This window comes from Labrus bergylta, chromosome 18, assembly GCF_963930695.1.
Source record: "Labrus bergylta chromosome 18, fLabBer1.1, whole genome shotgun sequence".
NCBI classification, from domain to species: domain Eukaryota; kingdom Metazoa; phylum Chordata; class Actinopteri; order Labriformes; family Labridae; genus Labrus; species Labrus bergylta.
In genome coordinates, this window is record NC_089212.1 from 20,084,670 (window position 1) to 20,228,848 (window position 144,179).

General features: G+C 40.8%; 5 protein-coding genes and 1 long non-coding RNA gene across 8 annotated transcripts; 3 read left to right on the forward strand and 3 right to left on the reverse strand.

The window, feature by feature from the left end:
- Positions 1-526: 526 nt before the first annotated feature.
- On the reverse strand, positions 527-22,073 carry kcnk10b (potassium channel, subfamily K, member 10b). 2 transcript variants are annotated; one of them, XM_065966647.1, is made up of 7 exons: positions 21,560-22,073; positions 16,902-17,317; positions 7,624-7,741; positions 5,952-6,112; positions 5,579-5,771; positions 5,335-5,477; positions 527-4,732 (listed from the first exon to the last, which is right to left on the reverse strand). In XM_065966647.1, coding segments are annotated over exons 1-7 (1,680 nt in total). In that variant the 5' UTR covers positions 21,561-22,073; the 3' UTR covers positions 527-4,084. The 2 variants fall into 2 exon arrangements, with proteins under 2 accessions (XP_065822719.1, XP_020494323.1); XM_020638667.2 differs by lacking the exon at positions 21,560-22,073 and adding an exon at positions 20,923-21,538.
- LOC136183301 (uncharacterized) lies at positions 15,730-18,014 on the forward strand. Its single transcript, XR_010669130.1, has 2 exons — positions 15,730-15,865; positions 16,953-18,014. It is a non-coding gene; the product is annotated as an uncharacterized lncRNA (long non-coding RNA).
- A 1,796-nt stretch (positions 22,074-23,869) lies between the features above and the next one.
- Positions 23,870-30,470, forward strand: spata7 (spermatogenesis associated 7). Its single transcript, XM_020638721.3, has 12 exons — positions 23,870-24,120; positions 26,127-26,189; positions 26,278-26,367; positions 26,520-26,567; positions 27,189-27,292; positions 27,420-27,886; positions 27,991-28,036; positions 28,531-28,652; positions 28,730-28,780; positions 28,896-28,973; positions 29,136-29,193; positions 29,305-30,470. Exons 1-12 carry the CDS (start codon positions 24,078-24,080, stop codon positions 29,947-29,949), a joined length of 1,815 nt encoding a protein of 604 aa, XP_020494377.1. The 5' UTR covers positions 23,870-24,077; the 3' UTR covers positions 29,950-30,470.
- Positions 30,471-30,951: 481 nt separating this feature from the next.
- ptpn21 (protein tyrosine phosphatase non-receptor type 21) lies at positions 30,952-49,512 on the forward strand. Of its 2 annotated transcripts, XM_065966179.1 has the most exons (20): positions 30,952-31,672; positions 33,744-34,042; positions 35,241-35,410; positions 35,866-35,963; positions 37,602-37,669; positions 37,776-37,846; positions 38,280-38,367; positions 38,563-38,651; positions 39,147-39,234; positions 39,479-39,558; positions 39,677-39,784; positions 40,455-40,515; positions 40,664-40,745; positions 41,015-42,540; positions 44,287-44,427; positions 45,387-45,605; positions 46,257-46,385; positions 46,487-46,721; positions 47,145-47,305; positions 47,407-49,512. In XM_065966179.1, exons 2-20 carry the CDS (start codon positions 33,863-33,865, stop codon positions 47,533-47,535), a joined length of 3,723 nt encoding a protein of 1,240 aa, XP_065822251.1. In that variant the 5' UTR covers positions 30,952-31,672; positions 33,744-33,862; the 3' UTR covers positions 47,536-49,512. The 2 variants fall into 2 exon arrangements, with proteins under 2 accessions (XP_065822251.1, XP_020494363.1); XM_020638707.3 differs by lacking the exon at positions 39,677-39,784 and having other exon boundaries at positions 30,957-31,672.
- A 175-nt stretch (positions 49,513-49,687) lies between these two features.
- On the reverse strand, positions 49,688-53,549 carry fam98b (family with sequence similarity 98 member B). Its single transcript, XM_065966180.1, has 8 exons — positions 53,377-53,549; positions 53,013-53,161; positions 52,790-52,918; positions 52,513-52,688; positions 51,905-51,985; positions 51,680-51,796; positions 51,370-51,537; positions 49,688-51,274 (listed from the first exon to the last, which is right to left on the reverse strand). Exons 1-8 carry the CDS (start codon positions 53,412-53,414, stop codon positions 51,014-51,016), a joined length of 1,119 nt encoding a protein of 372 aa, XP_065822252.1. The 5' UTR covers positions 53,415-53,549; the 3' UTR covers positions 49,688-51,013.
- A 1,625-nt stretch (positions 53,550-55,174) lies between these two features.
- Positions 55,175-88,727, reverse strand: spred1 (sprouty related EVH1 domain containing 1). Its single transcript, XM_020638691.3, has 6 exons — positions 87,772-88,727; positions 75,118-75,388; positions 70,651-70,819; positions 66,492-66,538; positions 60,556-60,711; positions 55,175-60,388 (listed from the first exon to the last, which is right to left on the reverse strand). Exons 1-6 carry the CDS (start codon positions 87,801-87,803, stop codon positions 59,690-59,692), a joined length of 1,374 nt encoding a protein of 457 aa, XP_020494347.1. The 5' UTR covers positions 87,804-88,727; the 3' UTR covers positions 55,175-59,689.
- Between the last annotated feature and the right edge of the window lie 55,452 nt (positions 88,728-144,179).

Genomic DNA, 144,179 nt, shown 5'->3' on the forward strand with positions numbered 1-144,179 from the left:
GCTATCAATAGAAGAACAAAAGCCCCAAAACAAATATGAAAAATGAATAAATTTTTAATTGGATGTCTAAACAAAAAAAAAATCATTTTCCAATTCCAAAGACCGTGGGGTTAATTTGTAGAATTAATTGCTATAGATTTGGTCTGAATTTGGTTACTAATAAGAAAGGTTATCTTTATTTAGCGCAACCGAAACCTATGTCTTGCTATACGGGTCCTTATGAATGCTCTTAAGAAATAAACTAAATGTCCTTTTTTTCAAAGTAGGAAATCTTGACCTGCCACATTGTGAAAGCACAATCCTTTCTTTCAAATGACGACAGAATCCCATTAAGCGTCTTCAGATTTAGGTTCACGCTTTCATGGCTCGTCATCTTTAATGTTATTATTGCTGTGACACACGTAATTTTCTCACGTCATTTATAGCAATGACTTTGAAATGTATTGTCCTTCTAATGTACACCACAGATATGGAGAAAAAATTAACTTAGTATGCTAATGCAGTCATTCAAATGACAATTACAACCTTTTACATTTCTCATGTCATGTTTATTATCTGATAAAAAGGCACTCACTACATTTAATGTGATCGGTTCATAAAATAAACTGTACACAACACATCGTCACAGGTCATGGTCAAGGTCATGGTAATGGTTCATACTCTTTATGTCAGGTACAACAAATGTTTGTGTGTGGATCTGCTTTAGAAATGCATGCAAAGCACGCTTGGGATACAGTAAATTATTCTGTAAAAGTAGTTGTTACAGTAGGTAGTATAACGCCATTGATGCTTTCACACTTGCACAAAACTCCTGAACACGTCCTGAAGATTTCAGGGTGAGCTTCATGTTTGAACACAAACGGACACATTTTTTGATCTGACTTTACCCAGAATTTTCCTACGTCCTGTGCATGCCCATAAACTGTATGCATACAACTAGTGTAATCTCCATACATGTAATAAAACTGATTTATTACGTTTTCTGGTTGCCAAATGGTTCTTCTCTGCTAATTTTTTGACATTGTAAATGTGTCAAACTGCACATAGCATTGATATAAAGGGGAAAATTGTCATTGTAGCGTCAGGCTGTTACTTTTTGCCACTTCAACGTAATTCTTTTAACTTGTATTTTGCATCCTCAGACCCTCCCCCCCTCCTGTTCAACATTGATAGTCTCCCGTTGAGAGGTGCATGTGTGAACAACTAACTCAGGAAGATTTCAGGGGCAGTCCACTTGAAATTTTCTAGTAAATTTCAGGAGTACAGTACAGATGTGAAAACGGTAAATGACCGTAAATTGTCACTGTATTGAAAACAGAAATGTCGGTGAGTACAACTGTAGGAACAAAAGCCTATTTCAGTGTGAAAGATGATTCATGATAGAAAATGTTTAAAAAAAGAAGTTATACAAAAGTAAACATGACATAATATCACTTAATATTCATATTTTACAGTTCAGTTGGAAGTTCAACTCAAGTGCTTGGCTTTTATAAAAAAAAAAGGAGTAAACATAGATGCAAACATGCTCGGTGAGTACAAAATCAACAGCATCACATTCATTAATTCAAAAAAATATTTAAGATGTGTCATTACATTTGTGATAAAGTTTTGTATAAAAAGTGTTTTAATTTCGCTGACAATCGAATGGCCAAAGGTGATTAAACGTGTGTCTGTCAGGTGTATTCCATGTCACTGTTCTTCAAAAAGAAAAATAAGAAAACGGTGGCGATCATTTCAGAAATATATATATATATATTTTTTATAAACAAAACAACAAAAAAAAAGCTTCAAATCAAGCTTTAAAGTACGTTGTATGTCAATGAAATGCTTTGGTTGTGTTTTATAACCATGCACAATCCAGGTGAATAGTCTGTTTTCACAAGCTCTAACTGTAGTGTGTAGTATATATACCCTAAGGCTATATTTTCAAAGTCATACGCCATATAGGGTTAATTGTACATGTGTTTTTAATGCTTGTACTGCTATTGATCCGGTATAAACTCAACCTTCGATCCTCGATTCATTAGAAAGTCCTTTTGAACCAGCCCACTGAGCTAAAAATAGCCACCAAAGTACGAGATGACAAAGCGGAGATCAATGATGTTTCTGAAGATGGATGACATGGCTTTCTGGATGTCCTGCCCACATCGTTAAAAAAAAACAAGCTTCAACGTTAACAGGCAGCCGTTGGTCGTGTGTCTCAGGGGAGTCCTCAGGGCTAAAAGACAATGAAGCTGGAAAGACAGCTTCAGTAGAAATCAAAGTTCTTAAGGAGCCTATTCACCACATTCGAACGGTGACCGTCGTCTTTTTGACATCTGGCTGAGGCTGGGAAGCTTAAATGCTGTTATTTAGTTGTGCTGCTCTGCTTAAGGTTGAAGGTCATATACATGGAGATCTAGGGTAAACCAACATGGCGGTTGACAGGCAGGAAGACTAGGTGGTCATAGTTTTTGGATTACATTTTTTCTGAAAATTAACAAAGAAAGAATGCATGGATGAAGTCATAGAGACAGACTGAACATTTGGCTTTACATGTTACAGTGTGGATGTGTGTAAACATTGATTTGCTGTGGTTGATCTGCTTCCCAATTGGTTATTTTTCGTTTTCTTTCAACTTGACAATCTGTAGGATCAGCTGTATATACGAGTGGATTGGATCACTCTTTACATACCTCATACCTCGCTTGTCAGAAGGGAGAAAATCAATTGTGTAAGCTCGGAAAGTACCAAGCCCTTAACTGTTGTAATTTGAAACCAAACTCTACAATACATTTCAACCACCTAGCTAACGGTAATATAAGCTGGGAGGTTGCTGAATGATAACTTTAGCTTTTCTTACTGCTGCTTATTTGATCAATTATGACTGCATTCAACCGCACAGTGTGAGCACAGCAACGAGCTGATTCCCTGACTCTAGGATTATGTCCCCTCCCCCTGATTTTACCTGCACTAGCTCACAGACAACTTCTGAAATCACCATGGCAACAGTAGACATGCCTGTTGAATCTGTTGCTCCCCTCTGATCATGAAAGAAACTCTGGCAGAAAATGTCTGGAGACCTCCAGCTGACAGGGCATCCTTGTTTTGATTTATCTTCTTAAAGCCTGTGATTATTGATGAGGCAGATCGTATGTATGAGAGAGAGAGTGTGTGTGTGTGTGTGTGTGTGTGTGTGTGTGTGTGTGTGTGTGTGTGAAGGCTATTTCCATGAGTATGAGACACCAAAAATCAACCTTGGTCTAATGGGAGTTTTCTATTGAAAATTGTGAATGCTGTGTCCTGATTTAATTGGTACAGTGTGAGCTCTCAGGTCGTGCCTGACAATCAGGTCTTGCAGTGTGAGCACATAAATCCTGAGGTCTGGTCGGGCGTCGTAAACAACTCAGTCGTACAGTGTGAGCTGATATTCTACCAGTGTATGCCAGGGTTTATGATTTGTAAGCAACCTAAATTCTACTTCCGAGCTAAAAGCCTTGTGTAAGCTAGGAATGTAGGTCTTACAGTATCTGTTGTATTTTGTACCAAAACTCTACAGCACATTTCAGCCACCGCTAACAGCAATATCAGCTACTGCAGTAAGTTGCTGAATGCTAACAATAGTTGTTCACTGAGTGTAGCTTTCTTTTGTTTTTTCATCGTTTCTCGTCTTTGTAGGTGATCAATCTGGAAGTGGTGAAAAGTAAATAATTTGGCAGATACCCTAAAATCTATATGACTCAAAACTTGGAACACAGCGGACATTATAACAGCATTTTAGCTTCCCACACAGAGCATGATCTAAGAGGAAAAATGGCTGCTGTATGAAGTCGGTCAATTAAAAAGTTGCAGCTGATATGAGGTATTTTCACTACAGCCTCTTCTGTCTCTTTAGCTCATTCATTTTTGGCAGCACATTTTCTTCCCATGGCTATGGCACGATAACTGAATTTCCTGGGCGCAGTTCCAATCTGCGCATAGGAAACAGAAAGGCACATTTCTTTAACATCTCAAAGGATCATGCACTCTGGTATTGCGTCGCTTGTCACTGTATCTTTCAGTCTGTTTTTTTCTTTCTGTCTCTGAGTGCTCTTCCATTCAGTACCTAGTCACTCTCTCCGTCTTTGGCCTGTATTGAAATAAACCCATTCAGTTTGGAGCGCTCATTTGCATACTGCGACAGGTTCGTCAGACTGGTATTTCCCTCTTTTCTTTCCCCACTTTCCTCATCTGGCTCCCCGCTGTCTTCTTCTTCCATCCTCTCCTCACCCAGCATGGCACTGCCATTGTTTATGCAAACACTCGCCCGTCGCGCGTCGTCTGGGATGTTCCTCCGCAGCTCACGGTTCTTGTTACGTCTTGCCAGCTTGGTGAGGGATCCGAAGCGCAGGTTGAAGAGATTCTCCTCAGAGGAAGACGCCGTCTGCGGTGTTTGCTCACTCCCCTGATGGTCGTACTGCTCACAGGCCCCCTTCAGTCTCAAATTGTTGAGCTTGGTATCGATGCTCTCCTGGGAGGAAGTCTTGAAGCGGCCTGCATCCAGGCTGGCGAACAACGCCCGCTTCTCTGGAGACAGCATGTCCAGGGAGTGAGCTCGCTGTTCCAGGCCGAGCTGACGGCGCTCCATGCTGCGGATGGTGGCGGCTCGTTGGAGCTTGTCATGAATCTCAACACTGAGGCGACGCCGTGTTTCGCGAAACTCTGCTCGAACGTTTGCCTTCCATTCAGCTGCATGAGCTTTAATCTCCCCAACCTGTGACAGAAGGACAAAGAATTAAGAAAGAATTTTGTGTACAAGCTGCACCATCAGTTAAACATTTTGTTTTTTAAAGGTCCTGAAACCAACTTTTTATTTGGATTCTGAGAACTATTGATGCACTCTTAAAAGATAACGTAATCTTTTGCAATGTCTGGAACAATTTTGCTATTGTTTCTTCCACTGGCTTGAAGTTGCCGGTCTAATGTGATTGTTGTGCACCAATGTGTCAATCAATAAGATAAAACAATAGTCAAAAAGTCTTGAAGAAGGAAATGTTTTAATTTCATTGTTAGTCATGAGTATTTAATGGTGTGAAGAAATCATGAGTCCGACCAAGTCTTAAAGGACTTCTAAAATTGAAAAAATGTCATTACAGATAATCAATCCATTGGTCCCTAAGTCTGTTTTTAGCACCTTCAATTTTTTAAATATATTTCATAGATAATAAATAAGTGTATGTCTTCTCTGTCTGGACTTTAACCAGGTCTAATCAGTAATTTATCGTCCAAATTGGCCCAAGAGGCAGCAACTGAATGACCTTTATATTTCTACCTCTCTAGCGTAATACTAAGCTGTGCTAATTGAATGATCCCCACCTCCTCTTTGGTCTTTTTAGACAGTACTCGAAGCCAGTCTCCAATCATGCTCAGGACCGCAGCAAAGTAGGCCAAGCCCACCAAGATCCAGAACCACACGAGAGGCTTGTACCACTTCATATACTCCAACCCTCGGTTTCCACCTGGAGGCGAAAGAAGAAGGCAGGTATGGCTTGAATAATAGGTAATAGAAGTCAGACTAAATAGTCATGTAGGGTTAGGGTTACAACAACCATAGATCTACCTGCCACATAGTCTCCTATTCCCACTGTGGTGAGAGTGATCACAACAAAGTAGATGGAGTCCAGCGTGGTCCACTTCTCAATGTGTTGGAAGATCACAGCAGGGATGGTTACAAATACAATGCAGCCTGCCAGGATGAACAGGATGGTGGACGTTACTCTGATCTTAGTCCGGCTGATCTGTCTGTGTTTTTGCTGGAGAAATCAAAAAGGAGATGCTATTAGACACAGACAGCAAAAGCAATTTAAAAAAGATCATATAACACTATGATGATGCGATGATAGTTGAGAAGCAAATGCTAATCAAAAAGAACAAAAATCTGAAACCAGACAAGCACAACAACACTTAAACACTTGCAAACTCTTGCAGCTCACCCTGAATATCTTCTCAACTCTCAAGATGCTTTTCACAAAGATGGTCCCCAGCTGGTCTCCAATCCCAGCCAACAAGAAGCCAAAGAGAGGGATGCCAAATATGGCATAAAGGATGCAAAAGATTTTTCCGCCTTCCGTGCTCGGAGCTATGTTTCCATAACCTGTCAAAACAAGGACAACACGGGAGGGGGGGAGGGGTGGGGTAAAAAGATCAAGATCCAAGCCATTAAGGGGAGCAAGAAATGCAAAGAAAGACAGAGATGCCGAGGAAGATGCAAAGGAGTATTACGAGTAAGCTGAGAAGGAAAACAATTAGGATGGTCTTATGCAACATGATCAATACAGTCTTTATGGTTAAGGGGTCTCTGGAAAGCAAGATCCTAGAGAGCCAACAATTAAATTCTACTTTGAGAAAATTGCATTATTATTGCCCTAAAGTGACAGAGATACAATGAAGAGTCCAGGGAAACCAAGGACAAAACCTATTAACCCAGTTCTTCCAGATAACAATCGTGACGACAATATGAGCTGTTTGAATTTACTTCCACTTTCTATTTGAAGCACTATTGGTATTTGTTATATTTGTGCAATCACATTGAGGGCAGTTCAATTATAAAGATTTTACACAGGATTAAATAAAAATGTATTTGGGCATTTCTGGAGAATAAATGTGTTTTGTATAAGTAACAAATGTGTTATTTGTAGCTCAACTGCAGAATGTCTTTTTTTTTTTTTTTTTTAAAGGTTTATTTCTTGGCCTGTTACGCCCATATTTTTAGAGATAGGACAGTGGACATAGTCAGAAACCAAGGATAGAGTGAGAGAGGAATGACATGCGGGAACTGAGAATGGGACAGCCGCCCAGAGGACCTCGGCCTCCCCACATGGGGCACGCACACTAACCGCTAGGCTACCGTCGCCCCCATGTCTTCCACTTTTTATGCTCTGTTTTTTTTTTACATCAGAGGCTTCATTAAACTTAATGAAGCCACTTAAAGCTCAGATGCATATCAGCAAATGTCATGGTCAATTAAGTATCTAGCAGGAGTACACCACAACAGCAAGTCAGGGACATTGAGCTCTTCTTTTCGCTTGACGAATAATAGAGAGAGCATAAAAACTCAAGTGTATCAGCTTTCATGTTGGAGTTGTACCTCTTAAATGTAACTATGTCTGTTTATTAAAATTTGATCAAAGATTTCAGGCATCCAAAGGCTTTTAAGTTTAATTTTTTTTTAATAAAAGATAATTAAATCTTGGAAAGCAGGAAAGCAAGAGAGCCCTTAACAAAGAGTTCAACCAAGTGGTCTAAATCAGCAAGGTCGGTAATGTTGATCTTCAAAGGTCTTTTTTATTCCACCATACTTTGCATCTTTTGGCACCAGTCCATGAGGGCACAGGGGTTTCTTTTTTAAACTCGCAGACACTGAGCAGCAGTTATGGGGAAGACTTCACAGGGAAACACCAAGGACAAACATGAAGCGGGCAAATCCCATCCAGAGTCGCTCTGTGATTTGCCTTGGGACAATACAGTAATGCACTTTTATATTAAGATTTAAGGATTTTCAAAAGTGGCAACGTGACATTTTTTTTTTCTAAACATACATAGTGTTTGCAGGTTGCGGTATTGACTGTCAAAGAACAGTTCTACAAGGTGGATTTTTTCATTTACCGATGGTTGTGATGACAGTTCCAGCGAAGAAGAAGGCACTGCCCAGGTCCCAGTGACTGGAATTATAGGATGTGTCTCCTCTAGGACTCACTCCTGCACTCACTGCCTCTACAGAATGCTGAAAAGAGACAAAATATATCAGTAACTTTGATCATGCTTCAACAAAAAACTACACTTGAACTTGGGATAATGGAAAATGTTCTTGCACAGTCAGATACGTATTACATCTCTCCCATTGAATTCTCATTCAAAGAGGAGAGGCAAGCTTGCGTGCAAATATACTCTTCTGCTTTGATTTCACTACACAGGGTCACATGGCTTGAAAAGAGTGAACACATTAACCCCCCTCCTGCAATGCTTGTGTGATGAATGTTAAATGTGTGTCCGTGGGTGACCCCTGCCACGGATTGTGTAACACTCCTGAGGTAACTAAGGATACAGAGTGTGCCTTTTATCTCCAGATCGACCTGGAGGGTCTCACTGAGGAGAGGAGAGGAGAGGAGAGGAGAGGAGGAGAGGAGACGAGAGGAGAGGAGAGGAGAGGAGGTAAATGGGGGAGGTAAATGTTGGATGGAGAGCCTTCAATTAACCTTGAACTCTTGTAACTCTTGAACTCTCGCTCTAGTAATAGGGGAGGTAGAAGTAAGTGGATGACGTTTATTCAATCAATTTGTTTTTATTGTATGATGTTAGTATAGTAACTTCATTTTGTTTTTGAAACAAAATAGCTTCTATATGTTTCTACATGTTATAAGACATAATTTAATTGGACAAAATAAGCATTGAATAACAATTTTCATTCATTTTATATTTCATTTATTCCTTCGATTTAATTGCAATGCTCTCACATGAGACCCCAATATTATGAATGGACATTCCTTTTTATGGTCTTCTGGTTATATCTAAGAATATAACCCTTATGTATCCCTAATCTATCAACATCAGCACTCAGCAGTAAATCTGTTCAAATGATTCAGTGTTTTTTCTCCATTTTACAGAAGCCCTAAGGGGACATGCAACCAATTACATTTTCTCAAAATAAATAATAGTTTTTCCCATGATAACAACTTTATTTCAGTTGTTTCCTCGAGATCATGACTTATTTTTCTCGTCACGCTCAGATAATGTTGCTGGTTCTGTTGATGAAGGGATAATATTCTGGTGATCTACTGGTCACTGTGATAGGCCAGACCATGACACGCCATGCTGCCATTGCCCTCACTAATGAGCTACATTAAGCTTATTTTCTATGTTTGTTATGTGCTTTTGCGACTCTGGAGGTATGAGATAAATAAGATGGGAATGGGAGAAAACAACTGGATATATTATCCAAATAAAATGTATGGATGCATTTCAGCATAGGCATGTTTTTACAGTCCTACAGCTGGCTGAGAATCATCTTTTCTCTCTTTTCCCCGATGTTAGCCTTATTCTGTTGTGCCAGGGCTCAGTGTCAGGGGAAACATTAAGAAGTCACAAAGCTCTATATTTACTGCATCATTGATCTCCTTCTATGCCTCATTATGTAGCCATTAGAAGTTAATCTATAAGTGTTTTATTCTCAACTCTCTGTTTATTGGCATTTTATTGAGAAAAGCTTTAACTTGGCCTCAAGGCTCAAATAAATATTGGCTCTGCGGGGCATTAAAGTCAACACTAGAGCTGCCTTTTTGGTCAGAAAGAGCCTCAGTGCATTTACCGACACTTTCCTGTCTGGATAAAAACTTGCAGCTTTTCATTCAGTGCAACCCCCAGACTATTCATTCAAGCTGTTAGCGAGATGCAAGTCCATATTATAAAATATGAATCAGCTCTCGTGACATACATTTCAAAGCAGACAGAGTGGAGGACCACTTTCGCATCGCTGCACATGCCTGCTCTTAATCCTGCATGTGATTACCTCAACTCCGTCGGTGCAACTCCCCCAGTATGAAATGAGCTTGATACTTCATAGGCTTTCACAGACAAGGCTATTTTCAAGGCAAAAAATTCAAAGAATAAACCCCAAATAATCTAATCCTGGAGTCAAGGGAGGAGTATAAATAGCCTCACATGGAATCTGAATACTTCATGAGAAGTTCTATTTTTGTCTCGCCTTTTTCACAGCCAAGTTCACGCTGCATTATAGATTTGGAAAAATCCTCCCTCTACACATGCACTTTTGAGGCACGTGGATGGTGACTTACATTTGCGTTGCGGTGTTAATTAGGACAACAAAGTGCTTTTGTTTCTTATTCATTTCGAGAGCACAGAAGAATCAGCGCACAGACCCCTCCGCAGCCTCCTTGCTAATGTTTGTGTTATTGTTTTTAAGCTGCGGCTTCATTAGCAAGCAAGCGAACTCCCTGCAGAATTTTATCCTCTCAGCATGTATCTCCGCCCCACAGCAGGTGACAACAGAGTGCCAGCCAGCATGATGCTTCACTCTCACCTTCAACCACCCTAACGGTGAGGGAACTGGTGCCACTCAGTATCCACTGCTGCATCTCTGCAGCCATCACTTACATCCAACGCTCTACTCTGACCAGCCTGAAGCGTCAAAGCTGCACAGGTGACTACCAATGGGAAAACACAGATAAGGCCTGTGTTTGGTTGTGTTTGTAATTTAAGGGCATAGAAATTTAGACACTTTTTAACTAAAATGATGAACACAATTGGCACTTGGTTCCCATACACCAAGGAGAGTAAAACTATAACACTGTCCTATCTCTCCAATAAAGGCACAAAATGCCCCCAAAAAACAAAAAGACAAGCTGCATATCAGGAAAGAGAGGGCTGTAAACACTTAGAGCTTAGAACAACAAACCCAGAGAGAGTTTGACTTCACTCTCTTAAGAAATTCATTAGTCCACAACATATTTACATAGGGTCTATTTTAAACGTGTGCTATAGGAACTCAGATAGCAGCATATTTAGCCTTTAACTTCATACTTAAGTTAAGTAAATACACTCAGATAGAATCCACTACATCTACAGTAGCTCGTGTTTGAACATCTGAAGCTGAACTTGAACTTGAACTTTACATTGTTATCAATATTTAAAGTATTGATATCAGTTGGTTTATATCAACATCTTCACTAAAGCAGCCTTAGTTCTCACAAACAGCTATAAAACATTTCATACACAACAACTGAAAGTCCCATTATTCACGTTTTAAATTATGTTGAGAGTGGTGTTTGCGTGTCCTGACGTAGTTTAACTGCAGGTAGCTCGGTGTTTCTAAAAGTTTATTTGCAGATAAGTGAGTCATCAATAAGCCAGGCTTGACTAGTGTCAATAACGGCGCGGCTTCACATCGTGCCACAGTATTAGTCATCCCAGCGGCACAGGGAAAAAAGCCAATCAAGTCTGCTTTCTCTGTGGGCCCACAGTGGGTAGGTGGACGGCACAGACACTTAAGCTGACACGAGGGGGGTCAACAGACGCACACGGACTCACACTCACACACATTAAGTCGACACATGCTGCGGAGCAAACCTTTTCAAGTTCTTCATCTCGACTACGTGAGTTTTTTTTGTCGCCGCTCACACACACACAGGATGTACATATATGCACACAGGCTTTCTATGGTTGCCATTTTTGTCTCAACTCCTCCACCAAACAGTTTGATAACAGTGAGTCACCACTGCTGTGTCGCCACAGAGGAGCTTTGTCTGAGTGACGGCTTTGACACAGCATGAACAGACTGATAAAGTAACCTGTTAAAAGACCAGACTGAGTGATGGAGAAACTAGTCCTGGAGGCTGTTTCTTAAGACAGCAGCTGGAAAAGTGTTATTCTTTAGTGTGAGCTTCCCACATGACAGGATAAAACATTTTCAGCAAATATAAATGTTGGAGTATCATCGTAACTAAACAGAATGATGAATTAAAGTGAGTTATTCTGATTTTAAAAAGTAGAAATTCAGTGAAATGACATATTCATACCACTCTTGAATTCGTATTGCTAATATAACATCACAGTTATTAGCGTTGCGTCGCATGAAGACTGGAAACAGCTAACCAGGCTGTGTCAAAGCTGCGCCGCTACAGATCTAATTTTACTGTTGAATGAGTTTGTTTTATCTGTACGGAATTGTAAATATGACAAACTTTGTTTAAACCGGCACAGACACTTAAGTCGACAACCTCCCGTTTAGCTTTTGCCATCCTGGTCTTTAAAACAAGAAATGACCATATTTGGGCAAAAGGAAGAAACATTTTGTTACGTCTATATCCTGGTTGAAAGATCGCTGTGGTACCGACCCTAAAGAGTACCCTTCTTTCATGTGGATTTTGCTCTTAATAGGACCAAAATGTACTGAATGAATATCCATCTGTGTTAAAGAAGACTTGAAACTAGTGACTAAGACTTTAAACTAAATATTACTGAAATAAAAAATCAACTGAGAAGTGAAGTCGTTTGCTTTTTTGTCTTCTTGCAATTCAACGATGTCTGGCTTCGCCCAATTCTGCCCATTAGAAAGAATGGAGGTTTATGACAATTCCTTATACAGCACACAGGAAAATGCTACAATTACCTAAGTGGCATTCAGAGACTGTAAATATTAAAGGCCGCAGCCTGAGTGACGTCACCCATCTGTTACGGCAGGGGGCTCTGGAGACTCATCGGCAGCAGCTGCCATGATGGAAATCCTGTCTCAGCGTAACATTCAGACAGACTGAGAGCTGCAGCTGAGGCGGTTTCACCCCCCCCCCCCCATACAGAGTCTGCCTGTGGGGACAATAACTAATCAGAGATTTAATTTTTTGTAGCTGACTCATTTCTACTGTAAAAACTGTCTTTTTTGGCTGTGGTTGTGTGGTTGTGTATGTGACTAACATAGCTCTTGGAGTCAGCCTCAAGTGGACCCTTGAGGAACTGCAGGATTTCGCACTTCTGCATTGGCTTCATTTTTCAACACCGCTTCGTTGCAAATGAGACTGATCATTTCTCCCTAGCATACAGAAATGGAAGCATTTCTTGCACCGCCTTTTCGGTGTGTGTGTGTGATGCCACGTTAAAGCTACGACTTAGCTTTAGCCAAGATGCTGTTTCTCTCAGCGTATGGTTTAAACAGAGGTCCAAGCCAGATAGATGTAAATAATTCAAAGAAACATTAAACATGTAGCACACAAACCATTTACCACCACCTACTAGACATGGTTGTACTCATGAAACGAAAAGGAAAAATGCAAGACAATTTGTCAATTCTAGAGGTGTCAGTGGGTGGATTTTATTATCTTTGGAGGGAGTTTGTTTCACTGCTTTTCCATGATTTTTGGTCTTTGTGTTAAATTACCCTGACTAACTGCTGGTGGTAATTCTACGACTTATTGCTTAGTGAGTGGTTTTTGTTACCTCATCAGATGTAATATTGAAATTAGTTTCATTAGTTGATACAGGCAAATTACTCTTAAGCCTTCAGTATCTGGTGATACAATCTGTCCAGGAGATAGTCCTGTCTGTGATTCAGCTGCTGCTACAAGTGCTGCAGCGGGGAGTCTGTGACTGCTGCCCTGTGAGATGAATAATTGATTCCCTGTGGACCCTTGGCACACCATGCTAAAGGTTTTTATTTCCCACACTTCTCCTTAGAAAAAAATGTCATTGATTTTTCTTTTTACAAACTCATGATCGCTCTTCTGTGGCTCAAAGGTTGAACGCCGCAAGATAAGAGGAAGAAAGGATGCTTCTCTGAGACGGAATGAAAGAACAGAGTGGGTGTGGAAGAGAAGGGAAAAGACAATAAGAAGTCCAGTGTCTTCCAGAGCTTAGTAGAAAAAACAAACATCAAATGGAGCCGTTCGAGCGGAAAGTGGAGCACACCAAATACCATGTGGTTGGTTCACTGGGGATTTTTTCATGCTTAAGAGAATCAGAAGAACCAAGCGGTGCTATCATAAACCTCGTACCTACTATTCCTACACTGAAAAAAAGGTTATTTCTGTTCCCTTACATCAAAATCGCACGCTATGATTTAGCTTTACATATCAAAACCAGCTGATTCTCAATCCAAGGATGTCAAAAATCCCCATTTGTTGGCTGATAAAGATACACAAGGGACTTTTCCAATAATTATATTATATATTCCTTCCCTATTCCCCAAACAAAATAACCAACATTGTTACATGTGGCTTCCTTTTCTGCGTAAACATCTGCAACGGACATGACTGATTTCAATCTTGCTTTTTTCAATCACCACATTCCATCACAAATCAAACTTCCCATTCAGCCAACCGCACGCCGACACACCTCAAATCATTTTCCAATCCTGCTCTCGTTGTACGTGTCAGCGTGATGGAGTGACCTTAAATCTGTACCCATAATTCTGGGTGTGACATAAGAGAGAGGGATGTGATATGAAGCAGCTGACACTGTAAAAAGATGCTGTAAAAAGAAGTGAAGCGTGACGTGATGAACGATTTGCTGGCTTGTTATCTGTTTCAGTTCACACAGGTAGTGGTTGGAGGATTGAAGCTTCGGAAGCCATATTGGTAAAATGTGAACGGTGGCAGGAGCAGCATGCTTCAGAACAGCTTCAGCCAACCTTTGAAGTGTAAGCGTTGTCAGTCATGTTGCTGGCATGTATTTAGTATTATGTTGATTATTAAAGCTCCTGTGGGGAACTTCTAGTTTGTGTCGATTTTGTCGCAGCTTGTGGACAAAGCAGTACCGCTTACCTCTCTGCTGATTTTTTCCTGTACTTGTGTAAGTTGTTTTCTTTTTAACAAAAAACTCACCCTGTTTTCTTTCTACCGCAAAATGAGTGTGTAAAATTAGGCTGTTTTTGCAGCGTGTTGTCAGTCACAATCTGACACCTACCCTGCGGCAGCGGATTCAGGCATTAAAAATAACCACATAGAAATAATCAATCATGTCTGTTATGATCTTGTTTGCTTTTGTTAGTCATTCACAGGCGTCAGCATTAATGTCAGTCTGTTTCATAATCAGCTAAAACCTTCTCATAGGAGCTTTAAGCAGCAGTGGGTCCCCCTCTTCATGAAATCATCAAAGATCCTACAGCTCCTTGTTTAAACATGTTCGACAGAATACATCGCGAAAAAAATGGAATGGAAATTTGGAAACTACTCTTCGGGTAAAAATAACATTGCCCTTCTGGCCGTGAGCTGCTTTCCTTTTTTAAAACGTGTGGGTGTTTTAAAGCCTTACTCTAGAATTTCATACTGTACAGATGCATGTATTACAGAGAGAATACGTTATTTAAATGCAAAATGGTTATGAAAGTCATCCCTCGAAAGACCACAAAATGCATGCAAAAAGAAATGTAGGCAATGCTTACTAGTTACACTATTTACATACAGTAATTTGTTTAACTATGAACTGAAAACAGAATAAAGGAAGAACAGTTACGCTCTCTAAGAAACTCGATGCAGCACACGGGTCACACTGACTGATCTCATGAGCTAAGCTAAAGACAGTGATTTGCTCTTTTCTCTGAGATTAACGTTATGTATCATTATGTAACACGAACCCGCATGTGGAAGTGTGCCCTGTTCAACGTGTTTGCCAACAGATGTCAGGCTCAGTGAATTACGGGTACCTCGGCGGTGACCCTGAAGGTATTAATGGTGCTTCCTGCTCAAGATGCACCTGCCTCTAAGTCTGCTCATGGCATTTATGACAATTACCCATCAATATCAGCAACGAGGGGGGACGCAGGTGTTTCTACTGATGGAGCTTTAGTCACTGTTTTATGGATTAGTTGTCTAATGAAAACAGTAGGCACCAAACGAAATGCCATTAAATACGCCAGCAAAGAGCGATCAATAGTGTCCTTAGAATATGTCAAATCTCAACCATGGCTTTTGATAAAAAGAATGTTAAAATCCAGCCCAACCATTTTCATCGTACTTTTCAATGTACACCTACATTAAGTTCTATAAATATTTTTCTTTTTAAAAAAGCAGTCTGTAGTATAAAGTTAGAACTGGAGTGTTTCACAGAGTGAGTAATGGCAGGACTGAGCTGGAGGTGATAACTACATGTGAAAAAGAAAATCATTCTCAAGTGTCTGTCTCTTCAGCAACAACATCAACTAAACCGCTCTGATGCCATAAATAGCTTTCAACTGCATGTCCTCTTTTTCATCAGTAGAAGGAACTAGCAGAGGCGTCCTCATCATAAAAGTACCCACCTATGACCACTTATCCTGACAGGCTGGACGCGTTCCACTTCAGTTACATGAGCAACTAAGGGCTTCTTCTTTTGCTGCTAAGGGAAAAGTGGCTAACGGAAACTCGTAACTTCAGCACGCACATATTTAGGGAGCAACTTTTTAACACATTTGAAGTTGTTTAAAGTGAATGTAGGTTGTTGTTTTTTTACTTTCAAAACTCTATTTTTAGTCTTTAAGAACTCTAGAGGAACAAATCTGGCTCTTTAGCTGCTAAATGGTCCTTTGTTCCCTTGCTAGTCGCTAACTGTGTCCGTCTGTTGTTTGTCGCTAAGCAGGTGTGCAGTGCGGATGTTTTTTGTTGTTGTTGTTGCTTAAAACATCTGCTTGCTTGAACCCAAAAGTGACCCCATGAGAGCCGTGAGAGGCAAACAATACCAAACAGTTACAGACAGATAAATGAGACATAACTTGCTAATAAAAAAAAAGGCTCAAAGGAGAGCTGCCGAATCAGATGATAGATCTCTTTTGGTTTAAACAAGCAACCCCTCTCACATTTCACATATCAATGTTATTTCATTATTCCATTTTGATGCCATAATCAATAATTATTGCCGCTTTTTGTTAAGCTAGTCTGTTCTTGCTATCAATACGGTTGACAACTAGCTCACTTAAAAGTCTTTCAGTAAAATAAATTATTTGTTCATTTACAATAACACATCTTATTACATAACAGGTTGATGCATTTGTTCTTTGTTGAAGGACATGCAGGACACAAGGTATTGTATTAGCCACAAGCTTTTCAAGGCATGTGACGACCTAATGAAAAGAGAATTAATTAACCCAAGAACCCCTAATTACCCCTGATAGCAATCACCATCTATAAAATGGCAGCTACAAAGGTCACTCCTCTGACTTTCATCCTTTTATCTACCGATGAAATCAGTATTATTCAACAGATCATTTTCATTTAGTTTATTATCCTCTCATCCTCTTACAAGCTAATCTGGTAGATATAAATAGATGTAATAAACTATTTTTGGCAGTCTGAGTAGCTTGAAGGATAAAACACATCAATAAATTGTTTTATTTTCTTTTAAATTTGAACATGTCTCACTTCATCTGAAACTCCAAGAGCTTAGTTAGATTTTTCCTCACTCACTTTGATGAGATCCTCCAGTTCACCTGGTGTAACACAGGGATGTTTCTCCAGGAACCTGGCCTTCTCCATAGTGATACTGGTCTTCTGGTTGCTCTCAAATGGCTGCTCCAGAGCCCTGAACGCCAGACCTCCACAGACCAGGTAGAGAACGACCACGATGAACACCGCAAGCACCGTCTTCCACTTCATCACTGAGTGGAGAGCCGCTACCGCGCCATCGCAGCTGGCGTCCATGCTGGCCACAATGCTGGCCGAGCGGGAGGAGATGGACAGGCGTGGCAGAGGACAGTGACCATTGGCCTTTTGGTCGACGCCCATCGGGTTCTGCATGGTGGCCACACTGGCCTGGACCAGACTGGACTTCACCATGCCAGGCTGGGCCTTCTTTGGGGGGGCCAGGTTGGTCTGGACCGCCACTGAAAGAAAGGATGGAGATGACTAACCTGTGTTTTGTTTAGCTTTGTTGGACAAAAAGGCTGAACGGCCTAATTTCTGATCCAATTCCGATACATATGTACAGATATCGATACTGAAACCGATATTCTTTTAACCATATTGAATAGTGTTATTGTTGCTGTTGGTATGTATAAGGCTACACAAAGCTGTAGTAAACTCGGCATTAAATTTCTTATTCAAAGAACAAAAAATAAATAAAAATGCTTAGAACGTAAAAGTATTCCAAGGAATTGTGTTTGACTTTTGTGGTGGCTTCGCATACAAACCGGAAGCAGCAACAACTGCAAGGTTTTCAAATGAAATCTTTTAAACTGAAGTGTAAGAATTGTACTTTTGATCATATAGAAGGAGCTGTTCCATCTCGTCTGAACGTCGTCATGGAGACGATTTGTGAACACCTCTTACAGTTCAGTCTGAATGTCTTGTGACACTGTGCGAGCTGAGAATGTTTAAAGTGCCAAATGGTCTTTCTTACATGAAATACGTTAATATTGGACCCGAAACTGATGTTAGATTGGATTCATCCCACAGTGATGATCTTGGAAAAATAGAAAAAAACAGACTGTTCTAATAGCTGGCTGAAGGCCTTGAGTCTGAAACAGACTGGAGATATAAATAGTCAACATGAAGACTAACTGAAATAAAAGATAAAAATGCTTCTGAGATCATTTTTTACATCAACTCTGATGGTGCAATAACAAGACTGAATGCACGTTATGTCCCACAGCAAATTCAGACAGCAAATTGCCGTTGTATCTTCCTCTATGTGCCTGTTTTCATACATTTAGAAAGAAAATCAACCAATCAAAATAAACATACAGCATATTGTACAGTGTTGGGAGTCCTTTAAAAGCAGTATTCACTTCACAAGGCTTAGACAACACACTGAACGATGTAAACGCGATCTTATTACAACCATTAAAAACCTATCCTCCTGCATGAAGCATTAGAAAATGATTCCCTTTATTACCCTCAGCTAATAAAGGGATTTCACAAAGCCCTCACTCCAAGCTATCGGCAAAGATGCCTGTTATAAGGCCAACAGCTGAGTCAAAGCTGCAGAGAGACTATGTCATGCCAGTATATTGATATGCTGAAAATGTGTTCCGGGGCTCTCCGCATTAAAGCCATTAGTGCTGTTAAATGGAGCCTCAAAACACTGCGGCAAACAGCTCTACCTCTAATGCAGAAATCATGGCAATTGAATTCAAAAATAATGCATGAGAAAAACCTCACGAGCATCCAGAGTAATAGCACGCATAACAAAAACCTGACAGTGTTGCTAGGGTTGAGGTGTAATTGAGCGACCCTTTCTGGGAAGTAAGTTTTCAATTTTTCTAATAGAATGGAAGAGAAGGATAAGTGCCACTTTCAGTCATTGGCTTGGGGATGGGTTTTAAACTAAATGCGTGCGTGCTTGTGCAGGTCAACAAAGTGGCAAGCACCAAAGATGCAGCCAAATTTAGATCCCTTTTAAAGAGTATAAAGCCCTGAATAAGCTATTCGGAGCTTCGGCCTTCACCCCTGACGCCCCCAGCTCGCTTAGATCGAGAGCTTGGCGTGCCTCTGAGCCATGGGCGGAGCCTGATGTATGATGTATGTATGCAATGATGCACCTCTGGAAGGTAGGAAAATAAAATGGATTTGTTTGAGAGGAGGTGCTCTTCGGTGTAATGGGATAGCATCACTTATTGGATATGCTAAGTAAAATGTCCACACACACACACACACACATATACACCCCACCCTGGTGAGTCAAGGGCATCCAGGAAGTGTCTCTCTCTCTCTCTCTCTCTGATCCAGAAGCTATGAATCTTGTTAGTTAATCCCTGTATCATGAGCAAATCAATAACAGCAAAGTGGTGTCACAAGCTTGGGAAGGTGCAAAACTTTGTCACTTTCAATTCACAGCGCAGGCTTTTAAGGGCCGGGACTGCCTGACAATTTTTTGTAACAAGGGATGAATTAGAAAACGAAGACTGAGAAGTGAAGCAGCAAAAAAAAAGAGACGATGACCCTCCATCAGTATCTGGTGATGTCATTTCGACTGACGCAATAGAACATCTTCCGGTAAATGAATTGCAAATTGGGACAAGTCAGTGTAACTAATGTAACTGAGACATTAATTGCTTTTCATCTCATCCCATAAGAGAGATTGAATAAATCAGCTCAATGCAGCCAGGCAGAGGCAGTGGGGCAGTGAAGAAAAACCGGCGATATACATTACAAGCAAAATAATTCATGATTTGGTCCAAATTTTGGACCATAGATGAAAAACCCTAACTGCGATGATCATAATGTGGTTTGCGGTTCAAATTTCTGGGGCTGTGAGGCATTAATCTGAAATCATTTTTCCACCACTGACTCTACTTCATATTGATTTTGCAAATTAAATAAGGCCTGAGTGGAAAGCAGTGCCTTTTATCCGATTCTCTCTCTCTCCTAGTCTTCACTCTTGTCTCCGGCATGTCCGGGCAAGCAAATATTCAACTTATGTAAGAGGTGTACCTCAATTAAGCCTCAAAAATAAACCAATTATAAGTGGATATTGATGCAGATGTTCTTTCTATTACTACAGTCAGTGAGGCACAGTTATGATGGGTGTCATCATGACGCATTAAGTTTGCAGCATGCAGCATGACAATAAGCGTAATTTGACATTTTACTGGAAAAATTACAAAATAATCTTTAGTAAATGTAAGGTTGAGTAGAAAGATTTGGGGTTGGCTCAGATAGGCTCTTGGCTCAGTTGGTCCCCTATATAGAGCTAGACAGGTTGTAGGCGTGAATCTCACCAGCTGAGCCTAAAAAAAAAAAAAAAATCAAGCTTGAAATCAACATGAGTCACACATTGAGAACTTCTGGTCAATAAATTGAAAAAATAAAACATCGACAGAGGAATTCGCAAAAGGTCAATTGTGAACCCTCGTGTTTATTTAAATATGAATCAGATTTTTGATCAAGCTGAAATACTAAGCAAAACAAATAATGTGAAAACCATATTTTAAATGGTATCCCCATTAGATGGCAAGTAACCCTCGTAATGCTTTGATTGAAAGATGACTCATTTGAATCTACTGGAACTAACGCATGTCTACAAGTTGACACTGGTCATTATTTAGCCTCATGCAGAATATTTCGGGAGACAATCCCTTAAAATAAACAACATGCTCGCTCTTTAAACAGCTTTTCCGGTTTCGTCTATGTTATTTCCGCCAGCTTGACGCGGCTGATGCTGAAGCAGCGCTGCCCACAGCTGAGCACACGGAGGATGAATGGAGAATAAAGAAATCCCCACTGCTGCTTTGTCTTGTGTTCACGGTGCTCTTTTGAGGTCATAATCACACAAATAAGAGAAGAAGAACAATAACCAGAGGAAATAAACAAAACAATGAATGAGATTGTCAAAGCGTAGAGGTTTGAGGCATTTGCATAAGGCTGGTGTGGTGTCATTTGTTGTGTCTCAGGTATCTCCTGGAGATGCAGCTGGAATTCATAGTAGCCTATATTACATGATATTACCGAGCTTAAGTTATCAGACAATAAGAATGCAGTATTTACCAACCTTGCTCAGGGTCCCAGTTAACTTGTTTCCTTGGGTTTTCTATTGGAAATTTCATCTCTATTTTTGTTGTTGTTTTCAATCAAAACCTGACAGAATTGATCTCTGTGGCAATATTCACACAGAGAAAATAGCCGAATTGCGTGCAATTCTTCACCGGCATCTTCGGTACATCATCTTTGCGTGGATGCGAGTGGAACTGAGGAGTAAACGCATCGCAAAACCGCATTGTCTGCCTCAGCTGCCCCCCTCCTCCTCCTCCTCCTCCTCCTCTTTTTCTTCTCCACCTCGTTTGGACGGGTGCTGCTCGCCTGACGGACTGAGACACTTGTGAGACATTTCAACTGGGCTGTCGCACCCCAACCACATCCCGTCTCACACTCAAAACATAAACACACACACACACACACACACACACACATTAGGGGTGGTCTGGTCCAGATCCCATGCCTGAGTGTGTCCACGAGAGCAACTTTACCCACGCGCTGCACCGGCAGAAAGAACAAGGGATCAGGGATGCTATGCGTCCTTTCCTTCCCAAAAGCGCACAACTACACCTGATTTTTTACTCCAATTAGCTGGAGGAAACATTCTTACATGCATCGGCGAAATTTTGTACGACGATTTTCTTAATACTCACTCCTCTGTTTTCGGTAGTGTTCCCCGAAATCAGGATTATCCTCTCATCGTTTGGCAACCGGCGACTGAGCACATGGAGCTGGGCGGCAAGTCAGAGATGAACGCCAAATCAGCAGCAGACTTTAACCATTACATCATTCGCATGTATGGGAAACAATGCATTATTTATGGACTTCTGAACAAGTCAAATCCACTATCCTGTTAGATCCACTAAACAGTGAAATATTCAGTGACAAGCTGGTCATATTAAGGTGCATTTTTTTTTAAACATCTGGATAGATTGTTACACTGTAAAAACTGAATATTTACAAAGAAATAGACCTACTGGCCACTAGTTGTATTATTTTGGCTTAAGGCATAAATGTCAGGAAAGTATCAGGCTATTGGGTCCAGTATTGCCACCATCGATATCAGGCAAGTCAGACACAAGTCAATAAGTGAGGGGCTTGTTGATCATGGGGGACCTTGAGGTTATGAGTCTCAGACGATCATTTCCAAGCTCTGGTGAAATGAGTATGTCTGGTTATTGTATTCATCAATTTTCAAAGCTGTATTCTCAAGTCTCAACATGAATGCAAAGGAGATAAGAGAAAATAATAGTTATGCACAGTTGCACAAATAACATTGAGGATTAAAAAAACATGTGAAAGATTTTGCCAAACGTTTCTAAATGATCACATCAGCAGCTGCAGATATTATAACATGAATGCCAATCTCACCTTCAGTTCTGTTGTCCTTAGGCAAATAAATGCCCACCAATGTCATGTTGTTAGTTTTAAAATACAGAAAAATGAACTTTTTCTGTGAATACATTTGAGTGGCTAAATTTGTATTTTTCACTTTAGACATTCAAACTGAAACTGCGTTGTAATGCACTCATTACAGCTTTGCTTTGCAAGAAATAATGAAGTCATTATCAATACAATTGGTTCCGTCTCTGTTATTTCTGCTGGGAAAATGTGTTTTGAGTCTGATTCATTTACAAAAAAAGAAAAAACAAGATAAAGATTCAAGCATGCAATATCTATTTAGACTGCAAAAAAAAGGAGATGACATTGATTTGTAGCACTTGTGGTGGTTTAAACTTGGATTAGTAATTCTGTGTCCGCATTCATTTGACAAAGTAAACTCTGATAATGAATTGTTTACAGCTAGTCAATGGCGAGTGGGTTATTAAAAGACATTTCTTTTTTTATGACAGTGTTCCCCCTTATTCCAGTTATAAAATCAAACTCGTTAGCCTTAGGAGAAAAAAAACAAAGAGGCACATAGCTCGGTTTTTGTTAAGGCTTATGCATCAAAAAGTCTGCTCTAAATTGTATCTGCCTCACTACCAAGTCATTTACAATCTTTTGTTGTTAGATGACGTGAGGGGTTAAAAGGTCTATCAAACAACAGAAGGAACATGGGAGAAAAGCAAATGCTGACAGAGTGTTCTCGTGACCGGTGTGTTTAGTTGAATCAGAATTTATATTTGTTGCACTCTGGGTTTGCCTCTGCCAGAATAGAGTATACCACCAGTAAACCAGGATGTGATATGCAACATCTAACAACATCATCTATTGTAGCCTTCTGCCTCTCTCACTTTTGATGTGAGTACCCTGAGTCGGTGGATGCTAGTCGAACTGGACAGGGTCCCTTGACTGTGTTAAGGATTAATAGATAGATTTTTACTGTTCCGGGACCGAGAGAGCTACAATAATTTCCAAGGACCCTGAAATTATAGCTGCTGTTTTATTACCTTTTAAATAACACCATTTAGAAATGCACTTGTATGAAACCTAAGTGCATGTGCAAGGACATTCTGTGCAATCTTGCTAGTCATTGGGAGTCTCAGGGGCTCCGGTATGCAACTGTGTTTAATGACCGATGACGATACAGGCTGGCTTTTCAGGCAGTTTATGGGCTTCACACTTGCTCTATGTGCCCTTTCATTCTAATGTAGCTTCACAAATATCACGCCCAGATCCAAACATCCCTGAGAAATAAAACACAAAAAAAATCATGTGGATCTTGCCTATTTGGGTTTACGTTTTTGCTGCTGTCTTTAGCTTTATGCCAAAATGAATGATTGATAGCAGAAATAATGTGGACTTTATAATAGCCTTTATCTCACAATTATATCAGAATATATAAATCAAAGTAATAACAATAATAAGTCTGTTTTGTTGTGTTTTTAAATTCTGGTTTAAATGCCTCTTTCATGTTTTATATTAGTTCAACTTGTTGTGATTGGTGCGTGGGTGTTTGCTTTGGAGTGACGAGGCAGGGCAGTAGGGCGTTTGTTACGCGCTCCTCTTTACGCATGTGCGTGATGACGACACCACTCATAGCAACCAGCATGGCGACGGAGAAGCGTTACTTAGCCTCTCATCTGCTAATACGCTAGCCAGTGTTCAGTCGTTACCTTGACGCTGCTGGATTGTTTTAAAGCTCGGAAATGTTATCATTTAGACACGCTGTGTTGTCATGTGCTGTTCAAACTCTGTCGCTGCTGCCTCGGCACATTTCTGAGGAAAATGGGATACGCTGATTGTGACTCTATCATGGAATCGAGAACAGGTATGCAATCACTGTTAGCATTAGCCACAACATTCGGCTACTTAATCTGCAGAGGGAAGCAAAACAAGTTTAGTATCAACTAATGCTGACTGTGTGACTGTGTCTGCTCTTAGAAATGTGGCTTGAAGTTCATCTAGCTAGATAATGGCAAGTCTTAAACTTTTATAATGGTAAACATTCAAACGATCTTATTGATTTAATTACTGTGGGTGGATATAGAAAAAAAAATACAAGCATATAAACTCATTCTAATTAAGGTAAAATGTACAATATTCTTTATTTAAATTTAGAAAACAGTAGGTCAATTATCACTAATTGTACTTCTTTCTTTCAAAGGTCTTTTTTTATTAAAAGATAATAACAGAAAATAGCTTTTACTGTACAGGGAAATATTTTTATTTTCTCCCCCCCCTTAACAAAAACACTCATACAGGTCGCAAAACATCCAAACATCCAGACCTGGAGCTGCACCTAGAAGTCACATTCTGAATAATAAAAGGTCAAGGTCAACAATAAACACATCTGTACAGATGAGGGCAGTCCTTCCTTCGAACTCTAAAGGAAGCCGAGTTGCATTTAAGAACTATGTTGGTATATAGGATGCAGTAACACACCCCAAACTAACCCACCCACCCATAAAAATAAATAAAGAAAGAAAATAAAGAACATCACAAAAAGAAATAAATCATATCAAGAAAAATAAGAAAATAAAATAAAATAACTAAAACACAGTAATAGGCTACTCAGATATGACAGTAGTGGGTCTACTAATTGTACTTCAAACACCTCTTCTCAACTATCCTTGAGAATTAACAAGCAAACACATACCACAAAATGTCTAACGCCAGGCAGATAGGTTGAAGTTTTTATTTTATTATTGTATCATACATATATTTATATGCCCAGCCTGAGTGCATAGTAGGTCTTTTCATGATCATGGAACAGCGGATGATAATGAGAACAAAAAGCATTAATGAAACCGACTATCTTGTTTTCTTTTTCAGGCTTTTTGAGGCTAAATTAGCACATCAAACTTAAACTGCAATTCCAGTTTTTTTGCTCAACTGGCCTACACAATATTTCAGGTTTATGACAAGCTATTTCACAGCACCTCTCTTAGGTCAAAATATTTTTTTACAGTTCAAAAGAAAAAGGGACTAAGTTTCCACTTTATCCAAATCACTAAGTTATTATTCTGTCTTTATTTCGAACGATTAAAAAATAGATGAAAGTGAATAAACAAATGGGGAAAAAAAATCTGTATAAAATAAAAAAGGCAATTTCAATATAATACAAATTTGACTCGTTCGAAAAGGGATATAGGCTTGTCAAGTCCTACCCCCATTCTTCACCATTAACAAATGCAAAATCCAATAAAATAAACTAAACGGACAATACAAAAATCCAATCCAATCGAGCTATTAAGAAAAACAAAACAAAAAAAAAGAACAAAATGAACAGGTGCCATTAACATCTGTGAGATTTACATTCTCCTTCCTCATTTCTGTACTTTTCAAAGACATATCTTTTGTACATTTGTTTAAATTGCATTATATTCATACTTCTGTCTGTTTTCTCCTGGAATATTTTTGAGTCGACCAACCCCAATGGCCAAAGAAAAAATACCAGATTTTATCCGTGCGACCAAACATCTTTGGCCTCTACATAAATGAGATGTTATATATTTCAGGCATAAAATTCAGTTTGATCTGCACGTATTTTATTTCAATACCAATGTTGCGATAGCTTAATCAGTAAATGTTATAAATAAAGACCGTTTTCATCACAAGTTCTCACAGCTTAAAGGGATGTCATAAAATTGCTGATGTATCTGAGCAACATGCAAAAACGGCAAACGTATTAAGTTTACAAAAACATTCAAAGTCAAACATAGTTAATCTTCCAATTTAAGAAGCCGCCGATACAAAATGTTTCAGTAGCTTACACAATTCTTTTAAGTTTATGAATGAAGTTAAAATGTCCAGATCGATCTGTGTTCTTCTTAGGGAGTGCATCATCTAGACCGGGGTCCAGCCCTGTTGTGAGAGGACAGACTTTGAAAAGTAGCCGTAAGTATATACACTCACATATTGTACTGGCAGATAAGGGCACATATTTACATTGTACTGTACTGTAAATTGTGTCTTGTGTTTTTAGCTTTCTGCCCGCAATCCTCCAGTAAGTTGACACAGTCCATCATTAAAGACCACATGCTATCTCATTACAAAAAGGTCTACTCAGCAAAAGGTGAGCGTCATGGGAAGGTTACATTATGTTGATATTGATTATATCAGACTTATCCAGCTCCTGCATACACACAGAGCTTGAATGTGGATGTGATTCAGATCTCTGTAGCATAATATTTTGATCAATAATTTGGACCTGGCTTTGTTCCACAGCTGCCGTTGATGCGTCAGTACCCAAAAGCTTGATACACAGTGTGAAGTGTAAGTAACTACATTTCAAATGGGAAAGTATTGATTCAACTCTCAAACATTCTTTGTTGGAATAGGGGAGTATTTTTGGTTCCATTTTTTTGTTGGTAAAACATTTCTTATTCTAGCACACCCACAGTATTTTTTCTCTGTACACAATACTTTGTACCAACGTTTAGTATTTCTGAAAGACATGAATCACAGTACAGGCAGAGGCCAAATGCTGCACTGACATAAGCCTCAATAATCAATAGTACCTTGCTATTACTTATTGCATTTGAGTCCAGGATTCAACACCTCGTGTTCCTCATCTTTACTGGTAAAAGGTGTCATGCTCTGTTTCAATGATGTGCTACAACAGTGGCTCTCTTGACACTTAGGCTACTGAGCTGTACCTCATAATTAAGTTTAATGAGCCTTTTCTCTTGGGCTATCCAAAGTCATCGGAGGACACATTTTTCATAGAATAAGCTATGAGATGTATTGAGAATCACTGTTAAAATTGATTTTGATTATCTAAGGTTGGCTTTTATTTCTTTGGTGTGAGAAACTGCTCTGCCAAAAGTGATAGTTGCACAGAGCAGAGTAGACTTTTTCCTTCTATCTGTTCATGTTTTCATTGCCTGTTTACAGACAATGACCAGATCAGACAGGAGCGGTTGAGGAAAGGGAGTCGTCCTCAATCAGCCCACTCCTTCTTACAGGGGAATAGCAGAGCCTCCTGTTCCTCGGCCCAGGTAAGAAATCAACAATGTGTCACATACGTTATGCAGCATTAAATATTTGAAGTAAAAGCCTACTTGTTTGTCATTCAGAGTTTTTCCAAATGTACAATCTCTGATTCAATTCATGTGCGTCTTTTAGAGTAGATTATCTGCACAGTATGATGACAGTCCCTACCTCTGCTCAAGAAGTTCCATGGTCTCCAGCCCAAGGTTCAACACTTCCTTTAATGCCAAGGACGTAGTTTATCCATCAAATAAACTCGGTCCGCAGCACCGGCATCATCACACTCGCCCAGCTTCAGAGATGAAGTACCGCAGCCCAGAGGCCACTTTACACAGAAGACAGTCTGCGTGTTCACTGGAAGCTTCAGGAGAACAGAGCTTCTACAAGACATTTCAGGATCCAGTTCAGAAGACGTACAGCGGGGACTTGCTCCAGAAACATTCACAGCACTTTACCGGAGACAAACCTTTCACCCCTAAGACGCTAAAATCAGATAAGAGCTCATACTTGTCAAAATATCGCTACTACAGAGCACCACGGAGGAAACCCGCTGAAGACTGCAATAAGTCTAGGTTCATGCGACAGGAGACGTATCATGGAAGGTACTTACAAAAACATGTGTGTCTCTTTGAATTGTTCCAGCAGCAGATACAGCAAGTGTTTTTAAAGTGTTGAATATGAATTCTATTCTTTTTTTTTCTTTTAGCACAAAAAACAAGGAATACACACAGGAGCTCTATGGGTCATCTCAGGTAATTTTCAGGAAATATTGTCTAATAAAAACTTTTATTATTATTTATTAAGTTATGAAATACACCAAAAACATTTTAAATGTTTGTGTTGATGTGTGATGTAGTAACGACAGTTGATATTGCAAAGCTGTTATCAGCAAATATATTTCATTTTGCTTTTTACATTATGGGCAGACGGGGTTTCGATTCAGACCTTCTGCCCTGTTCCTGCATGTCATTCCCTACTCTCTCCCCCTTTTCACACTCTGCCCACTGTCCTGTCTTCTAAAGCCCAGAAATTAATCTTAAAAAAAAGTTAGTGTATAATTATTTCTGTTAGGATACCTGCAGCAAGGTTAGCATTAACCAGCCTTCTTCTGACCTACATTGTTCATGAAAACCATCAAACACTTTGAAACCACAACGTTAAACAGCCACTTTAAACCTACAAGGATAAGACTGCGGTGACAAAACCAAATATCCATTCTCATTGTACAGCCCTCTTTGTTTTACAGGGATTAAACGCGGAGCATGAGTGGTTTGAGGATGACTTCAATAGTACATACTTCTCAGCATCCAGAGAACAGAGCCGAGCACACAAGAGCAGGGACCATGAATCATTCCACTCCTCATCCAGGTAAAATCCATAAGTTGAAATTCTTGATGCTGTAAATATTTCCTTTTGTATTGATCTTACATAGTTTCATCTTTTAGGGTCTCACCAGTGGGCGGGAAGTCTCCAGCTGTGAAGAGTATATCTACAGAGTAAGTTGACTTTTATCATTTGTAATGCTTATACAGTTTTTTTTATTGATATAGTAGAAAATCATACAGGTATGTATGGATTTGATTACATAGTTCTGATATATTTGTTCAACAGGGAAGAAGAACTAACGTATCTAGAGTTCATTTCGGCTGTCACAGAGGATATCTTGTCCAGGGCGCACATTTCTGACAGGTTCGTGTCTTAAAGGTGTTCAAATATCTGTGTTTTTATGTTTTATCTATCACATGCAGCCTGACTCTTCTACAGTAGCTATAACATGTGCATATTTTTTTTAAATGAATCGTTAAAAACAGTGGCTCATGCCTGTAACTGTGTGTCTTTATGCCCCGCAAGGATTCTAGATAGGGTGATGAAGCGGCATATTGACATGAATCGACATTATCTTGATGAAGTGAGTATATTACTGCAGAATTCCAAATAGCTCTTTTTAATTGTTGGGTTATAGTTAAATTAAATGAAAGGGCTTTTTTTTTCTCGATCTGATTGTATTGTTTCTTTTCAGGGTAAAATGCGCCACCTTCTGGAAGTGCTGCGTAAAGAATTTGAAGAGCCAACCGACGTATCCACCCTCAGTGCAGAGATTGAAAAAAAGGAAAATGGTTTGCTTGATACTCTCCTACCTCATCTGGAATCAGAGACAGAAGAGGGGAAGACCAAAGACAACAAAAACCTCTTTTCTTACGCATCATTAATTAGAGACTGTGATTTGCCACAACATGCGGCTCCCTTATTGGTGTCTACCCCCTTATGCTCCCCAGAAAGGACTGCTTCACCTACTAAAACAAATGAAATGGAGGAGGAGAAGGAGGATTCTGAAGAGAACTTTAGCTCTCTTTGGCTCGGTGAGCATGTTCCCAATCATACAGGACTCAGTGAAGAGGACGTCCATCAAAATCAAATGGACACAACTGCGGCAAACAAAGAAATCAGCAATGACAGCCAAGTATGCACCACTGTGAGCAGTGACGAAGCATTTCATGAGGACGTAGCTGAGGTCAGTTCCAGCAGAGAATCGGAAGAGCTTGAGGATCTGGGGAGAAGCTTGTCACAGTCGCTTCATGTGTCCAGCAATACACAACACAACTATGTGGAGGCTACTGAGCAACATACAAATACAGTTGCTTCTGTCAGTGATGATGAGTTCTGAATTCTGCTGTTTTCATGTAGTGACACGTTTTACTGTATTTGTTAGAAAGGAGTGTTGTTTTACAGAGAGAAAATATTTGAATCTTTTAAAAGTTATAGGATTTTACACCACTGGTGTATTTACAATTTACCATGTGTGCTGTAGTATTAGTTCTAATCTTTCTTTTTTTTTGTAAGTCTTTACAAAAGCACAAATTTCACACAAGCAAAAAGGTTCATTGTCTTATCAGAAATGCCCTAAACAATATAAACAACAAAATATTCCAAATGGTAATTTTATGTTTAACAAATTGACAAGGAACTCATAGTATTGCATTTATGTCAGATTAGATAAACTAGTGGTATCATTGGTTTGATTAAATTTCAGGGATTGTGTTCAGTATGCAGCTGCAGTTTACATTTTTCAGATTTCTGACAAATTCCTCAGATTGTTTGACTTGACATATGCCTGGCATGTAGTTACAAGTTGTTTACTGTCACCAGAAAGTGTCTTTACAATTGCAATAAATGTTCTATTCTTCAGCTGTATGTATATATGCACTGCTTATTAAGACTGTATTAGGTCTACAAACTCACAAGTAATACCCCTGCAAACCGCATCAAAACTAGTACGGGGATTATTTCCACATTTAAGGATTCAATTCGATTCAATTCAAAAAACTTTATTTGTCCCCGGGGGGCAATTCAAAGGCACACAGAGCAGTAAATTAACAACAGTGCAAGTAGACGAAACATTTTAACCTAAATATAAAGTGTCAATTTAAATACAACTTAAAGCTTAAACTTAACTTAAAAATACAAAATATAAAGGAGTAGATATGAGTGGACAGTGATCGGACTAACATGTAAACAGATGTAACCAGAACTATGTGCAGTAAACGAGAAATAAATATATATATACAGAGCTATGTGCAAGTAGGCTAAATACTAATACAATATAACTGTTAAGGTAAAAATGAGATAAATAAAGTGACCGTAATGCAATGATGGATAAGAGACAACAGGAATAAAGTAACCAGAACTGTATGAATACTGAAATAGAAAGGAGAGAATAAAGTGATGTAGTGCATGAGACCAGAAAAATCGTGACTTAAACCATCTTGCAGAAAATCTTCCTCGATTGCAAAACATTCTGTTCGCGATTACAGCTGTCAGTCGATAAAAAAGAAAAAAGAAAAAGGTAAACAGGCAGGTCAGCGGCCTGCAGCTCTGGGCAGCTGTTCCATTTCTGGCATTTTCACCGCTCGGCATTCCAGCTGTCTGATGTCATAGACCCCGAAACCCTCCATGTATTCCTCCGCCGCAGAGGCACTACAATGCATTTCAGAAGTATGCACAAGAGAGTATGGCAAACTAGTCACAATTGATTGAAGTAAAGTGAACCGACAGGGTAAAATGTGACACAATTCTGTGATTATTACTCGTGTTTATGTTGCCGAAGCACAGTTTGTAAAGTTAAAGAGTCGCGGATGTAGACACTTGTTGCTCCTCCAATCCCAGGAAGCGAAACACGCTCGGTACTTGAGTGAACTATCGGACCAAGAGGCATGGGGTGCTACGTTAGTGTGGATCCAAAAACAAACCACAAACAAGCTGATCGTCTTCATTCCCGATAGATATCTTAAAAAAAAAAAAAAAGAAGTGGAAATCCGTCGACCTTCATGGCGGATTCCCTCGGGAGCGAAACGTAGCTGGACCACCGTGTTGCATCTCGGTGGCTAACGGTAACGTTTACAATTTTGCCCAAAAAGTATTTACCGGCGACGTCAGCTTCCCAAGGGTGTCGTCTATTTGCTGGAGCGTATGTTAGCAGTGAAGCTAATTTTTTAAGCAAGTTGTAGTAAGCGGAAAAATATCAACATAGATGTTAAAATTAACTTTAAATTGTTTAGTTGGTTAACTGTATTTCAGACATTTTGGCCCAACTTCAGTCCGTTGTAGTAGCGTTACATTTGTTTTAATAAAACGTGTGTACGGTTGACGTGGATACCAGCAGGGATTTAGTTGTGTTGTGTCCGACAGCGGCAGCTTGACTGGGTCGCACTTGTCATTCGTGGGATCAGACTATTAACCGGGAGAGGATTAACTCCAACCTCAAGCTTGAAAAAAATGGCTACAGCTGGCAAAACCTAATTTTCAAAACGTTTGTTGAACAGATCAGGTAGTTGTTGTTTTTTTTTCTCTCCAAGAAGTTAAAAAAACATCAACACTTCTCTGCGAAATGCTAATTTTAATCGACTTTGAGCTTTTAACAAAATGCATTTCAAACGATTACTTTGTGACACATTTTAGTTAATTGATTTATTTTATTTTACTTTCTTTATTGCTTTTACATATTAACAACATTTCCACTTAGTAATGTCCATACAGAATGTGTGTTTTTAATTTAACTTTCTTTATTGCTTTTACATATTAACAACATTTCCACTTAGTAATGTCCATACATAATGTGTGTTATTTTTATTTAACTTTCTTTATTGCTTTTACATATTAACAACATTTCCACTTAGAAATGTCCATACATAATGTGTGTTATTTTTATTTAACTTTCTTTATTGCTTTTACATATTAACAACATTTCCACTTAGTAATGTCCATACAGAATTTGTGTGTTTTTTTCCCCCAGCAAGAAGAAGATAAACAAACAAATACTTAGAAACAAACAATTATACCCCTCACCCCCACCCGTACCCCTCCCCTGGCACATATCCCCTAAAGAAAAAAGAAAACAAGAAACAGGGTTGACAATAACAAAAAGTAAGGGTTCTCAGTCTATATTAAAGTGACATTCTGTGCTTTTCACATGTGACAAAAAGGGGTTCCAAGTTTTTCCAAAGGACCTCTCAGATCCAGACAGGGTTAACGTGATTTTTTTTTTCCCAGTTTAAGAAAATGAAGCACCTCTTTAATCCAGTACACATGTGTAGGTGGGGCAGAGGATTTCCATATCAGGCCAGCAGGGTTGAGAACGCTACCAGGTCTTTTTTATTTGAGGGAAGACAAAGTGCAGAGGGCACCACACCAAACAGAGCAGTTCAAGCATTTGGAACAATAGTTTTCCCTGTGACCTTGGATAACACAACAAAAAAATTCAGACCAATATGTATTTAACAAAGAGCAGTGCCAGAACGTATGTATATAGTCAGCAAATCTTAGTTAATCTGGAGTGGCATTATTTTAATGCGACCAACAATTTGTAGTTTACAACATATTAAATAAAGCACATTAGAATCCTTTAATAAAACGCTTTACTAACACTCAGGTTGCTCATATTCACATGGTTTTAAGGTGCACTATGGAGTTTTGATAGAGAAATGTAAAAGTTGGAAAAATGTACAGATTCTGTCGTATGTTCATAACTTTATACACAAACTGTCCTCAAAGGAAAATGTGGTCCTTGTAACCCTGAAGATAAAATCCTTCTCGAGATATTATGGTGGTGGGTTCAAGTCTCCTGGTAGCTTCATAGCTCCAAACAGTGTTCAGTGAACCATTTTTTCTTTGAGTAAAGTTTGTGTATTAATTTCAGAAAATATAGCATAGAATTATTTCACTTCTCCAACTTTCAAATTTGACCACCAAATCTCCGTAGTGCACCTTTAATGCGACGAACAATTTGTAATTCACAAGATATTTAATAAAGCATATTAGAATCCTTTAAGAAAAAGCTTTACTAACACTCAGGTTGCTCATAGTATTTGCGATTCACTTGGTTTAACATCCACTTCCAGCTTTGGTTGTTTGTTGTAATAGGCTACTTTGGATATGTTTTGAATTATCTTGTCTCTTTTTCAGGTTTGCCTTTTGATGATGAACCTCGTAATTATGAACATTCACACTATTTTCGAGGGGTCAGCCAGGAGGATAATTTCTCTTGAGTGAGGGAAGACCTCCCTCCTGAAGAGGTGTGAAACATGCCCCTGCCATTTGGCTTTAAACTCAAAAGAACTCGAAGGTATACTGTTTCAAGCAAAAGCTGTCTTGTCACTCGGATACAGCTGCTCAACGGAGAGTTTGTGGAGTTTACGCTTTCAGTGGAGAGCACAGGACAGGAATGTCTGGAGGCAGTTGCTCAGAGACTTGAGTTAAGAGAGGTATGTATATGTTCTTCATTCATTAATTCTTCAGGAGAGAACAAGTGCTGATTGTTCTCTCCTGTATGTTTATGACACATAAACATATTGTGTGTCATTTGCCATTCCCCATTCAAACCCAAGTATCAGCTCTTAAAGCATGAACAGTGTGGTCAAGAAAAGAATCTGTGATTCAGAAGTGAACGAAGCACTGTAGTGTCTACATTTGGTCAGTATAGTCAGTCACATGTCGACAGTAACTGTTAATCATCAACTGATGTAGGCTGGTATGCTGTCACCCAAATGCACCTCAAAACAACAGTATAGACTGCTGAATGTGCTGGCAATCTGGCAGAGGAACTTTTTCTTTTATGACAGCATTTGTTATTCAGCTGCATGACGCACTGAAGCTTTGGTTCAGTCTGGCTAGCAGTCCAAACAGTTAGTGAAAGGCCTCCTCCCTGAATTAAAGTTTTTATAGTCTGCAGAGGGTAATTTTATAATGTAGTTTTATGTCACCAGGCTTGTTTGCACCATCATTTTTGTGTCCTGAACTTCTGAACGGTTATGCAGCCAAAATCATTGTCTCATGATGACTGTCCGCATGGGCTATCAAGTCCTGTGTTTGGAAAATCTATATTAATTCAGCTTCAGACGAATGGTGATGACATTTAATAGAGAGCACTATTCAAATTTAATTCAACTGTTTGTAATTTAGCCTTAAACAAACACATTTCCCATGTCATAATATAGTATGTTCTGTGCTACAGGTCATTTTTATGTCACATTATTATAAAAGAAAATGTTAGAAAAAGACAGAAACATATTTGACTCACTACTATCGCGTGTAAAATAACGATGTTTGCATATCATCACTTGTGGTTTGAGAGAGGTTGCAAACCACAATAGGGCTCTTTCAGCTAACGTGTGCTTGTTGTGAGATGTTCAGACAGTCAGTCACAAGACTGAACAGTAAGTTCCCACGGCACTAGAGAAGATTGCAGTTGTCGAAATGTCAGCTCTACATGTGTTTTGAATATCATGTAGATGGTTCAGAGAAGGCTCACAGCTTTTTCTTGTCTTGTTAAGAACGATTTCCTTCGAGAGAGCTACTACAGATAGTTAAGTCCAAATTCATGTGCCTAATGTATAGATGGTATATAATGTACTCGATCACAAATTAAATATCAATTACTTGCATGTCTACTTGGCTTTTTAGATAACATTCTTCAGCCTGTGGTACTTCAACAAGCAGAATCAGCAGAGATGGATCGACTTGGAGAAGCCGCTGAAAAAGCAGCTCGACAAGTACGGGCTGGAGCCCACCGTTTACTTTGGAGTCGTGTTTTACATACCCAGTGTCAACCAACTGCAACAGGAGATCACAAGGTGATGTTCCAACAGCATCATGAAGTGTCGTGTCTCAGCCCTCAACCTTTTTATCTTCACACAACTTCACCTTCAACAATTGCAGTGACATGAAATGAGTGCTAAGCAAAGTGTAGTGCAACCACTTTAAGTATGTTTGTGTGTGTCTGTCAGAAATCTTCAGACTAAATAAAGGTGCCAAATGTTGATCCTTAGACTCAAATGCCACCTCAACTAAGTGATGGATTCTAGTCTTGGTATATTTCCCCATCCATCTCTGTTAATACTTGGACCCAGATAGAGAGGTTTCAAGTGGTTTAAACATGTCACAAATCATTTTAATACAACCATTTCAATAAGTTTTACCCTGTAATGAGAAGTCAGCTATTTCTGCAGACTTGAACAAAGTTGTTGTATTTGTTTGTTGCCTGCTTGTCTATTCTCCACTCTTGGGTAATCTTTTCTTTTCTCCACAGATATCAGTATTACCTGCAGCTTAAGAAGGATGTTCTGGAAGGAAGGATCTCATGCTCACTTGAACAAGCTGTTCGTTTAGCTAGTCTGGCAGTGCAAGGTAATGTGAACATATAAACCCTGCAGGGTAAACAGATGCCCTCTTCACAAATGCACTCCTACATTTTGTAGATAATTTCAGGACATTGAGGCCCTGATATTTTCGACGGACACACTCTCAACACTAGGAATACTCGGTTGGGTTTGGGGAAGGGGCAGCAGGGTAGGGTGTGCAAAACGAGGAGGGGGAGGAGTCTGTTTCTAGATATCAATACACCACATATACGGACACTTCTGCAGGGCAAATACAACAGTGGAAAGCAATATCAAGATAACCGAGTTGAGGAGTAAAGAGAACAACGCAGCAAAATTTTGTTGAACCTGAAAAACGTCATCACCCCGCTGTCTAGCTTGCAGTGATTTTTCTCTGAATGCGTTCAGACATCAGCTCAACACAACCCTTGCTGGTGTATCACTAGGGCGCTGGTAGAAAGAGTGGATAAAGTCAGTGAAAAACTCGACTGTTAGCATTCACACATCATATCGAGGTATTGTTGGGAAGTTTTCAGGAGAACTGTGCATGTGTGAAAGGGACTAGAAACCTCAGTTGACATGTCTGAAGTTTATTGTTGTAAACCTTTTCAATCCCAGGCAGAGTTGGACAGCAGTTAGTCATCATATCGGGCAACGACTGCTGAAACACCAGTTACTCTGCATGCACTGGTCAACATTTACTTTCTGTGATATTTGTGGACAGTGGTTTGCACGAGTTCAATATGGTTGTTTGCAAGTTTGAAAGGGTACAGGTGTTGGTAATTGTTTATAAGCCTATTGATGATCAAACAGTTGCTAAGACTGGTGTCTTCTGAAAGCAGAGCACGGAGAATTTGATTTTAGGTCAAAGATTTAGGACTTGTTGCAAACAAAATCTGTTTTTTATCTCCCTTGTTTTAAGTGTTGGTGATCACTGCGCTTTGCCATTTTTACTTTGCAATAAACAGCTCTTATAAGCCCCATTTAACCCCAACAGCATATTAATATGGTCTGGGGTGTTTGTTGTGCATGTGAACTTCCCCCTGTATGAACATGTCCTCCAACTGTTGTCCAGCCAGAAAAATCTCAAACACTGCTGGCAAAGTTATATCAGGCACCGCAACTCTCTGGCCTGGGTGTTAGCATTGCAAAGCTGCTGAGATCACTTACTGCTGCAGCCGTGTTCAGATGACTGGCCAGCATGCAGCATTCGGCCGACAGAAACATTCTTAAGAAAAGTCTTCCTCTAAGTTGTAGTCGGTGTACAAGTTGTCATGCAGACTTGACATATGTGCTGTAAATAAAGCTGCTTGATTCCTATTTTTTGTCCCTGGTGCAATATTTTGGAATGAAGGGCAGTTTCAGCTACTGAACAGTGCTGATGCCTGGGATGCCCAACATTGTTGAAAGTGCTGCCAGCAGGAAGGCTGGAGCTGGTACCAGTTTTGGATGTCTACGTTGTCAGACTCTGAAGCAATTCCCTTAAATAAAAAAACAAGCCCCAACTCTCCAAAAGCCATTACACCATACTGCAATTCTTGGATGTCTCTTTGGCCTTGTACTAAATACAGTGCATGGGCATGTAATAGGTTTTATTCAGAGAGCAGTGTCATGCAGAGTATGCCCTGCTCTATTTCTCATTTATTGTGTCTCTTTTTGTCTGCAGCTGACTTTGGAGACTTCAATCGATATGATTCTCAGGAGTTCCTACAGAAGTTTGTCTTGTTTCCGATTGTAAGCACATTATAATCAAATGGAGTTTGTTTATTTCTCTAACTAGGCAGCATTGTACTCTTTCTGATTCTTTTTTTTGTCTTTATAATTGTTATTCTTTTTGAAGGACTGGATCCAGGATGAGCGAGTTCTGGAGGAGGCCACTCAGAAAGTGGCTCTTCTTTATCAGTCCTTTAGGTGAGCAGTTGTTTATATTCAGCCTGCCTGTTCTTTGTGTTGATCAGCAAACAGCGTTAAAAGTGCAGTCCTTTTGCATCTATTTCCTTAAACCACCTTTTTCTATCAGTGTAATCTGGATTTACTTCAGATCTGGGGGAGGCCAAATTTAAGCCACCTTTGTTATTTATACTTGAATGGGCTAATAGAGCTGGACTTACCAGCTTACCAGACCCAGTTTTTTCCCACGCTGATCAAAATGTTGTCTTTTATCAAAACATTCACCATTTCCCACTTTATTAAAATAAACTCAGCAGAATTATTTTGACTTATTTCAACTTTTTTGATGAGTTTAAATGTTGCTTTTTGTTGTTGTTGTCTTTTGTGGGTTTTTGTTTTTCAGGAGGCTTTGACATTTCTCTTTGTGTTTTGTTTCTTTGTATGTCTTATTCAGGGGTTTATCAGCCCCAGAGGCAGAGATGTTGTACATGCAAGAGGTGGAGAAAATGGAAGGCTATGGTCAGGAAAGCTATCAAGCTAAGGTAGGTTTACCTGGTCCAACCTTGAACCTTGAACTGGACCAATGATGACAATGTTCTGTATGTGAGCTAACGAGAAATATATCATCTCTAAAACCGCCCAGTTTCATCCAACTACTGTTTGTTTTAAATAGGTTTTGATTCCTTTATCAGAAACACTGTTGCTTATGTCTATTCTATTTTTTTTTGTCTCAACAGGACAGCACAGGCACAGATGTTACACTGGGTTCTTGCCTAGAGGGCATCTTTGTCAAACATAAAAATGGCAGGCCACTTCTTCTATTCAGGTAAGTCTGGAAACAAATTTAGAAAAATATTTGTTTGGCTGTTGAAACAAAAGGCTTAAAGTGCTAAAACATGATCTACTTCCTGAATTAAAGCGTTGTCTGTTAACTTGTGACTCTGGGCAGTAATTAAATTGAATCCGATGCCTCTGATTGAGTTTCGTGGCACAGCTCACAGCTATTCTTGAGCGAGGTTTTCCCCTGTAGTGCTCCACGATGCTCTCTCAACTTAAATCATGAATGTTGCACTGGAAGAAATGAGTCAGGTCGACTGCGATAGCTGAAAAGAATTGTGGGAGCATTATCTTCTGCTCTTACATTCTCGATCGCAGCTGAACTCTGCCTTCGTCCCATAACGAGTGCCCACAAGTGTATGGCTTTTATTAAGCACTGTTAACACAGTCTCTTAAAAGGGATTTGTGACTGCCATGACATCATGTGTTTTTTTTTTTTTCTCCTCTCTCTCTTTATGTCACTGCGTTCAAATTGGCTGTGTAGGTGGAATGAAATTAACAACATGAGTCACAACAGGTCCTTCTTTGCCCTGGAGCTCACCAACAGAGAGGAGAGTGTTCAGTTCCAGACCGTAAGTCTCTGCTGCCTCTGCACCTTCTTTTCTGTAGACTCTCCCCTGGGACATTTCACGCTCTTATTGGATTTGGGAAAATTGGAAATAGCCTTCATTGTGTTTTGTACCATCAGCTAGTCTTTACAATGCCACCTATGTTTGTGTGGGAGTGGGCCATAAAGTTGCATACCATTAGCTGAAACCACCTCTGTATTAAATGTCTTGGGGCATAATGATTTTGTTTTCTTCCTCCTTTGTGTAGGAAGACATGGAAACCTCCAAATATGTGTGCCGGATGTGTCTGGCCAGACTCAAGTTTTATAAGATAAACAAGAGTAGTCTGTAAGTTGTTTTTTTATTTTAACAAGTCTAGCCTGGTTCCTGTCTCTTTGTTCTTTGTCGTCTCATGCATGTGTCTCCTCTTCGGAGTAGCCTCACTTCCATCCTCCTCTCTCTTCAGAGAGGAGTGTGACAACCTGCCTTCTGAGGGCTCCCAGAAGTCCCTTCTCACTCTATCCTTTCCTCGCTTTCCAATGCTCTCTCGTCCCTCTCTGCCTTCTAATAAGGGGTGAGCCACCACCTACATTATGCCCATCAAGCAGATGCAGACACCAGTCGCTTCCTACCACAACAAAACAGGCTCTCTGTTTAAAATGGGTCTGGGGTGCTGTAATGTGTGGGGAATTTTCCTCCCCAAGTGTTATGTGTTTGTTGTTTAATTAATGGGATGTTAATGAACCAGAGATAGAATTGCCTTGGTTTTGTTGAAGCTAATGGTGATACTTATCAGTAAAAAAGCCACTTAATTTAGGCATTGTAAAGCCAAGACCTTCTTTTTACAGTTCTAAATTTAAGGCACTTCTAAACATTTTAATTACAACCTATGATTCTATATCTGTGATTACAGATATAGTGATTACAGCCCTGTGATTACTTTGAGAACCCGACCGATAAATTGGCCAGCCAATAATATCGGCCGATATTAGCAAATCACATGACAGCTTATTTGATCTCTAAAATGTGCCGATATATCTATGATTATTCAATTTAAGTTTCTTATTTATTTTGATATAGTTTTTATTTATATTGTTTTGATGCATTTGAAATGATCTGTACCTTTTTGCTGTGTGTGTGAGTTAAATAACAAAAAGACAAATGAATGTGTTAGGAAAAGGGTTTAAAGTAGCCGTATTTCCCGTCTGGTCTTTTTGTTAACCATTTATTTGTTTTCCCTTCAGCCAAAGCCAGGCCACAGTTGTCAACCCAGTCAGACGGAGATCCTCTACTCGACTATCTCTGGTAATATCTGTCCTCACTTGAAAGTCATTTCTGTTTATAATGATGTGTGTTGAAATATAGCCTCATAGTTATTTTTTTATTCGTTGCTATGGGGCAGCATTTAGATCATATGAGCTGTAACTGAATCTCACTCTTGGTTGATTTACAGCCGAAGCCTCAGGGCTACATGATGCCCCCTCCACAAATGCACTATAATGGCCATTTCACAGAGCCGTACACATCATCACAAGGTATGTACTCTGTGAAACAGTGGTTCTCAGTTTAACTTTTTGATAATGAACTCCCCTTTAATATTATTATTTTTTTTTTAAGCAAACAACCGACTGTTATGGAATAAAAGCCTTAATGAGCCTGTAACAAATCAAAGGCATTGAATGACAAGTTATAACATGATGCTAATACTTTCTATTATTTTGTGTAGTTATGTAATAATAACAACAACAGTCTTAACAACCTTACACACCCTAAGACAGGTAATAATAAATTTGCTCTTTCGCAGACAACCTGTACATGAACAATCAGAACGGCTATTACTACCACTCCCAGACAAGCCTGGACTGCCCTCCTCTGGAATACAGCAGCGGAGGGCGTTTACGTAATGGCAGCGTCTACAGTGCCCACAGCACCAGCTCTTTAACCAATCCACAGCACTACCTTCAGCCCTCACCCATGTCCTCCAATCCCTCCATCACTAGTGACATCACCAGGCCTGACTATATCCCTTCGCACCGCCACAGTGCTCTGATCCCGCCATCCTACCGTGCCACACCTGATTATGAGACAGTGATGCGTCAGAAGACCAGAGGACCGGGCGGAGGGATGGTGTTGTCTCAGGAGCACCGGCAGAGCCACTCAATGAGGAACCTGAACATTGGTAACTCCTACGCCTACAGCAGGCCAGACCCTCTGGTTTACAGCCAGCCAGAGATCAGAGGGGAGCATGGCGGAGCGGCCCAACACCTCCACTATCCCTTCCATCTTGGCTCCAGCTTCCACAGCCCCTCTCCGTACCCATACCCCACAGAAAGAAGGCCTGTGGTGGGGGCGGTGAGCGTCCCAGAGCTCACTAATGTCCAGTTACAGCAGGCGCAGGAATATCCAGCCCCCAACATAATGAGAACACAAGTGTACCGACCACCGCCACCCTACCCATACGCCCATCCTCGGCCTGCTAACAGCACCCCTGACCTGTCGCGTCACCTGTACGTCAGCAGCAGCAACCCTGACCTGATCATCACGAGACGCGTGCATCACTCGGTCCAGACTTTCCAGGAGGACAGCCTTCCTGTTGCACACTCTTTACAAGAAGTGTCAGAGCCCCTTTTCAGTGGACCCCCACAGAGACACCCATACCACGCTCAGAAGCGTAACTCCATTGAGATTGCTGGATTAGCTCAAAGTCTGGAGGGGATGAGGGTCAAAGAGCGGACTTTGTCTTCGTCTGCAGCTGAATCTGCTACGCCTCCTCCTGTCCTGCACAGCCGTCAATCTCAGGGCTCTCAACTTGACGTGTTTCTTGAACGTACAAAGAAGGAGGACAGGGGGGGTAATAAGGAAGGCGTACAGTACGGACACAAAAAGTCCCTCTCAGATGCCACCATGCTGGTTCACAGTAGTGGTGAAGAAGAGGAGTTTGAGGAGGACAGCGGACGTCACACTCCACTGTCTCAGGATGCAGCAGTAACTCTTCCTGAGCAGCCTACGCAACCGCATCACAGCTTAACGTCTCTCTCTTCACTGAAAAATCAGCAACAGACTCCCATCGAGCCGCCTCCTGCATATCCCATAGGCTCCTCCCTCGACCCCGCCGTAACCAGCTCCCTAGCCTACAAGGTTCACCCCTTGATCCAGGAGAACGAGCCCCTGTACCTGCTGTCAGATTTAAGACAGCCCAGGATTATGCCCTCAGTCTCTGAGGGAGACCTGAGTGGGCAGGCCAAGCAGAAGACCAAGAAGGACTTCAAGAAGAGGCCTGTGTCTGATGTGCCTGCTGGGAAGAAAACCGTGGAAGGTTTGCCCCCTCCGGTGAGTTTTGTAATTGATCTAAGCTTAGAGCTGTACTAATATTTATTTTAGGAGATAATGTCTCATGTTTGAAGAAGTTATTAAAATGTTAAATGATTTCTGCTTAAGCTGTTCAATTAAGAAAAGTCTATTCTTATGTAAATAAGTTATGCTTTCTCAATCAGCATGCATTTATTTTTCCTATTGGATGGATGTCTGGGTATAATGGCCATGCATGCTCCTACTCCATTTTGAAGCACCTACTCAGGCTAGCTATCAGCTACCCTGAGATTAATTGGTGCCGATTTAGTGAAGAAACATGTATTTCAATTTAGTGAAGATTTTCGATAAACATGTGGCAAACACAGGTATTGTGGAAACCATGAAGTACAGCAGATAATCCTAAAACCTTTGAGTTGGAGCTAGTATGCACTCTGCGTGTTCATCACACTTTATGTAATTATTGCAAACTTAAACAATTGTGTTGCATATCACATATTTTCCTCATACCATGCAGACCTACTTTCAAGATATCTGTTGGCTTTTCTTTTTAAAGATTAGAGGGCTGGTTGATTTTGTCAAAGGGCCTGAATTGTCCCATGGCACCAGTTGAATAGGTCTGGCAAACATGAAGTGAGGTTGAGAATTTAAGGGGAAAAGGACAAACAAACTAAAATGTCTTCATGCTATTCCTCAGAGATGTATGTTTAAATTTTAAAATGATTTTGCCGTGACAAGTTGCATGAAATCTACAAGTTTAATGTGGTTGTTTCGAGTAAGGTGAATTGTGTTACTCAATCAATCAGTCAATTTTATTTGTATAGCGTCAACTCATAACAAGTGTTATCTCGAGATACTTTACAAAAAGCAAGTAAAATACTTACGTGGTAGGTGGTTAGTGACTGAGATTTACAGATAGATACATGCAGTAATATGATGTACTGTATATGCACAGATAGAGAGAGGAGGTTCGTTTACACCCTGGGTGAAACCAATAGAGTCTAAGAGGAGGGCGGTAAACTACAACAACTAGAACTGGCTGAAAGGTTGTTGAGACTGGATGTAAAAGACTAAGAACAAGGCTTTCAAAAGAAGAAAAAATCAGCTTTGGTCGAGGGTTAACTAGAAGACCAGAATTAAAAATAGCTGCCACTCCACCACGTCGTCCAGTGTCTCGAGGTACATCTTCTCGACACAGCCAGGTTTCAGTCAAACAAAATAAATCAATATGCTGATCTGATATCAGATCATTCACTATAAGAGATTTGGATGCTAAGGACCTAATGTTCAAAAGTCTGCAGTGAATTTTCAGATTTTGCAAAATCGTTTTGATTCTAATGAGATTTTGACGATTTACGCCTTACTGTAGTTTATTGTTTTACAAATGTAAACATTTTATAACACTAGTTTTATTTTTCCCTGTAGGTGAACTGTTTCTGCTTAGAACACTCAGTTCTTAAGGCAAATAACTTTAAGCGTCTTGCCTGGTTTAAAAATGTGGGCTGTAGGCTCTATTGTCTGACATAAACACCACATGTTTGGCTTCATATCAAGATCACAGGAGTATGACGAGAAACCCAGACAGCTTCACTTTGACACATATCGAAAGCATGTAGTTGGACGTCCTGCAGAAAACCGGATGGGTGACATTTTTCTCAGGAAGCACAGAGCAGGTTTCGCTGCCCCTCCCCTCCGGCATACCTGTTGCCTCTCTGTGGGGCTCGTACACCATCGTCCTCACTCCTTGTTATTCTTTTATCACACCAGGGCATGAGGAAAGGAGCAAGGTCAGAGGTGAAGAAGATGGGCCCTCTGAAGGTGGCCCACCTTAACGGCCTGTCAGTGTCCAGGCAGCCGATGCACGACGAGATCAAGGATGAGCCTGAACGAGCCTCTAACGACGAGAGGGTAAGGCCCTTCACAGCTTTCAATTTTGTCAGCAGTTTGTTCCTTGATAATAGGTTTATAGAGCTTAAAGGAATGTAAAGTTTAACGAAGGCAGTGTGTGATTTAAATGTTTAATGTGTTTTTTTTACATGATTTGCCTTTTTAAAGAGCTTGAAGAAAAGCGTATAACCAGTAGCTGCTGGTTGTGTTTATTTAAGTTGAGAGCTTGTTATGAACGATATTTGAAGAGAAAGTCTGAGCCAGGACGTTTACTTTTAGATGAACCTGTCTGCCTTGTTAATGTTGATGCTCACAGCGTTGACATTGAAGGTACATTCAAGACACTTTGTTTATTAGCACTATAGCTCATCAGTTTGTGACATGCACACAGGAATTGTCAACAAAAGATGTACTGTATGTTCTTAAACTACAAACTGCATGCAAATGTGTAGAACCATTAAATCACTTAAATCAAATATAATTCAAATTTTGGACAGCAATGCACGAGATCGGTGCTCCATATTTGTAGTGTTCTCAAGGAGGCTTTCATTTTTACAGAGGTGTTATGTCTTTCAGAATGGGGTGTATCGTAATGTAACAGCCTCCATTCACCACAGTTCACAGTCAACTTTGTTCTGGTGTTGAAAGCACCACTCAGAATGTAACTACAGAAACAGAAAGTTAAACACAAATGAGCTCGATTGCATCAGTCCCTCATTAAGATCAAAGACAGAAACAGATGCATTTATGAGGAATTTTTTTAAGGGGATATGTAAACATTTTCTTTACTCAAACTTCAGCCTGTTTATTTACCATCAGGGGTATTTTCAGTCATTTAGTTTTCATTTAAGATCAAGAAGTGATCCTTGACATTGCTCCACATAATTCACAAGTGTACAAATTTAAACTTGCCCATAAGTCAGTGCTGCTGTTACAATGACAGTGATGTACTTACTGTTCCCCTGTGTTTGTGTTTTTAGTGTAAAGCGCTAGAGCAGCACATGGAGAGGGGAGAGCTGCTGAAAGAGTACGAGAGCATCCCAAAGCGACGTCCGTCAGGAGAATGCAACATCGCCCTGCAGCCAGAGAGCGGAGACAAAAACCGCTTCCAAGACGTCATGCCTTACGACGACACCCGAGTGGAGCTGGTGCCCACGAAAGAGAACAACACAGGATACATCAATGCGTCACACGTCAGAGTAAGTCAGGAAGACGGTTATTAAAACACTTATCTAAAGTGCTCCAGCGCTTAATTGGTCTGTACAGCAGGTTTATATGCTGGCGCAAACAAATCCATTCGCTCCCTGAAAATGTTCATAATGCCATTACACACATGATTTCAGAGTAAGGAATCTTTGACTAAATTGCTGCCATGACAACATCACAAATTTACAGAAATACAGTTGTATTCTGTGTGGATAGAGCAGGTGTTAACATCTGGTGATTTTTGACCATTTTAGAAAATTCTAAACTCTCATGATCTTAATAAAAGATCATTTTCTGTCCATCTACAAAACAAAACAATTTGGCTGCGCACTGCGACTAACCAGACTATGCGATGTTTCATTCTCTTGCCCACACTAATGAGGTTAAGTTCAGCCTAATTCTTTGTTTATTTTTGTTCTTTTGCGACTCTGGGGGATCGAGATAAACGAGTCGGGATTTCGAGAAATCAGCTGATTTTCTGTGATAACGAGTAATTTACAGAGTCGATAAAAAAAACATGGATGTGTGTCTGCTTTGGTTGGATTGTTTGGTTACATTCTAGAAATAATTTATGGCCATAATGCAGTTGAAGCTGTGCATTATGGGAAGCAGTGTTTTTCTAAAGGCGTTCCTTGTCTTTTTAGATAACAGTGAGTGGACAGGAGTGGAGCTACATTGCTACGCAGGGTCCCATGTCGAACACCTGTCAGGACTTCTGGCAGATGGTGTGGGAACAGGGTGTCTCTATCATTGCCATGGTAACTGCTGAAGAGGTGCGTAGTTTTTGTTTTATATTTCTAACAGTTCTTTCTTTTTTTAATTTTACTCATCACTGTCAGTACTGACCTGTGTGAATGTCCTCTGCGTCCTCCAGGAGAGTGGCCGAGAGAAGAGCTTCAGGTATTGGCCCCGGCTCGGCTCACGACACAACACGGTGACATACGGCCGCTTTAAGATCACCACGCGGTTCCGCACAGAGTCGGGCTGCTACGCCACCACGGGGCTGAAGATCAAACACCTCCTGACGGGCCAAGAGAGGACCGTGTGGCACCTGCAGTACACAGACTGGCCTGACCACGGCTGCCCCGAGGACTTCAAAGGCTTCCTCAGTGAGTGGGATCAGAATCTGTTTGTCCTTTCATGGTCAACAATCAGACATGTTCAAAACTGGTTCAAAGATATTTTTCACTGACTATCATATCAGTTCCTATCTGTCTTTCTACGATAAGAGAAGCCCAGCCTAAATACCTGCACATGCACAATCGTATTTCTTCTTGTGTGGGCGATATTTGAAACTGCTCTCTTTGCAAAGCCTCTGAACCTTCTTCTTTGCATCGCACAGAGAATATGATTCATGACTTTTGTATGAAGAATACAACGTGTTGAAATGATCTCTTTACAAAGACAGGATTCCACCCACCACTGCAAAAAGTTGCCGCTACAATTATTTCTGTCCCTCTTTTTTAAAACAGCTGAATGAATGTATCCTGTTTGTACTTAATTCTGAAATGAGTGTTGTAATGTTTCTCCAGCCTACCTGGAGGAGATCCAGTCTGTGAGGAGACACACAAACAGCATCAGTGACCCAAAGAACACAAACCTGCCTGTGCTGGTCCACTGCAGTGCTGGAGTGGGACGCACGGGGGTGGTCATTCTGTCTGAGATCATGATCGCCTGCCTAGAGCACAACGAGGTAAAAACGTCCTTCTTGGAAAAATAATCAAACCTGGAGCCTTTAGAGAAGCTGTTTTCTCCCCCCCCCTCCCTCATACTGTGAAAATCTTTCTTTTTCAGGCACTCGATGTCCCAAAATTCCTGTCGAGGCTGCGCGCTCAGAGGATGATGATGGTGCAGACCTTGTCTCAGTACACCTTCATCTACAAGGTCATCATAGAATACCTCCGCAACTCCAGGCTCATATGAGGCCACGTGTTGGTCACAGCCAACATCGCAGTACAGTTATTACACACGATTGTAGCATGGAGTGTGCTGCAGGTTGATACCAAACTGCTGTATGAACCTCGAGTTTCAGTTTGTGGAGGTGTAAAGATCAGACGAGGCGGAAGGAGTGATGTGTGGCTATTTAAGAATGAAGGAGCATAAAGACTTATCTCTAAACAGTATTATATATTATTATTTTTTACATACATTATCGCTTGATGAAACCCCGCACTTTTACAATACTTTGCTGTACATACTGAACCAATGTTAAGCTGCGTAAGAAAAAAAAGTCTTTATCATAGATTTGTATCAAAACTAGTTGTATTTTTCAATTGACAAAAGGACACTTTTAAAATAAATATTTTGGGAATGCTGTTGGGTAGATTTGTTCTCAGAATTAAGGAATGTTTTTTTTTTTTTTTAAGAAATGACGACGGGGTGGATCAGGTTGTGAAAATATCCGTTTGTCTCATGAAGGTTTGAGGGCAAAGTAGAGAGGGATGTTAAAGATGTGTTGGATCCTGCATTTAAGTTCAGGAATATGAAATATTTATATGAAACAGATTGATGCTGTTTGTATTCCCCTTGATTCAACTGTGCTAAGTGGTACGGACAGTCCTCATGTTGAAGAATCCTCCATACAGCAAAACTCAAAAATATTGAAATAGAATAATCCTGATGTGTTTTTTGAGAGCTGACCGCTGCTTCACACGTCGTGTCAAACACTGGATTGATTGATGGGGTAGCACAGGTTGCAGAGATTTATGTTTGATGAGAGAAGAATAGGAACGACTGAGAAGGAGAACGAGTTGGGATTTAAACTGGAAACGTTTAATATCTACCCCTTTACAAATTAGTTGTTGTTTTTTTTATATTAACTAAAACTGAGGGCTGTATTTGATAAGTCGATTTAATTTAAAAAATGTATCACGACAAAGTGCCTGAGTATCTGCATTGTACATTTGAAAAAGGCTGTGTATATTTGTGTTATGTGAAAGAACATGTTTCTCAACCAGTCATTCATGACTTGATTGATTGCAGTGATTTGTTTTTCTTTAAGCCAATCAAATTGAGTCCAATCCCTGCATCAAGTGTAAGGCTGGCAAACGACTGATCATAACTCTTCGATTTAGATTGAAGAAGTTGTGACAGTTTTTACTTTGTACATAAAGGACGGGGGGGGGAGGAGTTTGACAGTATTCATACAGAGCTGGCTGTGGTGCTCAGTGTTTGTGTGGCCCAGAGGAAGTGAGGGACAGACCGTCTCCTGTTACAGCATTCTGCCTGCTACGCTTGTTTTCACTTTCTGATGTAACTAACAGCCTGCTGATTAGAACTGAACGCCTCCACCATAAACGTTTGCCTGGAGCTTTGTCACAGTGTGCGTCAGTTTCCTGCTGCAGCTTGAGGTGGTTGTTTGGGCTTGTGATGTTTCCCTTTGCAGAAATAATGCTTACAGGCATTGCAAAGTTTACATGAAGTTCTGTCTTCTTTTTTTTCCCCATCAAATCGCCAACTTAATTTATAATACAGCCAAAGTGACGTGATCATGAGTCCCTTGTTTTGTCATGTTTTTGTTGTTTGACACACGGGCAGTGATCTTAACTGGAAAAGTAAAAAAACATGTCTTGACTGAAGTGAAGATGTGCTTTTACTGGATCATTTTATCGGCCCGTATGAATTTGCTTCAGCGTCTTCTGTTTTTTGTTTAAAGAAACTGAATGAGTCTTATTTCGGAGAATGAAGAGAGGTGTTTTTGTAGCCAAGGTGCAAATGTGTTGTCCATGTACAGGTATGTTGTCCATAATGTACACAATGTAAAATTTTGCTTTTATGAATATTGGTTATTGTACAAACGATGTATAAACTGTATCTATTGAACAAAAACAAAAAAAAAAGGTTTGCCTTTTGAAAAGAAGTGTAGAAAATCTGAGACGAGAATAAATCATTGGAAATAAATGGTTCCTTTTTTGTCTATCCAGAACACCTGTTATTATTTCAGTCCAACGCGCCACCAAGTGGTTAGAATAAGCCATTTACATCTGACTGTGTGACGTCAGTATTAATAATTAATTAGACTTGTATAGCGCTTTTTTTAAATACTCAGATGCTTAACAAGGAATAACAAAAACAATGATTTTTGGAGGAAATGTTTATTAAATAAATTCAGAGTTTCAGCAGATAATGCTGAGCTGGTATTTTCAAATGTAAAGTTTAAAAAAAAAAAATGTATTGAAGTCTTAAACAGGAGAGGCAGACATAATGGAATAGAGGGACTTTAAAGTTTTACTTAAGATACATTTCCACAGCTTGTTCTATACATGCAGAAAAGGTTTCAGTCAGTTTGCACCTTTTAAGTCAGGTAAGCTCACTCGTCTTTTCATCTGTCTGTTCCTAATAAACTCAAACAGTGAATAGTAAGAGCTGTTAAGAGAAGCTGTTTAATGTCTTTGTCCCTTTACTTGTTCAAGAATCAGCTCAGGGTGTCCACACTTTGTCCAAATATACAGTCTGTGTTCTAGTTCCATACTACACACACACAAACACACAATTAAATCAAAACACTGATAATGTTTAAACAGAGGCTGCAACCTTTGAAGATTTGTATTTCAAAACAGCATTTAAATAAAGAGAGGAGGCGCTAAAGGAACATGTTGGTTTGAATCACATGTTCCTGTTGTGATATTTTTTGACCCCATTCTGCATCGCAGTGTGGAAGCTTGAAAAGGTAATTTTTTAAATACATGTATACCAACCTGTTTAAACGTTCCTTCATTGACACTTTTACAATGTTAAGTAACGAGTGGTGTCAACATTTTCAATACCGCATGTTTTAGGACAAAACAATTTTTTTTTTTCAGATCCTCAGTCATTTCTTTAACTCAAAAGTTTCTGGGCGTCTCATGACGATGCAAAAATAACACTGATTATTCTTACAAACGGAAAGAGAGCAGAGGAAATGACAATGTCCTCGTACTGAAAGGTTGCCAGGATGTGTGTGTATCGGTGCAGGAGTGTCCCTGAAATATTTGATCATTAAAAACAAACAATAACCCAATAATGGGCGCCAAGGACTTCTAATGTCATTGCTGTGGTATCAAAACAGATATCAATAGCGTCTGATTTTTATTAGTATCGTATATCAAAGTTTAGAATTCTGCTATCATGACTACCCTAGTGTTAACTCCTCATTGTATGGAGTTTGGATTTGAGACAGTTTCAGAGCTGTCCCAGTGCACATGTTAAATGATTTAGTACAAAAACGCACTCACTTTTTTTTGAATCACTGAGAATATTAATAATGAAAAATGAAAAACTACTAAAAGTTGAAAAACAAAGAGAAGGATTGTTCTCCATCATTACATCAAACTGTGTTTCCTTCTTTCATTGAGTTCATATGAAGCGATCGCGATCACTTTAAAAAAAAAAATGTCCAGACATCGAAGCACATCAGCAGAAATTAATACTGGTACCGTCCTCTCTTTCCTCCATGTCCACCATGTCCTCCATAGCTTCCTTGTCCACTGTGTCCTCCTTGGTTCCATCCACCTCCTCCTCCTCTCCAACCACCACCACCTCCTCCTCTTCCTCCTCTTCCACCCCCTCGGCCTCCCCAGCCACCTCCTCCCTCTTGTCTTTTTTGCCATGGAGGCATCTCTGGAGCTGGGGCTGAGATCTCTGACGGACGCCCTCCTCGGTCTGGGACTCTCCCCATCAGGATCTATGGATAAACAAAGAATGGTTGTGTCAGAAAAGCCTAAAAAAAAAAAAAAAAAATGGAGATTTTTCTTTTTGGGGAAGGTGGAAATCTTGTACCTTGTTGACGGCACATGTCGTGTTCTCCCTGCTGGAGCCGCTGCTGGTCTTCACCACGTTGCAGATGTCCTCTCTGGCAGCCAGCAGCTCGGCCATGTCCACGCCGGGCTGTGGCCTCAGAGAGTGTCTCTTCGGCTGGTAGGCCCTCGCCATGCTGTCCACCTTTACCTGACAAACCGCAGACACACACACACAGTGTAAGAACAGGCTCTACTGCACAGATCTAAAACATGTTTGTTTTGCACCATCATCACAAAAATCCATTCAAAAAAAAAAACTGTTTGTGGCACACTTTCTTATGAAGACTTACCTTTGCTCTGTCTGACCACCCAAAAGACTGAACCGTGACATCCAGACGTTTAATCAACATCCTGCGCCGACACTCGTACTCTGAACACAGAACAGAGTTTATACTCTGCAACTTCTCCTGCACAGACACAAAAAAGAAAATATGATCTGTTCAATTCAAAATACACTTTTAAGTAATACACAACAAACATGTGATATGGATTTAGGCTTTATTGAAGAAGTTTACCCATTGTTCACTGGACAGAGTTTTCTTCAGTACCGGGTTTCCAACGGTGCCATTAGGAAGATCTGTGACTAGTTTGTCAACCTAAACGAACACACAGGACTTAATGCATGCACAAGCTTAAAGAAACAATGGATTTCCAGATTACAAACAGAAAAAAAAGTTGTTTTGTCAAAGGGTGTAAAAAAACAAAACAAAAACAAGGTTCTTACATTTAAGCATGACATTATATCAACTAGAAATGTTGTGGTGCGGGGGCATCAAAAACGCGCACCACCTACTGAGGCTGGAGTCTGCAAGTTTGAATCCGACTTCTGCCGTTCAATGCACGTCACCCCCACCCTCTCTCCTCCCAACACCTCCTGTCTCTCTCCAGCTGTGCTATCCAATAATGGCAACAAAAATGAATAACAATAAAAAACAAAAAACTTTAAAAAGAAAGAAGTGTAAAAAAAAAATGTATACATGTTCTCTATGTATACTGCATCCTTTCCAAATAATCAAATAATGGATTACATGACAATAAGGAATTTCACAAGCTAGGATACTACTTACAGCCACCTCACACTGAACCACAGTAAACACAGTTTAACATTCATCAGTAGTCCCACCGTCTCTTGGACTTGAGCTAAAACGTCTGCTGCGTCTCGTCCTCCGGGCTCCGGCAGCTTCAGGTTCTCACAGATTGACCGGAGCTCCCGACACGCCGGACCCTCTCCTCGGCGTTCATCAGAGGCTCCTCTGCTGCTCACGATCCGAGCCGCCTGGAGCTCAGAGCTCAGAAACACTACAAAGAAAAAACAAAATCATAACTCTTCACCTACTTGATCAACCTGAGGGAATGAGGCATCATGAGCAGAGGAAGCGGCACGATGGTGGGTGACATACAGACACACTTGAGGTGATCTTTGGCGACTGGCACACTGCCTTTGAGAATCCCCGAGACGACATCTTCATGAGGACAGTGCAGCTCCTTCAGCAAACCACTCATCTCCAACTGAAGGCTGTCCAAGTCGCCTGGAGGGAGGAGGGAGGAGGGAGGAGGGAGGACAGAGAGGATGTGAGGTGAGGAGACACAACGGGATGTTTGTGGATGGATCATGTGGCTCACCTGGGTCGGAAGTAATGCTCTCCTCCAGACCACATAGAGGCTTTAACTTGGAGGCCAGCCACCTGCACAGGTCCACAAACTCAGCAGAGGACAGACCTCCCTCTGCAGCCGTGAGCAGAGCTTTCTCCTCCAGCAGAGGGCCGCCATAGCTGAGGACAGAAACACGATGAAGAGTTTCATTAAAACAGCCGGAAGTCCGACACAGTTTCTTCAGCTCCTCACATCCCCCCCCTTTTTTTTTTTCTTCTTCTCCTGATCAACACAAAGTCAGACAGCGTAACGATGTTTGTGAAACCCTCCACATGCCCCCTCACAAAGCTACAACAAACAAACACATCACCATGCCAACCGCGCGTCACCTTACCCGAGCTGCTCCAACGAGTCCAAAATGTCGCACTCCATTCTTCAAACTACTTCAAATACGAGTCCAACCAACCCCGCTGCATCACGACCAGCAGCTTCCATTCATTTTCTTTTTTTTTTTTTTTTGCGGCTCAATCGCGTAGCACGCCTTTCATGTCGGTCCGGCTCTTTTACGTGAGCCGGAGTGAAACGTACGGGGTTTCATTTAAAATGGTTCCGCTTTGATGGTTCCGCTCTTTTTAAAAAGAGTCACAAACACTCCTGCAAAATGTGACAATCATTACAGTGTGCTTTTTTTCTAATAAATTTGAGCTATAAATATATGAAGAAATGATGTTACTCTTTTTACTCTTATCTTCTATGCTTTTTTTATTTATTTATTTTTATTTTTTATTTATGTATTGTTAAGGAGCTTGGAACACAAAAAATGTCATTGCCAGCTGTGACTGCTTTGCCTGTTATGTTGTGTATTTGACTAATAAAGATAACTTGAACTTGAGCTTGATGAGTGTGTGTCAGTATTCAGGAGTTAAATGCGTTCAGGCAGTTTAATACTCTCACACATAGTTTGAGAAACATCCAGAAAGTCTTTCCTCCAACACATCTTGAACGCGTCTCCTCCTGACACGGATGATAATTAATGTGTTTATCTTATTCTGAATGTACAAAATTAATCAGCTAGTATTTAGTTAAATCAGCAAGCGACTGTTCACATGTATTTTAATATATTTTTTTATCTTATTTTTATATTCAGATTGCTGCTGGGCTGTTTGTCACCAACCAAATTTCGTTGTATCGCATACAATGACAATAAAGTGTCTTATCTTCACTTATATAATCATTTACTGTTCAACAACTGTTTATTCATTCATTCATTCACTTTGATTATGTGTTCCCTCCTTTACTGTGACATAATTATTGAAAATATATTCACCTGTTCATTCTCAATTCATTTCAACAAATATCTGTTTCTCATCTCACCTCGTCTTTATGTTCAAATCGAGCACAACTTACATTTTTTCATATGCACATAGCTTCAAAATAAATCAATATATAAATGTTTAGACCTATTTTGACCATATTTGTCATGATGTGGAACAGAACTGCTGTCTAACGGAGTATCCTATCTATCCATCTATATATCTATGTATCTAGTATGTTTCTATGGATCTATATATCTAAAATTGGTGACTTCATTTCATGGTGTAAGCATGAAATTGGGGGAATTTGGAAATTCATTGAACCATCAGAATATAAGTACATGATTATTTTTTATTCAGTGTCTGAAGTCACTTTTATGTGGTTGTAGATGAATCCTAACAATAAAATCACTTTATCTGGGTCAAAAATGTTAACTGAAGGAGTTGTCGTTTTTCAGGAAATAGGACATTTTCTATTTCTCTCATGTAATTTAATCTAAATCACCATCAACTTTGACTCAATGATCCATATTATACAGTGCTCTGACACCTTAGAGCCTTTGAAGCAGGTCTCCAAATACAGATTCATTTTTTAATGAAGCTTTGATACAGACAATATGTGCATCACAACTATCAGATTTCTATGACTCACAGCTATTACAATGTTTGAGAAACTTTTTTTTATTGGTGAATCTTTTCAGGTCTTCTTTTAAGAATAGCGACACCTACTGGCAATAATAATATATTTTAAAAAAAAGAGTCAGGTTGTTGAGTTTTCTTTTGATGTTTTGTGTCTGAATACCTGAGAGATCCCGTTTGCAGCCTTGTTGTCACCTAGACGGATCGAAAGAAGCCCATTGAAAGCAGCACAGCAAGAGATTAAAACTCACCATTTTATTATGATAATGTTATTTGATATGTCAAATTACAAGTGTATGATGTAACATAAAAACAGTTACAAACATATGTATGCATATTTACATTATATATTTATGAAAAGTAACGAGCTACATCTGTATAAAGAAAATACAACTATGACATGAGTTATTGGGACTATAAATTTTACATCATATACTCGGTATTCTCACACCATGAGAGGAAATACCTAGACGTGTAGAAACCAATAGAACCAGAACGAGAAACGTTAAATTATAAAACGGAAACAAGGATGGACGTGAGGCACTTTTTTGAGGTTGTCAGGATGTGAAAGCCGATGGCACTAAGGAGGAAAAAAAAAAAAAAGAAGAAGATGCACAGGAAAGGAAAATGCACAAAGAGAAAGTGAAAGGAAGAAAAAAAAAGAAAACAGGCAGTGTTTACAGAATAGTTAAGAGTAGTACCATTTATACTGCAAGTTTCAAAACACAAATGTCTTCCACTATTTAGAACTAATCACATAAATGTTACATCAAGCGCTGTAAGATGAAAAAAAGCTTACATATAGTATCATCAGTGCACCAAAGCATTGGAGAATTGAAACATAACCACTCAACTGCTGTGAAAAGTAACCTTTTTTTTTAAAACAATACACTGAAGAGAAACAGATTTATATAGCTTTTTTTCTTTTTTTTTAATCTACACAATGTCAAGAATGTACACTGGTATGCATTCCCAAAGATATGCACAATTTTCCAAGATTGAAAGAGGATAAAAGACTAGCAGCAAAGTGGTTAAAACTGAAGTCTTATATAATGCAGGTCAAAAAAATATATATATTAAAGCAGACAGACACATGTTGCATATATAATACAGTACATGACAGGAAGTTGCACTGTGCTGGTTAATGCAGAATGAGAAGTGTTATTTCAGCATTCTCTACACTTTGTATAAATGCACGTCCTACATTTTTTTTGCTTCTCAGCCAGCAAGTTTTTAATCAGGTTCATCAAACCTTGGTTCAGCTTGCAATAATGCAGAATTATCCAATTACAGTGGGAGAATATGAGAAGCAACCAAACATTTGGTTACACACCAACCCCGCACGCACGCACGCACGCACAAAAACAAAAACGCACACACACAGAATCTCTCTCGCACACACTCGTCATCACGCAGAGCAATCAAACTTTGAAAAACACGCCGTCATGTTCAGATGCTGTTGGAGAATTAGGGTTTAACAGTCGTTCATAGCTGATTTTCTCTGTCAACACAATAAAATTAGTGATTGTATCTAGCAGCTTTATATGTATGTATTTATATATATATATATATATTTATATATATCAAACTTTTGAAACAAGTGGACTGTCACTGACGTACCGTGTTAGCACTATCCTTCCGTCTACCGTACAAAACTAGAGAGAAACTCTATTAGAAGCTCAATAGTCATTTCCGTCGCAAACGCCCTCTACTTTTCAATGTGAAATAATACTAAAAGGTGACCTATGTACATAATGCTGTCAATTGAAGCTACAGTATATGCTGACAGCAACGATAAATACAGCTCTATCTTTAACATTTCAAAGACAACAAAAAAAAAAAAAAAAATAAGCTGGGATTATTACCAGAACTTAAATATAGTGTTAAGTATTTACAGGTGTTTTGGAGTTTGGTACCAGGGGTTCTGTCGTCTAAGTGTCCCGTCCCGTCACTGACTCAGTCTGCAGAGAGGTCGATGTGTTTCCCATGGTAGAAAGTTTGCATAGAAAGTAAAGGGAGCGTTGGTGAGAGCGGAGTTAGGAAAATAAATGTTTCTTTTGTCTTCCAGTCGTGTCACTATATTGGGTTTTTTTTGTTTTTTTTCTTCCACCCAGGAGATAAGAAGAGATTCATATCTGTTAGCAGATGGTACCAAATCTGCTGTTAAAAACTGAGGTGAATCACAATTAGCCCTAGAGTCTAAACATGCTAACACTTTAGCAAGGGGGAATTTCAGTTCTGCAGGCAGGGATCCAAACTGAACTGTTTGACTGTTGGGAGTTTGTTCTCTTTTAAGTGTTTTGTTCAGACTTCTCATCGGTTTATTTGACATCTTTGACTCTTTTAAGTGGGACAGGGGGTTCAAACAGAGCTAGACTCGGGCATACACACTGCCTTGTTTCCTAAAAAGATGTTAAAAGGAGAAGTTTGACATGTTGGGAGAAAAAGAGATATCGAGGCCACCCTTCTACCTGTCTGTTGAGCAGCAGCTGGTTAGCTTAGCTGAGTGTTAGCACCAGAGGGGAAACAGCTAGCCTGGCACTTTGCAAAAGGTAACAAAGTTGAGTTATCAATGCTGCGAAAGAAAATGTAAAAGTGAGGAGCTGTGGTTTCATGATGTGTGATGTCCTGGAGAAGTTTTTTTTACATTGTGACCCCGCAGGAGGAAGTCACGGTGCGCAAACCGGAAATAGTACCGCACATAACCATCTGTTAAAGTTAGAACTGTCATTATTTGAGCTGAGGTGTTTCTATAAATAAAATACACACGTTACAATATGTTAATGAGTGTGCTGTGAAAGTGTAGGGAGATTCTTTTATATATTTGGACAAAGCTAGGCTAGCAGTTTCCCTCTGCTACTGTTTTCAATGCTACGCTGAGACAAGCCGCCGCTGCCACATTGACTGGACAGATGTGGAAGAGGAATCGATCTCCTCACAAAACTCCAACCAAGAACGTAAAAGAGTGAATTTCCCACAATGTCAAACTCCTGCTTTACAGACGGATCACGTCTTGGTTTACTACGGAGGGCGATAACGCACGTTCTAGGAAACGAGTCGAAGCCTTGATCACAGTCAGTGACGTTACACGACATCATACCAACAGTGCATAGTAAGACTTATGCACACACACACACACACACACACGTATAACATCTGTATGTTTATAAAAAGCTAAGATACTCAGCTTTCTTGCAACAATGCATTCACTCATCCATTCATTCAGGGCCTAGACAAAAGGAAGGAGTGGACTTTAAAGGTAACAAAAAGAAAAACGACATTTACACACGATATGACGAGAAAATAAAACGTAAAAAAAAAAAAAAAAGAAAGAAGAAGAAGAACTGATTCATGGGACGAACACAGAAATTTGGAGAGGGTGCTGCAACCAAAGCTTGGAGAGCAGTGCTATAAAGAGGGCGTTTTCCCCCTCCGTGCCTAATTGGATGTTAAATTAAGTCAAATGTATGTTCAGACTGACTTTGAATCTGAGGGATTCTCGATCAAAATAAAGCCTAATTTAAGTGCCTCATCATATAACCAAGGAGCACAGTATCCCCTTCACTCACCACAAACAAAACTTGCTGGTTGAGCAACATTTCAGCCATTGTTTCGAAAATAATTATAACAGAAGTGAGCAGGAAAATAACAATGATCAAACAAAAAACACCAATTTCACTACAGCAGTGAAGAACTTGAACTTAAACTGAAATTCACCGGGGTAAATGTAATCGTATTGGTTCTTATGCATGTTCTTTTTTTTTTCATGATGTGGGAAAACTATTTTTAGCGTAACTCGGTGTGTTAAAAGTTTTAATTGTTTCCCTTCTAATTGTGGAATTGATCCCTTTGCTTTGGAATGCAATCAAATGGTCAAAATCACCTCAGGAAAGCAAGGTAATGGTTTTTAAATGTTCAAAAAATAATGTCTATAGTTATACCAAGATGTACCTTCAAAAACCAACCTGTTCATTTGTGACTTCTTTCAACATTTGATTGAAAAGAAAACAAAGAATTGGCCATACAACATCTCTTGAATGTTAGAATAACTCCAAATGTGGTGGTTAATGTTCCACAAGTATTTCAGAGGGTGACCTTACTCCAGGGAGGGGGGGGGGGGGGGGGGATACCATTTCTAGTGCACTTTTTCTCTGTCTAGTAATTACATAGTCAGCAAACGCTAAAGCCATGAAGGAAAGGCCACTTTTACCCAACTGCAAATTCACAAAAAAGCAAGAACAAATCCCTTTTAGCATACTCAAACAGCAAGTATTTCTCTGAACGCAGAATAGTTGTATGTTCTTTTTTCGTCATTAAGTTGTCACTCTCTGTACAAAAGACAATTTTCCTTCATAAAGTTACACGTGACTTGGAGTAGAGTTCTGACATTTTGTGGCCTGGCTTTGTCAATGCATGAGTGTGAATGTGAAAGAGGTGTGTGTATGCGTGAATAGGTGTGTTTAGTAACATCTCCAAGTCTATTAATCTCGACTCCTCTTCTTCCCCTCAGATTAAGCTCCTAAACTTTTAGCTTGTTGCTCAGAGCCCCCACAAAGCATATGGTTTGTCCTCCACCGCTGCTTGTCGGCGACAAACGCAAACTGAAATCTCCAAAATCCCTCAGAGCTGGGGGTCAACAACATATCACCCCGTCTGAGAGGGAATGAAAAAAGGATGCCGGCTTTTTGAATTTTCCGCTTGTATCCACTTTCCGTGTTAGCTAGCTTTGAGGGTGTCCCAGAGCCCAGCGTTGGGTCACCCCGCTGCCTTGTGCTTGCCCCCGCAGCAGCGGCAGGCCTCGCCACAATGGTGGCAGGCGCGCAGAGGCAGGTAGCAGCACATGCAGGGGGCGATGAAGGAGAGCGCCACCAAGGCCAGCCAGCGCAGGCAGAACTGCTCGTCAGATGTGTCACATGAGCACGGGTCCGAAAAGTCACCCTCCGAGTCGGACATGCAGTGGTACAGCATGCTCTCGGCGCACAGCATGCAGCTGACTTTGTAGATGCACTGCTTGATGGGGTCAGGGGCGTCTTGGCACTGCCCCCGCCAGTTGTCTTCGTGATTAAACATCTCCCGACAGTAGATGCAGCGCGAGCGCTCACCGTCCTCTCGCCTCCGTCTGCCTTTCTTTGACTTGAGCACAGGCGACGGCTGAGTCTTGATGGCTGTGTCCTTGCCCAGACCGAGCCCCATTCCTGTTCCAATGCCCATTCCAGGGCCAGAGTGGGAGTCCCCACCGGGTCCGTCGGGGAAGAGGTACTCACACTTCTTACTGTCCAGTTTGTGGAAGGTGGAGGGAAAGTCCAGGTCCTCGCGGTCAGCCTCCTGTTTCCACATGACAGGGTGGCGGTAGTCCTCATAGCCTCGGATGAGCACGTCTTTGCGCGGGTTGATGCGAACGATCTCCTCTTCGTCCATGTGAAAGCTGACATGACGAGACGATTTAAAGGAGACCTTCGAAAAGGAGAAAGCCGGAGTTAGTATGATTAATGATACGTTGAGAACACTTCATTCGCAGCTATAATCTTGTACTCGAGTTTCTATATTTCCAAAACAATCAAACGTAATTTCTCAGCAGATGTTCGATTCAACGTGATTGGCCGTATGTAGCAGTGGCAGACCTGAGGAGGCAGGTAGCGGCGGTTGCTCGAGGGGAACTCGTCGAAGGGTTGCGCGCGGACATAGCAGCCCCTGAATGGCTCGGTGGAGACGACGTTGTTCAGGGGAGAGAAGGGCTCTTTCACTGGCGTACAGATTGAGGGGGGCTCATCACACACCTTGAGAAACACAGAAACAAATCCAGTAAGTTAAGGACACATGTTTGAAATCAAACCTTTAATTTGTTCTTATCTCTATGAAACATATGTGCTGAAAGAACTCATAGATTAACAAGCATCTATACCGACTAAAGACAAAGCATTTGTTGTGAAATGTATCGTCTTTACATCTACATAAATGGTAGTTCAGGCCCAACACATTGATCATTCTGATGTTCTATGACACCATTACGTTTACTAAAAGCACTGACAGTTGTGTTCAATTCAGTTTTCTGACCACAGATGTTGTGACTCATGGTGTGTAGGCTGTGTGTGTGTGTGTGTGTGTGTGTTTTCCTCTTGCATCCACCAGGGGGCAACCTGCGCCCAAGCTCGGTATAAAAGCTGTGCGGTGATGACTCAAGGCCCTTCTGTTGAGAACTCAGAGTACCTATTAGCCTTGTTAGTGTTCCCACAAAAATCTAAAACGATGTAAAAAAAATCTGCAAACATGGCCCGCCTGAATAAAGAGGAACACAAAACGTGCAAAAATGGCAGCATGACTATTTATCTCACTTCATCATTTCAAAAGGGGAAGCTTACTGTTGGCATCAATCAGAATCCAATGTCTATAAATAACATCCTGTGAATGCAGCAGTCTACATCTAACACCTTTAAAAATATGAACCAAAAAAAAAAAAAAAATTGGCATTGGCATCTGCGGAAAAAAGTACTTCTAAATCCAATAGAAGAAGAGAAACACTGATACTGGAAACTCAAATCAAAAGTGATGGCTATTCATGATTCATGCGTGCAGAGGTGATGAGTGATGGGGGAGGATACTCAGTCGTTGCATCAAGAGTTGTGTGATTTTTTTTTTTTGTCCAGCTTTATCTGAGCACCACCAGCTGTTCTATCACATGTGTCAATTATACAGAAAAAGGCTGAATAAATGTTGATAAAGTTCGATTTATGAAATCACAAGTTGAACCTTCCTTATAGGTTACAGACAACCATGAGTCTGAAAGCCATTTAAATAAAGAGTAAATAATAAAAAAAGTCTTCCATGTAATATCTCTCTTAAGGTCCCACTCAGAAATACACAACAACCACCGACACACTCGAGGTTTCTTTACACGTACAAGTTACATCCAAACGTATGTAAAGCTTGTACACACTGGCTAGCGGTCACACTTTTCCCACACACGCCCCGACCTCATCAAGGCAGGGTTAGTCCTCCTCTCTTCTCCTTCTTCCTGCCTCTCTCTCTCTCTCTCTCTCTCCCTTCCTCCCTCTCGCTGCTCTGCGTGTGGAGGAGGCTGCTGGCTCTGGTTAGTCAGTGCCGTGTGTAAAGTAGCCCACGCTAGTCCTTTAACGCACAGCGGAAATCTGGTTTGCTCCCAGCTGCTGCTACAGTAATTACTGTCCTGTGGTTGCTAAGAGATGCTTCCTTTGACTTCTTTTTTTTCCCTCTCTTTCTCTTCATTTTCCCCCCTCTCTCTCTCTCCTTCGCTTGCCCCCAACCCCCCCCCCCCCCACAACCTGAGACTGCGAACACATGGTGTGTGTGAATGCGTGTGTCAGTTTTCTCCATCTTTTCCTCCAAACATACCAAGTGGTGTAACACACATCTAGAGCGTATGCAGGGGGAATGTGAGGAACAAGAGACAGTGGAGGGAGAGAAGAGAAAGAACAGAACAAGAAAAAAAAAAAAAAAAAAGACTTGTAGTCATGTGTGTGTGTGATAGAGAAGGAGAGCGAGAGAGAGAGAGCGAGAGGCCAAAGAGTCTGCCGAGGGAATGTCATAAACCAGCTCCAGCTGGAGAAATGCAGCACAGAACTTAAAAAGCCAGATGACAGCTGTGTGTGTATGTGAGAGAAAGAAAGAAAGGAGCGAGGGGTGGGGTGGTGGGGAGGGGAGGGGGGGTTGAAATGGGAAACAGACTCTGGCTTCCTTTTAAAGCGCTCTCCTAAACCCCACCATTCAAAGGCATGCGTGGGGGCCAATGTGGAGCTGAGCTGACCCTGGAGATGTGGCTGGGTGAGAGAGGAGAGGAGACGAGGGGAGGGGAGAACAGAGGATGGAGGTGTTGGGAGCCAGGGGCAACCTGGAACCTCACCAACATCAGGGATCCATGCACTCCCGCCCTCAAAGGCCAGGGGGCTCAGGACAGGGAGAGCTGGGGTCGACCTAACACTGAACACATGCAGGCCGCGCTGGATGTCTGCATCCCACATAGGAGAAGGGAAGAGATGATATGCAAGGATTTGATGGTTTACATCTGTCTACATGTGCGTCTCACAATTTAGGAATCAGGCTCCACTTAAATGAGGCAAATCCTGAGTCGTGTTCATCATCATCTTTGTCTCATTAACATGAAAAGGAAAGAAAGGTAGCCAAGTTTGAGGCTAGTCCTCATGTGTCCCTGTTACCAATGAGCTAAGGTTTTGGAAATACATTTATTGGCTTTGCTGCCGCCACTCTCATGTCGGAAGGGCTAAGTATGAAGCTAAAGCTAGCAATTGGTTAGCTTAGCTTAGCTTAGCATAAAGCCTGGAAAGAAGGGGAAATAGATGGCTTGGCTCCCTATGTCTCAAAAGAGTTCAAAAAAATATTGTTTTTCAGGAAGAATGAATAGTTTGATCATATGTCTACTAACTTTGTTTGAGATTTTCTTTAAAAAAATAGAAAGCACTCTTTTTTTGTTTACACTGAATGCATAGCTACAACCTGCTGCTGATTAGCAAAGCTTGGCAAAACGACTGAAAACAAGACAAAACCGCTAGCTTGGCTCTGACCTAAAGTAACTTAACCAACCTAACAGCACCTCTGAACCTGACAATTTCATCTCATCTTGATTCAGTTAAAAGGACATAAAAAAAAACAATGTGTTATAAGCAACACGTTAGCTGCTTCTCCTGGCAAAAGAATATCAAACTGGATTAAAATGTGTCAATTTACTAAGATCATAGTATTAAAGTAATATAACTTGTTAAAAAGGGATGCTGTTAAAGTTCTGGTTTGTAGAATTTGTTACCTTTGGACAGTTTCACCTCGTTTCCAGACGTTATGCTAACCCAGTGGCACGATGTAGTTTTCACACTAATGGAGATATAAGAGTGTGAACTAACTTTGTGTACAGCAAAGCTATTCAACACACTTCATCAGAATCTTTCTTTGTCTGAGGCCTACAGTATATGGAGCGCTACTGAGACACACCGAACCAGTCCAAGTGTTTACTGGTCTATGAGGCTGTAAAAGTCAACTGGCCAACAAAACCTGGGTTTACTGAACCGCTAAGAGGAAACTTCCTGCTATGCTAACTTAAATGCGGGTGTTTTCCTTCTGGAATTGGGAGGGGAAATAAAAGAAAAAAAACATTTCACTTTGACATGAATTGTGCCGAACCACCACAGTCCTTCCGGATGTGTATTGGGGTCGTCACAGCTGAGAGGGGAGTCTGTGCAGCCACTTTTTTTGGGTGGAATAAGTGGCATGTGCGTTTAATGTGTGTGCTGTGTGTGTGTGTGTGTTTCTGAGTGAGAGGTGGAATGTGGTAAGCTTGTGAAGGGCATGAACGAGGGTGTCCCAAGCCTCAGTGGGCCGGATGTGGGTGGAGAAGTCCATCTTGCACACACACACACACACACACACACACACACACACACGTTTGTTAGCAATGCAAGGTTGTAGTGAGATTCTGCAGATATCGGAATCCTTACAAGCTTGGATGGTGACCTCACATAATGATGAGACACAAGAACCCCAGCAAGGTCAAGGTTCTTCTAAAGGGAGCTGCGGTGGAGACTTGATGATGGAGTGTAAAGGCAGACAGCTAATATCGCACCTTGTTGTGCGGTGGTATTTGCTAGTTCTCTGGCTGCAGCTTCACTTCTCTTTCTATGTAGCCCAGGTCTCCGACCGCAACATTCAGATGCCAAATCACCATGGTGACACCCTCAGTGGCTCACTCACTGAACCTTGTGAACACCCCCCTTCTACCCCCCCCCCCCCTCCAGTTGCAACCCCCCCCGCTGCCTAGCAACAGTGGTGCTATTGGATTTCCTGTATGTTCAGACTGCTTCCTTAAAGAGGAACTTCACTACAGGAAGAGGAAGACGGCTCTCCCTCCTTCGCTCTTCTTCCACTCCATCAACATGCAGGATTTAAGATGCGAGGCAGAGTGATGAGGAACCTTTGGCGATTTGGGTAAACTTGTATGATCTAAAGTTGCGGCTGTGTGTGAACACCACAAACTTGTAGGGGTGAGAATCGCACAAGTGACTCAGGATACATGACATGACCGACTATAACGATGATATCACAATACGATACTGCACTAACTGATCTGCAAGACAACCGTACCGTGTAACTAACCCGATCACCTGGACAATAAATACTAAATTCCCCAGAAAAGGTTAAGTGCAGGAGGCATACATGTACTCACTGCACCTTGTTGCATTCTTCTACTGCCCAATATCATTTTGCCGTCATCTGCGCCATTCATACAAGTGTCAACTTTTTCTTTGGCCAATTAACTACCATTCACGTTTCCCTATGTCATGTCACAAGCATGTGAAGTAAGGATGCAATGAGTTAAATAAGCAGTGGAAGTTTTTCAGAGTGCTTAAAAAAAGAAAGAAAAAAAAAGCGTTCTTGGCACCAGTGATTCAACAACCACATTACACGAGGAGTCATGCTACAATATACTGTCGATTCGATATTTTTTCCCACTCCACCAAACCACAGAGTAAAACATGACTAAAGGTGGATAAACACCTCTCTGACAGTGTCAACAGTAATTCATCTAATGTTTCACAATAGCAGCACCTCTTGCAGGATTGTTGTATGCACTATAGTTCACTGCAAGGTACAGAGGTCCCTTTTTTTTTTTTCTTCTCCTCGTAACTCAAAACAAAATGTGCTTTTACAAGAAGTGCCCGTCCTTCCTGCAGGTGTCTTTTCACCTACTTTGCAATCAGAAGTAGAACAGGTGAGTGTTTCTGTAACAGGTCTGATATCTTGCACAAATAAACATGGGTGTGTAGACGTGAACTATATACCTGCAGCTGTCCCCGCTAACGAGAGCCAGGCCCTCCTAACCACACATAGTAACAGTCAATAGATGCAGGGTAAATATAGATTATCTGTAAGATGGAACAGTTTTAAACTGTCAAACTGAAAGCTCATAACGAGACACGCTCAGTTTGGAGAACGTCAAAATCGTAAAAACATTCTCGCCAAGCTGCCTTTATGAAACAAGCAACTCCCGAGGCCATAGTTCCAACATTGGCACTGATTGTAAGAAGAGTGACAGCTACCAGGTTAGATAGATAGAGACAGCTAAGCCTGCTCGAGCATATTTGCTGGCCAACACCCAGCTTCACCTCAGGGTCTGGCTGGCACTGGTTTAAACACCTGTAAATCTTCAAGAACAACTGTTGGAAAACAAAGGCAGGTGTCAGAGCCTGGGTGGGACACATCAGGCATATGGCTCAGGTTCTAGTTATGACCTGCCTCCTATTTAAAAGGGCGGGAGAGCCTGGTGATAAATCTCTCCTTTAAAAATCCACTAGTTGCACTTTGGAATTACAACGATCAATTTCCAACTCGGCAACACCAAGATGATTTGTGAAAAATGAATTATTTCTCTCATAATCAGTTAAAACTAACTAACAATAGTCAAACTAAGGAAAAGAGACTCTTCAGTGTCTGAAGAATAAACACGTGCTTGTTTGCACGCTGACAACACGCAGACTTGAACTCCCAGCCAGAACCTCAACACTTGTTTCTCACTCACCGGTAGTCCGTCCTCGGGTGTATCGCCTTCTCCAAATGACCGACAACCTGGAAGACAGAAGGAAGAACAGAGAGGGGAAAGATTAGAGGTCTGACCTGATCTTTTGTTTGAGTACAAAGATTGGGTTTGTAGAAAATGCAGCGCACGGAGAAAAAAATGTATTGGAGCTAAGGTAATCAAATGTTTAATATTACGATAAGTTTTTGATACCACTTGTTTTAAAAACATTACAATCTCAGAGTTTTTAAACAATCAGTAGCATCAAAAAGTATCCAAGCTTAAAAAAAAAAAACTACATTTCATTGGTCATATTGTCAACTCTTATGTTCCTGCGAGCAAGTGAAAGAGCTCAAATTCAAATTCACACTGCGGTAAATAATGAAAAATTGAAATTTCCAACTCCAAGACGACCAAGACCTTTTGATGTTCTGAGAAATAACAGAGAGGGGAGTAGCCGAGAGAATCACTTCCATGAAAAAGGGGATGAAACTTATTTCTAAGTGATTAAGGAGACACTGTTGATGTACCAGGGCATTAACAGGTACTTTTGAAAACTCGGTGCTTCATACAAGGCATACGTGATTACCCTAAGACAACATTCAGTTTGTCAGAGTTCAGGGAGAGGACACAGCAATGCATGACGGTGCTGTGTAGGCCTGCATGATATTAGAAAAATATGTGATGTAATATTGTTGAATATTGCAACAACGTTATAAAGTGTGATAAATAAACAAAAGTTAAGGAGTACACATTAGCTACAAGTCATAGGTCCTGTGTCTGACTGTTGTTCTTAGTGTTTACACAATATCTGTGTTTGCATAATGTCCCTCCTGAATCCAAAATAGATCCAATAACTATTCTTTCACCGATTAATTGGCAGCATTTCATGTGAGGGTAGCTAACAGGTAGCTTGAGCTTCATCTGCCTGCATCAGAATGGTGTGAAAGCACAGCTGTTTTACCTCGCCCTCTCCGTCCATAAAGTTCAAAATGCATAGCTGAAAAGAAACGCTGTGCTTGGTCACATGACATTTTCTAATTTATTAAAATTCAGACTATTGGAATGTGTTTCTCTTGTCAAAATAATGATGAAGTTGTGATTATGGGCATGCAGCCCTAGTGCCATCTCAACCAGACACTACATTGTGTCAAACTCATTCAGTCCGTTAGGTTAGCCTGTCTGTGTGTTCATGCCACATGGAGAAAGGTGTGTGTGTTGTGTGTGTGTGTTTGCATTTCTCCACTACAGAGAGGAAGATGCTTCCTGCAGCACGACTTTGGCAGTGTTGGGCTGCAAAGCTGCCTGAGCCATGTGCCTGGCGTTGCCATAGCAACAGAGGACTGCAAGACTGATACACACACACACACACACACACACACACACACACACACACACACACACACACACACACACACACACACACACACACACACACACACACACACACACACACACACACACACACACACACACACACACACACACACACACACACACACACACACACACACACACACACACACACACACACACACACACACACACACACACACACACACACACACACACACACACACACACACACACACACACACACACACACACACACACACACACACACACACACACACACACACACACACACACACACACACACACACACACACACACACACACACACACACGTTCTCTCTCTCTCTCTCTCTCCCCCCCCCATCCCCCAACCTCCACACGCACGCACACACACACACTCACGCAGCAGTCCAGCAGCAGAACGATGCAACAGGAATACAGAAGAACCTGCCAGCCTGAGCTGAAGAGAGGCATTACACAACAACACCGGCAGAATACACAAGATACCAAGAGAGGAAAGGAGGCAGGGGAGGACAACAGGAAGGAAAAAAGAGAGAGGTACAGGCACTAGGGAGATGTAACTATCCAATCACCTGCTGCAGCCGACACTCACAGGAAAGAGTTGAAGCAATTACTGGCACACTGACACTGTCCCTCCTCTAGATGAGGCAAGGGAATGTGTTTAGTGATGGTGACCAGCTATCACACATGTTTATTTCTATTCTGATTATATTTTTCTCTTATAATCATTTCTTCCACAGAAGGTGCACAGCCAAATGACCTCCAACATCCCAAAATACTCACTTTGATGTATTAGAGAAGTGATTCTCAAACTCGGGGTCCTGACCCCTGCAGGAGTATTGATACAATTTCTGGGGGTTGCTAGATAGTTGTGAAGAAGAAAAAATTACATAGTCTAGTGTGTGACGTCATGTTTTTTTAAATTATTGAAACGATGTAGCTACTTAAAGCCAACATGTAAACGTTTTTTATACCTTTTTGCCATGCCCGAGATGCTGTTGGATAATCTGCAGGCTTAGGGTGGGTGCTTAATTTACACAGAGCGGGGCAGAGAGACAGACACAATGAGAAACATCATCACCTGTGACCTGATAAAAGTCAAACGGAGACTCAAACAAAGAGCTTTGCGAGTGACTTCGTTCACCAGATAACTAGTCTGAGAGCTTAAAAAAATATTTCTGCACCAATCCGAGGTGCTAGCTAACTTACAAAACTTTGTGAACTATCATCACAAATAAAAATATATCTCACTGCTTATTTAAATGTATTAAGCGAAGCATTCGCAAAATCCACTTCAAATCAGGAAGAGGTCTCTCTCTCTCTCTCTCTCTCTCTCTCTCTCTCTCTCTCTCTCTCTCTCTCTCTCTCTCTCTCTCTCTCTCTCTCTCTCTCTCTCTCTTCTCTCTCTCTCTCTCTCTCTCTCTCTCTCTCTCTCTCTCTCTCTCTCTCTCTCTCTCTCTCTCTCTCTCTCTCTCTCTCTCTCTCTCTCTCTCTCTCTCTCTCTCTCTCTCTCTCTCTCTCTCTCTCTCGCGTGGGAACAGGACGTGGACAGCCTTCTTTTATGGAGAAAAACCCGGAGTCATAAGCCACAAAGTCAGTAAAGTAATCGTCCCGTTGTCTGTGTAGTTCTCCGATGTGCTGACACACATGGACTGTGCGCGTCCCTTTAATTTTTTTTTTCCCTTTAAAGTAGCCAACTAACTTTGCACCACCAAAGTAGCGCTTACCTGTGATATAACACCGTCATCCTCCACTTATTACATTGTTGTGTTTTTACTGTGGTCCATTATTCTTTGCTCTCCACCTTCAATTGAAATGTTCAGGCTGAGCTATTTGCAAAAGCCAGCTGTGATTACCTTTTGCCTCGATTATGTGTGGACTTGTGTCCAGGAAGTTCAAATCTCAGATAAACGCTTGTGTGGGGGAAGAAGTGACTGATGCCCAGGAGTGATAAAGCTTTTACGATATGTTCTGCGGTGCCTCCTTTGTGCTCCCCTGGGTTCCCAGGTCCAGAGCGTAAAAGGAGATTATAGCTCCCGAGCCAGCCAGCCAGCCAGCCATCCTCTTGTGTAACACAGTGCTGGGTGGCAGATTGCTGAGCTGGCGATTCTCGTGCTAATTGGATGACTTTGCAACCTCTGGCACTGTACTGAAAAATAATGCTTATCAGGACCCAAAGCTGCTAACTAAACTGTCAGACTGAACTCCAACCATCCAAAAAAAAAAAAAAAAGGGACAGACCAAACCAAACAGTTGTTGGACTAGACTAGCCAGTCTTCAAACGGATTTAGTATGAGCAACACAAAAGCCCAACCTGGTTGAGCTTGATCTCAGGTTTCCAACCCTTCCTCGTGTCCCACCCCCGTCATTTTTACAACCCTCCCTTCCCCTGTCCTGTATCACCCACTGTCTGGGCATAGCATTACCCTGATAGTCCCCCCTCAGGAAGTGAAGAGTTTATCTGGGCAGCTGGGTGCTGATAAGATAACACAGGAGGGGTCATGCTTGGGTGAGTGAGCAGGTAGCAGTAGGGGCAAGTCATTGACGCTAATCAACGCTATGCATCTGTCCTAGAACACATGCTAGGTCAGCCATTACATGTCAATAACAAAAAGGCAGCAACACAGGCGGTAGACACGTGCTTACAGAATGCAATGCCTTGTTCATTCACTCGTATTTATGTACTGGATAGCTGATGACACGCATAGTAATGCACAACCACTTTGAGGGAATTCCAAAACCATCCACAAACAGCCACCGGGAACTAATTCCGATGCACACATACTCTGGTTGATGTCCTCGATGGCTCGACGAATTCCCCGGTCAAATGCTCGGGCGTCAGCCGGGCTCTGAAACGTCAGTCCAAACTTCTTGTCGTTGATCCGCCAGTGGTGGAAGATGGGGTTGACCTTGTTGTATATGAGGTTTTTCTGCAGGACACACTCCAGCACCACCTGGCAACACACAAGAGTTTTAGAGTAAGACATCATACTCAACAAAATAGCAGCTCCTCTGGTCAAGTAAAAGAAGTTCAAATGCAGGCAGATAATTGGAGGCGTTTTAAGAGTGGATGATAAAACTCACTGGGGGCCGCACATGTAAATCCTCCAATGCACTTCTCATTCTTATCTGTTTTTGTGTCACAATTCAAGCATTAAACAACTTAAACAGGGAAAGATTACGAGTAGAGACCTGCATCTAGGACTACATACAAACCCAGGGTTTCAAAAATAGAAAACTATTTAGAAAAAAAAACCTCCTGAGCCCAGCAATTTGAATTACCCGTTTGGATAATTTGTAAAAACACATTCCAAATAGCGGGGTTTTCATAACAGATGATGATAAAGTTGGACAGGAGTGGTGGTGGTGGCAGAAGAAGGGGGGGGGGGGAAGAGTAGGGGGGTTGTGTATGTTTTGGAGCCAAGCAGCCCAAGTGTGTGTCAGAGAGAGAGGCAGTGTTTCCAAAGCCTATTATTAATCAGGGCTACTGGGCCGCCTCCCGGCTTTCCTCTAGGCAGATTAAATGAAATGAGAGACGGCCATTACAGTCTTTGAGGTTTTTTAACCGACGTGCACGAGAGGTGGCTTAATGGGGTGTGAATGTGTGAGCGTGCGCGAAGATAGAACTCCGGAGCGCTGGAGCTGGTGTGATGAAAAGCTCAATGACCCAAGTGCTCCAACACTGTGCATCTTTTTACGATCGCAAACCAATACTGGGTGTGGAGAAAAAAAAAAGCAGATGGCACCCTTCCCCGTCGATCTGGACATGAGTCAAGAGTCACGTTCGCTTTGAGGGGCTGATACGTGGCAGCTGTATATGAGCTGGATGATATGTGATATGTGTGTCAGAGAGGGTTGCACACAGGTATACATTTCCTCTAAAGCATCAGAGAGAAAGCTGCTTTCACCCTTGTTGGCAAGAGTAACAAGTGTACTAAATTTTGTCTACCAGGATCTGTCCTTCTATCACTTCCCCCCCCCCCCCCCCCCGAAGTTAAATGTTTAGCCTTTGAGTTTACCTAGAGCCGGAAGGATGGGGGTAGAGAGGGAGGGTAGAGGACTGGATGTGAGAAGGATGGGGCGGCAAGGGGAAAAGGGAGGGGAGATGGGAAGATGGGGAGGGGGTGTTCTGCTGATTGTGGAGGCGAGACTGAATGGAGCCGGAGCAGGTAAGGTGAGCGCACAGCGGGGCAGACATAGAAGGAAGTATCACGGTTGCATGGAAAGGACGACATTTAACACCACATTCCACACTGTGCTCAGAGAAAAGACAGGAGGAGGAGCCACGCAGACAGAAAAAGAGATAGAAAAATGTAACTGAGACATGGGGGGGGGGGGGATATAGACAGGGCAGAGGTGAGACGCTATAGAGAGAAGTGAGGAGAGAGCGTGAGAGCTGAAACGGGGAAATAACCTGAGTTTACATGCATAGAAATTGGAAATTGAGCTACATAACAAATGCCATCAGAAATGACATTTTTATAACTTTTTGGACAGATTTCAATGCCAAAGGATTTTTTTATAATCGTATCTGTCTTGGATTGAAGTATTGATGTTTAAGCACTTAAACATCAGACAAAAATAGAGAAATAGAGAAACAGAGAAAATAGAGACATGGAGATGTTATGCAATAACTGAAGCACTGAGTTTTCAAGGCTTAGTAGGAGGCATTGAGTGCAACGGATACCAATTCTTGCCCTTCCACCAGACTTACAGTAAATAAACCATATCTCGCGAGCAAACATAATTCAAAACAATCAATCAATCAAGTGGAGTGTCAGAGGGAGTCTCAGATTAAAAATGACAGGAACCGTCGAGAGCTATACCAGATAGTGTCATAATCAGAGAGCCTGTGTGATTTAGACATCATCAACCAATTAGGTCTGTAGTTTTTTAGAGAGTAAGTGAATCAGATTGAAGGAGAGAAAAAAAGAGAGAGGAGAGGAGAGGGAGGGGGGCGGGCGAGGAGGAGAGTGATTGGTAGCTATATGGAGAGCCAGCTGAGTCATCACCAGCACACTCTGTGCCGCATCACTGCGCTTATAGACAGATCCTCTCCACCTCTTCCGTCTCCCGTCTCTCTGGCTCCACCTCTGTTTCCTGCTCTTTGACTACATGCATCTCATCTCTTTTCCCGATTCATCTTATCCTACGCGCCCAAAACATCACATTTCTACCAACCGCAACTGTGTCTTAGTGATTTCAACTAAGTCCATCTCTTACTTATATTTCTCGGTCTTGCTCTGGTTCCTATCAGGGATCAAGGGATAGAAGGTCGTCTATGTGTATGCCAATTTCTGTCTGAATTAAAACATTGACATCCTCTCCCTTAGACACCTTCTCTTTCTGTGTTTTAGACATAACAAATCATACCAAGCAATCCTTCAAACATTCAAAAGCTAGTCCTCTTTTTCACTCATACAACATAATTATGGTTCTTTATTTACCCCTGAAATCAAAACACCGTCGTTACCGTTTTAGACAACACTGTGGTAACAAGTAGATATTGCCCTGTGTTTTCTTCCGCCTCTTGCTAACATGTTCTTATGTGGTTTTGTCTGTTTTTGTTGCATTCATGGATTCACCCTCTCCTCCTTCCAATGCCCTCAGACTGTTGGTAGCACTGTGGTCGACGCCAACACCATGGCATTGGGTGGCATCCCGACAGACCTGCATATGGCAGGGTGTTTGTTGTGGTGGCTGAGGGGTAGACTCTGGCGGTGATAGGGGCGTTTTACCACATCCCAGAAGAGATGCCGGGGTCTCTGAGCCATGTCTTTACTCTGTCTGAAAAACAGCATTCCCGTCACACCCTTTTCCTGTGCCACACACATGCTTGGATAGCAACGCAGAAAACACAAACACGCCGTAAACACTAAACACACATAAAATGTGATCAGTCAAAGAAGTTGTTTTTTTTTTTTTAAAGGAGGAGATTTAGACGCCCTGCTGGAACAAGCCTCTAATGTTGGGATCATGGTGGCCCCCTTGCTCTCCTGATATCTAACAAACAGTTGTCTCTCTGACAAACACAGATTTACACTCTCATTATCACCAGACCAGGATTATCCCTGTGCATCTACTGGATCTTTTTTTTTTTTACATCTCCAACACAGAATGAGTCTGTGACATGAAGGTCATAATCTTGACAGCAATGACAGCAAAAACTGCGAGGATTAGGACTACAGAAACAGATCGACTGTGTACAGTTTTGTGCGTGTATGTTCATGCTGTACATGATGCAATCAAAATGTGTAAAAACTCTAAATCAAAAAACACTATCTGTTAGTAACTAGCAAAGACTGAATTCAAAATCCTGCAGTTTACACCAATGTTAAGCCTGTAAGCATGCCTTAAATAAGCAACGTGCAGCGCAGCAGAGGACTTGCATGGAAACTGTCCAAATAAAAATCAATTGACCCTTTATTCAACCCATTATTGATAGCTATCCACTATCATGCTGTGTAGCTACAGACCTAGCCGCAAAATATCAAATTCAACTAACTGTGGAGTGTTTAAAGAGGACCCCCAAAATCAACAATTTCTCCAACTGTTTCTACACTGATGAGTTGATCAGGTGGGGTAAGCATATCCAAAATGGCGAACACCATTGTTCAACTTCTAAACGCCTCTTCAGAAACCAATAGATGGCATCACTGAGACCATGTTCATACAGTCCATGCCCTACAGATGGGGTTATTAGTCTTAGTTATATAATTACCAGAAGATAATTTTCCTTGCTTTTTTTTCTGAAACATGCCATTTTTACGTCACAAAAGCAGAAATGCTTGGACTAATGGTGGACTAATACTTGCGTACACATGGAAAAACCGAGTCAGTGTTAACTTCCGGCCCCTATTCCATTGTTTAGGTCCTTTCTAAGCTTTTAGTGCATTTCCCACATCCCACATCCCTCATCCCACATTCTTTGCTCCTGAGTAATCCATCCTTCTCTTTAATGATATCATCATGCATCACAACATCACGCAGTTCGCTCCTATTTTCAGATACCTGCACCATGGAGGAAAGCCAAACAACCACTTCCTGTGTGAGTGAGTGTGTCAGTGGATGAGACAGAGAGAGGGGGAGTCTGGGAAAGAGGTGGGGGTCAGGGTGACCTCATAGGAGGGAATGCAGCATCTCTTGTTTATGCATGAAAGAATCGACGCAGCGTAGCGTAACCTGAAACAGTATTTCTTTTTTTTTTTCAAAAAGCAAAAATCTGCCGTTATGAGCTGAACGGTTCCCTTACCAGTTTGTCTTTGAGCCTCTCGCCCTTGATGTGGAACTCCACAGAGGTGGGACTTGGACTGGGACTAGGGCTCGGACTAGGACTCGAGCTACAGGGGCTGAGGTTAGTGCTGCTTCCTCCGCTGCCTCCGCTGTGGGTGCTGCCGCTGTCCTCTCCCCGGCTGACCTTATAGACGGTGACACAGCTAAGGCCTCCGCCCCCCAGGGGAAGCCACCCACCGCTGGAGTCATCCCGAGTCATGACCACTGCTCTCACGCGCGCATAACTGTCACTGTGGAGGAGGGAGAGAGGAGAGCAAGGTGAGGAGGGTGGAAGGAAACAAAGAAGAGTGCTTTTAGTAGACATAATCAGTAGTGATCAGCATCTAAAAATGTCTACCTTGATATTTTCCTTAAGGGTCTTTTAACTTGGATTACAAAACATCAAAAGCGAACAGCCTACATGAAATATCAGCCCACATACAGCTGAGTTGCAGTACAGTACATGGAGCGTAGCCTACAAAAAAAATGGTCAGTGAATTTGTAGTAAGGAACAATATACAGGTGGACAAATGTGATAAAGCCAGTAGAGGATCCAAGTGTCTCTAGAATCACATTTGCTCAACAGTTTGAGCATTCAAACACAATTCACAACACCCTATAACAATAGAAGCTGATGCTTGGATAACATAAAACAGATGAAACCATGAAGGACATCTGGCTGGTCCAGCAAACTATTAGCAACAAGCTAAGTCTAAAATCTACATCAATATGAGGGAGCAAAGTCAAGGGTTAAACTGTAGTTCAAATGTATATTTAGCACATGATACAACAGACTAGTGGCTACAATTTCTGAAGTCTGATGCTGTCAGTGTATGTTTAACCACGGACTGAGGGTGACTGACCATGTGGCCAAGTTCAGCCTCTGGACACAGACGGATTTCAACCTTTTCCCTAAAGCGGCTGGTTTCAAAGTGGACCAAACTTTTCAGAGGCTTCTACTAAGATCAGCTCATTTCCAATGATTCAACAACTCCTGTCTCACTCTGTCTTTCCATGTCAACTGGGACTTTGAATGGTGTGGAATGTGATGCAATGAATTCAAATATAAATTCAATTTAAGGGAAATGTACAAACAGACAAAGTGTTTTTTTTACAAAGCAGATAAGGAACGTGAAGGGCATTATTGAATAAGGCTTTAGGTTTCAGTGATTCATTTACAGCTGATGTGTACATGTGAACAGAAATGCATAAAGACGAACAGAAACAAGTGTCATCATTGAAATGTCAATCAGCTAATAAAATTGAAAATGTTATTTTTTCTAGAGATGGGAGTGATCTGATCTAATATCAGTATTGGGTCTCGCTTTGAAGACGCTCAGACTGAACTACAAGTGCCCACGAATCGTCTACATCAGGTCATTCAGACAAGATGGAACAGCTCAAGTACAATTCTTGCACTTCAGTTTAAAATATTGAATTTGACAACCTGCTAATTGTTGCTGCTACCCGTTTATACGTGAAGCCAGCACAACGTTCAAATACATTTCTTTGGAATTCTATTTTCTCTTGGAATATGAAATGCAATGTGAAGTTCACTACAGCTTTGTGTAACATTACACATTACACCAACAACAATTACAATACTTATGATAAAAAAAAAATATCAGTATTGGCACATATGTATCTGAATCAAAACGAAAAGAAGTGGATAGAACATTTTTTTTTTTTCAATATTCATTTTAATATTCTACATTTAAAAGTCTCAAAGAATTAAAGCAAAAAAGGTCCTACTGGAGTCCCATGAACTGAATGAATGGCTACATTTTCCCAGTGATTCGTACTCTGTATCACACCATGATTTACGTCAACTTATTTTTTGACTGAACTTCATAACTTCAACTCTATAGACTGACTTCACTTGAAGTCAGATTTTCACCTCATTAGATAACACAGACTGCAGCAGGCCACCGGAAATGACAAAGGTCAGGGTGTGCTGAGGGCAGCATTTTGCACAGTCTCTGGGTAAAACATTAAATACTGGAGAAGATTCGAGAGCTGACAGAAATGGGCAAAGGAGTTAAAGAGTTTGGCTGCCGGATGTTGCCTGTGACACTTTGCTCTCTGGTCAACCAAGATGACGTCACATGTTCTGAAACACCTCAAAAGAATTCCTTCAATGAAATTGGGATTAAGGGAGAAATATTTCGCCTACTTGTCACATTAAATAAATGAAGAAGTGAACCAGGGGTTTCTGCTCTTTCCTCCCACTCACTGCCTCTCCTCTCTTTGTCTTGTCCTACCCTATAAAACTTACCTTTGGCCTCCTGTCTTCCACACCCTGGGCAAACGTCAGTGTCCAGGTTATTGGTTAGTAATTAATCTAACAGCCAGAGAGCATGAAATCTGGAGCTAGTTTTTTTTTTTTTTATCATGTGAATGCTTTGATATCCTGGAACCTGGAAATAGTTTACCAGTTCCAAGAAACCACAGAATAAACAAATCTTAATAAACCAACTGACAAAACACTGCTTTTCGGAAAACCAGACTCTTTAAGTCATAATTATCTCCCAGAAGACACTATGAAAGAGGTCACAGAAGGCTATGAACTAACAAATAACTATCCCCCAGATATGCATCTTACATCTTTTCTTACATACACAGCTTTACTGTTTTTGTTTACTCTCGCAGCTGTGGCATGAGTCTCTGAAAACCTGTTGTAGAATACCTGCTCAACACCAAACAAACATTACACAAACTGGTAATGACTATCAGGTAAACAACGTTGACAACCTAAAATACTTGTAAGGGATTTCGGTCAGCTGTTGGAGGAGACCAAAAATAGTGCTAAAAGAATGAGTATTAGACACAAAGCCAAATGCTTTAATGCTGAACATGCATAGTTCTGGCCTTATTTAAGTAAAAGTGATGATAGGTCAATGATGTGTTGACAACATGTTACTAAGGTTGGTCGTAAAAATACATTTTAAACAAAGGTTTAGTCAAAGAAAATCCGTCAAAAAAATACATTTCTTGTAAATTTCCATAATTAAAAGTGCATTTTACATGTCCAACATCTTTACACTTTTCATGAGCATAAACCTGTATGCAGTTAACTAACGATAGAAAAAACGTGATAGGAGAGGATTGGGAAAAGAGGTGTGTTTGGGAAACAACCAAAGCTTGGCTGGCTCTCTTGTACATGAACAGTACATAAACTCGATCTGTGCGTTCTTCTTCTTTTAATTAAAAGTCTCTAGTTGATGGTCAGCTTTATGCAAGAATCTGAACCAACAATTAAACAATGAGTGGTTTGAAATTTGTTCTTTGCGATATTTGAGTTGATTTAGAAATGCTAACCGCAAACTAGCTAGTAGTTAGTCACGGTTTTAAACATTCTTTTATTCAGCACAATTGGCTGCTCTAATGCAGCCGTTTAATTGTGTGATCATAGTGGTCGCGTGTATACAGTCTATGCACCGTGCGGCAGTCACAGGATATAGGCGTCACTCTCCCTTCCATTGGCTCGAGGTGAATTCTCCGGGTAATATCCTGCTGCGTTCTCACATTAGCTCACTCGGATAAAATACGAAGAGGGCTGGCAGGAGAAACTCCGGGTGAAGTCCTAATGAAAAATGTGGCTGTTTACGTTCACACATACAGCTCCTCCGGCAAATATCCAAAGTTTTTCAGCTAGTTTTCTGCAAGTGTTAAAGCCCTATCTGATAAGTATTTCCATTCTTTACTTTTCATGGAAACATAAAAATATGGAGGATCTAGACACACCCTGACAGCTGTTAAATGGAAACTTAAATAGCATAGGATGAGGTGAAGGGAGATCTTCTATCAATGGCATCTCTAAATGTAATTTACAGTTTAGAGAGTGTAAAACAAAGACCGGCCTGTTAAATTATCCAATTAAAACACATATCTATACATCCTGTTCTGCTTCTAAATCAAAACTTGCAAACAATCATTGGTTCGGACTGAATAGCTATAAAAAGCTTCAAAAATGTTAAATTTGCTATAGCTGCGTGTAACACTGCCTGTTCAGGGTTGACGGTTTGCCAATGTGTCTATATTTCCAGCAAGCTTTTTAAGTCATGGTGCAAACAAAATTGGACAACACTGAAAGTCTGTTGCTTGTTATTATAGCCACGCAATCCAGGGACGTTTTTAAACATTTGCTTTGATTATTCTGCCACCAAATTTGCAAAATGATCCAAAAATAAGCAACTGCTCTGCCAATCAAAAATATGCTCAAATAATAATGGATGGCAGGGCTGGAGCATTACAGATAGAGAGTTTATCAAGCTATTAACATTCAGAATCTAACCAAGTGACCTCATATCACAGTTCTCAGCACTCTTTCTCACATGCTTGCCCCAAACTAAAACAGACTGGTCATGAGAGACTTGCAGAAAAACACAACCACAGCTAACTTCCCTCTTGCATCCTTTCTGGTTGCCCTTATTTACAGCGCCGCGGACATGGTGCTTAACCTATCATGAGAACCTCTGCCATGGCAGGAAAGTGCATTTTTGAGCAGAATAACAGGCAGTAAAAAAAGGAAATACTGCTGCTGTTACAACCCTTGATGGCCCCTAATAAAAAGGATGCGGGTGATGGGTGCAGGAGGGGCTGTCAATCAGGCGGGGGTCCCTGGGGTGAACAGAAGGCAGGCGGTGGTGTCGCTCAGCCATGACCAGGGCACAATGACCAGGACCTGACCCTTCAGACCATCACACACATGCCAGCAACCGGGGGGGGGGGGGGGGGGGGGGCAGGCCCGGCCCGGAGAGGAAGTGAAGTGGGTTGTGTATGTGTGAATCAAGTTCGAAACAACTAATTCAATAAAGATAGTTATTGCAGTAGTTAAGTAGTTAATAATGCAAATCTATTCTTAAACTTGAAAACCAACAAGTCAACCAAAATCTACAACAAACAAACAACCTAGTTTAATTTAAAAAAAATGTCTTTATAACAGGAGAATAAAGGCTTATTCCATCCCTTGTCCAATCCTGCATATACATATTTCCCCATTCTTATTTTTAAAAAAAAGAAGAAAGATTGTGAGCTCCAACGGGGTATTTGACTGCAACCTGCTTCAACACGAACACACACACACACACACAGGGTTCAGAGTGGGAAAGCGGAGACAAAGGCCTCCCTCCACGCCCCTTTCTGGGAGAGCACAATCGGCTGGACACACAATTGAGAGCGGAAGCAGATCAGCTGGCCTGGGACTGTGGGCAAGGGGGAGGGAGGGGAAGGGGGAGGGAGAAGGCTAGAGAGAAAAGGAGCCCCCCCATTCCAAATTATTCCAAGTTATTCTGCTGGATGACTGACTTCATTTCCGACCGAAAGCAGGAGAGACACACAGGGGGAGGGGGTGAGAGTGTAATGGAGGATTCAGTGTGTGTGTGTGTGTGTGACAGTCACCAGATCCTGCTTGTATTTTAGTAAGGCCTTTTTCATTCACAAAATAGTAGCATCTAAACAGCTCTTTAAACTTCATTTGCAGTGAAAAAAAACCCCAATCTGATTTAAATGAAAGATAGAGTTTAGCTTCTACTTGAAATGAACTGTAATAAAAGAAGAAAGAGAAGAGAAGAGAGGAGAGGCGTGAGGCGTGATGGGGGAGCACGTGCAGAGCAGGCAGGCCTGGGCCTCGAGGCAGGCTGCTGCAGTGTACGGTGGAGAAGGGGGATCCTGGGACAACCATTTCCTAAGTTGACAAAGTGGCTGTTTGTCTGCTGCTCCGGCCCATGGCTCGCTGGGCTCCAGCATGCCATCATGCTTTGCTCCTGTCTCAGCCTTGGGCTTCCCACCCCAGATGGAGAGTAAGGGGATGAGGGGGGTATTGAAAGCAAGACAGAAGGGGGGGAATAAGGGAAGGAGGAGAAGGAAGAAGAGGAGTGCAGGAGGAGAGGAGAGACGAGAGAGAAAGGATGTGGCCTGAGCCCTGGGTGCTCGCCAAGTCACCCTCCCTTTCCTCCGTTCCTTCTCCCCCTTCTACCCAACCCCTCCCCTGCTGCCTCTCTCCACACAATGGCCGCTTCTCTGCTGAAATTTCACGTTATTGGATCCAGGGCCTGGAGTTTTGTCCTCCCACAATGTCCAGGCAGCGGAGCATGCTGCAGAGGAGACACACTCTGCAAGCTAAAAGCTGGAAAACCATTCCTCCTTTCATTAGCATCAGAAAAGGGGAGAAAAGCTCCCCCCCCCCCCCTTGCCCCCCTTTTTTTTTTTTTTTACCATCTACCCCTTTTCCTCCCCATCTCTCCCCTGTATCAAAACCGGAGGAAGGCTGTCAAGCTCGGTCAAGCTCCACTGGACCACTTTGGTTCGTAGGACTTTTGAGGGGGGGGTGGGAGAAAAATCATTAAAATATCATTGGGGGAATAAACACAAGCTACTTATCCAAATCCGATTCCATAGATTATCCGCGGAAAGGAAAGCAATAACGAGGAACGTAGAGGTGGGGGGGGGGGGAATGGGAGACGTCTTGAAAAGCTAGTCTGTGTGTGACTCATCTCTATGCTTACTAAAATGTGAGACTGTCTTCAACAGCTTTTATCATAGAAAAACTACACTAATCTTACATTCCTTATCGGCTTTAGCGTTACCTTCAATGCACTCTTGATTATATTTAATGCAAATCGACATGCTTAAGGATCAACAAAAGTCCAGCCTTGTCGAGATCACGTAAATATTGGAATGCAGTTGAGAATTGATATAAAGTATAATTCAGGAGATTTCCCTCCAAAACAAACGCTTAGAGAAGGCAAGGTTGGAGCTAAAGCCGTAAGGGGGTTAAGTGCTGCAGTTTCCTTCAATGTGATCACGCCTCATTGAAGAAATGAATTACATGCAATCTGGGACTCGACCGTCGATTCCTGCAGTGCATCTAATCTGAATGGTGCAAACTAGCTGGCCAATTAGCCACGGTTCAAATCCCTTAAATAACCAGTGGCAAACTCAAGGGCACAGACATACCCACAACAAACAGCAACATGACCCAACATGGATGCCGAGCAAATTATGACATAAGACCCGAACAAGACACTTATAAAAAGGGACCGTCTGTTAGCCATTAATAAAACGGAACTAATAATGGGACAATGGCGACAGGGACACAAACAGGCGGCCGGCATCACAAGCCTGCTTATTTAGCTTCAGTGAAAACTAATACGTTGGCTATAGAAAGAGAAGTGAAAGAGAAATTTGCCCTATCTCCTCTCAACACCTCAGGCTGCTGGTGAGTCATCTCCCTCACAAGAACATTCAGCTTAGCTACCAACTGACTCAGGAAAAAAAAAAAAAAAAAAAAAAAAAAAAAGAGAACAACCCTTCTGTTGCTGCACCACACTTCAAATTAACCACCATCCTTTCACAGAAACGCCATCTAATATGACGACAAATTCGCCGATCATAGCCACTTCGGGTCGCATCCGTCACAGACAGCAGTGAGTGTAGCCCAAATCAAAGATAGACCCAAACCAGCAAATGAATGTCAAAACTGCTCAGCCTGACAGCGTTTCAAACATCGATTTTCTAACCAACCCCTCTATTACTGGAATGGGCCTGCAACCCCAACAACAATGTTTTAGGTGCCGCCGCGCTGTGGCTCTATAAATCAAAAAGGAGTCCCACATGTGTATCAAATGCCAAAAAATTATTCCCAAACATCAATCACAGCCACATATTGAGATGATCTTAATTTGAACCACAAGTATTTGGAAAATTAAAACCTTGCGCTTGCCATTACCGAAAAAAAAGAAAGGGGGGGGGGGGGGGGGGTCGGACCACAAATTTGCGGCGTCTCTGGTCTTCTTTGATGTGAAAAGTAGTCCCCAGGGACTGACTCTGAATCTGACGGGGGACTGAGGGAAGAACACAACCCCTCTAGCTGTGGGAGAAACCATCAATGCATCGCAGAAGCAACTTGAGAAAGACAACCACCAAACCGACATGATAGCCAATGGTTGTGACGTGAAAATGCTGTGACAAGTCGTTGGAAAGAACATTGTCATCATTATCGTCAGAAATCAACCTGTAAATCTTAAAGATCTAGAAGACTCACATTAAATAAAGTATCTGCCAGCCTGGAACATATGTTAGAATCAAGAAGCACTAAAAACCCCAAAAAAGTCTGTTCAAAACCCTAAATATAGCTACTCTCACAGCACTACCATTTAATCTCATTTCAAAACTTGTCTCATTAATCCATTTATTTGATTACATAAGGCTATTTTTTTTGCTTTAATTCACTCATCTAGGAACTACGCCTATCTCTACTAAGAACACAGACACATGCCAAATGTTCCCAGAGAGTGTGTGTATGTGCACAGACGCACACACAGAAACCCCTTCCTGTTTTCAAAGTGTTTGGAAACTCAATCAAAGACACAAGGTTTAAGATTTACATCTGTGTCCTTTTATGTCTGTGGCCTCGCAGGAAAGAACCATCTCGGCCCAGCTGCAGCGAAGAGCCGACAACAAGGCCCGGCCTTTATGCTCCCGCATGCTGCACAACTGCAAACAATATCCACAACTCAGACACTTAGTGTTAAAAGCACTTCTTAGAAGCACTGAGATATGGTCCATGAACATCAGAGGCTCTTCTTGACAAAGAAATGAAGACATGCCCCGCTATCTGGATGGTGTGATGAAGACACAACAGTTCGTAAGTGTAAACAGGCTTCGTATGTCCACATTCGTCTTACAAATGATCAATCATTTATTTGAAATTCTCTGAAAACACTGCTGACATTTATGCCAGTTTATGCCCGCTCCTAAAATACTTGAAGAGGAAATGAAAATTATAAAGAGGGAAGTGGCTCGGGTTTAAAATACCGAAAATCCAGGCATAAATCTGACCATGGGAATGGAACAGTGCACCACTATACACAAGGCCTGCTCAGTGTGTTGGCTTGTGGTGGTTACAGACAGTCCCTATGGCCTCTGGTAGCACAGAGAATCATTGTCATACATCACACACAACAATAAGATAACTTCTCATTTCTGTATGCAACTTTAAGGATTACACAACTATACACCTTAAGTTAATAAAGTGAAACTTGAAGGGATTTAATGTAAGGGAGCTTCAATTTGAATTACTTTTCAATCTAATATATTGGGTGACAATTCCAAGCAACTATTAGTGAGACGCTGTAACAGTTGTCTCTTAAAGATATCTTTAAAAAAAAAAAAAGAAGCACATTTCATTAGTCTGTGAACCGCTGTAGTCACAAGCAACACTTCCCTATAAGAATACAGAAGCAAAACTAAACGTGCGTTCAGCTGAGCAGTCCAGCCAAAAGGTGAGATGTTATGGCTTAGACTAGTTCAGCTAGCAAAGCTAAGTGTTCGTGGAGGTCTTGCCCAACAACTGGCAATAACCCCAAATAATACCGTCTATAAAAAAAATAATAATAAAAAAAAAAGGTCCAGGAAATGATTTAGCTTAACATAAGGGCCACAGGATATAGCCAATTACCAAGGCCGTAAAGCACTCTGCCCAACAGCTGAAGAAGCTGTCTCCTTTTGTCGTTTCAGAACATGATGGGGGTTGTTTGGGAGGAATGTGTTTGGAAAAGCTCTGCAACAGGACTAAGAGTGCAAAACAGCCCTCAGGTGATAAGATCATGACACCCACATAGGCAGATAAAACGCTGAGCTGTCAAATCAATCACGCAGATAGGAAGGGGACACAGAGAGAGGAGTCACCTGACTGGTAAAAGACAATAAGCACAGAAGTGAAGGACTGTAAAACAATAAGGATGTACCCTCTAAGTTGAAGGGAACACAGGGGCAACTGAACTTCAATGAACATAGGGGTGAGGGATTTTTTTTTTGTCTTTCTGTAGGCCAATACAACTTCAACTCAACATTCTCCACCACTTAATCTTCTAATGTTAGAGATATACTATACACAAATAAGGAAGTACCTGTACAATGGACTGAAAAAGACTACAGCCTAATTGTGATAAATATTGTAGCAACATTCAATACAAGCTACTTCAACAATCATGACCATTATCTTTGTCTAAAATTGCCATAAGCCTTACATCACACCACACCAAGAGAAGACGCAAACCAAAATATGACAAGGCTGTAGTATTTGCCTTCTTTTCCTTTCAGCCTTGTGAACATAGTTGCACCAAGGCCAAGTAGCATGTTCTCAGCAAAGGGTGTGCTGTGTGTGTACAACAGCTTGGCTTACCACCCATCACTCACACTAAACCACTTCAGGACACTCCTTTCACACATTTTGGGGATAGATTTTAGATAGTGATTACACTGCAAGTTACAGAAGAACAGACACTTCATTACTTCTCAAAAAAAAAAAATCTCACACGAAGACTGGTATTGGTTTCAATCTAGTAAAGATAATAAAGACAAGGCAGGTTTCTTACACTGTTTTGCAAGAGACTCATAAAACATCAGCATTTATTTTATCAATGGAACAATGGAACAGAGCACATTATCAAATGTTAAGAAAAACGCGAATGATTCCATTGTCTATGTGTTTCTTCTTCTTCTATATGTGTTTCTTCCCATGCTACGTTATGTATACCTTTGTACACTACGTGCAAAGCTGTGACAACACAAAGTACTGTATCGAATAAAATTTTTGTTTTTGGTCTCTGTAAAGATTGATCAAATCAAAAAGTATCTTATTGTTGATACCTGTCATTGGACAGACCATTTCTTAAGCGAAAATGAATGGCTCCTGTGTTCTGTCCACCCAATTACTATGAATCACACAAGAGTCAGAAAGATGGTGGAATCATAGCAACAATGTTAAGATCACTTCGCCATCTTAGCTGCTGCCATCATGCTGTGAGAAAAAAGAAAAACAGCATATACTGTAGCCTGCACAGCTACAGCTCTGATGATCTATACAGCCTATATGGCAGCAGTTCCCAAAGTGGTGCCTGAGGGGTCTCGAGATGTCCCTTAGGTCAGTGCAAGAAGTCCCACAAAAATTCAGGTATGCTTCACTGCATTTTCTGACACTAGAGGTTTAAACTTCATTGAAATAGCAGCTTATACAACTAGAACATAAAAACACTAAGTTATGTTGTATTTTAGTTATGGTACATTGTGAATGACTGCACACAAAAAAAAAAAAAAATTATAGATTTCCTTAAAATAGTATGTGATGCATTGTGGATGAGTGGTTTCAAATACATTTTGTTGAGGCTTTATATGAAGAAAAGGCACTGCATGACATGTGTTACATAAAAAAACAGAAGTGTAGTTCAAGGACAAGGCCTCTATGCATTATATCAAACAACCTCTTAGAGGCTAGATATATGCAATGGGGGGGAAACCATGGGTGTGTTTCGAGTATTAAACCATGACACTGTAAATGAATGAAAGGGGCATATGACTTCCTCTGTGACAAATACATTATCAAAGAGATAGTGGGGGGGGGAGGAGAGAACACGTCGCTTATATCGAACACATGCGGCGCTTTTGTTAAATAAGCGACTATTTATAGACAAGATGTTGCGTTTAAGTGCGATGCATTGTGCAGTAAAAGAAAAAAAAAAGAAAAAAAGCAGGAAATGTGATCATTGTGTGATCGTCGGTGCAATGCGAAACAGTGTACAGTGCTGTGAATGGGCAGGCAGGTACTTTATGAATGGAGGGGATCATGTGACCGCAGCACCTCCCGAAGCAGATATTTCTCACTGACTGTCAACAAGCGCACACAAGGGATCAGCCCATTAAAACAAAAGCAAAATGCGACTGGAAATGGGCGCGACGCGTCCAAAAAAAAAAAAACACCTCACGTTCACATGACAAATATAGACCGTGGGGTTTGCGGAGGGGAGGGGGGGGGGTGTTTGGGCGTGCGTGTGACGCCTTTTTTTTTTTTAAAGCGTTTTTTTTTTTTTTTATGAATGGAGATTGTGGTATGTAAATGAGTGCGATTGAGAAAAAAAAAATGGCATCTACAGCTCCTCAACGTTGACATTGCCGCAATCGACTCGGGCCAGTTTTTCCATGAAAGAAAAGGCTTTACTTAAAAAAAAACACAAAGACGATGTTCTCCATTATAACGCTTGATTATGATCGGAAATAATGGCGGACAACAGTAACACACGGATATGGACTCGTCAAAACAAGGCATTCTGAAAGCGATGCACCTAACAGACAGGCTTTGTATGTCATATTTTAAAACAGAATTCACACTGTGTCGACTCATCGCTGAAATACTGCCTCATAACTGGCAAGTCTTTAAAGCAATAATGCATTTCCTCAACATGCTTGTGTTGTAAAAGCAATTAAATGACGGACACCATAAATAAAACGTTCCTATATCGCACATTAGAAGTGTATTGTGGCCTTTATTGTTAGCTATTTGAATCAGAAATGATGTTTTTACTAAGCATCCTTACGTTATGCCATTACTTGTCACACTATTTTCATCATAAACTAATAACATAATTCACATATGACATGCAAAGCAAACAAAAAAAATAACTCGTCTGTGTCTGTTAATATTAGAAAAGTCAAGATGATGGGGAAAAACTACTTGGGTTACATGTCAGTGTGAACTTAAAAGGCATGTGTGTGATATCTTAACGTGTGCAGTTCACGCAGCTTAATGTTACATGTGTGATTAATGTAGAAAAATGGTTGTTTTGTGTGCACTTACTCGTTGTTTGGATTTGTTGAATCTTCACTCATTTTTTTCCTCACGGGGATCCAAATCCTAGCAATAGCATCGACGACGCAGTGACGGCGGGATAAAACACCACAAATATCACCATTTTTCCCCCCTTCACATACAGGAATTACCCCCCCACACACACACTATTTCGGATAAGCATGTAAACACTGTTCCAACGGGGGGCATGCCTAACTAACTAAGCGTCCCTGTGATGATGTGCCAAGTGAAGCTAGCTTCACGTTAGCTTTTGCTGCCGGGAACTAAAACGTTAAATCGCGAGGAGGAATGACAATCGTTGATTCATTTTTATCCTCCCTGGACGTAAATTCCGACCACAACAAATGGGCCATCGGCATCATCCTCCTCGTCAAAACGCGAATCCCCCCTTTTGCAAAAAAAAATAGATCCTCAAAAAACCGTAGAAAACGTTGTGAACTGTAACGTCTGGCAGATTATTTATGTCTGGCTGTCGAGCATCCATTCGCCAACTTCAGGTCCTGAACAACACTTGGGAGAGAAAAAAAAAAAAAAAAAAAAAAAAAAAAGCAGCGCTGTGGAGCCGTTTGCTCCGTCAACGTGTCCGAGTAATCTGCAGTAAAGGCATCCAATAAAAAAAAATTAAAAAAAACCGGGGGTCCAAATGTTTTCAATACGAGCACAGGCGTGTTAAAGTAAAAGCACACAGCGATGAAAATTCCCCCTCAGAAGTTGGTGGACATCTGCTTTAATCGAACTCCATTTTCAACTCGGGGGGAATGAAACATCGGAAAACTGGGCGGATGTGTCGACCCTCGCTTGAGAAAATTAGATCCTTCCGCGACGTAGTAAAAACACAATACCCTCGCGATCTAAAATCCTCCACCGACACATCGTTTACGTGTCTTGTTATTTTATCAGTAGCGCGTGGTCCGCTAAATAACACGCTGTTGTAGCCGGTGTGTGTGTGTGTGTGTGTGTGTGGGGGGGGCAATCTATTCGGAGTGTTTCCTTCCAAAAGTTGACCTAAAGTAGTCCCCGCACTTCCCAAAAGAAGTTTCCCCTTCAATCACGCATTGATACAAGAGGGAAGCGTCTGTGTGATAGCACGCAAAGTAGAAAATAATCTGGAGGAAGGACTTGTGCCGACACTCGCAGGCTCGGCCATTAACAATTTCTGTTGTTTTCTTTCATTAAGCAGCTTCACTGTGATCCACCGCCCACGAACCACTATCTTAAACCTTCAATGTAAGATTGTGGGAAACTACTTTAAACGTGTACAGATACGAGTGCTCCTGCACGTGGAATTTAATAAGACCCCCCCCCCCCCTTCTAGATTGTGTGAATGAACTAATGTAGTTCTAGTGTTTTATTCAGGCTATTCCTATTTTATTTTTTATTTCATGAGTCCTAATATTACAGTTATAACGTATAGGTTTGAATCAAAAGGCTGTTAAATGAAAGGGTGATGTTTTCTGAAACATAGCTCTTGTATTTTAGAGGCATAGTCAAAATGACTTTATTTGCGAAATAGGTAATTTTTGTAAAGTAAAGCATTGCATAAAACTCCAGAAGCCAGTAGCAAGGGTCTTGGGGTAACACTATATAATGGGAGGGGGGGCCTATCAAAAGTCCAGGCATAGAGTTAAAGCTACCCCAACCTTTAATGCCCAAACTCTTGCACATCCAACCAATTAAAATAACAGACATGATCATGTATGCACCTATATGAATCTTACTTGCAAAAAAAAAAAAAATGTTAAAGCCTTGCAGAGTGAATCAGTGGCCTGGTTGCGTAAGACTTAAATGCTATTGGATTTCTGTGCTGTGTGGAATGGCAAGAGATCAGGCTAAATGATTCTGCCTGGTTGTCATAGTGACAGCATGTTGTGTGAGAAGTTTCTTTGTATTGCTCTGGCTTTCATACAGCTTGTGCCACAGCCCTATGTTGAAGCCATAAAAAACATCCCTCTGTGTCACTGTATATAGATAGCCCATGAACACCGGACAATCACACATGTAGCCCTGACATATATTACTCGTGTGGGTGTTCCATTAGATTTTCTGTCTGAGGTGCACTTCTATCCGCGGAGCAAAAGGTTACAGTCTCCTTTGATCTTCTCCCACCAAAACAATCTGATGTAAGCATGCCATAATTGTTACGCTAGCTTATTCACACAAACAGTCCGCATCTCTAATAAGTCTAACGTTGGGTAATGAAGTGACAGAAGGTTCTCTGTCTGCATTTTAGTAAATGTGACGACTTGTCTTCCCTTTTTGAACTGGGTAACCATTGTCACAAACAAGCCCAAATAAAGTGTCCCTTGTTTCAAATAGAGTAGGGGAAAAAAACAGTGACTATGAATTTTCCCACTAGCATGCCTGTATTCTTTAGAGTATTCAGAGTTCAGGAAGTCAGCCATCTTTCTCATCTCACAAATGTTGATAGTCCGAGTGCATTTCCTGTGTTTTTCACACACTGAGCACAACACACTGTTGTGTACTTAAACAAGGCAACAGGATGTTTAACTAACACAGGCATCCTTTGGCCCCCCTTGCTAAGTGCAATCAGGGTCATTTCAATTCTCTTCAAGACGGTAAACAAGCTGACATTCCTATATTGCCAACAAGAAACCGCAGGATAAAGGATGTTTGCAGCTTAACACAATCATCATTCAGCAGAGTCCAACACAACAGAACCTTACTCGACTTTCAGGAAGATGGCTGAAATTCTAGAAATCAAACTTTGGAGAGATTTGGGTAATATTGTGTTTTTCATTCTGCAGAGGAAATGACACTCATTACATGAAACAAGTTTTCTATTTGACTTTTTATGCAATTATCAAATAGAGTTTTCATTTCTAGAGACGTCACTTGATCTACTAATTAATTAAACCCTCTTTGTGACTCTTTGTAGCTGATATGAATGTATGAAGTGTGTGTCGATCTGTAGGTCTGTAGTTTGGGGTTGAGTATGTTTTTTAGGGGCTTTAAACAAATGGGACAAAAAAAGAAAACTCAAAGACATCTTTACTGAAATTGAATAGTCATAATGGATAGGTAAAGGGAAAAACCAATATAGGTTATATACAAAAAAAAAGTCAAAAGTAGCATTGGAGATTTGTTCTCAATATTGCACCATAAAAACTTGAATCAGATGACGTCCATAGAACACAGGTGATGTGATCACCAGCTATCAGCAACCTCTGGTCACAAGAGAGGAGAAGTGAAGGCCTCTCTTTGTACATCAGCTACGGAGAGGAAATTCAGTGTCTTTGTAGTCGCCGCCATACAGTCTGTTGAGACCTGAGGGCAGTTAGTGAGAAAGACCGGAGATGGTTAATAACAGTTCTAATCCCAGGGTCCTCTGCCTTAGTTTTATATTACATGCCTCATTTTTCTACAGTATTTTCTTGCAAAAACAAAGGTTATTGCACTTTTATTTTTTTCTGTCAATGTTTGCTTTCCATTCTTAAAAAATGTGCACCTGTAAAGTTTCAGTTTGTCTGTGGGACATCTAGCAGAACTGCTCTGCATTCATGGAAACCCTGGCCAAGAGGTGTGGCTTAAACAAGAGGTGCTGATTTTTAAAGACCTGGCAGCTGAACAAAACAATGCATACCTATGATTAGTGTGGGCCTGGCCTCGGAAGCCTGCAACTTTTAGGCACGCTAATTGCAGGGTGGTGAGCAAAAAAGGTGTAGTGGCTAGAGGGGAAGGAAGTGTGAGGGCCTTCAGGCATGTTTGACTATGTGCTGTGTACTCTCCCTGTCTATCTTTCTGTGTGTGTGTGTGTATGCACATGAGCCGTGTAGAACTGAAGAACATTTATTTTATTGCTTAATCATACTCAGATACTAGAAATCGTTGTTGTTGATTGAGCAGTATGAGGGGATTTTCTTTTCCAAGATTTTGTTCCAAGAATGTCTTAGAAGAGAGATGGATGTGGATAACTAGATGAGCAATGTGTGTCAAGCTGAAAGAGTCAGTCTTGTGACCGTGTACAGAGATGTTGGTTCAGATGGAAGGTCATTAAGGCTGCTGAGCCCTTGACAGAAACACATCCCTGAGATTGTCTAAGGTCTGTAAATGGTTAGAATCTGAAGTATGTGAGCATCTGAAACTGACAGTGGAGAGTTTTTAAGGGGGGGAAATACTTTGTCTGCTGTGCTAATGTTTAGAAACAACTGAAATGACTGGTAGAGAACTGTGATGCAGATATAGTTTAATGCTTTATTTGACAGCTTAGATAAATTACACTTTGTAATGTAAAACAAGGGTAAGGTAGTCGGTCACTCTTCTTTACATTTCCTGTTTGAAACTAGGATTGATTCAACTCAAGCCCTCTTTATAGTGCATTTGCACCGGTCGCTAATGTCTTCACTGCAAAAATGGAGAACTAAATTGGTTTCAGCCGCAGCTAGGCTTTGCACTGCTCAAGACTCTGTTACTTCCTATTGTTTGCATGTTGTGCGTGGGCTTGATTGAAACCTGATCTAGCTGGGGAAGCTGTGTTTAGGGTGAGGTGGACAGGCCTTTGTTGCTGCCTGAGGGGTGTTTATTTGGGCGGCTTCAGTTGGCTTCCCTGTAATCATCATCCAGCCCCACAGGATAGAAGGGATTAATGAATATGTTGGAGGGGAAGTTACAGATGACTATTTACTATTCTCATGGGGATGAGAGGGAACAGCAGGCGAGACGCAGGCGAAAAAGAAGACGTTTGTGTGTGTGTGTGTGTGTGTGTGTGTGTGTGTGTGTGTGTGTGTGTGTGTGTGTGTGTGTGTGTGTGTGTGTGTGTGTGTGTGTTTGTGTTTGTGTTTGTGTTTGGGTGGGCACGTGCATGCATGTTTGTGTGCATTTAAGAATGAGACTCGGGCAAAGAGCGCCGGAAGGACATAATTGCTGTATTATAATGAGCTTGTATTGTTTTTTTCTAAATTGGTGCTTTTAACTTAAGAGAGTTGACATTCGATTAAAACACTAATTGCTTTCATTCACAGATTCGGACAAGGGGATTGGTTACATTTGTGATTATACTTGTGTCCCACCATGTTAGCTAGCTTAGCATCAAGGCTGGAAACGGCTAGCGCAACGTGTTGTTTACGGTTTAATTTTGTTAAACAATCACATCATGACGTATTTGAGAGAGATTTAGAGGTTCTGGCAGTTTTTGTTAACTTCTAACAGAGTCAGGCTGTTTACCTCAGTTTCATTCTGAGGTTCCTCATTCTGAGTTTAGCTAACCGGTGGTATTTTCATTTTGAAAAACCTAAAGGACTGTCTGAATTTCTTAAGATGTGTTTTCATGCCAGAGATTTATTGAAAAGAGTGATGCCTTTTCCATGTTAGCTTAGCACAAACACTTGAAATTGGGCGAAACAGCTAGCTAAAGCTGTTGTTTTAATACTTTGGTCTTTGCCACAAAAACCACATCATAATGTGTTTGAGTGCGAATAGGAGGCGCTGCCATTCTCATGTCAACAGCTTTTTAGCTAACTTAGGACAAAGACTTTAAGGGGTGAAATAGCTTGCCAAACTTGTTAAATTTACAATTGAGTTTTTGTTGAATAAACACATCATAATGTATTTGAGTGACGGAGCACAATTCTACCTCAAAACTAAACCCTACTGCCTCTGCAGCCGTTCCATCTCCCATACTCACCACTTGCCTGGAGGAGATAAAAGTGTGGATGAATCACAACTTCCAACAACTTAACAGCTCAAAAACTAAAGCCATTTTAGTCAGAACTCCACCCAGAGTCCAGTCATCCAACAAAACCAGTATACCCTTCTGGCCAGAGCTTTCCACTCATCGATCACAAACATGGTGCAAAAATTGACCCCCCATTGACCTTTGAGGCCCACATCAAACAACTGTGCAAGAACTCCTTCGACCATCTCTGAAACATAACCAAACTCTGCCCATCACTCACTCTCCCAGATGCAGAGAAGCTTGTCCATGTATTTGTCTCTTCCAGGCTGGATTAATGCAATCAATGTATTCTCACTCATCAGTGCATCCACGTTACTGCCCTGCCTACATCAAGGATCTCCTCACTGTAGGGACGGGTCATGATTTTTGAATAATCCAATAGTCCTTTAAATGAAAAAGTTAACTTTTTGTGCAACCTCATCTCATCTTTGAAATATAGATATTTTTTCCGTTATTTTTTTTAGGGTTGTAACACATGCGTCCTGACTGTGTCTGTAGCACCCTTCAAAGCTGTTTGCTGACTGCCATTAGATGACATAAGAAGAATAAAGCTCAGGTGATTTAACTGTAGCGTTACAGACTGATGCTAAGAAACCAACTTAGACAGACTGTTGATTCTTAAAAGAAAGAAGAAGAACTCAGCAGCATATGGGACTACTTCAGGAGCATGTGCCCTTAGTTTGGTGGCATGCTCTATATGCCTTTGATTCCCCCCCCCCAATAAAGTTTTTTGAATTTGAATGTGCCTTTGCCAATGGCATGCCACTAAGGGACCAAAAGCGCGTGCCAGTTGCTAGACTGTTTATGCCGATTAGAGGTCACACCATGTACATTTACTGCTGTAAATCTCGTCTCACCCTCTGCAACGGAGCAAAAAAATCCCAAAGTATTCCTTGCACAAAATGAGTTTGTAAATAATTTATTGTAACTATTTAGTCTACATGCATTTATTTTCCAATACTGCAAATATGAATGTAACATTAATATTTTTCTTCTGCAAAAGGATTGAAAAGAAAACTATTAATTTTTTCTACTGGGCGGTTTTCACTGCAATGGATCCATCTGCATCAGATGAGAAGGAATCAATGACTCTTAAACCTCTGAGTCAGACATGACTCCTCTTATAACTCTCTGGAAGGGTGTTCGGATGTCATCCCAGCTTTCATAAACGTCCTACTGTACCCACACACATACACACATTTTGCTATGTAAATGTAGTAACAATAGCTGTATAAACCCCCTCAGCTGCGTAGCCCCCATCCCTGCTTTTCTCTCCCCAAAGGCCTCCTCCACTTAATCCTCCCGCTCATCTGGGAACCACCAGCACCCCTCCATGAAGAGACGCATTGTGCCCAGATTATTTGATTGTTTTCAGATGTCGAAGCTTTCCTACACAAAAAGGGAAGGACAGGGTTTGTCCAGAAGCCCTGGGCTACATGGCCAAATGGATGGACACACAGGGAGGAGGAGAGGTGGGGAGTAAGAAGGGATCGGCACAGGGCTCAGGGAGCGGACACACGAGTCAGGAAGTGACCCCTGCAATGCCAGATTATAAACAATGTGCTCTCTCAACTTCTGCGGTCCTAGCTGTGGAACATACCACTTCTGCTCCAGCCAAAGGGGTGGCGTTTGTAGGAGGAAGGAAGGATGGTTTCAGCCCTCTCTCTCCCTCCCTCTCTCTCTCTCTCTCTCTCTCTCTCTCTCTCTCTTTAATGCTGCATCCATTCAGCATGTGGCGGAGGAGGAGGGAGTAGGTGGGTTGGGGGTAGTCGGGCCAGGAAGGCACTTCACTGATGAAAAGTCGCCACATGGAAATGGATGAGAAGTGGGCTGAGGAGGGGGTGGAAGGGTTGAGTGGGAGAAGGGCGGGAATTGGCTTGCGCTGCCAACAGACATGAACGGGGGATGTGAAGGGGAAGAAAGGGAGAGAGGTTAAAGGATGAGAGAGGAGGAAAGGAAGGAGAAAAAAAAAGGGATGAGGATAGTGATGGGAAATGCAAGAATAGGAGAAGTAAGCGGAACGGTAAGGGAGGAATGCCAAAGAGTAATGGTCTGATTCACGGCTTGTCAAGCATGGAGTCCCGTGCCTGTCAAATAGCATGTAACCAACAACCCTTTTCTCTGTCTGATGCTGGAAGAGTGTGGAAGGGAAGCAGTGCGTTAACTCTGAATGGAGCTTTTGTTCTGGGGTTGTTTTGCCCTCACATTTGCCCAAGCTTGCAGATGAAACTGACTTTGCATGCAGGCATCAATGTGAGGTTGTACTTTCTCTCTCACCAATCCATCCATCTCAACATCCAATTTTTTTCAGCACTTGTCTTTAAGTTACCTCTTTTGGGACCTCATCTTACCCTAAAAGAGATTGAATTATTTATATCTATGCTGGTTTGTTCATATATCGACAACCTAGGATATTCTTAATCATATTCTTGTCAAGGAAAGAGAAAAGAACCACAGCAAATCTCCTGATAACTGAAAGAAAACCACCCGGATGGACTCACACACACACACACACACACACACACACACACACACACACACACACACTCTCCACCCACGTCTGCACTGTCATGTGTGACTCACAGTGCATCGCAGCAGCACTGTATGAACTTCAAAAAGAGGCTGGCTGTACATTCACAGTGTATTCAACCCCTGCTCTTTAAATAGCTCAGCCTCTTCCAAACAGAAAAAAAAAGTCCATGCATTAGAAATGACTGAATCATACAAGAATTAAAGAGGCAGAGAACATCTATGAGCGCAGAGCAGCAGGACTGCTCAGTCAATGCAAGAATGTCTCCGTTCAAACCTGAGTATTAATGTGAGCGAGGTAGAACATGTGTACAAACAGAAAATATTATACAGCTTATACTATATATGAGCATTACACAGATTACTGTTGGGGATTGTGTGATTAAAATGTTTATGAGGTAAAAGTTTTATTGTACTTTTATTATTATGCTGCATTTTTGGCAAACATTATGTACAAATGTAAGTGCTCTATGATCACCCTATACATATGGCTACAAACGTACATGCCTACACCAAGCAGCAACCTCGGGTGATGAAAAATGAAGTCAATGAGGAAGTGCAAAGAACTGCAGTTCCCGGAGTGTCCACTTGAGGCCGGCTCAATGACAGTGAAATCCCCATTAGAGCCTATATATTAAAATGCCTATTTTTAAATTAGGATGTACATGTTTTCAGCCTGGTACAAAAAAAATATTTTGCTCTCTTTGGCTCATTTCTGTACACATCTGTTTTGATTGAATTAAGGCTATAGGAGCTTAAGGATAGGCATAAAAAGGCTTGGCTAGTTTGACTGACAGGTTGGCCCAATTTAGTAGTTTCCCAAGAGGATGGGCTTCACTCTCGCAAAATCAAGTCCGTAAACATGTTGTTCATGTAGTTTGAGTTATATGGAATATGCTAATTGTATAGTAGATGATGAGCTAGATGAGTGTGTATCAGAAACCTAAATATCATTCAACCCTCCTCAACTCCAACCTTTTAACTGCTTCTCCATTAGCCGGAAGTTAGTTTGAGTTTGTTTCAAATATCGCGACTGCCATATTTGGGATTCTTACACGCTTTCAGAACCCACAGGGTGAGAGGAAAGTGGAACAGCATTAAACATGGAAATCGACATAAAGAACAAACGAAAAGTAACAACACAGATAGTGGGGCTGTGAACTATAATAAAAGTACATTATGGTGTTTTGATCTTGTGGTCAGACATAGAAAATGGATTATGTGTAATCATAACAAAAAGATAGTGAAAGATTCAGGTGCAAATATGTTCCTGTTACATAAAAGTAAGAGCAGAAATGCATTGCAGAACTATATGTTTCTTTTTTTTTTTGGTGTTCAAATGTGTGTGTGTGTGTGTGTATTGTGTGGACTGGAATGCACCTGGCCTGATAGGCAGGAATGCTGAATACTGTCTCTCGCCCAGGGAGGCAGGGCTGGAATGTGGTCGAGGCCCTATTCTTCTCTTCACTGCACAGTACTGGGGGATCTGCAGGTTCACACACACACACACACACACACACATGGTTGCACATCCAGTCCTAAGGCCCTGGTTGTTCTTGCAGCCAAGGTTCCACGTGCACCTGTGTCTGTGTGCAATATGTGAGCGTGTGGGTTGGGGGTGTAAAAGTGTTTCCTGCTCACTCATGAATGCGTATGTATGTCTGTGTGTGTGTGTGTGTGTGTGTGTGTGTGTGTGTGTGTGTGTGTGTGTGTGTGCGTGTGCACGCTTGTGCTTGAATGACCAAACATTCTAGAGTGCAACCTGAGAGCAATTAATTTTTCCTTTCTAGCAGGCACTGTGTAATTTTCATTGCTTCACGCATTGTTATTAAGTCGTTCCATGGTGCTGCAAATTCCAACCAACAAAGTGAGCTTACTGCGCCTTTTAAAACTTGCCAGATCCACTGCCACCTTCACTCCAACCCTTTAACATCCCAACATACCTCACTGACAGTCAGGACCACAACAGACAGCGTTTGAGTAAACCAGTCAGTGTCTTAGTTAAAATCTTAGCACATAAGTTTAGCTTTTAGATGCGAACACAATGCTGATTTTCCTTAAGAAGCAAAAACAAAAAATCCAATCTATAATATATTGTCATGCATAGCACTGTTCTAGCATGGTAGCACCCAATTCACACCCCTTAAAAACATTTTTTATTTACTATGTACAAAAATAGAATGAAAGTTAGATTTCCTTTAGATCCAAACAGGAGTATGTCAGCATTGTCCTCTATTCTTGCTTTAGTGTGCTGTGGCTTCAGCACACCATGTAGCACTCACATCAAAGAGTTAATTAAAGAGCCTGGGAAGTATGGGGGAAGTTGGCCTCTATGGTTTATATGTCTGTCACCCGCCAGCACACACACAGGCCGGAAAACTAGGTCTCTTAATTGATTGGGAGTAATTAGTCTGTTTCCTAGAATGAGTTTAGCTTGCTAGGGTCCTGCCAAATTTGGCCATTTTGATGAAGTTCTGTATTCCAAGGTACAGATTGTATGAAAAGATGTTTGGATGCATTTGTGATGAAAATCAAGTGAATTAAACATGACTATTATTCTTTCCCACCTAATCTGGCAATTCGAGCATTATAAGAAAACCTCAAAGCTTGGTTTCTCGAAGTTTGGCCTCATGGGAATGACACCAGCACATAACCAATCACATGGTCCTAGTCAGAAGTCCCTCGACTTGATTTTGGAGAAAGTCAGCCAATCGTTGTGCACTCCAAATTCACCAAAGTTTGTTTTCATTTAAAAAAATAGAAAAAAAAAAGAGGAACTGTGAAAAAAAAAAAAAAGAAGACGGTCCACATAGTGCCGTCATTCAGAGCCAATTTCCTGCATGGCGGTCTTGAGACTTGCAGAGCCAATTGATTTTTGCATTGCCTTTTTGATCTCTTGCATAGTACCAGGCTCTCCAGACTGCTTTGCCTAAAATGAGATAAATAAACAGGATATGTGTGTTTATTTGAAACGAGAAAGGGGGAAGGAGACTTTGGGGAAACGGGAGAGAATGCAGGTGACCGTGAATGGAGGAAACCGGGAGACAAAGGCGCCAAGGAGGTGGGAGCAATTCCACTATTAGAGCTTGTTGCTAGACTTTGACTGGGGCCTGAAAGCCAAGTAAAACTATTTCCATTCACACGGACAGTGGCTTTATGTGGGCGGACAGTGGCACTTCACTGTATGACAGAGCCCTGGTGTCCCATAACACATCTTTTCCTTGGCATTGCAGCCTGCTCTATCTGTCAATAATACTACTCACTCATTCGAATTCCATTGTTTATTGTTCATGTATGCAGAGGGACACTGTTTATCTGTGTTTACATGTTAGTACTTTCACAAGATCATGGTTATTTGTAGTTATGATGAGCCTATATGAAACAGAACCTCAGCTGGGTTGCTTGTATGTACTTGTGATGAATTGTTTGCACATGTGAAAGTGGAAGGGCATCACGTGTAACCATGTAGGTGTGTGAATGAACAAGCAGCAGCACTGTTGCTAGGTGAAACTTGACGTGTTATTGTCCGTGCTTTCTTTTGGTCTACACTGCCATCAAGTGGTTGTAGATAGTACTGCAAACACTGGTCGTCGTGCAGCAACCTGCAATGCTTCAGCGATGTCTGTGATCTAGACTATTTATGTCTTTTCTAGATGGAGTCCAAGAAATAACACATAGAGAAACAGCCAAGATGTAGGCCTAGATGTTGCAGTATATTGTAGGACTGTAATGCTACTTGTCATGAGAATATTTGCTCATCAGATTTTTTTTTTTTTTACTGTGTGTTCAAATGCAAAATTGTACAAAAATATGATTAATGCAGTCATAATCAACACAAAAACATGGCCTAAGCAGAGGACAGTGGTCAGATGAGCTGTTTAAATAAAGGTTATCTGAAGTCCAAACAACACACAGATCACAGTCTATTGAACAGTCGTGTTTAGCACTCCCTGTGGCGGCTGATATATACTTCAAGGATCAGATCTCTATATAAAGCATGAGTGGTGTCTCTTTTTTTACATTCTGCCCTGACTAACAGAAGAAAAAAAATCATTAATCATATTTTCACTGAGCAGGATTGATGAAAATGTTGAATAAATATACTTTTTTTTGTTTTAAAAATGTTTCAGGGCAACCGCATAATGCATGGCACTTATTTACGTTGAAAATGGAGTTTACCCCCCCAAAAAAAAGATTAACCAAAAAAACAAAAAAGAAATGACAAAAAATGTAGGCAAGGCACATATCAGAAAATGTCTTGCTTAGAAGATTCCCCTCACAGTTTCCAACATATTCAGAACAGCAAAATCCACTTTATACAGATACATCTAATACTCTGTATTGTAATTGTTGCTCATTTGTTTTATCAAGTCAAACTTTACCATTATACTTAAGCATAACCAATAAACAACAACATATTATCTCATGTTTATGTAGAACATGTGACTTGTGATCTCCAGTGTGATGTACACAGTATAAGTTAGAAGAATGTATTGAAGTAAAGCACTGAAGGCAAAGTTTTAATCAACATTTATGGTGCAAGTTGTAACCTATAGCCCATTGATTCCCAACCTGGGGTCAGGGATCTCACCTGAGATCTCAAAGGGGGCACCAAGCACTGTCTGCTCTGAGGTTTTCAAAATTAGATTTGCACATATTAAATAGAATTATGATATATAGGCTTCTCTCTATGAACTATGAAATATGTGTGTTTGTTTTTCCTCTGCTGCCTTTTACCTCTGAAATTAAAAAAATAAGGTGTGGTGATAAAAGTAAAATGTAAGGAGGTCATAGTGAATGTCAAATAATTTTACTATTCAATTATAATATAATAAAATCAGAGTAATGTTTCAGTCAAATATATTGGCTCATTGAGGGAATAGATGCATAAGCTATAATGCACTGAAGGCTCTGATCCATTAAGGTGTGCTTTGGCACCACTGCAGTAAGCCTACATAAACCATAACGGAGACATTATCTGGTACACCTTAACGGAATGTAGGCTACAATTTACAGTATCTACAATTTATTTACACCAATGTGCATATTACTTTACAAGCAGGATTTTTCCCCCATTTTTCTAGCTGTGGAAAGAAATTTGTTTTTAGAAGCATAGGCTTCTTCATCTCACTTTAAGTATCCTTCAATAACAACTTGATTAAATATGTTTACCAAACGGGAATTTGCTGAATTATCAGAAAACAGCCGTCTTACTTCCGCTTCACATGGGCACTGTACATTGGTTGCGGCGTCCACATGACCTTTGTCGATAAATAGTTCAATGCACACAGGGTCACCGCCACCGCGCACCAGAAGTTCAACGAGGGAAACTCGGCGAAAGATGGAAAATAGCTTCATGTGCCAAATTGGGGACGCGTTTTTAGCATTACAGTCGGGTTCAAACAGTGTTACAAAGACACATTTCGGAGAATTAAGTTTACAAACTAAATAAATTGCATGAAATGTCGTGTGTTGTCCAGCGAGGGTGGTAAGTCAACGTTTATTGCGCTGTACATGCTGTCTTTTTTTCGGTATTAAATAGTTGTCGGCCTTTGTATACTTTGTTTTTGTTTATAAATGAAGTGTGCGCCCGCCGTGGCTTGCACTAATTTAGCTTTATGAATGTTTTAATGTTGGTTCATGTTTGAGGCTAACTGAAGTCAGACTTTTCCCTGTAAGCCAGGCTTTCCCGGGCACCCTGTATGTTTGCTTGTTTTTGCTCAACATCTGTAAAGTGTGTGTTGTTGTTGATGCTTATAATTTCTAACATTATACATTATCAACATAGCTCCAACTATTTCAACCTGTCTTAGTCTTATCAGCCACAGTACCTCTGTGGGTGTATAGAGGATTTAAAGCTTGGGTAGGCCATCATCCATTTGTTTTCCTATCATAACATTATGGTCACATAGGCTGACTAATGCACTACAACAGGCCCAAACTGTCCATTACGAGTACCCTTCCGCAAGTTTGGCAATGATACCAATTTAAAACACATAAATACATCTTAAACAAAAATAAGAAAATTAGTTTTAAAGACTAAAACTAGCAGAACAAAGATAAAGCACTTATGTCTTGCAAACACATTATCAATGCAAATTCTAAAACACACTTCTTCATAAACAAATTTAACTTGAATAAGCTTCACATCCAGCACCAAAATAAAAATGCTCCAGGCCTGTAATTTTCATAATTAACTCATTTAGCAACAATATAATTATTTTAAGTGGACAACATGCTATGTAAATTTACTTTGTATAGATTGTTTTATATATTTTTCAAGCAAATATAACTATATTACTTGTCATATTTAATCACTACGAGCCAGACATCTGTTACATATTTCACATTGCTCTAAAATTGAACATGCTGTGTCTCATGTTGTCCGTACATTACTTAATGCACAGAACCTTAAAAGAAATGTTTTGGCCTTTTTTTCCCCCTACTTCCTCTCTTATGTAGGTTGCTTAGACTGCTTTCGATGTAACTGCTTTAATATTTGATCATGGGTGAGGTTTAAGATTTCTCATATTGTTTCGCACAGCTCAATCAGCACAGTTTAGTTGTACAACATTGTGTGAGTAAGCGCTCTCTGCGTACAAACACAAATTAGAGAGTGGAGAAAGATGACCTTATCAGAGAAAAACACATGTTTATGTTCGAGAAACTTTGTTTGAATTGTTTCACGAGTACCAAACCCCCACCCTAACACGTAAAGCACACGTCTGTCTCCTCAAGGCGTGTCACCAGCGCTTTGATCACTGTGATGTGTTCACGCTGTCACCACGAAGGGATGAGTGTCACTGTCATTTAACACACCTCCTTGCGAAGACACGCTGCAGTGTGTATCTCAGATATCCTTCAGTATACATTCACACTTGTGTTTGCACAGTGCACACACAAGATCTACCAATCCAGCATCAACTCTGTCGGTTTGTGGCATATTGGCAAAACATTTATCCATCCCATCAACATCTGGCATCAAAACTATGCCAAACAAGTGCTTGTTAAGAACATCCAAAGTTCCCTCATAGTGTCACGCATAAGTTTACTTGATCAGCTTGACGAGTGAAATTGTCTTGAAGTTGTAAACTTTGTACGAGGAGCGACATGCCGGGTGCAGAGTAACCTATCATTGCTGTTCAGACAAGAAGTAGAGAAAAATGTAACCAGGTGAGCTATTTAAAGAGGAGGTGCAGAGAGGATTGAAAATGCTTCCTGTGAATCGTTGATGCTTGAGTCATCCAACATTAACATCATTCTTTTTTTAATGATCAAGTTTCCTTTTAATCTCTGTTTGAACTAGAGGTAACAGAGGTAAGGTTATACACCTGCAGGGTGCTGCTGGGTTTTATGTTAGGAGTAACATATTGTAACCCTTGTTGATTATGGAAAATAGGATTTTATTACGAGTTGTTGTTTTAAATAAAGATAAAGACATTTTTAAAGATAATTTTGACTAATAACTCAATTTTATTGTACTGCAGCAAAAGCCACATTCCTATTCTCTTATATATGTAGGGCAGCATCAGTAGAAAGTGAGTTAGCATTTAAAAGGCAAAGGACATTATATGAAATATAAAAAGGTGAAACTGTAACTGGTATTTTGTCATGCATACAAAAGGGAAATAAGTTGTGGTTTTAAAAAATGTTGTATTGTGACAGCAATAGTAGAGGAAACTGAAGAGCATTTCAGTACCACATTTAAATGCCCTAGAGGGTACACCTGATTTATCCTGGAGGGTTAAATAAATGGATATTGGTGAGTGACTGTGGTAAGAAACAATTTGATGGAAACACTTATTTCATTAGTTATTACATCGTTTGTCCACCAGGGAGCATTGACTACTATATTTTTCATCTGTAAATTCTTCCTTCGATTAGAGTCCCGTCCTTCAATTTCAGAATCTGCGTCACAAATCCCGTATTGCTCAGTATATCTTCAGACTGTAGTGAACTATGTTAGTGAACTGGTACTGAAAACTTGCAATTTGCAGTGTTGAACCTTGTTACTGTACGCAAGCATCCCAAGTAAATACCGTTCAAACAACATCAGGCAGCAGCCATGTTGGAGAGACTGTAATAGTTTCTACACAACTATAATTCACCCACCCAGTTGTTTTCACTTAGTTTAATATATTTAACTTGTTTATGATGGATAGTGGGTACTTTTTAGTTGGTTAGCAGATCAGTCTTTAGTTCATATTCTCAGTAAAAAGTTTGGTCTGTAAAAGGTCCTTGGTAAGATCATTTACTGACTTGTTTTGTCCAATAATGTAGAAACAAGTAAACCCTCATATATGCAACAAAGGAGGGCCTTTTAAAATGAAGTGAGTGAGAAACTGGTCAACTTGAAGTGTGTGTGGAATCACCAGTGGGCTGTAGTACATTAGCCTGCAGTGGACAAGTTGAATTTGTTTATTTTATCACTTGACTTATTATGACGGCTTTCAGCAAAGCAAGCCGCTGACCATGCAAAACCATTTGTGACTGACACAAAGCAAACGAGATGTCAGTTTATTCACAACAATAAAAACTTAATTGTGAGTAGGAGGGATTAAAGCAACGTCTTCCAACTTCTGTAGTTGGAGGGGTTGGGATTTCAGTTAAATTATGGTGAATCATTTGGTTGGCAAAAAAAAAAAAAATTGCAAATATACACATGGCATGGCAGCAGTGTGGCTTCATTGTTATGACAGCTTCTCTTTATGGGCAAGTATTTGTGTACTGAGAGGGGGACTTAGATCTTTAAGAGGCCTAAATCTTGTTTTGTTTACCCCTGGGGCATCAAGACTCAAAAGCAGTCAAACCATAATAGATTTATGATTTGGTTCTTCTGAGCAATACTTTTTATTCAAATTTTCAAGCTATTTAATGCTGGGAAAGTTGTTTTGTAATTTCCGCCTCTTTGTTTTAAACTTTATTTATTGAAATCATGTTACCCTTCATCAAATATCAACGGTTGCACGCTTGTTCATTCAAATATTTCAGATTTTTGCTGTTTATGTTCGGTTATATTTACACTGAACACAAATATAAATGCAACACTTTAGTTATTACTAAAGCTTTTTGTGTTTTTTCAACTTTTACTGAGTTCTTGACATAACTAAGATTCTGAAGTTAGGGCACAAGTTCTGTCAACTTGGATTTTCTTGTTCACCTATTTATGATATTCTTGTCAGGCCAATAGTAGAATTCTTGCTCAAATACCATGTATTTTTTAAATCTTCAGTAGATGCAGATATTCTTTTTGAATAAACACACAATTCCTTCATCGGTGGGATTAAACTTTGTATTTGTACTACTTGATATTTATGTGGAGCCACAATGAAAACCTGCTTCAATGTCCTTAATTTCCACTTTCAATAAACAAAGATATTCTTCAATAAATTCTTCTAAAGTCAGCCAAAACTCTTTCAAATTCACAGCGATAGCTTTGTTTTCAGAAACATTGCGGTCTAAAGATGGTCTAAATTGCTTCAAATGTGTTTGCCATCTGTTTTGGATAATCAATGTTCATGGTGTACAAAGGTCAACGAGATATGCAAAGACTGTATAAAGTTTTGATATGTCATGCAGCACGATGGCCCCTTCCAACCCAACAACCAAATCCACCACATTTGCTGCATCATCATCCTCAATGATGGTGAGGATGGCAACAGACTCACCTCTCTGAGCACTCTTTCTTCAGGTTCAGATGCCTTACTGAGGGCTACTGAGAACTAAATGACAAGATATACTGAGTCAAACTGTAACTTTAGTAACATGCTTGTCATTCATCTTTTGGTGATAATTATTATTTTAAGACAAAAATATCACTAAATATTATGCCTTAGTGTATTTATAGAACATGCTAAATCCTTTAAAGTAATGAGGAGGCTAGAGCACGGATCAGAAAATGCTTGCAGGGATGCAAATACATTGTTTTTCTTTGTTACTGGGCTGTAGCAGAATTGCATTCTAAAAAGCGTGTGTCTTTTTCCTGTTTAAAAAGTGAAGTGTATTTAAAGATCTCTGTGTACTTAGAGTTGTGCCCTCTGATACGTAGTGCAGATGACGGTGCAGTGATACACGGATGGTTTGACTGTATTGGTTATGGGGGCTTTGAGTTGTTGGACGCACTTTTCTGGTCGCAGCAGTTCACATGAAGTGCTGCGGTGTTTGCACAGTGATGTACCTCACCCAGCAGGTACAGCAGGTATTATTTTGGTCATTGTTCATTACGTGATGAGTGGGAAGTAAGTGTCTTCAATGTCCTGGAACAGTGGACAGGTATTTAAAAAGTGCAGTGATGTTTCCACCTCCCCGTCGGGTGCAGAGTCTGTCCTCTTGTGAGGCAAGTCTATCTGAGCCGTCCTCTCTCGATGGCGTGGCTGTGCTCACATCGTCAGTCTGTCTCTCTCTTTTTGTGTCTGTCTGTCTGGCCCTCTCTGAAAATTACTTAAAAAAAACGAAGACAGTCTTACCTCATCAAAAAGTGAAGACTGCATGAGGTGTTGGTTATGGAGATATCTAAAAAAAAAGACTCTTTGAAGTGTTTATTCTTCTAAATATATATCGAGCACTTTTGACCCAGAAGCTACTGTAACCAGGTCTGACACACCAGTCCAAGACTCAGAGTGGGATTTTTCTGGCACAACTTCAACAACTACCAAGGTTCATAAAGAGTGAAAGTCACGTCAACCTAACTGACACGTCAGTCTAATTTGTTAATAAAGTTGTTCTTCACACTGAAAGTGTTGCTGGAGCTTGATGACCTCTCTCAAACAACTTTGAAGACTAAAATCTCCATACTGGCTGATCTCCACTGGTCACAGAGATCTGGGCATGTATAGGTTGCACGAGGGGAAAAGGGCAGATGTCCTTGAACAGTAGGCAGAGGCTTTCACACCGCTCGCCAAGTACTTTGCATTTCAAGCTTTCATATCATGGCCAACAAAATACACAAACAGAGCCCTGTGGTTTTGCAGCAATAGAGACCATTTGTCAGTGCCATAGTTGTGTTTTCTGGTTTAAGCTGCAAGGTTTCTACGCTGGTAATATGGTAGAAGGTTTGTATGTTGAAACTGAAAATATGGTTTCCAACGGCCTTTAGCATGTCTAAATCACACCCATGCCAGCAACACTTTCTGCTCTCTGTTATTATTTAAGTAGTTCAGTTGTTATCAGGTTAATCAAAAACCTTGTGATCACTGCAAAAACATTTTTTTTATCAGGACATATTCAGATTCCTGAATTTCAGATCTATCTGGATTGGCTGTTGAATATTGAAGACATTAAGCCCAGCATCAAGTTTCAGTGCTTTATAATGATAACAGTTAGCATGTGTGTCTTTAAATGCAGTTTAATGTAAAAAAAACAACAACAAATGTACCAAAGGAAGAACTTGGATTCATTGACGAGCAGGGTCCCAAAGAGTCAATCATACAAAACGTCCACTAGAGGGTGCAATTGATAATGGATTCTAATTCAAGAATAAGACTCATTGTTTAGTCTTACCCTCTCAAGATGACATTTGTAGTCACTTTTGACATTATTATATAATCTTCTGTTCTGCGGTTATTCATTTGATCTGTCACTTATGGTTCATTGAGTAAGGAAAGTCGAGGAGCAATAACTTTGCCTAAAGATAGATAGATAGATACTTACTTTATTGATCCAGAGGGAAATAAAAATAAAAAAACACTATTATTATTAATAATAACTATTGATAATAATAACGTTGAATAAATTGGAAATAACATTAAGTTTTAAAAGACCTGCAAAACGCACTTGCACTTTATTTTACAATGTTTATAAAATCATACTCTTTCTTTTATCTGTGGAAAAGGTTAAAAAACAGTAAATGATTGGGATGTGTTGGTGTACATCTGCACACAACTGAAATGTTATAGTAAAGTTGGAGACAGATTACCCTTCATTACTCATTATCTGTGGGAAAATGATAACCAAAAATGGGTGATTTTGAGGTTACAATAAGATATTCTGTAGTAACTTGCAATACAGATGCAAAGTAGGCCACTAGCTTATAAACCATACATTCAAGCACTGTATTATCTCATGACTCTAAGTGTGCCACGACGTCTACACAGGGACAAAAACCCTGTGCTCCCAAAGAGCAGAGCTCTGTGTGACTGAGGCGGTGGCTGCTCCTCTTGCTCTCTGAACTCGGCTGTTTCACCTTCAACTACAGTCTGAGAGGAGACGGAGGGAGGGCGGGGGGGAGAGGGAAAGGAAGGATGTAGGAAAGGAGCGAGGATAGAACAGGGAAAACGTGCCAGATTATAAGAGGAAGTTCATCCTCTGATAAACACATAGCTACACATCCCACTGGACCCACTGTCTGAGATGGCAGCCAATGCTAAATGTGAGCTTGTCTGAGATGCAGCACTACAAGGGGAGAAACCACATGGAATTCATGTTTTGTCCCTAGGTTGTTCGTTTGAAAGCTTTAGAGGATTTTAATGTGCCTCTCTGTACCCTCACAGTTTCCATTCAAGGGGCTCTCCAGACGCGGTGCAGCTCTTCACAGAAGACATGCATAATCACGGCAGAGGGGAGGGGATGAAACAAAGGAGAGATGTGTAAAGCATCATATACATATGGCACTTTATATTGTACCCCTTTCAGGTATTCTTATGGGTGTTTTGGTTTTAGGTTTGATTTTTTGCGTTGTTACACACAAAGGAAACAGCCATATCTCTCACTACTTCAAAGGGGCCCTGGCAATTCCACATAGACAGACCACATTTCAGCAGAGCATGCTGTGCTGAGCTGCACTCTGCTGCAGACAGACAGGAGCTGTTATGAAGAAGAGGAGACCACGGCTTCTCATTAAAAACACTACTGTTTCCTCCACAGATTACACTACACAGGGAAGACACCCCCTTGCCACATCTGCGGCTGAAAGATGCAGTGTTACATGATTGGAACTGTCAAATAAAGCATACAGTTGGAGAAGTCTCAAAACAAGTGTTCACAAAGAAATGACAAAACATTTTTAATGGAAATGATTGACAAGCTGTTTACAGAGAAATCTCATCTCTTCTTGATGTTCAAAAATGTCTGGGCTTTTGTTAGGGTTGTCTGCTTGCTTGTAGGTTGACCGGTTTACATGTCCTACTGGTTAAAAGGCCAGAAAAGTCCACAGTTTTGTATCCACTAAGTAGTACACAAATGCTGCATGAGAAAAAAGACGTGTACAAACTGTGTTGTGTCTGGGAACCCAATTTAGATTCATGTTTTTTGTAAGCCTGCTGATGATTTTCAAATTCATGTCTAAATGTGATTTCTAGGTCACGCATAGATAATTTCTGACCTTAAAATGAACACGCTCTGTTATGATTCACACTCTTCTTGTTTTAAGGCAAAACTTCTGATTTATACAAATCCAGTCTTTAAGCCACAGTCATATAGTTGCATGCTTTGTCTACTTGTTTGCACATAAGCTTTCTTCACCAAACCATTTTTTGGTGTACCACTTGAGAGGGGAACATCAGATGAAAGAAGTCTACAGTGTATATTTTACCTCTAGCTGGGGAAGGCTTTGGAAAGTGCAGAGACATTTATTAGTGAAGCCTGGGGTGGTGCGCTTTCATTTCCTGGTTTTAAGGGATAGTGTGTCTTGGTCAGCACACAGGCTGAAGTGAGACTTTATTTAATGTCTTTGTGAGCTTTTGAGGACAGTGCAAACAGAATATGGACTGAAATTCCTTCTTATTTAGAGCTACTGTGGATTTACTTAAAAGGTTTATGTTGTTGTCACGAGTGGTAAATAAGTGCAATCATGTAGTTGGGGCTTAAAAAATGTGAAAAAGCTCACTGGGTCTTACATTTTACTTTGTTGAAATAGGGTTTGGCTTAGACGAAAAGTTTAAATTGCAACTGAGCCTCTGGGCCAGTGCCTTTTTTAGAACCCAACACTGCAGCCACTGGCTCAGGAACATTAGATGTGGTTTGGAAAATATCAGTCATGAATTCACTCTAGAAATTAAGAAAATTAACCAATTTGATGCAAATGTAGTTCATTTCAAAACTTGTTCTAATTCATGGAGTTCTTACTGCATCTCCTCCTTTGTTGGCTGGTTTTGACATCCTTCTGATGCCGTAGTCTGTACATCTTGGGTTCTGGTTCTTGACTCTCAACCTTTCAAGTGATTTTCTTTTCTTTAAATGTTGATTTTTTTTCCCCCCTGGCCTAATCCTTTGGTGCAGGTCCTCTGTATTGTGAGCAGGTTACTGATGGAGGTTTTCTCTTCTACTTAGATAAATATGCATGTAAGGGTTGTCTTCTGCAACTCAGGGCTGAGCCGTGTGCATAAATAAAATCCTGTACCATACCGTGACATTATCTAGGGCAGCACTACTCTACAGCCAATGTCCTCTTTCAGTTACCGTGGTGCCTATGCCTTGCTGTCAGACAGTGACCTGAATTGGAGGACTGCGTGTAACAGTGAGGTTCACACTTTGGCATAAACTCACAGTTACGATTAAGGCATAAAACGCACCTGAGAGCTCACACGCACAATGCTGTGTGTGTGTGTGTGTGTGTGTGTGTCCCTCTGGACTTTAGAATAAAAGACATCAGATGGTAATAATGTTTTTTTTGCCAATGCTTGGCTTAAGTGCAGGTTTTGTGAGAACGTGCAAGCAGTGCAATTGAGCACACTGGCAAAGAATCATGGATGCCTAACAACTGCAAACATGTTAATTGAGCACCAAACCAAAGATGCGTTACCCGAGGTAGCCTCTGGATGGCAGTGTCAGGCTGTGCTACCTGCCATCAGCCTCAGCCCTCTCATTAGTGAGGTCTAGCAGGCCCCCTCCGACACGTCTCATAAATGTCAACACCAATACAGCAGGGGACAGTGGGCCTGGATGTAACAAACACAGACGCCATGAAAGTCCACTCTGTCTGTCAAATCAATCACAGAGCCAAGCCACAAGCTGCATGTTCACACCTCAAACACATGGAAACTCGGAAACTACCTGCAAGTTGGCATTTGCTTAGTTTAAAGGCACAACGAAGAAATCCCTGTGGGGCTAGTTGGAATGATTTTGATTTTTAAATACAAGATGGCATTTGTAGCATGCAGCTTACACACTTTGGCAACATTCCTTGTAATTTTCTTTTTGTGTATGCATGTGTATACCTGCAGTGTGTCCCCTGAAGTTATTGTCACCTAGCTGTGGTCAGTAAGTCCCCTTCACAATGCCCTCCATCCCACCCTTTCCCCTCCCAACCTCTTCTTTCTCCTTTCTATTCTCTTTTCCATTATCAAGCCATGTGCTGCCCGTTCTCTTTTCCATTCTCTTCCAATCGGGCCACAGGAGCAGGTGGATTGGAGATAACTTGCGCTGTGCTTTGTTTTCGCCCTGACACTGTCATTAATCATTGCCCAAGCCACACTTCAACATATAATAATAAGGACTGGCTGCTGTGTGGGGGCTGCCGCCCAATTGCCTTTCATTGTGCGGATGCCAAATTGGAGGTGAACAGCCATAGCCAGACACTACTCCCTTGTCCCCAGACTGTCTCATCATTTAGGTATTTATCCATCTCAGCCTTGTCTGTGGAGCTTCTCTCTGCCCTCCCAAGAGGCCTGAGATTGTTAGGGGGAGGATCAGATTTGTTGCTCAGGCTTTTTGGCTTTGATTCTGTGCCTATAAGTTAGGGATTAGAAGCAAATTTCCCACAGGGCAGTGCTGGATTTGCTGGTGTTTAACTATTTAACCTGTCTTAGACCTGTGTGGCAAAGGGGTGAGGGCAGTAGTTGGAAGGAGAGGAAGCAGGGTTTAGGAGAGAGACTGGTCAACAGGCCAACAGAGACCAGTTGGGTTAAGCCAGAGCCAGGTCAGCATTGATAAGAGAGGTTTCCCTATCCCCCACATCTCCAGTTGAGTTGTTAGAGTACTAGAGTATGTGTATTGGTGTGAGGGAGAGACTGAAAATGCTTCAGAGGTTGTGTGTATTTGTGAATGGCCTCCCTTGGGTACCCCAGACTAATAAATCAGATTCATATTGGTCCTCTTTTGTTTACAATCATCACGTAGTGTATGTCATCCATAACACATGAGAATCAAATAGCTACATTGTATTTTAAAAGTATAAAAGAAAATATACATTAAACACATTAAAATACCTGTACACATATGTTCTTATTCATTGTACTGGGTGTTAATTGGCCCACGCTGTATCAAATTTTGAAGGCTCTTTAAATTTTGTCTTGAAAGGTTGAATTAAAAAAAACATCGAAGTTTATTTTAAATGCAATAATAAATGGTGGCAATTTAGCAATAGTGCCCTATTGTAGACAACTCCTTCAACCTCAGTTAAACAGGTATGCTAAACCACCTATGGTTGTTGCTTGTTTTGGGTTTAGGGGAATGGGTTTTTGCTGTAGCCACCCTTTGAGGGCTGTACTCCAGAACAGCCAGGGACGTAGACCAGCAGGAAGATCCCTGTTCTGTCAAACATAATCCATACGGATTATGATGATCTGAGGGGAACTTTGGAGCCTTGAGCACTAAGGTGCGCTCTAAGGGCCCTGCCATCTTTACTTTTGCAAACAAGGACTCAATCCTGAGGTGGCTGTAGAGAGAATGGTCTTTCCTTTGATCACATCCATCAGCATCGCTGCTGACCCCCTTTGCACACTGCACAGGTGTGTCAGTAAGGGATGTTAGACAGTCACATGTCAACAAAGACTGTACGATTGGTTGGACGTTGCTACAGCACTGACTAGCTCCCTTCTTAATGGGATTTTGCTAGCACCTGCAGAAAGGTGAACTTGCTTCACTGCTAAAAAAAAACCACACATCTATCCATAAATAAAGTATTAGCATGTCTTTCCCCATCGCTTCAACTGTTTGACATATATCAGCTCACTGTTTTATACTTGTAAATGGACTCATTTTACTCTTTGAATCTCTGTCTATATCTTGTGAACTTGTATATCATTCTGACTCGTAGACAGTAAAGAGCTCCATGTCTCCTCTGGTGCTGTAGAAATATACTGCAAACCGTATTGATCTTTAATTAAAGAAGCTCTTAACCTTGGCTGGGCAGAAGACCCCCAGGCCAGCGAGTTAATTAATGTACTAATAGTCATAATATTTGTGCTGTGCACGGGAGGTACATAAAAGATTATCTATTGTGTGAGCAGTTTATCAGCCCAATGATGCTGGAGCCCCGTGCTGTGCGTATATCAATATTATGGGCAAAAATTTGCAATACAGACAGAAGAAGAGGGAGTGTCGGTCTTTTAATATTTCCCCCCCGGTTCATCAGCAGTTTAGCAAGGCCCCGTTTTACCTCCTGGGATTCTCCTCTGATCGTAACCAGGCGGCATCGATGGGCCTTTACAGGCACTAATGCTTTGCTACCTTGACAACACATAGCAGCTGTAAGCCCCTTAAAAGATTCCCTTCTTCTTCTTCAGATGAGTCAGGGGTCCCACTCCACTGTTTACCACACACTCCCAAGGAGGGCGTCTCATCCCTGGATCAAAACCTCACAGAACTGACCTTTCAGTTGCTCACACCAAGCACCAGACCCCTCATAAACGGGTCCCACTCAATGGGGGAGGGAAGAAGGGAGGTAAAGGAGGAGAATCATGTGTGCGTGGTGGCCCAGACACACTGTGATATCACCCTTTATGGCTTTATTGATTTCCTCTCAGGATGCAACTATTAACATTGAGCTGCACCGGTGGCTGATGCTGTGTTGTTCTCTGCAGGTAAGATTGCAGGCTCACACCCCCGGCCTTGAGAATTGTATATAGAGGGAGAAGGGGGGCGGGGGGGGGGGTGCACAGGGGAGGCACATGCTTTTATAATTAAGGTCAGCTGGGATGCATTACAGCATTTGGAGGTGTTAAAACGGGCCCTCCTCAGAGAGTATGTTGGCATTGCCCACGCTCGTAAATTAGCCACGCTCCCTGCTGATGTTAGGAGCAGGAGACTGGGAGTGGAAGGAGGGGAGGGGATGGGGGGCGATTTAGGTAGATGACTGGATGGAGACATGAGGCTGGATATGATGTTGTATTTTGTCCCCCACCCCCAAGATCACTGCTTTTACATCGTATAAAACATAGCCATGAACAAAATGTTGCAGTTGAAGTCAAATGAGGCCTTCTTTTAAAATTATTTCTATATTTAATCTGCAAATTAACGTAGATTACTTGTATGAAGTGCCTAAAATCTGTAACCGATCCTTGAGGAACTTGAATAATTATATTACTAATGAATGGGATTTTATTGTATTGCGAAATGCTTAAAGTTGGCTTCCCAAGTTGGGGTTTAAAACATCGCTTACACGCGGCTTTGTGGTGTCCTCGGGGTTACCCTGAGCGACGTAAGCATTACAATGTCATATTTCTGTCTTTCTGTGCGTCTGCTGTTGGACGTACGTCAAGACTAGCATCTTCCATAGCAGCCATGGCTCCAGTTCTGCGTCTCGCCATGAAAGTAAACAAATGTTTGGCACGCCCACAATGCCTGGTGGGAGGGACAGCAGAGCTCTGAACAGCACACACGCTGCACACGCTCATCGCCTGCAGGGAGTGAAAGCAAAGCACTCAAAACACGGCTCTTGAAACGCTGTCATTCACAAAGCATCGGTGTTAATAAAAGGTGGAATTGCATCATTTGAACGGCTGAGTACCGCTGTTCATTTCTAGTATCGGTATACCGTCAAACACTAGCTACAGGTCTAGATGAGTGTTGAGTAAATGCTACTAAAACCTGTATAAGTATCTATGTCAACTTGTTACTTTCATTATATTTTGCTGTATTATTAATATTTGTTTAAGATAAACAACTCCCAAATAAATCAGATATCAGTATTAGCAGCAAAATAGAATATGAAGTTCTCTTTGGAGCCCACATAACCTTCCAGAAAAGTGAATTAACAGACAGAAAAAAAGTTGAATCATGGCCAGGTAAGTCAACAGATGCTCCCACAGAGCGAGCAAAGGTGTGTGTGCGCTCCCTCTCTGCACCAACACTGGCTCCAATGAGGCGGGCGAGACAAAGCAAGGCCCTTCACATTCACAATGGGGACACTGTCAGCAAGGACAAGGGAGGGGAGAGGGAACAAACAGAACACAAGAGTTTCACAAACAACCTGTCATAAGGCATTCAGCAGGACAGGTCCGACTGGGACACCCGGCTCACACCCTGCGCCGGGGTGTGAGGCAGGGGTCACCTCGCTGATGCATAGTGGGAGAAGTATGACAAGCAGCAGGGGTTGGAGAGATAGAGACAAGAAGGAAATATCAGGCCAAGTTACGTGGCATGTTAATATTGCTGACATGCGAGCTCTGAGGTCTAAGGTCGGGTTTATGTAAGATACTATTATAGTTGTGATGGAAACATTCAGACAACATGTTTCGTAACAGCCTATGAACTGATTTTCTATGGAGACAGTGTGTTCAGGGTTTTAGAGGTGTGACTTTGGGTTTCATTATTATTTAATAAAAACATGAGAAAAGCTTAATACATTACACTTAACACTTGTTATCAAGGGCTTGCGACTGGATGGGAAAAGGTATATGGATGCATGAATGGATGCATGAACATTTTAGGACCTGCTCTTTATTTTTCCCAGAAAAAAACCCCACATAACATGTTCATATTTTTTTTTGTAATTTTTAAGCAAATATTCACAATTCAAAAGCTTGAAAATGATTAAAACATTTTGATTGACTGGCTGGTGCAGAGTTGCTGTTTGCTAGGAGACTAAAGGCCCGACATAGCTCTACCCTTTGGCCTGTATATAGGTTGACCAAGAGTTCATTTGAGACAGCATTTTGAATATGGTAACCGTCTTCTTGAGCGTCAAATTCCGCTTCAGAAACCACCATGGGTGAAATCACTGAGACTACGTCCATGTTAAAGAGTTTATGGTCTGGATACTGTTTATAAAAAACTTTATTTTATGGTTCTCAAATAGAATAGAAATATTGTGGGAAAAACAAATGTCAATGGTGGATTGCTTCTCTTTAAAAACCTTTATAGATCATATAGTTATGATTGTTATAAGCAGAACATAAATAGAAAACTGGTTTCCTTTAATGACACAGTCATTATTGCTCTGTTGATTTTGTGGTATTGATTTGAGTTTTCTGTTGATACTTCTTTCCTGATTTGACAGCCTGTAGATACCAGTCATCACTCTGACCCTCCTGAGACTAAACTGAGTGCCAAAACCCTGACAGAGGGCGAGTAATCAGAGCATGTGCCACTGACCGTTGTTTACGTGTGCTAAACAGAACGGACCTATCCGTCAATGTGACGCTTCTTTGTTCATCGACTTACATCTCTTTGCTGATGTCAATAGGAGAAATAGAAAAACACAATTTTTCAACCTAGAAAGAGTTACCACAAACCAATTTGAGACATTTATTCTAAAATGCAAGATTTGAAGTGTTGATCAGTTCTTTATATGAGAAGGATCTAAGCATCAATCCACAGTTACCACAATTCACCATGTGAGCATACAATCCACCTTGTAACCTTGACTTTTTTTGTTGTTGTTGTTGTGGTGACTGTGATGTTACCGAACAGGGTTTGACGTCAACTTTTGAACCAACCGATGCACTGTAGCAAGCATGATCTAGCATGGTTAGCTTCTTCTTATTTTTCTGTTATCACATTCATTTTAAATAAAGAACACTGAAGTGTCTCGGGCTGATTATTTGATTGATTGATCACATTAACAAGACCACTGAGATAAAACCGTTCTCGGCTGGTTTCCGTCTACGATGGCAATAGGCCTATTTAGACATTCACATAGATTTACTCAGATGGTTGATGGCAGCCTGACAATACATTTTATACAGCACAGGGGAAAACAACTCGTCCCATATCCTGCCGTCAAATACCTGCCAGAGCAATCTAGTTGAATGGAAGATATAAAAATAAAATCTGCGTTATGATTTTTGCCATAATGAAGCAGCCCGAGTGTTGTGTTGTTCTTTCTTAGTTGGTTCTTAAATTGGAACTTTCCGTGGATATCATCAAGTGTTAATAGATACTCCTCCAGAGAGTAATGACTATGAGAATAATTAGAGAGTATAATGAGGAACAAAGACTAGACTGTCTAATTATTTCCCCGATTATCGCGTTTCCCGTTGCATCTTTACCTTCACTGAGCTGTAGGTCGCACTGTATTTTTCCAGGCAGCGTATAAAACCTTCTACTTTTGCAAAATGGAATGAAATCTGTTGTACACCACTGAACTGTCACACAAAAAATATAGTAATGGGCCGCAGCCTGCCACCACTGTTCACAGGTGTTTTTTTACAACAGTATTTATTTGACCATTATGTTAAATTGTCCTCATAAAGCTGCACTTGGCAGCACCATCCTCTGAATCTCTTTGTGAGCCACTTAAGTGTACCGCTGGGGGTTAGTGTGTAACATGGACCCAATATGGTCGCTTTAAACTGAATAAATAAAGCCAGTTAAGTTAGACTGTGCCCCATGTTTGGTGAAGCTGTGTTGAGGAAACAGCTCTCAAATTTAGTGTTTTCAGTGGGGTTTAAAGTTGTGATGTGCATCCAAGCCATGGCTTCAAATGTTTTATATTGTATTTACTTATCTCCTTTCATTATAAAAGTATAATATTTACATCCAGGACAGGTTCTCACCTCCTTAGGATTAAGGATATAAAGCAGATTAGGTATTATATTTAGAATTTACATGTAGCCACTCTTAAGATGTACTTCCTGGTATGCTGACAGTATATACCTCATAACATGAGCATACCTCCTCTATTGTTTCTGTTAAGTTGTCTAACTGGTGTTCTCTCCTTTTCGGTACCGTGTTGATGCAGAGGTCTGTAGTCCATAAAAACGAGGGGTCCTCCTGATTCAGTTGAGACCACCTCTATTCACAGCCCCTGGAGCCTATGGATGCTAAGTGGCAGCCGGAAAATCACAGCTGTGGGATAAAGCATGCCACATTAGTAAAGCGAGTCCGGCCTCAAAGAAGAGTACAGTACAGCACTAATACAATACCAAGGCAAGGTGATCATCCATACTGTATGATGTTAAGTATGTGTGCTGCTCTCAAGGCTCTGGAACAGCCTTAACAAGTTAACAGTGAGCTTGGAGACACTTGGAGCAGTAGTCTGATATTTCTTTGTAGAATTAATAAGACAGGAACCTGTATATATGTAATACTTACTTGATTTAAATCTGCTTTGTTTACATTAAAACCATGCAAAATAAGTTTACAAGATTGACTTTTCTGCTTACACAAAGAGACACTTGGTCCTTCATTATACACTTCAGACAGAGCCTCAGCATGCGTTTTTTGCAGAAATTTAGAGGCAGGGCATTTTTTTCTTCAGCAATTACAATTAAAGCGTTTGGGTGCAGATATGGTGTCGGCCCCTCCTCCTTGAACTCTGCCCTTTTGCGAAGCAGGCGAAAGTGTGTTTCCTGATTAACGGCTGGCTGAGGTACATGGCTCCAGCTCCAGCACCTCGTCCTCCCAAACTGAGGTGACAGTCTCCGAGGCTTTTTATGGAAATTAACTGCGAAACACAGCCAATTAGACCTGCGTTATTTAGAACGACTCAGCTTTTCACCCCGAATAAAAGCAGGCCCAGATAAGACCTGTACACTGCAGCAAATTAATGTGAAGTTGGTGCTCTGCCAGTAGGCCAGTCCATCTAAAAATGTGGACAGTAAAAGCATGCGTGGGAGTTTTTGCATAAGCTGTAAATTATTGCTCAACAGACAACAGGGTGATTAAAGCATGGAGGTTTGGGATTTACTACAAAGGCAATTACAAATCAAAGAAATTCTAAGTTGAAAAATGATGATTTTAGATTTTTTATTTGGGCATATAAGCAAAATATTCTTATTAGATGCTTTGCAATGATTGGTATGTTTTTAGCTTTTATTTATAGCCAAAGTCCTGGACTGAATTTTCCCAGGTTCTGCACTTTTTATTCCGAAAGTGTAACTGGGAATTAAGCATCTGTATAACGTCCTTTCACTCCACCAACTAAAGCCAGGGCTCTTAGCCTGATACGCTGTCTTAATTTTCTCTTTTCTCCGGTCACTGCAGAGAGCGACGGCATTAGAGTGAGGAGGAGGGTCCTTACTCTGTGTGCAAGAATACACTGTGGAAGTTGCAAAGGGCAGAGTCTCTAGGAAATCTACTCTTTCTTTGAAAAAATGTCACGGGAGAGATAGGAGATTGGCACCACAAAGAGCCCAAAATAGCAAGGGCTGCTACGCGTTGTCAGACGAGATTTGGGCTGAGACATTGACTTTTGTTCTGCAAAGTATTGGCCCCTGAAAGGGAGATGGGAGGTGTAAAAATTGTGATTTCTCCTCTTCCCCTGGTTATGTGCAATACACTACCCTCCTGATAATGAATGCTGCTGGGACTGAGGTTTGTAACGTCACAATTATTTCTTGTCTCCAACAAAAGGGGTGGATCCAAGAGAGGGATAGAGGTGGGAATATGGGCACTACTTTTTCCTTTTAGATAATTCCAATCATTGGTAACATAGGCACTCTTTTATCAAAGGGCCTTATCTAAAAGATTAGGACAGATCCTTCACCCTTCTGCTTTCCCATAACTCCACTGCACCCACATTCAAACTTCTTCCTTCTTTCTTTCCCTTGATAACAAAGGCCTCATATTTTTTATGCAGGTTTGCCTCTTGGTCACATAATAGGATTATGAATAATTTCTACAAATTTACAAAAACAAATCACATGGCACGGCTTATAGTTTGCTAATAATTTCTCCATAGCTGATAGATCAAAGCAAGGAGCAGGGACTGCAGAGCCAGGCAGTAGATTGACCCCGGTCAGGCATTTTTAATGAAAGGGTTAATCTCCTCAGAGGTGACTATTCAGGAGCAAGCAGTGTGACCAAATGAAGAATTCAGGTCTGGGATAAGAAGGGGAACAGTGGTCTTGAGGGTGCTGTTGGGTGACAGCGAGGAAGCCCTGAGGTAAAAATGTGTTTGAGACCTCCTCCCCAGTCTAAAGCTTAAAGAAAGGGAAAGGTGGGAACAGTTTCTGGCTGTTTGAAGAACCTATGGCATTTAGGTTCAAGGCTTTTTTTATGGAAATCCGCAAACAAACCAGCTTTATTGGCTCTGAACAGAAGAATTATTTTTAATATGCACAAAAACACAGGATTTATGGCAGTTGTGTTTGTAGTCATACTTGGAGATGAATACACACACTCACTGAATGGACACACACCATTAGGGCAACTACTTCTTTCAAAAAGTACCTGAACCCACTCAAGAGTCCTGGCTGTTGGAGATCAACGTTGTTGTCAAGCACTGCTTGTGCTACAATAAGCACACATGCCCTCATGTGAGTAATTAGACTTGAAAACCTTCCAAAAGTGGAGAGAGTAAAAAATGCTTTTACATATGTGTAAGCCTTGGCTGGGTAAGGAGGTTTAGAAATCTCATCATGACAGTGGCAAAATGGGCCTCTTAGTAATTAAGAACAAATGAAATTCCTTATCACTTCTGGAGTCAGTGTGCCAGCCGTTTGCTTGTGTTCAGAGGGATTAATCAGAAGGCTGTTGACATTACATTGTTCCACAATTATCATTCATACGTTTTATGTTAATTGAGCATTTTTTCACTGAGGAATTAAGGTGTCTGTGTAATTCCAGACAAAATGAACATGCGCGAATACAAACATTAATCAAGTCCATGGAATAAGGCTACAACATTTCAGCTGCTGATGATCATGCAACAATGTACTGACATGAAATGTTTAAAATGAGGATATCAGTCTTGTCTTTTAAATAATTATATTAAATTACACAGTTGAATGCGTAAATAATTAAATGAAGCTGTTGATAAATTTGTGCCCAAGCTATATATTTTAAAAGGAATGGCAACATTTCTGTTTTAAAAGAATTGGAAATATCAGACTGATGAATTACAGCTCTAACTTTGAGGGAATCTATGAAATAACAATTTAAAGTTCTTCATAAGCTTTGGGGCAAAGTTGCACCAAGCTTTCTCATTAGGGCAAACAAACCCCTACTTGACACCAACCTAATAAAACCAATAAAAGCACTAAGTTCTGAATGCAATAAAAATGTAGACATACTCCTCCCCTGTGCCCTTTTTCCAATACCTTCCCAACATCACCTACACGTGAACATTACATGTCATTGGCCTAATGGCCTGAGGGGGAGGCTTGATAAAGGAAGACTTTGCCTAATGCTTCCATAAACGTGTTAGGCAAAGTCCAGCAGGATGTAATTGCATCTAATATATTTACAGAGGATTGATTTCCCTCCTACGTCTCCACCCACCAGGCAGCAACAAGCCGCGGTCAGTTCACCCAGGTCGCTGAGGATGAGTCCTGTGTCCAACCTGTCCTCCTTACACCCAGCAACAAGGCTGAGCCTCAGTGACCATGGAAAGTATTGGACTGCAGCTTAATGAGGTAATTAGTCAAAGGCCATGACGATCCTAGGAGGCTAATACCTGTGACCTCTTGATCCTGGATTCCTGACACTTTCCCTGGAGACTGTACAGGAAAGGCTGCCGCAAAATCCAAACAGTGACGCACGCCTAAGCCAGACACTCCAGCCATTCTTTTTTTAAGAATGTGTGATATTACACTTCAAGAAATGAGCCTTTGGATTCAAGCTGAGCGACTCCTAATTTCCCTTCTTTTTTGGTATTTAATTACTCCCACAATGCAGTAATGGGCCCTCCCCCCTTTCCTTCCCTGAAGAAAAATAAACCTTGGCTAACTTAAAACTACTTCACCTGTTTACTACTAGAAAGAAACTTGTAGAGAATTGAGAAAGGCAGAGAAAAAGCACAAGAAAGGAAAAAGGATGAAGAACACAAAGCAGGTTGATATTTTTCCCCTCTCCCAGCCTTTTCTTTTCTTTTTTATCAGGTTACGTGACTGGAGGCTTCATTAATCACCACCTCGACAGCCTCTGCCAGGGGGAACTAACTGCATTTGGCCCAATTAGGCGCTGTAGAGACAATAGGAACAGCACAAGTTGTGCCTTGATGCCAGAAGCCAAGCGTTGCCTCCCTGTCATTACCTACAGAAAGGGAAAAATTAACCCCTACCAGCTTCCCTGCTTTCCTCCATTGATCCGAGGCTTTTGTGGTGTCCCTGGAGCGTGGCAGACAATTACAGATATTATTACATCTGCATTGATTTTTTTTAAAGAGAGCAGAGTGTCTCCAAGCAATTAAAAAAAATTACAGTTCGGGAAGTGGGCCAATTAAAATGCCCCCAGCCAAGGAGGGTGGCAGTGGTGTTGGTAGGAATGAAGAGATGGACTTCACTGTCAGAATGTTGCCATTTTTTAGAAGCATTAATTAGCCAACTCACAAAATAATTAAGTGTGAAATATGGATAGGAGTAACACACAAGTCTTCAAACAGAAACTCATTGGCCAGCACTGTCCAGTTCGATTAGACATATAAAAGATTTATCATCGGCATATATATATATATTTTTATTTTTATTTTTATTTATTTTTTTTTCCAATTTAAGTCTCCAATTTGTTTGTTTTAATCCCAGTTTTACATTTTCAGACAAACTTTGCAAAACAACAAAAATGACTTTGAAGAAAAGATACTTCTAACTTCTTTCAGATTTAACCAAAATATAACTGCCTGATATAAATTGCACATTTAGAATCTTATCTAATGATATTCAGAATCTGCATGCTGTAACCCTTCATCTGACACCTACCTGGCGGCAGTGGTTACAGGCATTACCGATAACAATAAAGAAATAATCAGTCTTGTTGCTGATGGTCCTATTTGCTTTGGTAGGTCAAAGAGAAGCATCAATATAAGTGTCAGTCTGTTTCCTAATCTGTTAAAAACATCTCACAGGAGCTTTAAGTAAACAATACAAATGTCGGCCCTAAGGTTTGAATAGTGGCTGTAATTCCTCTCCACCAAAACTGACTATCTCTTCTTGTGTGAGTGTCTCTTCACATAGCTGCCTCATAAATATTCACCTGCAGTTTTTTTTTCTGATTTATTCTGTTAAAGCATTATACCTTTGTAAATCAGCTCCTCTTTCTTCTTTTATCCGTCCGAACCAAACCCCCTGAAACTCTTGTTAACTTTCTCACGCTTCCAATCTCCATTTCTCTCCATCTGTCTCTCCCTCTTTGTTTCTTTATACGTCCTCTCTCCCTCACTCAAATACACACTTCCTACTTCCTATTTTACACTTTGCGTTTACGTTCCCCTGTGGAACAAAGTTGGCCTTAAACATTGCCTTCTGATCACACTTCCTAAAACCACAAAATAGGCAAGCTTGTAATTGGAATTAAGGAAGACCGGCATTGTACAGATAAGTGATCAATCTGATGCAAATAAAGACTGCATCCAGCTGCTGCAGAGGGCCTATTGTTCTCCTGCTCTGCAATTAGAGCTGTGCTATGTTTGGTAGTTCACAAAAGCACACATTCTTGCACACGCTTGCAAACACCTATCATGCCTTTTTTGGAGAGGTTTGTCTTGTGCAGGTGGGCTCTGGGATTATTCAAACCAGCTATTGACTAAGGAGGTAAACAAAACCTCTTAATAGAAAAAAAGGACATTTATACTGAGACACAGAGACAGTTAGAAACCAAAAAAAAAAAGAGGCTGCTGTTTAAATAAACAGCATTTGGCACAGGAGGAAAAAGGACAATGTAGCTGCAGTCGTTTTTATCACCCAACACTCTGCATGTGTTTGAAGTGGAAAATCACAGTTTCTTTAATCCATAGAGAATTCTAGTAAATGTATTTCTCGGATTAAAAACACAATAGCAGGCAGTTAAAAAACAAACAGTTCCAAACAAATGGCGGCGAGGCTGCGGCGCTAGGCACGGGTAAGCTCTGCATACACTGTGGTCTGTTTTATTAGCTGAATTGTATTATTATTGTTTATCTATTGAGCTTCCTGATAAAAAAAAAAAAAAAAAACGAGCCATGCTTCCTTTTTGCATTACAGAGTTAGAAAGGTTCAGGGTCTGCTTGAAAGTGTAATCCACAGAATTATTTTCCAACAACAACAACCTCTGAAAGATAGGAGAAAAAAAGCAGTTTTCAACACATGAACACTGGTGCATTTGATTAAAGCTGGCTAATTTCAGAATATCATCAAAGGGGAAATGAGCTTGGCCTGTGTGTGTATGTGTGTGTGTGTGTATGGTAGCATGTGAGTGTTTTGGTAAGGGGCCTTTTAAGGGAATTTTTTGGAGTTAAAAGAAACAAATTCCTTGAAATTTGGGACGTGAAAAGCCTGGACATCATGCAGGAGCGTTTTTTTCACATATGCACAACTGAAAAAATCTCCTTGTAGAGAAAGGACAGTGGATAGAGTCGGAAATCAGGGAAAGAGAGTGGGGACTGACGTGCAGTCGAACCCTGGCCGCCCGCTTCGAGGACCACAGCCTCCATACAAAGGGGCGCCCGCACTAACCAGAGTGCCACCACGACCCCACAAAGAACATTTTCAAAGGCTATTTCTGATTCATAATTTGGTATGGTAGGTGTAGTAAATCATAGCCTGTCGTAAATTTTCCACACAAATGTTCGATTATGTTTTCCAACCTTTTAAAGTTTCCAGTTCCTGATCGTTTGTTTATGAAAATACACATCTGAGAGACAGAAGAATATCAGATGATAACCAGATGAGTCCAAGCAGATACCGCAGGTCTGACATTATTTGGGAGCGGTGTTAGTGGTGCAGTGATTTTGGCAGAGTGAATCTTCTGAGATATAAATGAGACAGTTGGCTTGTTTCATAATAAAATATGAAAAATTCACCTGGAATAGTCGCAGTGGGTCCTTTTTACGTGGCCAACTATGAAGGCTATTGGTTACAACTCAGCAGTTATACATTTTTTCCATTAAGGAAGTGATTTTAAGAGCGCCTAACTAAAAACTGTGCAGAATATTCCTTTGGGTTTTATTCCGACTGTAAGCTGTTATCAGACGGCTATGATTCAAATTTACACTTGGATCCCACAATCGTTCACAACAGTCACCGCTGAGAAAGCCCCCCACTGAACTGAAACGCCCCCGAAAAAAACATGAACATTTTAAATGAAATTACGGGACCTGCTTCTCCTGACAGTCACTGTGATGACACGCTTTCAGATCCTATTTGGGAAGGTTTGAATGTGCTGAAATGTAAATGGCTGGACGCATGGAGGCCCAAATGGGAAGCCAGATTCTACATGGGTCGAAGACAGGAAGACTATAGAGGAGAGATAAGCGGAGGGAAGAAAGAGGGAGAGATTCTCAGGGGAATAGTCTAACAGCGGACACACGGTGCCACTTGCATTATGGTGACTGTTGCATCAAGGGGTAACGCATAGGGGCCCCTTTTTCTTGCAAAGCACCCTGGGGTTTTTAGTCTTCTTTAAAAGAAGAAACCAACCAGATTCAATAGAGAGCTGCTACCTCTTGTTATGGAATCAAATATCAAATTGCCATGCATAAATGTACCTCTAGTTTTTGCATATTGGTAGAAGCTCAATTTGGGACATTTTTTTAAAATGTATTTGTAACAATCATTTTTTGAAATATGATAGTATATTAAGCGTTAGTGTTAAAGTTCTGTGCAATACAAAACACCTGATTATCGCCAGAAGCTGATGTTTATGTCATGCACTTCACCATTTTACTGCCTGTCAATGTCATTATATTTCCATGCGCAGTTCATTCATGTTGTCTGGCATGACTGACTCTTTCACTCCGGTGAAACACACACTCTTTGCTCCCTGGAAGCTCAAAGCTGCCTTTTTATAGTAACGATGCCTTCTTGTTAGCCAGAAAAAAAAGGTCACCAAATTGGATTTCCGAGCTCTTGAAATCCCAGGATATTTACCTCAAACATGGTGTGCGCCTTTGCCCTCTCAGCTCACCTTTCATCCCCTATAACTGCTCTCAAGCTGATTTGTCAACCATAGATAGGATCAATTAATCTATTGAGTCTGAACAGCATGGAAGATTTAAATTGTCCATACACACACCCATGTGGCCGGCAAGCCCATTCTGTCTATTTATAGTCCTCATCAGTTTGTGCTACGAGTGCTATAGACAAAAGCCTGTCAATTAAAAACAAAATCCCCCTGTCGTATTTTGAGAAATGTGTAGCATTTACCATGAATCTCAAAGTCTTTGGTACAAAGCAATACCTTGATGAATGTTTTACATGTCGGAGAAACAGAGATGAGCCTTAATCTTACAAAGAAGCTTATTTAGTCAGGCATACGTTTCAAGATACATCCCATTTTTTCACATCACCAGTAAACAAGTCGCCATGTACATCTCGGCTGCTGTGAATGTTCAGAAGTTTTTCTTCGGTTTAAAAAAAAGAAAGAAAGAAAGACGGAAAGTAAGACTGTGTTGTTTCCTTCAAGCTTTGAAAGATGAAAAAGGAATCAGTTCTCACTCACTCATTCTTTCATTCACCCTAGAAACAGGCAGGTACTGCAGCAAGACATTCATGTAGAAGTTTCCCCTGCAGCCACTAAGTGCCAAGCCGTGTCAAAAATGACATGCATCTCCTGTTTCCATGTCATGCCATGCATTAGATGTGATGGGCGACTGAAGGCAGCTCCTACAAAGAATAGTAGGAGGTCATTATTAAGCCTCTTAAATTAGCACCCCTCTCACACTGCCAATGCAATTTTCCAAGACCCACATCCAAACACACACACACACACACACACACACACACACTGAACCATACATTTGACTTGACAAAGAAAATCATTTCTAAAGTTTACTTGCAGCAAACTCATTTCATATGTGATTGAATTGCACCTGTATGGTATGACCCATTTAGACTCAAAGTCACACATGGGTGCTTTGAGAACCCATTTAAGCAGAACCATGCTGTTACTGTAGTTAGCGATAGAATGTGCCAGTTGCACGTCCTATGCAGTGCAATTTACATGTCTCTCCATCATACACACTTGTATGGTTCAACTCACAAGGGCTACCGTTTAGATCGCTTTTTTTGGGGGGGGGGGGGAGGGAGGGAGAGGGAGCGGGCGAGCTACGACCACAGCACTGGTGTAATACCATTTGTAATGTACTGCAGTGGTTTAGGGTGGGTGGCAACAGCAGCAAAAAAGCTTAACCTCTGCTGCCCCCAAACTTCATCCGCACTGAAAAAAAAAACCAAATGACATTGTTGCGCAGAGTCTGCTCGTGCACCAGCTGAGAAAATGGACTGCTTCTGGTGCATCTCCGCCCATTTTGATAGGCGGGTCCCACCACTCTGGCATCTGCCTGGTCCATCTCAAGGCTCTTAATATCCCTATATTAAAGAGACCCCAGCCCCAAGGTCAGCCTCCAAGAGAATGACTGAGTCTCCTCCAGAGTGAACACCTTTTTTTTTTTTAACCGCGCTCTTTGTTTCACTTTTATTCCACTCTCTTTCACTAAGTTCCTCTCTCTTCCATCTCTGTCTTTCGATCTATGCATCACAGTCTTTTCCTCTCTCTCTCTCTCTCTCTCTCTCCCTCTTCTGCCGTTGTGTGTATGTATATTTACAAGAGCGCACATAACTGGTGTCTGGGGAAGAGTAAGGAGCAGTGGGGAAGGGAAGCCATTAGGGGAATAAAGAGAGGTGCTGCCTCACAGCCGAGCTTCACAGGCCAGTGGAGCAAATCAAATTGGGTCTTGTTCTGCAGCAGGACACACACACACACACACACACACACACACACACACACATAGTCAGTGACAGTGGTGGAGGCACACAGCTGACAGGAGGGCCTTTGGGACAAAGCAGGGCTGGGCATGTCTGGGGCTGGCCCACTAAGGGTTGCATTCATGACCCCAACTCTCCTGGGCAAACCCATTTTTACCATGAATTTGTAATTAGTTTAAATGCTTGCTAATTAGTTACAACAATGTTTTTGATCAGTTGTAATTAAGTGTTTGATTTTGAACTGTACAAAACCTCATGAAGAAAACATTTTAACACTGATGGCTTATGTCTTGGTAGAGCTGCAACAAATGTATCGTTCAAAAATAAATAATTGACAAATATTTCAAATTGACCTCTGTTTGGCAAAAGTTTGGTGGTGTCAGCTTAAGAGTGTGTGTTTTTATGGCCTCAGGCTAATCAAAGTCTGAAACTGTTGATTTGACAAAGCTCTTCGAAGGCCTCACTTTGCCCTCTGGGAAACCTGGGTGTGCATTTTCAAAACTTTTCTTACATATTATACACTAAACGGTTTATCAGATATTTGTTTAAAAAACAAAACGACAGATTTGATCAAAATGATTGTTGGTTGTTGCTCCCTTTTCTCTGAACTTTTGACCTTTTTGTAGACTTAAAAAACACTGCGAGCTGCATCCTTGCACTAATTGACTTATTCCTTTGTCTGAACTTAAACTTGTTTCAGTTTTTGAGTCTATCACATTTACACTTTCCCCACACCTGCAATAAATAGTAAATGGACTTGAGCTTGTATAACACTTTTTTAGTCTTCTGACTACTCAGAGTGCTTTTATACCGCAGGTCATTCCTACCCATTCACACCCTGTTGGTAGAGGTTGCTCTGTAAAGTGACCATTCATACACACTCAACGCCACCAACGAAGCAGCTTTCTCCATAGAGCCTGTCAGCATAGCTTCCAAGCAATATGGCGGACGTTAAGTTTCGATTCTGGGAGTGAGTTCCCTCCCACTGATCTGTGATAGGTCTGTAGCTTCAGTGGTCGAAAATATGAGGAAGTAGCGTTGTAGTTTCACCCCGCCAACCGCAACAGCTTCCGATGATGCAAAATGGCGATTTTTGCGTCATCGGAAGCTCCTTTTCAGACTTAGAAATACAAAGAACTCCCATCATATGTTGCTGCAGGAGCTGGGGATCAAACCCCCGACCTTCTGGTTGAGAAACGACCAACTCTACCAACTGAGCCACAGCTGCCCCATGTGTAGTGGTCAAATAATACACTCGTTAAATCAATTTGAGTGATAATACATTTAGAGATTAACATATTCACTTGGAATGAATGTGTTGGGGATTCAAGGCTTAGTTACAAAGCAGAATATCCAAAAGTCCAGTTAAAAAGGTAAGCAAAAATTCTTCTGAGCAACATATGCTAGAATATCATTAAAACACTGTCAAATATTGTTAATGGCACCCCCCTGTGACACTGTTAATGGCAAGTAGCGATATCCATCCAGCCCTTCTGCACTAATACCCCATTCATAACCGCTCAAATCCTCCATTTCCATAATGTTCTGAATGAAGTTATTAGCAGGCTCATAGAAAAGCTGAAGTATTGGACGAGGACTCCAGGTAAAGGGCGCTAAAGCTAATGAAAAATGAGACATAGTCATTCTTGAGGCTTTAGTTTTATTAGAAATACATGGTAATCACACCAAAACCTTAGTCAACATAATGTTCACTGCCATCTATACCATTCCAATGCCTTTAGGGTACTATTCATCCACAGAGAAATAAAGGGAGATGGGTAAAAAATACATGCAATACTTACACTTCATTCAGCTTCTCTAAAGGATCACCACCACAAATCACTTTAGCACAATTCATTACATGCCTGCAGAGAGGGGGCAGATGTATGATAGATGGTTGTCTGTAAATGGACTTGCCGGTAACAGGAAAAATGCACACGTTTTAATTAAAGAGGGCTGGACAAGGGGATCCACAGTGGATTTGGTGGTCTCTCTCCACTTACACAGACTGGGCAATGTATAAGCTGGCTCTCAGGGCATATGGCAGTATGCACAAGTTGTAAAGGCTTATTCTGAGGAGTTAATATCAAAAGAAAATACTAATTTCACGAAGGCACGAATGTAAACCAGAATGATGATTTCTATTTGAAGATCTTAGTAGAACATATTAGACTTAATAGAATAATGATTGGATGATCACAGCTTGTTTTTTTTTTTTTTTTTGGGTTGCAAATTTTATTTTTGTTTCCTCTGACACTCTCCAGTAATTACTTCATACTAGAGGGTTTGCTGTTTTAGTTTTTAACCTTTAAAAACCTTTTTATATTAAGAATTGGTGTATTGAAGAAATGCTCAGCGTTGATCAGGTGTGAAGTCTTACTTTATTTTTTGGTTTATACAAGTGAAGCTTAAGTTCTTCTGTAAAGTAAAATGATTTTTAAAGTCTCATATTGATATCAGTTGTTTGTTTCCTTTTTGATATATGTAGAAACTGAATATATATTTTGATTCAAAACAAAACACAACTCACAAATTTTTTTCAATAGCTCTAGTAGATTGACTTTCAAGCCTGCCTTTTTATGCTATTCAATTCCTGTTGCTTATCAGCTGACAAACAGATATCTGTAAAGCACTATTATATATTAGAGTTACTGCTTAGCTCATTGGTTTTTAAGTAGTAAATGATACACTTTTGTAGATGTGCAACAGCTGAGCACCAGCGATGGGCAGAGAAAACTACTAGTGGGTGTTAACATGGAGCTTAATAAAACATTTAGTTGTTTAAAGTATTTGAATGAACTTTACGGGGAAGAAGTGCATTCAACACATCTGTATGGGCGGAAGGTGAAAAAGCAGCACTGAATGTATGGCAGAAATCACAACTTTGGTTGTTTGTATGTGAACTTCTTGAAATTTGCAACAGTGATGCATATGTAAAAGTTTACATAAATACAGCAAGTTCAAGAAGTTTGTAGTTGATATAGCAAAAGTATGGCTGCTGGATGGTATGGAGTTAAAACTACGACTAAATACTCCCTTTATGTTCATACTTTGCCCTTTATTCTCTATCATTCACTATAGCCCTTTGCATTTCACTCCAATGACACAAATCCTTTGCAGCTACTTTTGTTTAAAGCAGGCCATTAATGAAGAGCTCTTCAGCTAAATACATCTTTATTCTGCGATTAACGATGGTGCTTGAAGTAAGCACTGGTGTGAAAGGAGGCTGAGGCCCTTCAGCAGCCAAGTCTTTACAGCCACTCTGCCATCAATCAGGCCTTGTGTCCAGTAAGTGCTGCCAACATTTATGAAATATTCATCAGCCATTCACTTCTGCTTTCCACTCACAGTAATCATTGCGTTTAGGCTGCATTGTGTCACCTCTCCTCTTAAAAAAAAGGGCTACAATCATCTCGCTGAGGGGAGGTGAATTAGGAATGTGTTCTTTCTTTTTAGCCAGACATGCTAGTATGGACATTTTCGTAAAGTGGTATAAAAATGTCAGTCAAAGATCTCACTCTCCCTCCCTCCTGCGGTTTCCCTCATGTATATACGTACAAATGTAGCTATGTTTTAATGGCCTTAAATCTACTATTTTAGGATTTGAGTCTGAAGACCTACCAGAATTGGCCTCCAATACTGCCTGAAATGTGTAAGATGTTAAGAAAAATCTATCTGTGGTGCTAGGAGGGAATGTAATGTTTGTCAAAACTAGCTAAATTTCCAACAATATTATGTTTATTTTCTTTCTTTAGAAATTGGAAGGGTTATTAGATATCAGCCAATACTCAAGTCTAGGAATGACAAAGGATCAATGGAATCATTACACATGGGATAATTTCTTCATAAAAATATTGTTTATCGTTTGACAGCCCTAATAGAAATATAACTTGTGCCTTGGTTTGAAAGAATAAATACCTCTGAATTAAGGCACGTTGAAGTTTTCAGATACCTTTTGGTCAACTGCAGAACTTATTTGTGGAGTTCATGAAACGTGAGCGCGCAACAAACTGCGTCACACTTGAAGTATGACATAAAAAGTTGAAGCTGCATTTTCCACTCCCACTCTGTTTCTTGAATCATTTTTAATTGGACCCACTAACACAAACTGATTTCAGAGTTCTCTGTTAACCTCTTGTCTCTTTGTCTTTCTCTCTCTGTGGCTCACTGCCCCCGGACTCTGATTAATGTCATTATAATACAATGAGCGTGATATTTCCATCACTCATGTTCAACCGATTCAAGACCCAGCCGATGAAAGGTTGTGATATTCATCACCGTCTGCAGTCAAACTCACACCGCAGATTACAATAGCAAAAGGGAAATTCCACCTTACTCTTCTCCCATTTGAAATTCTTATTACAGTGAGAAAGTTAATCTATCCCCAGCAATAACTCATTGGATGTTACAGCTTAAGCGAAGATGTCCTCAATTGCCCATCTTGCATGTTAAACAGGGGGCAAAGAGCCTTGGTACAATTTTTCCAAACACAACTGAGCTAACACTGATTTATAGCTCCAGTTTATATAACTCATATTAGGAATTCATGGACCTGGCAAAAGGGATTAGAGCGTTTATTTCAGGCAGGGAGATGATCCTGTCATTAATGGTCGATACTTTCATCATCGTTTAAACCAGAGGAATTTGCCCGGTGACGAATCGTGGCGGACACAGCTATCAGAGTTGTGCAGCTGTACTCGTTATCTGCCGACGACCCGCTCTGCTCGGGGAACGTGGACCCGCGCCCATCAAACTTGGATTAGGCTGTCAATCAAGCGTCGGCCGCGTATATTGTGTTACAATTTCTCCCCAAATGTCACCAAGATCAGAGTAATTTCTTGGCTAATTGCATTCCGTCTCCCTTTAATGCTGCACATTTAATGGTTTTGTTACATTGCGTGACAAGATGGTGTTTCTCTCACTCTGGCACGGTGATGAGCATAAAGAGGGCCGTGCTTTTGTTTAGAGAAGGAAATGAAAGAATAAATGACTGTTAAAGTTCAGAGGGCGTATTTCTGAAATGGCAGCAAATAAAGAGAGGAAACAGAGAAGTGATCCCAATCTTCTCATAGCGTGACATCAATTACACCAAATTCTCATTAGAAAGGGCTTCTCCATAAGTCTGCAAGCTTTGCCTGGGTTCTTTTATTCTGAAAGAGTCGGCATGTTATGCTGAAGATCTGTGTCAGACAGCTCAGAGCCACACTGAGGATTTTTCTCTCCTCTGACATCAACGTCCTCACATGTCGCTGACTTTGTTTAAACACCACATATATCATTTTTACTATAGCCATGTGCTTAGCCACAGCTAACAATAGAAGCCACAATACACCCATTAAGTCTTTCCTTTTGGAAATCTCTGCTATGGTGAAAATAATCATGTTATACAAAATACTGAAATACTAATTGCACTGCACGTCATTGAAGGATTACATTTACAAAACCTGTCAACGTATACTGGAGGGAGCAGCACAAATTATTCCTTCAACCCACATTTTTCAAAGTCTCTACATGCACAGAAAGGTGTGTTGGTTTCTACAATTATTACAAGGTGACTATTTTTTTTTTTACCTTCTTATTGAACAGGGACAAAATAGTGATATGGCAATATATCGTCATCCTGATTTAAGTAATCCAATTATCGATGCACTTTTTGAAATTCAAAAGCCGGACTAGGTCTTTCCCCTATTCTAGTTGTATTTTAAACATGGATGAGGATAACCTGAGCGGAGGTTAATTGGCTGAAAAAGAAGTTGACAGCGAGATTAGAGTAGAAGTCTAACGGAGGTTAAAAAGAGTTAGGAGATGCAAATGCAAAACAAGCTGAAAGAAAAAGCTGAGGAAAGGTGCACTCTGGTCTGCACTCGCCTGTGATCGTTGGAACTCACAATTAACAGAGTCTTACCTTTCAATCACTGCCTATGTTAATGACAACAAGTGGAAAATACATCGCTATGTACTATATATAAACTAGGCTGAGACATGAGACGCATGCTGGTGCTCTTATAGCAGAAGTTTTAATGCTACAGATGAATAGAAGTTTTCTGAAAAAGACCTGGTGTTTTGCCGAGATGTGCTGCCTTGTCAAAAAAAAACTACTGTAGCCCGGATTGATAGCAATAGCTATCCATATTCCTGTACAAATTTACTTTATATTCATCTCAATTATTCTTTTCTTTCTGTGAAACTGATCTCAAATTGCAACTGAATCCTGCACTTTTCTATTCATTCCACATATCGGGATGTATCTCTCTGAGATTACCTTACATTATATCTACTAACTGCAGAATCACTGTATCAGGATATTATCGTTAGCTCGGGCCATGTATAGCATATTGTATTAAAACAGATATTTTAATGTTTTTCTTGTACTGAATACCTGTGTCATTTTAATCCTGACTTAAAGCTGCTATGAGGAGTTTATGGCTGGTTAAAAACACTGAAATGAATACTGATGTCTCTACATGAACCAGTTAAGGAAACAAGACCTTTAACAAGAAAGATAGACTTCTTTATTTTCTACGTTTGTTACTGCTGACACTGGGTCGGTATTAGACCAGGAATAAACCGCTTGCTGCAGAAATATTGTATTTTTTTCACATATTCCACACTGCAGATTCACAGTAATTGATACTTTTGATGTTTTTTTTTTAAACAAACACTTTATATTGTGCCCTTATGAAAGGGATAGGCACTCATCCCAATTATGCCCTTACGCCCTGCTGATAAGTTGCATAACCAAACAAGTATAGCCATTAGTGGCCACTGCAAACCAAAAAGCAGTAAAACGAAATCAGGATGAGCTTTTTGTTCAGAAAACTTCATTCACACACGACAAGAAGAGCAAAGAGTTAAGGCACTCTGCTTTGTCCACAGGAGTCGCCAGCATAATAGAAAAAAATCAAAGCACTGCAAGGGCGACACAATCAAACACTTAACACCAGCACTCCAGCACCATTCATTACTGGATAGATGAATTTAAGAATTTTCCATTAAAACATTCAGAGAAATTTACATCTCCCAATACAAACTATAAATACAGAAGAGAAAAGGAGTCACGAAGCAACAATAACAAACACTTAACTGCTTTCCATTAGTGCACTTAACCTCCTCTTCATGGTGAGCAATCCCACTTTACATTTCCTGTGGCTAAATGCGTGTCTCTAATTCACAAATGAGGGGACGTTTTGAGTGTCCTTCTGTCTCCCCAATGAGAAAATGCTGCAATTAACTTTTCCTCCTCTTTTTTAAGAGGAGAAAGTGTTTTTAAAGACATCAGCTTATTTAGCTACTGAAAAATTAAGCAGACTTTTATTTCTCTACACTATTCTGTGCTTCATAATATTAAAGTTTAAGACAAAAAAGCCCAATTTATGCTGTGTTATTCAAGGATGATTTAATAGAAAAGTCTCAAGGAAGATAGTCTTCAGACAGAACCATTGTCATCATTTGGTACTATTTGCAACTTAACTGAAATGTTTTATCTTAACACTTTTGTATGCCTTTATATGGACCATCTTACTTTTTCGACTTGCAGCTACATTTATACAGAATAGTGAGTATTAATGTGAATGGTGAAGTTAGTCTCAGGTGTACTGTACAGTTCAGAACCTCTGGAGGGATTATTGGCCAAAATAGCAATAATAAGCAACAACATATCGTCATGGTGTTACTGCTGACATGACACTCTGCTAAAAAAATAAATAAATAAGCATATGACAGGATTAAACCTGATTTAGTCCTGTAATGATCTCATTGTATCCACATGTGCATCATGTGTTTGGGAGTCTGTGCACGCCCATGCTTGTGTATGTGTGTGTCATTACACCAAGAGCTGGTTGCATCCATGAGCAAAATGGCTGCATAATTGGTGATATCCATGACACTGTGCTCTCTGTAGGTGTTTCTTTTTTTTTTTTTTCTGCATGTTGCCCAGACTCTAATTACTGGGGTTTCAGCGGGGAGGTAAGGCAGGCGATGAGGAGATTCTGTCAACTGACGGGTTGTTCTGTCTGCGGCACAGTCAGCCAGCCCAGAATCCCTGGAGTGCGTTTGGGAGAGACCCAGGGACTGGTCATATCAACAAATCCTAATCAAAAGGCTGAAATTGTCAGCTGTCATACACTTTTTGTGATCTTTGATTCCTTGCCCCTCCTCTGACCCAGACGGCTGAATAATACCTACCTACACACAAGCGTGGATGCAGACAACACGTGCACAGGAGAGCACATACACAGCATATATTCACACTGGGCTTACACATGCATTCTCTTATAGGTACACTGATGGCACATATGCAGGGTTTTGCACAGACAGAAAAGTAGCATGCAGACAGGCAGGCAGGTTCAACTTATAAATATTTCATTTATTATAGGACATATGGCTATGTATAATAGGGCATATGGCCCTTATTCATTTTATGTAATGTTGTAATCATGGTATAAAATACACAATATTCTTCTGTTTAGTGAAATAATTCAGACATTCAGCATACACACAGCATAAATTATAAATAAGAGCCATGATATGGAATGAGAATTAAAATAAATACGGGTAATAAAGTGGACTGATAAAGAAACAAAGTCAGTTAGAAACATTTGAATGATGGTCTAAGTATAATAATGAAAAGTCTTATAATGGCCTGTTCTAGTTGTACTGTGATTAAGGTGGCACTGTAACACCACTCAAACTGCACTGTGTTCTCCCAATCCAGAGCAACACAGTTCTGCTGCAGGATTTTGGATGGAGTCCAACACTTTGAAAAACCAAAAACCTTTTAGTATAATGAACAAAACCGACACTTCTAAGTTCCAACGTGATGGGCTTCAGTTTAACTAAAGCACAGTTTGGTCAGTGGCAAACAATGCCATTTTTATTTAGCCCCAAGTCCCCTTTCAGACAATCTTAAACTTGTGCTTCAGTTCAGGAGAGGACGGAAAGGCTCTGGTGGCTTTGATCGTCCGACTGTTACTAAGAAGCTTTGAGGGGGTTTAAAGGACCTAAAATGTATAAAATGGACGGATCAGGAGCAAGCAGAAATTTGACGGTTCAGGGGCAGGTTAAAAAAGTACGAGCGTTCCCATACAATATATATCCAGTTAGTGCATATTAGGGGACGGCAGATGACAAAGGTGGAATCTAAGAGCCGATTAGTACCGTAGTTAAACCTTCACATGAGCAGGGGGTGAATACAGCTCCATACCCAGTACTTCCCTCGCCTTTGAAGGTCAAGATGGAGGCTTTTTTATGTTATAAGGGGAGGCAAAATACAAGTTAAAATAATGATATTATCAAGATTGCCAGTTTGAAAAGGAGTGATTTGAATAAAGGCTTAACTTTGACCTAGATCCTTCACTAAACCACCGAACCGTGTGCAATGTTGGAAGAAGAGAAGTGTGAAATAGAATGAAGAGTGAAAAGTGCAGCACAGAGCAAACCAAAATGAACACGGCTTCTCGGGCCAAAATTGTCCAAAACACTGCAAAAAATTGGCATAACATCAAAATGTAAGGAAATTAATCAAGGCCAGTAATTTAAAACAGAGAACATTTTGAATAAAATGGATTTGAATGCTCACAGATTGGACAGCTAAAGTCAAATTATTAGACCTGGAGGGATTTCCACTTCTGGCATTTCTCATTTTGTACAGTTTTAATCCTTTACATCCTTCTACATCCTTCATGGAAAATAATGTCTCTCTCTTCATGTCTCTTTAACTCTTATACAGTTGACCTTAACCTAAAGTAGACCTTTTTTGAGTCTGGCACTCACTAATAGATTTCTTAATAACTTAAACAATTTTGAAAACGTGAGAGACCCCACACATGACGACAAGTAATGAAATATTTAACAGTTTTGTTCTTCTAGTGTTTGGTGTTCAACTAGATGACCAACTCAGCACACCACACACTTACAGATTCATTCACCAACAACCAGAGTCTCGACTTTCAAAGCTGAAAATCTCATGAAGCGTAAACAAACATGGTGGATGACAAGCAGGAAGAATTGACGATGGTGGTTTTAGGACTCCTGCTGTTGTATAAACACTTGTTTTGTTGCCACGTATCAACAAGTTGTGTCCTCCATTTCTGACGTCCATCTACCTTTATGCTGTCGTCGCCATGGCTGTGATTGTTGTACTTCCTGCTTCAGTCAGCTTGCTTCCTAATTGCCTATTGTTCCGTTCCATGTGACAATCCACGCTTGGCTGTCCTAGATGTTCTCTCCACACAGACAGGATATCTGATCGTAAATACTAAACATATTTGATATTTAGGATATCCGGCCCTGGTTGTCTTCCCCTGCAGATCGAGGAGGGTAAAATCACTGTTAAACACACCTCACATCACAAGATAATCTTTGGAAACATCAGATAATCGGTTCTTTGCTGACTTTGGTCGCAAGAAGGGAATCGGGCCCACAATCAGCTCGATTAGCTTGAAGTGTGTACCCTGCTTAAATCTACATTACACTTAGTTATACTAATAATTTAAAAGGAAAGAAATTCCAGGCTAATAGTCAGTAATTATTGCACTTCAGTTTACCGGCTTCACTAGCTTTATAATTTACCATTTTTCAAATTGTTGTGGAAAATTCTACACGCATGTTACACTGCTATTGACAAACATGAATAATTTCTTGATTAGCATGCATGCATGATGAAGTTATTGTTAGATTAAAAGGAACATAATGTTATAAGTGTTGTGAAACATACTATCATCACATCTTTTTCAATACATTTATGAAAACAGACAGACAAACATTTCTCTTTGGTTAATAAGGCTACATCAGCAGAGGGCCTACCCTCCTTAATAAAACAGGCTTTGGCTGATAATGATAACTGTTATTTATTCCAGGTTTATTTGGGCCAATGTGACTCCCTGAACCCCTCTCACTTTGGTAATTAACTGTGTTGATACTGCAGGATGCTTACCTGCAATTATGCCATTTTAATGAGCAGCAGCGGATGGAATAAGGGCAAGGCGAGGTCAGGCAGAGGCAGCAAAGCATTGGTGTTTTAATAGATACTTAAATGCTGTTAATTTAGCTGTGGGTAATGGAGGAGCTCGCTTGTGGAAAAATATCTGGATTCTACAGTTCCAGGAGGCGTAAGTTAGAGTTCGAGAAGCTTAGGTTATTTTTTTTGGGTTGGATGGAAATTCTCCAACTACTCAAAGACTTCTGCTTGTGCCCAGAGGAGGATCTCCACATCCTCTGCTTGTTATCTGAGGCAGTGTTGGCATGTTTTCAGCTCTCAGGACTGTGCATTGGTTTCAGACAAAGGTTTGGCAGCCCCTCACCTGTTCTCAGCTGCAAAATGTGTCAGTGTCAGGCTGAGTGCTGGAATTTTGTAGAGCAGATCCAAAATTGAAGACAAGAATAGAAAAAGAAAAAACGAGGGTAGGAGAGTAAAATATTGTAAAGTATTTATATAAGAGAAGACGATACAGTATATGTCTCGTTTTAGGTGACAGTGTCTAGTTTGTCTGAATCAGATATTTTCATGGCTTCTTCTTCAGTCAGATCTGCTGCTTTGCCCTCGACCCCTCGCATGGGTCATGAATCACCTGTGCGTCTTGTGTAAGCACACACACACACACACACACACACACACACACACACACACACACACACACACACACACACACACACAGCAGCGCTACAGTATGCAGGTTATTATAACTCCCCGTGCGACTTTCTGCGAAGGTGGTGTGATAACAGTCATTAGGGTAGCCGTGGGAGGAAACTGAGTCTTATTAGAGGAGCATGGAGATTCATTGGAAAAACAAGCGCTTTCATTAACAGGTGTGAAGCTATGCAAATACATAAACACACCCCGATAGCCCACCGTCCTCGCACCTGCATGTGAGAAACGGCTGCTTATTAACACAACAACCCTGCAATTAGTTTAGAATAGTCAGATTAAATTAAACTGGACCTGAATGATTGTGTAAATGTCCAGATGCATGAGTCCAAATGGAATATTAAGATGCCATGTTCTAAAATAAAAGCTGAATTATATTTATAGAGTTTGACTGGAGGTGGAGTTTTTTTTCTGTTTATATTTCTCATCATAAAAGTGTGAGCGCTACTTTAACTAAAATGTTAGGAGCAATAGAACTTTGTGTCCCATTTGATAACTCTTTACTGAGCATTTGTATTAGTTTTGGTGTGATGATGACTGAAGCCAGAGTCTGAAATGTTTTTTTTTTGTCAAAATAGGAGGGGGGGTCTTTCCCCATTAAAAGCTTAGTGCTTTCACATGTACAGATAATACCTGAAAATATCCTGAATTTTTCTGGGTAGTTCATGTGTGAAAACGGCTATGGGGGGGATTTTAAAGCTTTTGGTTGGTTGTAGTGGTGGCGGGGGGAATTTCAATTAATTTCTGATGACATTGATACCTGTTTGGATACTGTGGATACAAGTAAACAAGTCATAGGCATCCAATGGTGGATCACTTTTTGTTTTTAATTCCCAAAAATTCCAGACTCTCTCTCTTTTGCTCGCAGCAGCTTTTTGGTTAAACATATGACTGAAGGTCTGAAGTGTTTTTAAAGCTTCTGTACTTTTTGATACTATTTATCATGAAATGAACAGAGACTGTGTTGTTTTGAAATATGTATCAAAAAGTATAGCATTATCATAAATTCTGCCTGCCTTAGACAATGGAAATTATATAATGCTATGACAGTTTTGTAAAATTATGAGAAATTCCTCAACCTGCATTATCCTTACAATTAATACAAAAGGCAGATTCTTTTGATCACGTTTCTATTCAAGCTCTTCATTTTGAAGGTGCCATTTCCCAGTCTTTCTTTATGCTTTTGTTTCTTCTATTCCTCCTTTTTCCCCCCCCATGAAACCAGCACAAGTAAACAGCAGCAGCAGAAGCAGTGCTGTTTGGAATCAGATTGATCAGAGGACACTTTCCACAGTGACAAGTGTAATGCATAACATGCTTCCAGTGAGAGCTGTTGAATGGATGGATTTTTTGAAATGTGCCAGAGTGGCTCCCCACTGAGCAGTAAGCTAGGTCTTTGATGTATCGCGCTGTAATGTGGTTGTTATCCATAATCGGCTTGAATTCAGGAGGGCCACAGCTGAAAGAGAGGTACAACGGTAACATGTTCTCGTGGTACATTAAAACGGGACCGTCTTCCCATTAAAAATCCTCCACCCTGGCCCACTGTGACCAGAACTAAACACCCTGAAAACCCCCCATTACCCGCAAATAAGCATTAACACAAAAACACAAAACATCTACGCTTTCATAGTTTTCCAAAAGGATAAAGTATAATTTTACCACCAGAACGGTGTACATCATTTAAATCCTATGAACCCGTGAGATGATGCATAAATGGAGTTTCTTGATGCTTATGCAAATTCCTCGTTTCTGCACGTTTGTGATACCACAAGTTTAAACAAGAAATAATCCTGACCCTATCGCATTAAGCTGCCGTGTGAAAGGTGGCAGGCAGACTTTGCGATATGCATCAGTGTAGAGCTCGCAAGGAATATGGAGACGATATTTTGCATTGCATGAATAACAGTCAACAGTTAAGGGAACAAAGAAGTGTTTGTGAAATATGAGACCCATTACACACTGAAATGAGACCCTTAGTAATGGAGTTTTAATGTTGCATCATAGAGAAGGGGATTTTCAGGAAAACAAACATGAAAGGTCTGGACTAAAGATTCCTTAACATGTTATTATCCTGGTCCTACAAAAATATATTTAAGCTCTCCAAAATAGGCAGTCGTTAACACTGCTCCATATTTGTGCTCATCCATTCACTTTAATAGATCATTATCTACATTACCTGTGTGAGTGCTGTAATGAAACACTTTGATGATGCCCATATAGAGCTCCTAAAACAGTCTGCCTGCCTAGTCAAAATAAACAAGTTAAGCACACAGGTTGAGATTGTCGCTCTAGAGATCTATAATGTTGTTATTACCATCCAGCCTGCGCTTAGGGTTTTAATTTAGCCGTGATGTTTGCTTATGCCGGCCTCAACGGATTAGAGTTCTTTGTTGCACCAACTGATTTTTAATATGGTGTTAATTACCCACTGTGCCTCTTTATACTAGACGAGCAGGACTGGAAATCTCAAGGTGTAGTATTTAAAATTAAAGATGGTAGAGAAACCAGAGCGACCGACTAGAGCCCGATTGACAGTTGCACAAAACCCTCTCAAATTGGCCGAAATCTTCTGGGTGAGCTGCATGTGTGAACACAAATGGATCAATTTTAAACTCCCACTTAATCTGGAATTTTTCCTGCTAATGCCTGGTAAATTTCTGAGAGTAGTCTAGATGAGCCAGTGTGTAAATTAGGGATGCAGCAATTCGGCATCCACAGTTCATTGCGCTCTTGTGAATTGCACTATTTTCGGTTTTGCGTAAAACTAGCATTGTTTTGTACCATTGGATTGTAGCTCTCTCAGAAGTGGCCGACATCTTTCAAATCATGTAACATGACGCTACTGACTTTTATATTCCGGGACTAGCGTGCGAGTGGCGCTATCCTGGACTTAATGAAGCTACTTCATTATGTTTTCTACAGTCTTTTGTTTACACTTTGAATACATCCCATTACATGTCGCACTGATATAAAGACAAAAACTGTCATCATTGTCGGACTCTGTTTCTCGTCCACTGTCTTTACGCATCCTTTTTAAGTCATGGCTTGCCTTCTGAGACCCCCCAGAAAGATTTCAGGGGCCAGTTGTCTGAAATTGTCCCCAGAAATTTTCAGGAGTGCATGTGTAAAAACATCATAAAAAAACAAAAAAAAAAGAGGTCTGATGGGTTGACAGAGGGAAATGGATGAGATTGTGGGCGTGGTTGGTGGCGGTTGAGTGTTTGTAAAGTAGAGTAATCAACTTGCAAAACAGACCAAAATATAATATTGAACGCGGCTGACTCTCTGACATTAGCTGGGCTATAATAGTTAGGTTTGGCGGCCGTCCTCATTGAGGCACGCAGGAGTGAATGGAGGTGTCCTAGTTATGCGTCATTACAGGGGGAAGAGCTGTCCACTTCATGCTGGGAAGAGATGCCCTCTGCTTTCACACTAAGCGGAGTGGTTCACAAAATAACAGCATACCAAGTGTTCGTCCCCCCCCCCACTCTCTTTGACAGAGGGCTCATATGAAGAGCCTGCAGGAAAAGGATACGCCTCCATTTCAACTTAAAAGCAGGCGCCTAATTTACAGCTTACAAGAGAGGAGTCATAATAGTGCACAGTTAACGGACGGCAGAGGAGGAAAAAGTGTCTGCATAAAAATACACAATTACAACAGTAAAACATGCAGTTTGATGATGTTCAGCAGCACAATGGCATGTATGTAAGATTTGAAATTCAATTGTGAGACACAAACAGGTAGTAAAAAAAAGGATTTGGTTTTGAGTGTGTGTGTGTGTGTGTGTGTGTGTGTGTGTGTGTGTGTATGTGTGCTGGCAGACACAAGGTTAGCCTACGCATCATCAATCTGTATTGTGAAGAGCTCCTGAGGTTTTTTTCATCAAGGTCTTATCCACTTCAGAGGTTCAACAGATTAGCGATCCGCTGGGGTGCGATGGCTTTTCAGCGCCGTGCTTTACGTCCAATTTGAAGTGTCTAAGAGCATTCTTGTCATTAGTGTTTACTCGAGACTGTTTTTTAGAGAGCCCAGACTGAGTGTGACATTAAAGACAAATAAAACCACATCAGCCGTGTTGATCTTCTTCGAAGGCTCCGGAGAAACAGGGCCCAACATTTTATCTTGGCAGACAGCAGTTTCAGAGGTTATAGATAGGCCAGCTTGCCGACGCTATTATTTACCAATGGAGCAGAATGTCAGCGCTCCTATATACCTCTTTGCTTTTCTCTCTGTTTTGTTTGCTCCCTGCCTTTGTGAAAGGGGGCACTTTATGGAGGTGAGCGGGGAGAGAAAATATTTCTATCTTGCCATCAATGGATCAATGGAGATGTGTTTACCTGTCTCGGGGCACGGTGCTCACTCCATAATAATGGATATTAAACAGCTTGTTGACTGAGTGCTTTTGTCCCGGTCACTTGTCAATCCCTTAAACACTGCTGGCCAGTTGAGGGACTCAATGCCGTCTGGGTAACCGCAGCCACTTCTGTACTGATGCCCCTCCTTCCCCTTGTCGGACAAAAAAAGGACATATCGGGTCAATGAGATTCTCAGTAATTAAACTGAAAGGGGTCAATTTTAGGGCAAACTCTGGAGCCCTTTAGGTTTCAATGGTAGGTTGGAAGGTGCTGGCCTCTGCACACACTCAGCCTGAGTGGACACATTTGCTCAAGTTTTTGAAAAGAGAGATTGATCCGCGCAGAATGTATATTTAAAACAATATATAATCCTCTCCACATGAAACAGCTCCTCTCTTTGGATTACAACTTTTGAAAAATGGTGCCAAAGTGGTGATGGAACCATTAAGATTTCAGT

Bases quoted from the DNA above. Each gene is read 5' to 3' on its own strand.
- kcnk10b (XM_020638667.2), bottom strand. From the start codon at position 20,977: ATGAAATTTCCAATAGAAAACCCAAGGAAACAAGTTAACTGGGACCCT. The intron at 17,318-20,922 runs GTTGGTAAATAC...CCTTTCTTTCAG, and splicing joins TAACTGGGACCCTGAGCAAG to TGGCGGTCCAGACCAACCTG. The intron at 5,478-5,578 runs GTAGATCTATGG...TTTCGCCTCCAG, and splicing joins AATAGGAGACTATGTGGCAG to GTGGAAACCGAGGGTTGGAG.
- spred1 (XM_020638691.3), bottom strand. From the start codon at position 87,803: ATGAGTGAAGATTCAACAAATCCAAACAACGA. The intron at 75,389-87,771 runs GTAAGTGCACAC...CCTCCTCCACAG, and splicing joins TCAACAAATCCAAACAACGA to TGACAGTTATGCGCGCGTGA. The intron at 60,389-60,555 runs GTCTGCCACTGC...TCCTTTTCGAAG, and splicing joins GCCGCTACCTGCCTCCTCAG to GTCTCCTTTAAATCGTCTCG.
- fam98b (XM_065966180.1), bottom strand. From the start codon at position 53,414: ATGGAGTGCGACATTTTGGACTCGTTGGAGCAGCTCGG. The intron at 52,919-53,012 runs GTGAGCCACATG...TCCTCCCTCCAG, and splicing joins GAGCATTACTTCCGACCCAG to GCGACTTGGACAGCCTTCAG. The intron at 51,275-51,369 runs GTACAAGATTTC...GTTTATCCATAG, and splicing joins CGACATGTGCCGTCAACAAG to ATCCTGATGGGGAGAGTCCC.
- spata7 (XM_020638721.3), top strand. From the start codon at position 24,078: ATGGGATACGCTGATTGTGACTCTATCATGGAATCGAGAACAG. The intron at 24,121-26,126 runs GTATGCAATCAC...TGTTCTTCTTAG, and splicing joins TATCATGGAATCGAGAACAG to GGAGTGCATCATCTAGACCG. The intron at 26,190-26,277 runs GTAAGTATATAC...TTGTGTTTTTAG, and splicing joins ACAGACTTTGAAAAGTAGCC to CTTTCTGCCCGCAATCCTCC.
- ptpn21 (XM_065966179.1), top strand. From the start codon at position 33,863: ATGCCCCTGCCATTTGGCTTTAAACTCAAAAGAACTCGAAGGTATACT. The intron at 37,670-37,775 runs GTAAGCACATTA...TTCTTTTTGAAG, and splicing joins AGTTTGTCTTGTTTCCGATT to GACTGGATCCAGGATGAGCG. The intron at 44,428-45,386 runs GTAAGGCCCTTC...TTGTGTTTTTAG, and splicing joins GAGCCTCTAACGACGAGAGG to TGTAAAGCGCTAGAGCAGCA.